Source organism: Rana temporaria, chromosome 2 (genome assembly GCF_905171775.1).
Source record: "Rana temporaria chromosome 2, aRanTem1.1, whole genome shotgun sequence".
Taxonomy (NCBI): Eukaryota; Metazoa; Chordata; class Amphibia; order Anura; family Ranidae; genus Rana; species Rana temporaria.
Window position 1 is genome coordinate 384,163,036 of NC_053490.1, and position 144,179 is coordinate 384,307,214.

Genomic DNA, 144,179 nt, shown 5'->3' on the forward strand with positions numbered 1-144,179 from the left:
ATCAGTCAGTGCCACCTATCAGTAATGCTTAATCAGTGCCACCTATCAGTGCTCATCAGTGCCACCAGGTTTGAAAACTGTCACATGACATTAACAAAAAAAGTATTGTGAAAACGGTATCGGTGAGTACTTGAAAAAAAGTATTGGTACTTGTACTCGGTCTTAAAAAAGTGGTATCGGGTCAACCTTAATAGAGATCTTAGATTGTAATCTCCTTGAGGGCAGGGACTGATGTGAATGTACAGTATGTACCGCATTTATCGGCGTATAACACGCACCCCAATTTTCGGAGGGAAGTTTAGGGAAAAAAACGTACATTTTAAATAAAGCTTTAAAGCAAAATTAGGGTCACAGCTCATCATGCACTCTGCTCAGTGCCCATCTCCAGCCTATAAATTGACCAACAATGCAGTTGCACCCGGCTCAGTGCCCATCTCCAGCCTATAAATTGACCAACAATGCAGCCTGTTCAGTGCCCATCTGCAGTCTGGAATCAGAATGTTCTGCCTAAGTGTCCATAGTGCATCTACTATAAAGAACCTGGGAATCAGACACTTGCATAGTCTAGTTCATTGATGGATACTGCAGATCGTTATTAATGTATTGCTGCACCTGGTGCTGATAATCAAAACAGGCTGAAGAAAAAAGTGCAAAATATATACGGAAGTAAATGGATCACTTTTTTACTGACAGGTTGCTCATCCTTAGTCATACTTTTTCGGTAAACAAACCAGCATCACTAGAGCAATGTCCTTGTATTACCACATACCTACAGTGTTCAGGTGTAGAATGTGTTCTCCTACAGCTTTCCATGTCCCAGCTGAATGGGGGATTGTGTAGGCGGCGTCACAGGGCTGTGATGACCGCTGAATTTACATGAGCCGTGATCTCCTGTGTACCCGGCACTGTCTGAGGGAAGAGGAGAGAGCACCGCGATTTCCTGTGCACCTGGCACTGTCTGAGGGAAGAGGAGTGCGCCCTGCGATTTCCTGTGCACCCGGCACTGTCTGAGGGAAAAGGAGTGAGCGCCGCGATCTCCTGTGTACCTGGCACTGTTTGAGGGAAGAGGAGCGAGCACCGCGATTTCCTGTGCACCCGGTACTGTCTGAGGGAAGAGGAGTGAGCGCCACAATCTCCTCTGAACCCGGCACTGTCTGAGGGAAGAGGAGTGAGCACCGCGATCTCCTGTGTACCCGACACTTCGTCACTCACAGCCACGCTTCCTGGACCTGCTCATATGATAGTCAGAACAGTGGCCCAATGGGGCCAGGAGGCGTGGCTGTGCGTGACGGATCGCCGGGTACACAGGAGATCACGGCGCTCACTCCTCTTCCCTCAGACAGCGGGGATCGGCGTATAACACGCACCCACGATTTTTTCCTGATTTTAAGGGGAAAAAAGTGCATGTTATATGCCGATAAATATGGTAAATCTTGGCATAAATATATAAATACCTAAAATAATAGAGGAGCGAAAATATGTTATGTTCAAGTATCGAAAGAAAAAGGAGAGCTACAACTAATAAATAATCTTAAAAAAGGCTAAAACATCCTGCCTCTCTCACATCATTGGTCAATTAGCTTATAACAGGTGACTAGACTGGGACTTTATGGGATTTAGTATCAGCTGAGGAAAATGTTTTTATTGTCCAAAAAGAACATTCAAGCTAGACTATAGGATGTCTTTAGACATGTAGGTAAAGACCAGACCTTCTGAAATCATAATGTTCTGTGGACTGGTTATTCTAAAGAGTTGTTTGGTCAAAGTAACATTAGACATGGGTGGCACAAATACTTATACTAACTGTGAATTATGGTGTTGGAAATCTTATGGTTTGCGGTTGCTTTGCTGCTTCCGTGCCTACACAGCCTGCAATCACAGAATGAGCAATGAATTCTGCATTATAGTAAGCTCAAGTTTATCCAGAATTGGATCTTTCAAATGATAGTGATCCAAAGCACACTAGCAATGGCAGGGGTCGTGGAGTAGTCTAGTCAAAATCATATTTGTTTCTTATTGAAATGTTGTAAGAGGAATTGAAACAGGTAGATAATGCAGAGAAACTCACCAACACCTTGCACCTGAAGACGTTTTGCATAGAGCAGTAATCAAATATTTAACTGAGTTGATATCAGAGACTGGCAGACATTTATGCAAATTGCCTACAAGAAATATCCTTGGAATTTCCTGTATGAATGGAAATTACAGCAGAAGGTGCCATTGGAAGCTGGCTGCCACACTGACTCCTGGGGGACCTCACAAGTGTATATACTGCTGTAATGGTAACTTTTTTTTTTTGGTGAGTGTTGATGTTGGTGGCTGGTCATCTGACTGCACTTTTCACCAAATACTAACACTTATTTATTGTTTTTTTTTTTACTTTTTTTCTCTATATCATTATACAAGAATTTCTTCATTTATTATATTGACACTACACTTTATTCTGTTTATTACCTGTATGAACGTGTTGAGAGTTAATTACATCTACACAGAGAAAAGGGCACTGTAGAATTAATGCATAATGTTCATACATTGAGGATAGGTCACTAAGTGGTTATTGCATATACTCTATAAACTTTTCACTGAAGGTTATTGCACATGCTTTTTAAGTTGATCACGGAGAAGAAAAGTCATATACACCACAGGCAGGTCACTCTGGCTGAATGCACATAAGCTGGGGGTAGGTGACCTAGTTGTTAGGCTTCATTTCCATGGACGTTTTAAAAAATGAGCTGTAAAGCTAGGTAGGACGCCTGGAAAAATCAGCATTAAAAACGCGATTTTTACCGCGTTTTGCATTAGCGTTTTTGCAAGTTTTTTAGCGTGTTTCAACGTCTGGCGTTTTTGCAGCTCTGGCGTCGGCGCCACAGAACACCCTGGTCCTGTTTTTTTTTACAGCTCAAAAACGTCTATGTGGGCATTAAGCCATAGACTAACATGGACAGGCGTTTTTAAGCTGTAAAAAACGTTAAAAAAAGCGTCTGTAAAAACGTCCATGGAAATTAAGCCTTATAATGATTGTTCAGGTAAAACTTAAAAACAAATTAATAAACATGTTATACTTACCTACCCTGTGCAATGGTTTTGCAGCAAACATACCCAGTGCTCCGCTGGCTCTCCTGGCTCCTCCCCAATTGCTCTCCCTGCTGTGTATGAGCCAGTGAGGAGAAAGAGAAAGAGCAGCAATGGTACTCTCATGCACAGCTCTGGATCGGCACAGGTATGTATAAGGGGGCTGGGGGTTGATGGGGTAGGTGGGGGGAGCTGCACACAGAAGATTGTTTTAACTTAATGCAGAGAATGCATGAAGGTAAAATAACTTCTGCCTTTAGAACCACTATAATGCCTAGTACACACGAGAGGATTTATCCGTGGAAACGGTCCTCCGGACCGTTTCCGCGGATAAATCCTCTGGCGGATTTTGATCTCCTGGTTGTACTAACCAGGAGATCAAAATCCCCGCGGAATTCCGTCCGCGGTGACGCGTCGCGCCGTCGCCGCGATGATGACGCGGCGACATATGCGACGCTGTGATATAAGGACTTCCACGCATGCCACGTCGAATCATTACGATGCATGCGGGCGATGGATTCGGACGGATTGATCCGGTGAGTCTGTACAGACCAGCGGATCAATCCGTTGGAATGGATTCCAGCGGATAGATTTCTTAGCATGTTAGGAAATTTTTATCCGCTGGAAATCCATCCCCGGGGACAAAAATCCGCGGAAACAGATCCGCTGGATTGTACACACCAGGGGATCTATCCGCTGAAACCGGTCATCGGATCAATTTCAGCGGATCAATCCTCTCGTGTGTGGCCTTAGGCTAATTCTGTGGAGCTGATTACTAATGGGTTCATGAACGTACTCCAAATACTAGTCACTGATGGGATAATGTATATATTCTGCAGGTGTAAAAGATGGCTAAAGAGGACTGTGTGCTTTAGAGGCTACAGTATCTCACTACTGGCATGGATGATGAGAGCATAGTGTGTTAGAGCCAAAATACAGGGGACTAATAGGCCAATATATGTCCTATGTAGGGATAAGCCTGATGTTCGATTTGAACATCGGGTGTTCATCTGTTTGCCAAATAGTGAATAATTTGGGGGGGCTCGCTGTAAATAAAAAGAAAAAAAGCGGAACACCCTTTAAAATTCTATGGGAGAAATCAAAAGTGCTAATTTTAAAGGTTAATATGCAAGTTATTGTCATGAAAAGTGTTTTGGGACCCGGGTCCTACCCCAGGGAACATGTATCAATGCAATTTTTTTTTTAAACTACAGTTTTTTCGGGAGCAGTGATTTTAATAATGCTTAAAGGGAAACAATAAAAGTGAAATATTCCTTTAAATTTCATACCTGGGGTGTGTCTATAGTATGCCTGTAAAGTGGCACATTTTTCCCGTGTTTAGAACAGTCTCTGCACAAAATGGCATTTCTAAAGGAAAAAAAGTAATTTAAAACTACTCGCGGCTATAATGAATTGTCGGTTCCCAGCAATACAGATAAAAGTCATTGAAAAAAACAAACAGAAATGTAAAGAAAAATTGCGTGGGGGTCCCCCCAAATTCCTTACCAGGCCCTTCAGGTCTGGTATTGATATTAAGGAGAACCCTGCACCAAATAAAAAAAATGGCGTAGGAGGTCCCCCTCAAAATTCATACCACACCCTTCAGGTCTGGTATGGATTTTAAGGGGAACCCCTGTGCCAAAATATAAAAAAAATTGGCGTGAGGGTCCCACCAAAAATCCATACCAAACCCTTATCCGAGCATGCAACCTGACAGGCTGCAGGAAAAGAGGGGGATGAGAGAGCGCCCCCCTCCTGAACCATACAAGGCCACAGTCCCTCAACATGGGGAGGATGTCCCCATGTTGATGGGGACAAGGGCCTCATCTTCACAACCCTTGCCCAGTGGTTGTGGGGGTCTGCGGGCAGGGGTCTTATCGGAATCTGAAAGCACCCTTTAACAAAGGGGACCCCCAGATCCTGGCCCCCATGTGAATTGGTAACGTGGTACATTGTACCCCTACCATTTCACTATTTTTTTTTTAAATGGCAAAAAACACAAGACACAGCTTGTGACAAGTAGTTTTAAATTACTTTTTTTCCTTTAGAAATTTCATTTTGTGCAGGGACTGTTCTAAGCACGGGAAACATGCGCTACTTTACAGGCATACTATAGACACCCCCCCCCCCCCCAGGTACAAAATTCAAAGGAATATTACACTTTAATTGTTTCACTTTAAGCATTATTAAAATCACTGCTCCCAAAAAAACTGCAGTTTTTAAAACTTTTCTTTGCATTGATACATGTCCCCTGAGGCAGGACCCGGGTCCCCAAACACTTTTTATGACAATAACTTGCATATTAGCATTTAAAATGAGCACTTTTGATTTTTCATATTCGTGTCCCATAGACTTTAACAGTGTTCGTGTGTTCGAACTCATTTTTTGCCTGTTCACATGTTCTGCTGCGAACCGAACCGGCGGGTGTTCGGCTCATCCCTACTTATAAACACTTCACTTAATTTATGGCGTTATGTTGTTCCAGCAATCTTAAGGTACACTTATTTCCACAAGGAAATACCTATTGGGTTATTCTTCATGTAAGAAAAGGAGAAATAAAGACAGGTGAGGGGCAAGGAGACTTACAACATGGTAATCATAAAAAACAAATCCAATTACTCAGCAGGACCTATTGTTGTCCTGTCATTGGATAGCAGTGTTGGAGGTGAACAGGAAGGAGGCATTTTCAAACCACAGAATCAAAATAAGTACAAAAAGACCAGCCTCCTTTCCTATGCCTCTTCAAATGTCCCCTGGGGCAGGGCCAAGGTCCCCAAACACTTTTTATGACAATAAATTGCATATTAACCTTCAAAATTAGCACTTTTGATTTCTCCCATAGACTTTTAAATGGTGTTCCGCGGCTTTTCGAATTTGCCTCGAACACCCCAAATTGTTCGCTGTTTGGCGAACGGGCAAACAGGCAATTTTCGAGTCTAACTCATGTTCGACTCAAACAGATAACCCATCCTCAATTATAAGTTAGTGGGGATAGCGATCACTTGGTATCTTATATTTGAAGGGGGTAGATGTTTTTTTATAGTATGATAATTTTTTTTATTTGTTATAATATATACTAATTGTGATCACTATACTGAGATCATTGGAACTGCATAAATATATTGTGACCCTTTCAATGACAGTGATAAAGTGAAACTGTCTACAAAACGCGTTGATCACAATTTGTTATATGTGAAATGGGACACTCAGTATAATGCTAAATATATGTGGTCTTTGTTGTGTATGAAAAATATTGTATTGTGCATCATATTTGATTCTTCTAAACTTTTATATGTAGTAATAATAAACCTGGATTTTTTATATTCATGTGTTACATTTACAGTATACAGGCATACCCCACTTTTAAGTACACAATGGGGTTTATTAACTAAAGCTGGAAAGCACAAAATCAGGCTCACTTCATAAAAACCAACAAGCTTCTAACCCCAGCTTGTTCAATAAAGCTTTGGTAATAAAACCTGTAAGCTCATTGGTTTTTGGGCCATATTCTCAAAGAAGTTCAGCCGGCGTATATGGAGATGCGCGGCGTAAGTGTAAAGATGCGCCGTCCTATCTATGCGCCGCAGTCACAGAACCAGATCCGCCAGAAACAAGGCTTCTCCCGTCCGTCCTAACTAATTTAAGTTTACGCAGCGTAGGCGCATATTTCCGCTGATGGCATCCTACGCGGCCATAGAATTAGTATTCAAATATGCAAATGATGTACTTAAGCGGATTCACAAACCTACGCGCGATCGGCGTAGGCTACGCGCTGTGCGCGTAAGACGAATGGCCGGCTGAAAGTTACTCCTCATAAAGCTCGGTTAACTTTGCTCCAGACCTGAGTAAGTCAGCTTGAAAGCAAATACAGCAGCACCATCCCGGACGAGCTGTGCAACCACACTTATAGGACAACACATTCGTATGCCAACATGCCAGGGGCAGGCAAGGTCTTAGCACTACTAATGTATGCAGAGGCAGAGGAAGAGGCAGAGGCGCGTAGAAGGAGGAGGGCACGTAGGAGGGCACGTGAGAGGGTATACCCAAAGCGCATTAGCCTCTTTGGCATGGGTGATTTGGAGGTGTATCACCGTTTCAGATTCACCCCTCATGCCATCCTGGAAATTACCAGAGCCCTGCAGGATGACATCACCAGCCCAACACAACGCTCACATGCAGTGCAGCCACTGGTGAAGGTCCTGGCAACTTTGCATTTCCTTGCCACTGGGTCTTTTCAAAGAACAAGTGGAGACGTGGTTGGGATATCACAAACCAGCATGAGCAGATGTGTGCACCAGGTTGTCCCCGCAATCCTGAGATGCATGTCCCACCACATCATCAGACCCACCCAGGAGGTCCAGCGGCTGAAGGCAATGCGTGAGTTCTGCCAAATTGCCGGATTCCCACGCACCATCGGGCCATTGATTGCACCCATGTGGCACTACAGCCCCCCCATGAGACAGAGCACATTTACCGCAACAGGAAGCATTGGCATTCCATCAATGTCCAGGTGATAGTGGATGCCCATGGCCTCATATGGCACGTCCGTGCCAAACACCCAGGATCCAGCCATGACAGCTTCATATTCTGGCAAAGCGACATCCCAAGACAATTTGAAGAGAACGTGTATGGGGACAGCTGGCTGGTTGGTGAGTGACATGGGTGTCAGGTATGACTGTCCCCCCCCCATGATGCAGACATCATGAGGGGCACATGCATGACTAACATCCTCCTGTCTTTTCCCTTCCAGGTGACTCTGCATATGCACTGGGACCCCATCTGATGACCCCATTCCGGAACCCCCAAACCCCAGGAGAGGAAAACTACAATGCTGCACACATACGCACCCGTGCAGTGGTGGAGCGCACATTTGGCATCCTGAAGTCCCGTTTCAGATGCCTGGATAAGACTGGGGGTACCCTGTTGTATTCCCCAAACTTTGTGTGCCAGATCATCGCAGCATGTTGTGTGCTGCACAACTTTGCAGTGAGAAAGGGCCTGTAGATTGACATACGTGATGACCTGACCCCACAACCAGACATTCCCCCCCTAACCGAGGGTACCACGTCTTCTGAGGGATCAGCAATCAGGAGATGTCTCGTGGACCGAATCTTTGAACGTTAAAAATACACATTAAACATGGCACAATGAAAATGCACGCATGCACACCACTGTGGTCCCTAGCACACACACCCCACATGCACATCCCATTGGATTAGACCGAAGTACACCGCACGGTACTAAGGAGCAGCAACGCCGCGTCAAGGCCCCAATGATGTTGCTGTCCATACATACACCTTTCACATGGACCTGGGGAGAACTTATCCCCAGCGACCGAGGGTGACAACCCTTACTGGCAGGAGTGTCACCCCCCCCACATTCACACACCATTCACACTGTACTATGCACTACTTTGTGCAGCACCCAAAAAAAAAAATCTTAACCAGAGCACAAATAATAATAAAACTCTTAACCAGAGCACAAATAATAATAAAACTCTTAATCAGAGCAAATATAATATTAAATAAAAGAATCACTGGCCCCGGCGCGGGCTGCGCCTGGTGCCCAGGTTCCTGGCCCTCACTTGCCTGGGGGGAGCCTCATTTGGGGGTAGAGGAACATCCCCAGGTAGAGGAGCATCCCCAGGTTCCTCCCTGGCTGCCTGTCTGCCCTCTAGAGCCACCGCTATGCGGGTGAGCAGGGCCTCCTGGGAAGCAGTCTGGGCCTGAACAGCCATCCGCAGGCACCTGACCTCCCCCACTAGTTCTGCCGTGGTGTTCTGCAGCTCACCCAGGCTGGTGATTGTGGCTGCAGAGTTTCCAGCCACATCCTGGAGAGCATCCGGCACTGCTCCAGAGGAGGACAGGCTGTTGTTCAGGCGCCTCAATTCCTCCACAATGTCCCCCATATGGCGGCTTTACTGGTCCTGCTGCCTGGCCAGCTTTTCATGCAGTACTCCTGCCACACCCCTTGTCCTGTGGGTCGCCCTCCTGGGGACAGGAGTGGCTGGGGCCCTTGAATAGGGGGAGGACCTTGAGGGGCTGGTGATGAGGGGGATGGGACGGGAGGGACTGGAGAAGGTGATGGAAGACCCTGAGGGGCTGGAGATGCGGTGGCTTTGGGATGGTCCTGCCCAGGGGCGGACTGACAACTCATGGGGCCCCCGGGCAATAGAAGATTATGGGGCCCCTGGGCTTACAGATGGCCACCACGCCAGGAGGCAGTGCAGAGGCGGGGCAGCTAAAATCTCTGGATTTTTACATCAAAAGTATGTCGGTTTCGGACATATCAGGGACAGATGTAAAAAAAAAAAAAGATTTTTACATACTGTCCCTGGTTTTACTGAGCCTGGCAACCCTGATGGGGCCCCCTAGTGGCATGGGGCCCTCGGGCAGTGCCCGAGTGACTCAATGGTCAGTCCGCCCCTGGTCCTGCCACCACATGCAAGTCATCTAAAAATAAGAAGACCTCCTGCTTGCTGTGGACCACCTCTTCATGGACCACCTCCTCATGGCCGATCTCCTCCTCAACCACCTCCTGCACGGAGGACTGCCCACTCCCCTCCACCAAAGCCTGTTGGCTTCCCAGGGGGTCAGCCACTGAAGCAGGCTGCTCGGGGGATGGCCACTGGCAGCATTAGACGGCCCAGCTCCCTCCTGCACACCTGTGGATGACACAAAACATTCACATGTTGGTGGACCCACACACTTGTCACATGTCCCCCCCCCAAACATGCTACACACCAGATAGAAGATAAAACACACTTACCTGTCCTCATGGGCGGCTCACTTGAGTCATGGCCCTCCAGGCCCTGCACCTGCTCCCTCCGAAGGCAGCGGGCAATCACTTCCTCCTCCTCTGTGAGCCTGATCGGACAGGGTGGCCCCCCTCCAGTGCCCCTGGCATGTTTTGAAATGATGGCCATCTTATTTCTGACCACACCCCGCAGGTCATTCATTTTCTTCACAATGTCCTGGGGGGTCCTCACCTCATGGCCTAAGGCATTGACCTGGGCAGCCACTTTTTTTAGGATCTCCTCCTTTTTTATTTTACTAGTGCTGGCACTATCTGCACCATGGAGCCTGGAATCAAATCGCTCCATGGCTGAGACGATAATGGCCCTCTCAGCATGGCTGTAGTTTTTTTTTCAGTTTTTCTTTCGGTCCAGGCATAGCAGCAAAGTGTAATCTCCAAACATCAAAAGAAATCCTATGGAGTCACTTTGCACTAGTTGGGCGGATGTGCTGAGGCTTTTATGCACTGGGCCGGCCCAACTCAGCGGACATGTACGCCTATTGTTGTTTTGCGCATGCGCAGAGGGCGGGGCACGTCCGGCGCATGCTCCGTTCGGTCTGGACATCATTTGCATGGGGTCACGGTTCATTAGAATGCTTCACGCCCACATCCCTCCTACCGTCACTTGCGCCTGCTTACGCCGACACATTTAAGTTAGGCGAGCGCAGCGTAGGACGCATGTGGTCCGGGAATATGGTCCGGCTCTCTCCAAGTTATGCCGGCGGTGCGCATCTGAGATGCGCTACGCCTGACTAAATATGCGCCGATCTACGAGAATATGGGCCTTTATGCAGAAGTGAGCCTGATTTTGCACTTTCCAGCTTTAGTAAATAAACCCTATTGTGTACTTAAAAGTGTGGTATGCCTGAATCTATGTGGCCATCCTAGAAAGTCCTGATTTATTTTCCTGTTATAGTCATTAGCTGGTTTGTGATTATGGCACTCTAAGGTTTTAACCTATGTGTCACGTACCTGGTAGGAGTCTGATATGACGAGGTCGGCCTCCCTTGTATCTCCTACCCAAGACCCACTGAAGGTGGAACAGATGGTGGCTAGGGACAGGAAGAACATGAGTGCCTGGGAATGTTGCTTGTAGAACTTGCGGTGGGAGTTGTAGGCTCGTGGCAGCAGCAGGACAGCAGATGAAGAACTGGGATGGAAATCAGAAGACCAGGGGATGTTAAATAGGAACTCCAACCAACCTGCAGGTTCAGGCTTGGTGGCTTGTCAGTACTTCCTGTGGTCAGGAGACAGGAGAGCACTGGTTCCAGGAAAGCTGCGATGATAGAGAGCCAGCACAGGTTCCCAGAGGCAGTGTTAGAGCCTGGCAGATGATGGAAGCAAAGTCATGGAGATAGCTGGGATTGGTAACGGGCAGACTGCAGGGTACAAGGAATAAGCAGGAGTCAGGTACCATTATTCAAGTATATCAGAGTCCAGAAGCAGAGTCAGAGAAAGCCAGGATCAGTAACGGGTATCAAGCAGGTAACAAGCAAGGTTCAGAGGATTAGGACACAGCTGAAGACTGGTCAGCAAGGTTCTGGGGGTAAGGCACTTTCTTAAATAGGCCGTCTGGCGCCAATTAGCGCTAGGGACGCGCTTGCACGCGTGCATTGTGGGCGCGTCGGGCAGAAACTAGTAGTTCTCTTACACTATGCCTCTCTCCTCTACAGTTGTGAAACCATTGTACAGCCCAGCAGCACAAAAATTAGAATAGGGACACTCTTGAATAAAACAGAGTCCCTACACATTTCTAATAGTCTAATGGATGTATAATTCAATTACTGTTCTATGATCTGATCTCTGAACAGATCATAGAAAATCATATTGCCTGGCTTTGGAATCCATTATGTCTGAATGCACTTTAAGTAAGTAAACTGTATAAAATGCCTTGAAAATCTGCTTTTTAACCTGCTTCTATGTTCTACAGAATGAGCGATACTTTATATGATTTCATTTAACTAACTGAAGAGCCCAGACTTTCAATCCGTCCCCTACAATTTTGTTGTAGTCATCCTGTGGTTAAAAATGCCCATTCACATCTATTCCTGATTTCTATAATCAACCAGTTAGATTAGATATGATTTTTTTTTTTTTTTTACTTTCTGTGAGTTGAAATAAAGTTTGATTGAACCTTGCCCAATTAGTTACTTGACATTTCTCTTGTTTTTCTTTGCCTTGCTTAAATCTTGTTTTCGTTTCACGAGGATTGTTCATTTTGAGCTGCTATTTCTAACGTCTATCCCAAGTCTTATCAATATATATATATTTTTTCAATTTAAACATTTTGAGAAGAGACAATTCATGATTATAAGGTATTATGAAGTAAAAGAAAATATGTAAGCAGCCACATTTAAAAAAATGCATTATTAATATGAATTTAAAGTAATTTATCTCAACTAAAAAATAACTACAGTGCTTTCTTCTCCATTTACAAGGTCAAGGCTAATCTTTTTACTGCACCATTATTAAATTAGCCCATTTTAAGTGTTTCATTTACAATTCTTTTTTTGTCCTTGCTAGTTTTTTTTACATATTAATTTGCTGTACATCGTGTACATGTTCTTAGTAATAGGCTAATTTGAGCAAGTGCAAAAGCATTATCAGCTAGACCGCTGAAAAATATTTACTGAAGATCTCAATATTTGTTTTCTACAATTATCTAAAATGTATTTTGTAACCAATACTGGGGAGGGGGCTAAATCCTAACAGTTATTTTTATTTTTTTAGAATTTATACATGTGTTTTTGGTATCTTTCTTTGTGCTAACTATTCCTTTATCTTGTATGTGTCTATATTCAAACTTTCTTTTAGTTATAGATATAGGCCCAGATTCACATAGGTAACTTTAAGCGAGCGTAGCGTATCGTATTTACGCTACGCCACCGCAACTTAGAGAGGCAAGTGCAGTATTCACAAAGCACTTGCGTCCTAAGTTACGGCGGCGTAGCGTAAATGTGCCGGCGTAAGCATGCCTAAATCAAATGAGGAAGAGGTGGGCATGTTTTATGTAAACTGATCATGACCCCATGTAAATGACGCTTTTTATGAACGGCGCATGTGTGCGCATGCTCAGCATCACATAGATTTTTCAAAGTAAATCCCCATTCACAGACGACTTACGCAAACGACGTAAAATACGACGCTGTTCGTACGTTTCCGACGTCCATACCTAACATGACTTACCCCTGCTTTATGAGGGGTAACTTTACGCCAGCGTATGTCTTACGTAAACGACGTATCTTGATACGCCGGGCGCACGTTCGTTCGTGAATCGGCCTATCTAGCTAATTTGCATATTCGATGCGGAAATCTACGGAAGCGCCACCTAGCGGCAGCAGAGACTTACGCCGCTTGTATCTAGGCAACTGTGAGGCGTATCTGATTCTATGAATCAGGCGCCGAGTTGCGACGGCCCGCATTCGGAGTTACGACGAAATATCTGGAGAAACGGCGTCGTAACTCCTTTGTGAATCCGGGCCATAGCTTGGCATGGTTAAAATCACTATCAAATTTTTTTCTGCCTCTGTCCTGTCTGTGAAAGCAGGAATAGAAAGGAAATCTCTCCAAATCCCTTCCCACTTAGGGCCCTTTCACACGTACGGACCGTATGTCTGCATTTTCATCCTTCCGTTTGCGGATGAAAACGGGACATACATGGGTCCCTATGTGATTACGGGTGTCAGCGGATGAACATCCGCTGACACCCGTAATTTTGCCACCTCCGCAAAGATCTGCATTTGCGGACGGAAGAAATTCTATTTTTCTTCCGTCTGCCAGATCGGATCGGATGAACACGGACATACGATCCGTGTTTGTCCGTTCCCCTATAGGGGAGAGCGGAGGAAACACAGGGCGGTCCCTGCACAGTGTGCGGGGACCGCCCTGTCAGCTGCCAGCTCAGCTGGGATTTTACGGAGGATCCCCGCTGAGCTTTGCGGACACACATAGAAATGGATCAGCGCAGCGTATCAGAGATACACTACGCCGCCGTATCTTACCTGGCTTTAAGTCGAATCCAGGAATATTTTGCACCGTAAGTTACGGCGGCATAGTGTATTTCTGGCTTCGGAATTCAAATCGGCAATTAGGGGGCGTGATTCATTTAAATAAAGCGCGTCCCCGTGCCGATTGAACTGTGCATGCTCCGTTTCGAAATTTCCCGCCGTGCTTTGCGCGAAATGACGCGCAACGATGTAATTTTTTGAACTTAGACGTGACTTACGTCCATCCCTATTTACGGACGACTTACGCAAAAAAAAAAAAAAATTAAAATTTCGACGTGGGAACGACGGCCATACTTTAACATGGCAAGTCTATCTATACGCCGCAAAATAGCAGCTTTAACTATACGCCAGAAAAAGCCGACTAGAGACGACGTAAGAGAATGCGACGGCCGCGCGTACGTTCATGGATCGCCGGAAAAAGCTAATTTGCCCGACGCGGAAAACAACGCAAACTCCACCCAGCGGACGCCAAAGTATTGCATCTACGATCCGAAGGCGTACGAAGCCGTACGCCTGTCGGATCGTACCCAGATGCTGTTGTATCTTGATTTGAGGATTCAAACTAAAGATACGACGCGGGTAATTTGAAAGTACGCCAGCGTATCAGTAGATACGCCGGCGTACTCTCTCTCTAGATCTGGCCCTAGATTGTTAAACAGAGAACGGACAGAGGTAGCTCAATTTGGAATGCTCTTCTACTGTAGTTAACAATATGTCTTTATTTTCTTATGTAAGCAGTAAAGGGTGAACATTTCTTGCATATAAATATGCCTTCTATTTTCATCATTAGTATGTGCTGAAGGCACTACAGAATACAGACATCTTGCCATTTTTTCTATTTGTTTAGAGCACTACAAAAATATATAATGCTTTTTATAATGGTGTTGCTAAAAAAAAAAAAACAGTAAAAATGTATTGCTCAGTCAAAGGTATGAAATACATTTAAACAGTATGTTATGATTAATGGTTTATCTTTAGCTACAGTTACCCTGAAGCAACTTACTGAATATACCTGTAAACTTCTACACATTTTTTTGCTTTTCTACTGCACTCATAGTTAAGGAATGAACAAAGTTTTCATGTAGGTGCGTCAGACAAAAAAACATTTTTTTGTAAGTGTTTCCTCATTACTGAAGTGTTTTGTTATCCTGTTTAGACAAGAATAAAAATGATGGGCCAGATTCACAGAAGAAGTACGCCGGAGTATCTACTGATACTTCGGCGTACTTTCAAATTTGCCACGTCGTATCTTTAGTTTGAATCCTCAAACCAAGATACGACGGCTTTTGGCTTCGAACCGACAGGCGTACGGCTTCGTACGCCTTCGGATCGTAGGTGTAATAATTCGGCGCCCGTTGGGTGGAGTTCGCATCGGTTTCCGCGTCGGGTATGCTAATTAGCTTTTTCCGGCGATTCACGAAGGTATGCGCGGCCGTTGCATTCTCTTACGTCGTCGCTAGTTGGCTTTTCCCGGCGTATAGTTAAAGCTGCTATTTTGTGGCCTAAAGTTAGACTTGCCATGTTAAAGTATGGCCATCGTTCCCGCGTCAAATTTAAATTTTTTTTTTTTTGCGTAAGTCGTCCGTTCAAAAAATGACGTCGGTGCGACGTCATTTCGCGCAAAGCACGGCGGGAAATTTAAAAACGGAGCATGCGCAGTAGGTTCGGCGTGGGAACGCGCCTAATTTAAATGATCCACGCCCCATTTGAATTAGGCGGGCTTGCGTCAGAGGGATTTACGCTACGCCGCCGCAACTTTACAGGCAAGTGCTTTGTGAATCAAGCACTTGCCTGTAAAACTTGCGGCGGTGTAACGTAAATGCGATACGTTACACCGCCGCAAATGTACATGAATCTGGCCCATAATGTGTAAAATGTACAAAAATTGGTCAATTACAAGTTTAAACGGTTAATCTTTTGAAGTAAACTGCAACAAATTCTTGCAGGCACCCTAATATTGGCTCCCATTAACAACCACTTACCTGACCTATAAATGACACAATTTTGTTTTATGACCTGACTTTCTTTATCATGAGTACTATAAAAATGACATCTTGAGCAAACAGAATATGTGATGTGAAAATGTGAAAATACAGTGACATATTAACGTTTGTATTACAATAAAATGAAGTCAGTATTTGCATTTCTAGTGACTGGGAAATCTCATGGCTGACTTTTTTGGTTAATGCCGCATACAGACGGTCGTTTTTTGTGATGACAAAAAAATTACGTTTGAAGTGATGAAAAAAAACGACATTTTTGAAACTTCATTTTCAAAAACGATGTAGCATACACACCATCATTTTGAAAAATGATGAACAAAGTGACGTCACTCTAAAGGGGAAGTTCTATTCGCCTTGAGGCTGCTTTTAGCTGGTTACTTGTTAGTAAAAGATGATTCGTGCTTTTTTGTCTGTTACAGCGTGATGAATGTGCTTACTCCATTATGAATGGTAGTTTTACCTCCCGTCTCAAAACTTGCTTCTGGGCATGTGCGGGTTTAAAAACGTCGTTTTGCCCACACACTATCATTTTCATTGACACAAAAAATGACATTTTGAAAAACGACACAAACAATTTGAGCATGTTCAAATTTTTTTTTGGTCGTTTTTCTGAAGACATAAAACGACATTTTCCCCACACACTATCATTTTAAATGACGTTTTCAAAAACTTTATTTTTTTTCATCACAAAAAACGACCGTCTGTATGCGGCATTAGACTACGCAATACTATAGTTGCTTTACAGCATGTTTACAGAATGCATTAGTACTGTTTTATTATACTCGAGTCTGTTTGGGATTACATGAAGAGACAGAAGCATTTGAGGCAGCCTACATTCACAGAAGATCTGTGGTTAGTTCTCCAAGATGTTTGGCACAAACTACCTGCAAAGTTCCTTCAAAAACTGTGTGCAAGTGTACAATGTGCGCAATTGAGAAACATAAACTAATAATACTTCTATTTCTGAAATCATTTTTAATTTTACAGCATTTTTCCACACCTGTCTAAAACATTTGCACAGTACTCACAGTGCACCAAATTCTCTTTTATTTTCTAAACTTTATTTTTTTTAAAAGGACACCTGGAATATAGCACGACAACATATTTTTTAATAACTGTATGTTTGAAGCTAAGGACAGCAGTACACCGCCCATTATTTCTTAGTAAAGTATCCTTTCTAAGAGTCAAAATAATATGTTATGACCAGCAGAAAATGTTTATTATTAGTCGGGATTTACTGCATATAGTGAAAGAAAAATTTGCAGCACTTAACAAAATAAAGGGAGACATTACAGTTACAATACCTTTCAATAGAACAGGGCTAGAAGGATCATCATTTAACCATTCGAAAATTTTAAAACAGTTTCTATTTTTTTTCACCGATGGGAAAAAAAAATGATGGGGCACACACACGATCGGTTCGTCCGATGAAAACGGTCCATCGGTCTGTTATCATCAGACGAACCGATCGTGTGTAGTACAGGGCATTACACAATCTAGAATGGGGCTAAGATAAAAATGTAGATTACTCCCTCATATTTTTAATTCTTATTTTTGTTATTTTCAGATTTTATTTCCTATGTATAAAGAGAGAAAGCTGTTCTATAAATTGAACCTGTGTAATATGTTACCATTAAGTAACTCACAGTCAAATAATATAGTGAAAAATGGGTATTGCTATGGCAAATCCTTAACACAACAAATTATTATATGGCAAAGGTTGAAAAACCTGTCAAAATGTGATTGTGAATAGTGCATACACAAATACTGTAATAAATCGACAACCACCAAGACAATAATTAATCATCAAGGAAAATGAATAATCAGTGAAAAACTGTGAAAGAAAAAAAATGCAGTGATCACAGTAAAGTCAATATCAGTAATTGGAGATTATAAACAAAAAATAGGAAAAAATCCATGTAAGTAATAGCCTTGAAGCATCCACGGTGACAAATACTCCACAGCACTCAAGAAAAGGTGATGATAGAAAATGCCTCCACCTAAGTACACACTGCAGCTTACCGAATAGATGTGATCTCTTAATTACAGGAGATCAAGTAGGTGCATATAGCTTATAACCCAGCCTGGGGTCTCTATTTTCTGCAGTTATGCCTCAGCTTCAGTGAAAAAGGTCCTCACAAAACACAACTGATCCAGAGTGTCCCCCACAAAAACAGAAAAGGCTGGCATAGTATAAAACCCTTTAAATTGAATGAGTACAGATGACGAATGGACACTTATGCTGCGTACACATGATCAGGCTTTTGTCCGGCCAAATCACATCAGAATTCCGACGGAAGTTCATCAGAGTAAAATAGAACATGTTCTATATGTAAACTCCAACTGAATTCCTTGGAATATCTGATGAAAAAACTCAGATTGGGCTACACACGATCGGAATATCATGTGCATGTCAACCAGAAATTAGGGACTTGTCTGTCTTCCTAAAAACTGCCTCTGATTTGAATTTACCATGACCTGAGCATTATATCACTCATTTGAGAATAATTCTCTTTTGCGTGAATGGAAAGGGAACACTCCAAATTTAGCTGCAGAGTGGCAGCATATTTTAAGTCTCAGTGACAACAGGTGCTCATTGCTCCTTGCAAAGCCGCCAACTGTCCCTCATTTGGAGGGACTGTCCCTCTTTTGAACCCAAATTCCTCTGTCCCTCATTCATCCTCAGTTGTTTCTCTTGTATGTATACATCTATCCAAAAAAACATACATTTTACACCAGAAGTGTTATGCTACACTAAACATTTTATGGTAGCCAAAAAGCTTCTAACTTCAGCTTGTCCAATTAAGCTTTGACAATAAAACCTGGAAGCTAATTGGTTTCTAAGAACTCTTTAGTTTTAGTAAATAACCCCCATTATGTGCTAAAAAAAGGTGTCCCTTTGTATCATTCCAGGAAAGGTATCCTCTGTATCATTCCAGGAAAGGTGTCCCTCTGTATCATTTCAGAAAGCTAAACTTCAGGCGGATAATCATTAAAATATCATTAATACCTTAACTGTTAGCAAATTCTAATAGGAACCCAGATATGCAACTTTGGCATGGGTTAGCAAAACTGGATAAGTATTGAGTTGATTGAGACCACACATTCGCTTATGGGACATTTAGCGGGAATTGCTCTGGTTTATGTCCCATGATGCATTGCCATGGCCATCATTGGCCAAAGTCTTGCACGTGAACAGAGGTCAGGGACTTTAACCAGTATTGCTTTGACCTAAGTTGCAGCCAAAATGTAGGCAGGTGTTCCCCTTTAAAGTTTATCCTCTCTCATCTTAAGGTGTGTTTTCTTCTTTAACCCAACCATTTTATATAGAATTTGGAGCTAATCAGAACTCGGCCTTAAGAAGGAACAGTAGGATGCAATACTGGGAGGAAGCACATCCTCTCTAGCCAAGGGAAGCCATGAAGCCTGGGGCCTGAAAAGGACAAAATGAGAACCCTGCTTAGTAAGTAGCACCACAGTATCCCCTCCTGTGTAATTGGCAGGACTTTAATTCTATTACAGCCAGGATGTGGACAATCTATTGTGTGTATCTTCTGCCACTGTTGGGATGTGTTCATACCATGTACTATAGATCACAATACAAGTTCGTGTAACTGTTTGTACTTCTTCTGTTAAGAAAAAACACTGTAATGCCTCTTCATTGTCTAAGCCTGAGAGTACAAGAAATGGGATATGGTGGACACAGCCAACACCTGGGAGAGGAGTAAATGTGAGTATTTGTACAAACCTAATTGGCTAAGGAGAAGGTGTTGATTATGGGAAAGGAGCTACCCTCCTGGCAGTGGGAAAGACCCCCACACAGAACACATGCAAAGTGATCTGTTCTTCCATGAGACATGGGGCCAGTGTGAATGGACCACAGAAAATAGCAGGGCTCTGTGTGAAAGGTGCTCTTATGGGGCTGTATTGATCAGAGAGATAGAGTGGGGCAGTCTCAGACGTGCATCCAGGGGCGGTGCTAGGATTTTTGCCAACTCAGGCAAAGGTGCATTTTGGCGGCACCCCCCCCCCCTTCCCCCCGGCATGCACGCACACGCATACACCAGTTATAGAGAAACTACAAATCCCAGTAATAATACATTATACAGCGCAATGGAGAATACCAGCAGCTATAGAGGAACAACAAATCCCGGCAATACATTATATAAAATGCAATGCAGAATACCAGCAGTTACAGAGGACTACAAATCCCAGCAGTGCAGTGTGCCATTTTTATTTTTTTACAGGAAACTTTAAAACAGGTCGGTCCCCCTTACCTGTTTCTGACCAATCTGTGCACTGGGTTTCTCCCGTCCCGAGTCCCTCAACAGGTCGATGTCGCCTCCAGGATGATGCCGCAGGCTGCACTGCCTGCTGGTGCGGATTCAGTTCGTCCGTTGCTCCGCCTCCTGCAGCCCTCGCTCCTTCACATCATGCGGCTGAGCTGAGCGGGCAGGGGAACCAGGGGTGGGGCCACTTACGTCACTCACTGATGTAGGACATAGGAGGCCCGGCCGCTTAGCCAACGACTAGACAGACAGTGAGACTGTCTGTCACACACTGAGACTGTCACACACTGAGACTGTCTGACAGAGTGACTCACACCACAGGTCAGCGCCGCTGCGTGACCGGGGGGACTCATCTTTCAGATGCCGCCCGCACAGACAGACTCTACGATCAGGAGGGCGACTGTCCCGGTCAATTTCCCGCCCTGTTCCCTGGCTGTGCCGGCGCCGTAAGGCAAGTGCCCATGTTGCCTTGCGCTAGTGCCGGCCCTGCCTGCATCTGTGCATGTGATGGTACAAGAGTGAATATGTGTGGGCTTAGGCCGATAATAATTACAGAGTGCCCTGGATAGCCCTGTTTATAGGTGAAGCCCCCAGTTGCAGAGTTCAGCAATGTAAAGCAGCAATGAAGGGCCTGCCTACACAGGACCTTCAGCAGCCCTTTGCCAGTGTGTTGGGATTTAGGTAAGGGACAGCTGACAGGGAGAGAGAGTTTGTTAGTGTAGTACTACTGCTTGGGGGGGGGGGTCATTTTTGCTTTTCTTCAATAATGGTTGTTTTTTTGTTTGTTTTGTTTTTTGTTTACTTTAAGGCCCCGTACACACGACCAAACATGTCTGCTGAAACTGGTCCGCGGGCCAGTTTCAGCAAACATGTTTGGTCGTGTGTAGTTACAAGCGTACAGAATTTCACCGTACATTTGCCCGCCGGGCCGTTTTTCAGCAGACATTTATTTCCAAACTTGTTTTAAAACCGTCCGCTGAAATCCTGTCCGAACGGACATGTTTGGTGGTGAGTACACAAAACCAACGTACAAAAACCCCGCGCATGCTCAGACTAAATGAGGCCACGGGAGCGCTCGGTCAGGTAAAACTCACGTTTGTTTGGGATATGGCACATTCGTCAATAGAAAGATTAATTCTAGCAATAGAACACTGAAGCAAATGACACACTAAACAACAGTTGATGCCGTCGTTTTATTCATTCTTCTCTTGCTAGAAATAATCAGTTATTTAGCTCATGTTATTTCAACTGAGTTGTTCCATACTGAAAAGTGACATTTGTTGGCTGGGATGTAGTAAGATTTTAGCAATCTTTTATTGGCCCGACGTATCATATTTTTAGTGGTCCTCCACATGTATATTTTTTATTTTTTTTGGTTTAATGTTTATCTTTGCCACTTTTTTTATGTGTTTATAGTTATGTCACCATTTTGAATTTTTTAATAGCAAATTGTTAGGATTTTGCTTTTGTTTGTATATTTAACTGGATTATTTTGAAGGTTGTTTAAATTGTCTACCATGTTGGCACACCAAATGCCCCCCCCCCCCCCCACATGAGTTAGTGAATTTTTTAGATGAAACATTTTATTTGTTTGTAATGTTTGATGCCTAAAATAATCCCCACAGTATTACAAACAATAGGCACTTTTTTAAATTAAACAAAAACGCTTTTATTTTAGCAAATGATAAAAAGGAACAAAAACAGAATGGCAGCACTTGAACAGCTAGCAAAATACATGCAAACTTGCATTGTCAAACATGGCGAAGGCTAAACTAGCCAACCTCAGGAGGCACACAAACTAAAATCTGAAGCAGCAGCACATAACACCAAAGGAACCCAAGCTGTGGTAGTCCAAACAAGATGCCATTTGTGGGGGATCAAATGGAAGGCAGGGAATCAACGTCTCCTCTTCCTTGCAACCTTCCTTCCAGGCTGCCTTACAGCGGGTCTTCCCTGGGCCCTTGCAGGTGGGGATGATGTGGCAGCAGGAGTATGGTGTTGAGCAAGCCGGGCCGGGTCACATAGCCCAGTGTCTGGGGTCAGCAGCTCCCTCTCCATCCACCAAAGGGCCTGGTTGATCACGCCCTTTGCCAGTTGCCTCTGCTCCTCCGTGCCTTTGTTTAGATCGTGTGCCAGGGAGGCACTGTAGGCCTCAGTGGGGTTGAGGGGGGCCCTCATGATGGCACTCGCCTCCCTAATCATTTGGAGGCTGGCTTCCTCCACTGCCCCCAATTTCTTCTTTCGGCCTGGTGGCCTAATATGGAGGGGAGGAGCCTGGCTGGTGGTGGTTGTCCTGGGGAGCTGCTGAACGCCACTGGGCCCGGCCTCCTCCTGGCTGCCACTGACCCCTTCGGCCTGGCTGTCAGTGAGGAGAGGATCTGCCACCTCCTGGCTGGTCTCTTCTTCCTGTGTTAAAAAAAGGGACATGTTGTAATATATTTATAAATATAATCACTCACATTTTCATGCTTGAATCTTCTTTTTTGCCGCTAATTTAAACTTGAAAACAGACTCACCCTCTGACCCCTGCAGTTGTCATCCCTGACACCTATTTGTTTGCCCACGACTTTTGATTTTTGCTTCCCAGCTTGTATTTTATTAACCAATATCAAGTCAAGAATCAAACAATAATTAATATTATTCCATAAATAGTTATGAAACTACTATACCTCATCATCGTAGAGGCGCAGATCTGCCTCTCTGTCAGCCAGGCCTTCTTCATCCGACTCTGCAGGGCTGTGGTGATCTGGGGAAGTCCCGCTGGAAGGTAGCGTGGAGGGAAGGCTGGGATTCAGACTTGACATAGATGGCCTGCCTTCCAGTTGATCCCGCAAAAAAGACATCTGGTTGTAATACCATAGCTTGGGTTCCTTTGGTGGTCTTGCTGCTGCTCCAGATCTTAGCTGCTTTTGGTGAGCTTTGTACGCTCTCCTATATGTGCCCCTGAGGTTGGCAAGTTTATCCTTCACCATGTTGGCACTGCATTCTGGCACCCATGTCCTCATGTATGCTGCTAGCTGTTCAAGTGCTGCCGCTCGTATGTCCTTGTTATGATAATGGTCCTGCTTTGAATCCCACAGGATGGGCATTTCTCTAAATTTATCCAGCAAATGCTGGATAATGTCTTGGGTCTGCAGTAGATCCATTGTAAATGTTTATAGTTGTAATTTTAGTCTAGATTACAAAAAGAAAAAGAAACTAAAAACACGATTTAAAAAAGGCTCAGCATTTACATTGATAGAATATGTTGTTAAAAAAGTAGGACCTATATAGAAATACAAACACAGTGTCTCTTGTTTACAAAATGCTGGCCAGCTCTGCCCCATTGGTTGGTTGTAGCTAACATTTTTTTAATACATGCCGCCCCTTTGGTTCCATTGCAGGAAATAATAGAAATCTACAACCATACCCAATTATTACAAATGACAGCATTCATCAAGGCACTATTGCATGTGTAGATATCCTGCCCCTCAGCATTGATTACATGAAAGACACTTCCTAATGACCTCTGTCCAACCAACACAGAACAATACTTGGCCTGATCTGAATACACCCTACATAATTGGTAATGAGTTACAGCATTTTTGACATCTATATTTTGTGATGTCTACAAAAGCATTTGGGTACGAAAATCACATTCTGGTATCCAAGAGACATAATAGCTTAATAAAACTGTGCAACCAACAGACCAAACCCCCATCCCATGGCTCTACATTTTATAGCCCGCTGCTGATCCCATGTTTAAATTTCTTACCTGCCTCTCTCAAAATCCTTGTTTGTTACGCTCGATGAATTAACACGTAACCTACGTAATCACGTCATGCGCCTTTTATCCACTCCGCGTATGTATGAAACGCCGCCCTCGTCACCTTTGCCATGCCCCTAATCAATTGAAAATGTAAATATGGCGTTAACTGTGTAGGTTCTGGAATCGCGCGAATATTCTCCGCGTAACCTACGTCAATACGTTGTTGGCATTCGCGACACTCCGCATATGCAAGAATCCCCGCCCTCATCTCCGCCCATGATGGGACATTTCCTCGTTTCCACGCCCCTAATCTCTGTGGGAAGGAAAGATGGCGATGTCACACGAGCGGGCACGGAGCTCTCATGGCGCAAGTGAAGGGACAGAGGCAGGACCGTCCCGATCCAGGCCTAAAAGATATAAAGCCACTAATATGGCGTTTGAAGAAATGGTGGAGTTGGTTTACATCATGAGGAGGAAGGATTATGATGGTGAATGTGGGCCCTACAAAACACCGAACCGTAGAAAGTCACACATAATGGACAAGGTGGCAAGGAGAATGAGGAGAATGTTTGGTGTCACCAGGTCCAAGGAGCAACTCCGGAAGCGTTGGTCCGATTTAAAATTGAGGGAGCCACATCACATGAAGAAGATCCTCAAAATTCTGCGTAAAAGTAAGTCCATATTATTTAAGGGGGGGGGGGATGTCTGCAATAATGTTTTGATATGTAGTTTTTGACATCTGCCTCCTTGGCCTGCTTGTACTTTTGAACACGTGTAGATACTGTATTGTGTTTATGTCAAATAACAACCTTTACCAAATATTGTGAAATAGTAACACGCGTAATATGACATTGTTTCGCAGAAATGCGAGGTTAGTCCAGGAACAACACACCTGGACATGGCTGACTGGCCACAAACTTTGTTTGCAAACATTTTTGAATAGCAAAATCACAGAAATTTACTTGAGTGAATGTGACAGGCAAACAAGATTCATTCTCCAAAATGCAAATAAAGCTGATGTTTTAACATCTGGAAATGCAAAGCACCTGTGTCTCAACAATCAAAGGATATTTATTTGGAGGGTCGACGAGAATTACTGTTTTGGGGGGACATCCATGTGTGTCACTTCTTTGCAAAAAAGGGGCAGGATCAGAGCTTGGCCTAGAACTACGCCAAAAATGTAGGATTGCTGAAAGAATAAACAAACAAAAATCATCATAAATGTATCGTCTATGCAATGTGTGCGATTTATGATATACAATATCAGTGTGCTGATGAGTATACCTTTTGATTTTGATTATTTCTTATAGGGGAAAGAAGACGCCAGCAATTGGAGGAGGCAGAGAGGGCCAGACACCGACAAAATCAAACACCTCCACATGTGGAGGAGGAGGAGGCTGTGGAAGGAAGAGAGGAGGATGTGGAAGGAAGAGAGGAGGATGTGGAAGGAAGAGAGGAGGATGTGGAAGGAAGAGAGGAGGATGTGGAAGGAAGAGAGGAGGAAGACTTAACTCTGGATTTAGAATTCGGTGAAGATGAGGCGGAACTGGACGAAGCAGAATTGCGTGATTTTGAAGGGGTATTGATGGATAAAGAAGGAGTTCTGGAAGAAGCTGGAGGAGTCGTGGATGATGAGGGGGAGGTGGTGGAAGAAGGAGGAGTCGTGGAGGATGAGGCTGAGGTGGTGGAAGAAGGAGGAGTCATCGAAGATTGTGAAATTGTGGATGTGGAAATTATCAGGCCATCAGGTCAGTGTCACCCCAACATTAATAGGGCCAAAGATATGCAGATAGGCCGGAAACTCTTTACATATTTTGAATGCCAATTTGTTTGTTTTTAGGGGATGAAGATGGTGTAGCACATTTTTCACGTGCAAGTGCTTCAATAATTGTACAGCAAGTAATGGAGTGCAGCACGGAAATGGACAATATGCGGGAAAGGATGGTCGTCATGGAGCAGAATGTTCGAAATGTCATTTCAGAGTGCAGCACGGAAATGGACAACATGAGCCAAAGGATGCTAGTCATCGAACAGAATTTCAAAAATATCATTGACATGATGGGCCGTGTCAAAGACTGAAACACAAAAGCCCATCCCCCGCCCATCCCCCGCCCACAAAATCATTTTTAATTATTGTACTTTACAATACGCCAAAATTTCTAAATGCACACACAGTGTGCCAATATGTGCTATCTGCCATCACAGACTATCTATTGTCTGTGCTTTGTGGGTACAAACCCCTCCTCGATCCTAAAGTAGTTGAGAGGAAGAAGGGTTTGCTCCCACAAAACACAGACATTGATCACCCATGATGTCAGATAGCACATGTGGCCATTTGTCTGTTTAACCAATGACATTTGGCGATTTTTCACTGAATGTGTGCATTTAGAAATTTTGGCGTGTTCCAGTGTGAAAGCACACCATCCATGACTGACTGCTGTTGTTATATTTTTTATTTTTTGGTGTTGATCTTGTTTTGGTTGTAAATGTTTACAGTTTCAGATCACAAAACGAACAATAAATATCACCTAAAGAAATAAGTTAAATAATTTGCTTATAAAAAAAAAAAACTTTTTGGTTGTGTTAAAATTTATAAAAAAAATATATACACAAAAAAATACAAAGCACAAAAATGTTTTGTAGAAAAACACTACCCAAAAATGTTTAAATGTAAATACATTTCTTACAAAAAAGAAGCAAATTTGAAAAAAAATTGTAAAAAATATTTTAAAAAACACCCCAAAAATTAGAAACATATAAATTATTCTGGGTTACTGAAAACCAAACTAAATAAAACCTTTAATTTTGTTCAAAAGTAGTAAAAATATATGTTTAGAAGTGTGTATATATATATATATATATATATATATATATATATATATATATATATATATATTTATATATATATATATATATATATATATATATATATATATATATATATATATATTTATATATATATATATATATCTATCTATCTATATATATAGGAGACAAGCCAGAAAATTCTGGGGTATATTTTCACTGAAATAATTATTACATTGTGTTTCGATCAGTATTCTTGATAATTACTGTCAATAAAGAAAAAAAATGAAAAATTCAAACCAAATATTTACACCACAAAATTACAAAAAAATGTTTGAATCCAAAAATGAAGAATTTTTGGGGGAAAAAGGACTAAAATAAAAAAATATATTTGTGACATCAAAAGCTGAAAAATGAGTGGCTTCTTATTTCTAGACTGAATACCCAGTTTGTAGATGAGTGAATAATGTGCAAATGTGGTTAGTTAATACATCTGAGGCCCCATACACACCATAGAATCTATCCGCAGATAAATCCCATCAAATGGGTTTCTGCGGATAGATCCTATGGTGTGTACACGCCAACGGATATTTATCCGCAGATAAATCTCCCCTGGAATGGATTTCCAGCAGATAAATATTTGTCGACATGCACAGAATATCTATCTGCTGGAATCCATTCCAACGGATGGATCCGCTCGTCTGTACAGACTTACCGGATCCATCCGTCCAAAGGGATTCCCCGCACGCGCCGTAATGAATAGACGCATGCGTGGAATTCCTTATATGACAGCGTCGCGCCCGTCGCCGCGTCATAATAGCGGCGACGGCGCGACACGTCATCGGCAGAGGATTTCAGCGCGGATTTCAATGCGATGGTGTGTACACGCCATCGCATTGAAATCCTCTGAAATCTTAGAGAGGATTTATCCGCGGATACGGTCCGCTGAACCGTATCTGCGGATAAATTCTATCGTGTGTATGGGGCCTGAGTAAGTAAATTTTGCACTAGAAGTGCACTATTTTTGGAGAGAACCTGGAAGACAGAAAAATAGAGAAAAAGCATTAATGACAAACAACTGTATAAAGTCCAATGGTCTAATTATTTATTAGTTCTGAGAATATTCCTTTCTTTTGGGGGCCGAATTAGAAAGAAATATGATCTGGCATAGCAATGGCCCCCCGACCCATGAAGTACTCAACATATTTGTCGCGTACCTCACGAGCAGATTGGGGGGCCAAGCCAGCGCGACCAGTGTCCAGGCCAGGAATGTTCTCTGAGGGTAGTCCTGCCTCAGAGCCCATGGGGGCTAGGTACGTCTGGGAGTGCCTGCGTAGAAAATTGTGCAAAATGCAGCAGGCAAATATAATGGTGTTCAATTTATATTCCGCCAAATGTATCGATGTCAGGAACAGGCGGAACCGGTTGGTGAGGATCCCAAAGGCATTCTCGACTACCCTCCGAGCCCTGGACAACCGAAAATTGAACACCTTCCTCTCTAAGGTGAGGGTCCTCTGGGGAAAAGGCCGCATTAGGTGAGGTCCAAGCCCGAAAGCCTCGTCCGCTAGGAACACAAACGGAAGTCCTTCCACATTATCTTCATCTGGTGGCAATGCCAGACCACCAGTTTGGAGACGATCATAGAAATCAGTCCGTGAGAACACTCCCCCATCTGACATCCGGCCGTTCTTCCCCACGTCCACATATAGAAACTCATACTGTGCCGACACCACCGCCATCAACACAATACTATGATAACCCTTTTAGTTATAATAGAAGGACCCCGAGTGGGGTGGGGGCACAATGCGGACGTGTTTCCCATCTATTGCTCCACCGCAGTTAGGAAAATCCCACCGCTCGGCAAATTGGGAAGCCACAGACTGCCATTCCTGTGGTGTGGAGGGTAGCTGTGGGGACAAACAAAAAAAGAGATTTAGTACTTTGGCACATAATCATTGCAAACATAATCCTACAAGCATCCTTGTGCAACTTTACATTTTTAAAATAGCATTTTAAAATTATGAAGGGAGAATTTCGGGGCACAAATAGATAGGCCCACTTAATTAATAAGAGACTCCACAGCCCTCTGATGGGGACAAAAACACTTTGAAGGGGGGGTGGGGGGTGTTTAAACTGTTTTAACAAAAAATAAAAAATAAAAAAATAAAGTGGCAAGGTGGGGGTTGGCCCGAAGATAGCATGCTGGACAGGTTAATATTGGGTAAGATCCAAATATGCAGGTAGGCCAAAATAAAAATAACATGTAAAAGCTGATATCAACATGCATAGGGAGAAAAGGGAACGTAAGTTAAACACACAGCATATCTGGGAACTTAAAAAAAATGTTAGTTGCCAACATTAGTAAAGACACATTGTGAGGTTAAAATGAGGAAACTTACCTTAATATACTCCTCGTGCAGAACTTTAATGATGGCAGCACACGTGTCCGGTATGATGACCCCAAGCGCCTGCGGAGAGATGCCTGTCGAGAACTTGAGGTCCTGCAGGCTCCTCCCAGTCGCCAGGTACCGCAACGTGGCAATAAGCCTCTGCTCGGCCGTGATGGCTTGGCGCATCACAGTGTCCTGCCTCGTGATATAGGGGGACAGAAGTTCCAGCAGACTGTTGAATACGGGGTCCGTCATGCGGAGAAAATTCCTATAGTCATTAGGATTATTCTCCTGGATTTCCCTAAGCAGAGGCATATGTGAGAACTGGTCACGCTGGCGCAACCAATTCTTGGTCCAGAAACGCCTCCGCCCCCTGTTTCTGGCCAAAGTACTGGAATAATGAACATATCCAGCAGCCATCCCATAAACAGCACCAACTCGCGAAAATTGACGCTGCTGCTCCATCATGGCTTCAAACCGGCCGGCTGGTCAGTCAAGAACACACTCCAACAGAAAGCACAATCAAATCCAGCGGTACCTGCAAAGAACGCACGACACACAGATACGATCGCACAGTACGAAACTGCAAAGCAGAACGAACTGCACGCCTGTACCCGAATGCCAACTACGTACCCACAAGCACACGCACTGAACCAGAAAATACTACCTGCTAAAGCCTGGAGACCGAGAAGCGCGAATCAGCTCTAACCAAACCTTCACTAACACGAGCAAAGCCGTAACTAGCAAAAGCGGAACAGAGGGCGTCGCCATTGACTTTGGCCTTTCCCTTTATAGTGACGTCAAACGTGGATTACGTGCACGCGTTCTGGTCCGCCGGGAAATATGGTCCGCTGGTGTGTACAAGCCAGCGGGCCAAATGACAAAACAGCCTTGTACGCCGGAAACAGCCCGTCGGACATTTTCCAGCGAACATGTTTGGTCGTGAGTACCCGGCCTAAGTGGTATTAAACACAAAAGGCAAACATTTATTATATTGCAGCTTACGAATTCTAAGGCCCCTTTCACACAATGGTACCATTCAGGTCCGCCTGTCAGTTTTGACGGCGGACCTGAACGGCCACTCCACGCAGTCCTATGGAGCGTCGGATGTCAGAGGAGATATGTCTGCTGGCATTCGACCCGATCCAATCCGGCAAAATCGAACTGATGGCGATACGTCCCCATCCATCCATGGCAGTGTGAGCTTAGTTTGACTTCAATTTATTAATGTATTTAAATCTGTTAGTATATCTAAGACTTCACTCTCCCCAGACTGAAAATGCTGCTGCCCAAAGGCGCCCCTGTGTGTGCACTGACATATCACAGCGCCAGAGCCGCGATATGCAGAAGTCACTCGTGGAGAGATGGCGCCGACGGAGGAGGGCAACGAGCACCGCTGCAGGGCTTTGATCTCAGGTAAGTACTTCATAATGAGCTAGTATGCTATGCATACCCTTTTCCACCTTTACCACCTACCTCTAAATGAGTATAGCAGCTGCATCATTGACTACACATTGTAGTGACTACGGATAGATTACAGGAGATAACCAGAGAATGCAAGTAGATTACAGGAGATAACCAGTGACTGCGGGTAGATTACAGGAGATAACCAGAGACTGCGGGTAGATTACAGGAGATAACCAGAGACTGCGGGTAGATTACAGAAGATAACCAGAGACTGCGGGTAGATAACAGGAGATAACCAGAGATTGCGTATAAATTACAGGAGATAACCAGAGACTGCAGATAGATTACAGGAGATAACCAGAGACTGCAGATAGATTACAGGAAGGAGATAACCAAAGACTGAGGGTAGATTACAGAAGATAACCAGAGACTGCGGGTAGATTACAGGAGATAACCAGAAACTATGGATAGATTACAGGAAGGAGATAACTAGAGACTGCGGGTAGATTACAGGAGATAACCAGAGATTGCGGATAAATTACAGGAGATAACCAGAGACTGTGGATAGATTACAGGAGATAACCAGAGACTGCAATAGATTACAGGAGATAACCAGAGACTGCGAGTAGATTACAGGAGATAATCAGAGACTGCGGATAGATTACAGGAGATAATCAGAGATTGCAGATATATTACAGGAGATGACCAAAGACTGGGAATAGATTACAAGAGATAATCAGAGATTGCGGATAGATTACAGGAGATAACCAGAGACTGTGGATAGATTACAGGAGATAACCAGAGACTGCGGAGGGATTTTTGCCTTGGTCATTCGACTAAACTGTTTGTGGGTCCCATCCCATATACATATATTAAAAACATGTTTGATCGGAAGAAGCAAAACAGTGATATATATGAAAGAAAATTATAATTTTTTTTAACCTATACAAAAAGCTAATACATGATGGAACATCAAGCACAGACATGATTAAAAAGACCAAACAAGTGAACTTGTGAATGAATAAAAACCAGCTGAGAACAGAAGCCCAGAAGCTATCAGGCGACAGATCATCCAACACATTTCAAAAAGCACATATGGTTTGAATCTTCTTCAGGGACTGAACCGGGCTTAGTATTATCAAAGCTGTAACTTGTATGCTCACTAAGTGTTTCACCAACCAAAAGACGATAATTCAAATGGAGGTAGAGACTGTGGATAGATTACAGGAGATAACCAGTGACCATGAGTAGATTACAGGAGATAACCAGAGACTGCGGATGCAACATGCTACATGAGATGATCAAGTAGCCATTTATAAAAATGTACCTTTCAGCAATGCACATCTATACAGGGGGGTAAACAACAATGTATGTAAGGGTTTAGCATAACAGTGAGGCATTGTATATGGGTGGAAACACTTAACTGGCCAGCCAGGTTCACCTCCTGCTCTCAGTTGCTGGGGGCGGGGCTCCCAGTGACCGGGGCAGGGCTCCCAGTGACCGGGGGCCCTCAGCAGCCAGGGGTGGGAATCGCAGCCACTGGGGGCAGGGCTCTCATCAGCCGGGGGCGGGACTCCCACTTGGTTTCTCTGCTCCAAACCTCTGAGCACATACAGGCTGCATGGGCAGGGCAAGCTCAGAGCGTCAGTGGAGCTCTTGACCCCGCCCCTCCCTGCTGACAGAGCCTCCCTCAACAAAACAAATTGGTCGATGTAATAGCATGCCAGGCTCAGTCAGTACGCAACACAGCGTGTGTGTGAGCCAGTGCAGAGTGCGGCGATGGCAGCGCAACCAGCACCAGCACCACTAGTTAGAGCACACATAGCTACTTCTTCTGCAATCTGCACTGGTGCTCTGGGGGGGGGGGGGGGGGGTTCAACTCACAAAACCTCCCCATATCTACATCCCTGTTTGCAACTATCAGTGTATCAAAGTACATTATACCTTGTTTTTTAAGGGCAAGTTGTAAGAGTAAATGTTTATAGTTATCCTCATATTTTTTTATTATCAAAAGAAAACTAAACTTTAAAAAAAATAAAAATAATATATATATATTTTTTAATTTAGCTATGTATTTCTTACAATTACTATGACCCACTATTAAAAAACACAAAAATAAATACATTTCCCACTCCTCACATTCATGGATATACCATATACAGTATGTGTACAATATAACAATATAAAACCCTGCGTGTTGTCTATAGGACAGGTCAGGTTTTTGTTTGCACAAGAAATAGCTGCATCAATAGTGGGTACCCCCCATTTCTTAGTGAAACCTTCCTCCATAGGATAAAGCAGGAAAAACTGCCTAGGAGGAGAAAACAGTTTATCTGGGTGAACTCAGTCATCATATATCAGTTTATCCAGCAAGGGATGAACTGGAAAGGCGCATTCAGCCTGCAGGAATTTCCGAGATCCCAAAGAGGAAACAGAGGGCCTAGAAGCTTCAACAGGAGGCAATTTGTAAGTGGCACGCACCATCTCTGCATAATATTGCACCTGCATCTTTAGAGAAGTTGCAGAAATCCTCTCATCCACTGAGTCCTCAGACGGCACATGATCCTCATCTCCAGAGAGGGATTTTTTCTGATTAGAGAGCCAAAGCAGATGAAGCGGATCTACCCTGTTTTCTGCTACCTTTCAAGGAGGTCGCGATAATAGTAGCAATCCTTCCTTCTAAGCCATCCAAAGCAACTTTTAAAGCGTCCTCAGTGACGTATACAGGAGCTGGCATAGGAGAAGCTGCAAAACCAGACAGGGGCTCATTCTGTGAGGCTGCTATCAGGCTGACAGAGGGGGATGGTAAACTGCAGGCAAGCTCAGAATCCTTAGCCGTACGCAGGGATTTTCTGGTGCCCTTTTTACTGGCCCTTGACCCTCTTCTCAGGGACACAGTCCTTACTGCAAAGCAAAGGTACTATCCACAAAATAAATGCAATCACTGTTGTGCTATAGTCAGGGCTGTCTTAATGAGAGGGCACACCTGGGCACTGCCCAGGGGCCCCAGCTGCATGGGGGCCCCTGCACTTTTCCCAAAGCAGCTGGACCTTCTGCCCACGCTGCCCCAAAATTGGGGGCCCCATGATGGTACTGAGAGTGATAGATACACAGGGGAGGCAGTCTGCCTCCTACCTTCTTGATGTCTGTTTACCTGCACTGTCATCATTGTAGGGGCCCCAGAGCATTACTTTGCCCAAGGGCCCATGATGCTATTAAGACAGCCCTGGCTATAGTCTTACAATACACAAAAATATCAGCTCACTGCACAACCTGATGCTTATTAGGAGTCTTAGGTTTGCCTGGTTCAATCTACAGGGATGCTTACAGCCCACAGCTCTGTGTCCATGCTGCTTACAGAAGGCTCTGGCGTGCTGGGCTTTTGAACCAGCCTCTTGGCGCCTACACACAGGTGTCCCGCGTTGCGCACAGATCACTAGAAACCACTTGGCCCTCCCCTACCCATGTCTCATTTGGACAGCAAAAGCACGCTGCCGGCGTGCGCACGTGCACGCACGCACACGCCACTGTCATGGCGGCGCCCAGGAGACGAGAAAGAGGGGGGAGAGATTACTGGGGGGCATCATTATAGACCCCTGTATGTGTATTGTGGCAGAGCCTGCAGCGGAAGGAGGTGAGTGGTGTTTAAATTTGACTGACTTCACTGAGCTTGTATCCTGGATGGCTATGTAGGAAAATACCAGGTTTGTACTTACTCCCTCCAGAGTTTAGAACCAGGAAAGACAGCCTACTCATAGAAAATAATATACAAATAAAATGATCCTCTTCTTACCTTATCCACGCCGCAGGAAAGCCAACCTTCTGGTTTATCAAGGGTTTTATTAGAGAAAACCTCATACCTGGACTTGTAGAAGACTCTGCCAGAAACTTTTTGTGCCACAGATGTATTAGTACACCCAACTCTGGATCCCAGAGCCCAGACCTCTGCAGAGAGACATTACAGGCAAACCTTGTTTCTTCTTTACACGAGGCCCGGGTACCAACCATCTTAAGCTTTTGATATCGGCCCGAGGAATGGATCCGGTTATAGCTCATAGGTCTCCGTTGCCAGATCATCAAAAGAGCATTTTTCTTCTTAGCACATGTTGAAAGTGACCAACCACCTTAAACACTGGCGAAAAAACTGATGTACTTTCCATTTGGGAGGGGTTATATAGGGGAGGAACTCAATTTTAATTGGGTTTGCCAGTGTCCAATCACCTGTGGTAACTACATAACCCATTAAGTAATTAAGGCTCTGTGTCCCGTGATGTATGATCAAGAAAAACGTTTTTTCTTTTAGGTTTCATTTTGCAGCAAAAGCTGGTTTTGTTAATTTATGTTTTAGTGGGCTATTCATTTTTATCTTTACTTTTGGCTGACGTTCTGCTTTATATTTTTATTTCAGTCTATATATTCCTGATATTTGGTTTGTTTTCCTAAATAGCAGCAATCCATCAGAATGGCGACTGTACTTTCATATTATTGACTTTATTATTACCCAATAATTCCTTTATGAGCTGCATAGGCAATTCAAGTACTAATGCTTGTTACCTTGAAAGAAGACCAAACCATGCAATACTTTTTTACATCTAGCAAACATGCCAGCTCTTTTCTATTGTACATGCAAATTACTAAAAAAAGCCATCAGCAATAATTTAGTCACACATAATATTATATAATTATTTTTCAAAGGATGCAATATTTTCCAAAATAGAACACTGAGCAGTTTTCTTAGGGGTGGGCAGTGCCGGATTAACATTGTGGCTATTGGAGCTGCAGCTCCAGGCCCCTTTCTCAAGATAGGCCCATTTGCCCAAAAAAAAAAAAAGATCGACTTCGAGGGTTGTAGCTCGACGACCAGGGGTCACAGAGACCCCACATTTGGGAGCTAGGTAGCTGAAGACCTACCACACCACTGGTTAAAATGGGGCTGCTATCATTTATGGTTCCGGAGATACGGCACTGCTTGCGCAGCCTGTCAGAAGCTACATACAGAGCGGCCAGTTTAAATACAAGCTGACACTCTGCAGCAGACTGAGAGGATGAGCTCACAGTGCTTATAATAATTATTTGTATATTACTTATTGTAATTAACCCCTTGCCACCCAGGCCAATTCTGACGCTTCTCTCCTACATGTAAAAATCATAATTTTTTTTGCTTGAAAATTACTCAGAACCAGTGGCGGTTCATCCATAGAGGGCGCCAGAGCGCCGACCCCTCTGGCTCTTGCACCACCACTGAAATACATAGATTCATGCGTTGCAGCGGCTCTGATAGGCTTTCCGAGTACAGCCGGTAAGTCTAAGGGACTTACCGGCGGTGCGTTCCTTGGATAAGACTGACAGGCGTCTCAGTCAATCAGGTTCACCAGTTCTGGTTACCGGTAACCTGATTGGCTAAAGCGTCATCGAGGGTGGGAGAAGACATCAAGGGACGTGAAAGGAGGATGGCTGACCCCCAGAAAGGTAAGTGCCGGGCAGGGGAGGGGCATTTTACAGGGCACAGCGGCGACAATGGGCACAGTGGCGACAATGGGCACAGTGGCATAAATGGGCACAGTGGCGACAATGGGCACAGTGGCGACAATTAAAGGGCACAGTGGCATCAATGGGCACAGTGGCGACAATGGGCACAGTGGCATCAATTGGCACAGTGACGACAATTAAAGGGCACAGTGGTGACAATCAAAGGGCACAGAGGCGACAAATTATAGGGCACAGTGGCATCAATTGGCACAGTGGCAACCATTAAAGGGCACAGTGGTGACAATTAAAGGTCACAGTGGTGACAATTGGCACAGTGGCGACAATTGATGGGCACAGTGACTGCGTTTGATGGCATGGCACAGTGGTGACAATTGATGGCACAGTGGCTGTGTTTGATGGCATGGCACAGTGACTGCGTTTGATGGCATGGCACAGTGGTGACAATTGATGGCACAGTGGCTGTGTTTGATGGCATGGCACAGTGACTGCTTTTGATGGCATGGCACAGTGGTGACAATTGATGGCACCGTGGATGCGTTTGATGGCATGGCACAGTGGCTGCGTTTGATGGCATGGCACAGTGGTGACAATTGATGGCACAGTGACTGCGTTTGATGGCATGGCACAGTGACTGCATTTGATGGCATGGCACAGTGGTGACAATTGATGGAACAGTGGCTGTGTTTGATGGCATGGCACAGTGACTGCATTTGATGGCATGGCACAGTGGTGACAATTGATGGCACAGTGGCTGCATTTGATGGCATGGCACAGTGGTGTTAATTGATGGCACTGATTTATATGGAGACCTCTCAGTAGAAAAGATAACATAAGATTAAAGTACCATCATCCTAACGTAATTTTGAATAAAGATAGGGTTGCGTTGAGCTGCGGTGGCTCAATGCGATTGGCACTGCGCTGACAAGCCATTCACCTCTGCAGCTGGGGGTTCGGATTCCGGTCTCGGCTACATGTGAATTGAGTTTGGTGGTCTCAGCCCGGCTCCCGGTGGGTGTGCTATGCGAGGTAAGCCTGCGCTTAGTACGCCCACCCCCCTCCCACAAAAACCACAACACTTACACGCACTCGAAATTGGGTTAACATGCACGCACTTTGACCACGCGGTCTCTAAAAAAGAGAGGCGAAGGACTAACGGGGCTGGTTGAGCGGGCAAATCCTCCCACTCCCTTATAGGGAGTCACTCTGCCCCGTTGGGCTTCAAAGCGGTGCAGGTAGGGCGGGCTGTGTGGGAGGACCCCCTCACACACCCGCCATTGCCACCCGGGGCATGGAGAAAGGTGGCAGATTGCCTCTGGGGGAGGCCTGCCTACTCCAAACTCCTGCAGTCCGGCTCCTCTCTCGAGTACACGCACAAAAATACACTAAAAAAAAAAAAACTAAAGAGTTTCAGAGGAGGTCTAGTGCTATAATTATTGCTCTCGCTCTAACGATCGTGGCGTATGTAACCTGTGTGTATCTGGCTCTGATACTAGCCAGTGCCTACCCAGCCACTGACTAGTATCTCTCCCCAGCCTGTCCCCACACACCTCTCCTGTACATACTGCCAACTATCTTTCTCTCCACATTCCTCTCCTGTACATACTGCCCCCATCATACCTGCCACACTCCTCTCCGGTACATACTGCCCACTTTCATACCCTCCACACTTCTCTCCTGTATATACTGCCCACTGGCATACCCTCCACACTCCTCGCCTGTACATACTGCCCACTGGCATACCCTCCAGACTCCTCTGCTGTGCATACTTCCCACTGTCATACCCTTCACACTCCTCTCCTGTACATAGTGCATTCTGCCATATACTCTGCACTCCTCTCATGTACATAGTGCCCACTGTTAGACCCTCCACATTCCTCTCCCTCACCTGCACATACTTCCCACTTTTATACCATCCATACTCCTCCCATATGCCTCTTACCCACAAAAACAGTTCTTTAAAATTATACTGAATATCCTCAATGTTACCAGCTCTAGAATGGGCACACTTTTGTTAGTTCAACTAAAGGAAATCTTCTCAGTCCTCACATTTGTACTGCCCCATTATTAGGGCTCATTTAATTTTGTGATTACTACTGTGATGCATAGAGGAACATAGGGGATCTCAGCTACTCTAAATATAGCACAAAGTGTCCCTAAAAATATTTTTAAAATGTTGGCAACTATGCACTTAGGCACTGCTCAAGGGCCACCGCCCACTGGGTCAGTAGGGGGCCCATGAAAGGCTCCAGGGATCCTGTGATATTAAAGCAGTAGTAAACTTTGCTAACATTACTACGTTTTAGAGGCCCTGAGGTAGGTTATGCCACAATGTACAAGTATGCACAGCATATTAGCACATTAGGGTACACTTAAATTATCAGACTGAGCCCTCCAGTGCTGCGCTGTGATCAATCCGGCAGGGCCCGGGTGCTTCCATCTTTACCCGGTCTTCCTTCTGAGTTCTGTGCCTTCGGTCACTTGCCTTGGCCGGGCTGAGTTGATCTCACTCCCACGCATGCTCATGCGCATCCTCTCTCTCTCATCCCCCCTTTCTCTCTCATCATCCTTCCCTTACCCCTCACCCATCTCTCTTCCCCTTTCTCTCTCTCACCCTCCCTCTCTCTCTCTTTAATTTAATTTGTTATAACAAAAAATGGTTTGCATTGTTATTTATTTATTATTTATAAAAGGCCCACCAAAATCCTCAGCACCAGGCCCATGATGTTCTTAATCTGGCCCCGTGGGTGGGTGGGTAGACTAGTAATGATGAATTGCAGTTATAGAAAAGAGTTATGTTAAAGCTGTTTAAAAGAATTCTAGAAGAATGCCAAGTCGCCAATAAGTGACAATTTCATGCATATTTTTTAAAGACGTAATACACATATGTAAGACAAAACAAGTGTGAAGTGCCACACCTTCTGTAATGAGTTTAGGCTACCTTTAAAAGCCTTTAGAGCAGTCCTGCGAGTTACACTAAACTACAGGTTACTGCTATAACAGGACAAGGTAAGATCTGTGGAAGGATACTGGCACTTTTATATGAAGAATCTGCATGATCATGATTTCTTTAAAAGAATATTTCTTATGTACATATTGTTTGCAAGACTTTTCATTGTAAAGATTAGTAAGGATGTTCCTACTTTATAGAAAGATTAATTAGTGTATAAAATATATAATTCATAATATTAAATATTCAACATTCTGAAATGTACCTATAAATGCCTGTTGTTCGCTAATACCTACTGTGTAATAACATAATATGATAATTGATTAATGTTGGCATTGTGTAGATACTAGACAATATGATGATAATTATAATTATATTGCTTATCAATACAAAACTTTAATGCATACCTGCATTCATATAGCACTGACATATAAATCAGTGCTTTACAGACATTTTACATTTTGAACTATATAGATTATCTCCTGGATATGAAGGAGCTTACAATCTAGTATCATTTGCACACTTTTACAGGCCCATGCACGCTTTGGGGTTTGTTGGGTTTGACACCAGTAAACTTAACCTCCCTGGCGGTATGATTATGTTTGATTTTTGATGCTGAAAGCGGTACATTGTTTTGCATGGAAATCTGGCGTTTTATATTGTAGGCCTGTAATTCTTATGCCGCGTACACACCATCACCTTATGTGATGAAAAAAAACGACATTTTGAAAAACGTCAATTAAAATGACCGTGTGTGGGGGAAAACGTTGTTTTATGTCTTGTGAAAAACGACAAAAAAAAATTGAAGCATGCTTCAATTTTTTGGTGTCGTTTTTCAAAACTTCGTTTTTTGTGTCAATTAAAATGATAGTGTGTGGGCAAAACGACGTTTAAAACGACGTTTTTAAACCCGTGCATGCTCAGAAGCAAGTTATGAAGCTAGCTTCAATGGAAAAGAGTGCTGAACGTAACCGCGCTTTGCTAGAGCATTTTGAAAAACGATGGTGTGTAGGCAACGTCGTTTTTGAAAATGAAGTTTCAAAAACGTTGTTTTATTTCATGATTTAAAACGTCGTTTTTTTTCATCACATAAAGTGATGGTGTGTACGCGGCATTAGGAATAAATCACTTAAGTCTAGTAGACATCCCGGGTATGATAAAGTTTGAAACACAAAATCAGAAATTATAATATAATGAATAATTATAAATAATTATCAAAAATAATAATATATAATTATAATGCTCAGTTGCAGAGTTGTCGCTGTCGTCACTTTACGTGTTTGATGACAAATTTTCCCATGAATCACTATCGCTCAGTTCTGCAAGTGATTCTAATTTATTATCGCTGTTTTCTACACAGTCTAAAACCGCTTTTGGCGTAAAGGGACACTTTTTGGTTGCCATGAACATTCTCCAGTTTCCAGGCAGAAAGAACAGTATATATAATATAAAACTGCATGCAGGGCACTGGACAAAGCACTAGGGACAAAAGGGATGTGAAATGATTTCATACAGTAATGTAATCTGTAAGATTACAGTGTACTGTAAAGCCCTGTACACACGGTCGGTCAAAACCGATGAAAACGGACTGAAGGACCTTTTCATCGGTCCAAACCGATCGTGTGTGGGCCCCATCGGTCTGTTATCCTTCGGTCAAAAAATTTAGAACTTGCTTTAAAATTGAACCGATGGACGCCTAACCGATCGGTCAAAACCGATGGTTAGTATGCAAAAGCATCAGTTACAAATCCACGCATGCTCAGAATCAAGTCGACGCATGCTTGGAAGCATTGAACTTCGTTTTTTTCAGCACGTCGTTGTGTTTTTCGTCACCGCGTTCTGACACAATCGTTTTTTTAACCTATGTGTGTAGGCACATCAGACCATCAGTCAGCTTCATCGGTTAACCGATGACAACGGTCCTTCGGAGTGGTTTGTTTTTTGCACTTTTTGAATTTCCCTCCAGGCTCAGTCCCCGTGCGTCGCTGTGAATGGAGCCCGTCATACAGTACATCGGCGGAAGACACAGCCGTCGCACACAGTGGGGAGACATTGCAGGATCCAGGGGACCTGGATAAGTAACTTTCCCTGGACACTGCGATTCAGCCCCAAGTGTGGAACTGGGTTACCGCTCTTGGTATGGAAAATTCATCCCGAGCCACACTCGGGAATATCGCTAAGAAGGTTAATGGTAGGATTCATTTACTAGAACTAGAGAGTGCAAAATCTGGTGCAGCTGTGCATGGTAGCCAATCAGCTTCTAACTTGTTCAGTTGTTCTGTTTAAAAAACTTGAAGCTGATTGGTTTCTATGCAGAACTTTACCATATTTTAAACTCTACAGTTATAGTAAATCAATCCCAGTGTGTTTTTAGGTGGGAACTGGAGTACCTGGTGAAAGCCTATGCAGGCATGGCAAGAACATGTAAACTGCATGTACATAGCTTCCGTTGCAGGATTTCAATATCAAAGGGCAATGTTTGTTACTTGTTTAGCAAGTGTATTCTAGGTATAAGTTAAAAGTTGTAAAGTTTAACATTTTAATTTAACTGTCACAAGCATCATAGTCATTAAGACCCAGGGCCGATCCTAGGCAGGGTGCACAGGGTGCTTTGCACCCAGGCGCCTGCAGAGGTGGGGGCACCGAAGTGGCAGATTTCCCCCCTCCCTCCTCTCCTTGTTTGTGTCCGTCCAGAACTAGTGTTCTGAGCATAGGTGTGTGTCCGTCCAGAACTGATGTGTCTCTGACCATCTCCTGTACTATGTCTGCAGTCTCTGACCGTCTCATTTACTATGTCTGCAGTCTCTGACCATCTCCTGTATTATGTCTGCAGTCTCTGACCATCTCCTGTACTACGTCTGCAGTCTCTGACTGTCTCCTGTACCACGTCTACAGTCTCTGACCGTCTCCTGTACCATATCTGCAGTCTCTGACCGTCTCCTGTACTATGTCTGTGGTCTCTGACCATCTCCTGTATCATGTCTGCAGTCTCTGACCATCTCATGTATCATGTCTGTAGTATGTCTGGGGGCTCTTTCTAACAGACTCTAACAGACTCTCTAACAGTAGCCCTATTTGTGATTCCCCCCTCCAGGTCCCAATAAAGTACTCTGCTTCTCTTCCTGTATTTTATTTATTGTTAAGAGATCATGTAAGGATCCCAGGGTAATAAAGACTTTGTGGAGGAGCATGAGGTTGAGTCCTTGTCATAGAAACATTTGTAAAGGGGAGGAGTTAGTAAAATGACCACGCCCATGTGGGGGGCACCAGAAATATTTCTGCACCCAGGCGCCTGTGACCCTAGGATCGGCCCTGTTAAGACCCCTTTCACCCTGGGACACCTTTCAGGTGTTTTAGTGCTAAAAATAGCCCCTGTAAAGTGCCTCTCAAGCGCCTCTCAAGACACCCCAGTGTGACAGCCTGAGTGCTTTCACACTGGGGTGGTGCACTTGCAGGATAGGAAAAAATTCCTGCAAGCAGCATCTTTGGGGCGGTGCGACGTGCGGGAGTGGTGTATACACCGCTTCTCCATCGCCCCTGCCCATTGAAATAAATGGGCAGCGCTGCAGAAGTGCCTGCAAAGTGCTTCTGCAGCGCTGCAACACGGCACTATTAACCCTTTCTTCAGCCGCTAGCGGGGGCTAAAAGTGCCCTGCTAGTGGACTATAACAGCGGCAAAGCCTCGCTAAAACTAGTGGGGCTTTACCGCTAATGCTGGCACCACCCCAGTGTGAAAGGGGTCTAATGCCACATACACACGATCTGGCTTTTGCCCGACGGAATTCTGATCGTGTGTACAAGGCATTAGACATGTAGGTTTAAATAAAAACTTGTAACCTGAACTTGGTCCCAATGACTAGGAGAAAGTTATCGCAAATCATTTTCTTATATATGGGCCGAGATCCAATAGTCCATAGCTGCACACAGAAAGAAAAGCCTCAGGGTCTGGAAACATTTTTATATTTAATTATAAATTAACATATCTTCCATGCACTTATACACATTTTTGCTAATTATGCTGGAACATTTTGATACCATCTAGGAAAAAATTCTCCTCTTGACCCTTGACTCTTGACAACTCCATAACAACATCTGATACTATATGATTACTTTCAAAACTCCTTTCTAACAAGTGATCTTTCAATCTTTGGAAGAGTCAGTAGTCACTGAGGACAGCCAAAGACATCCACAGTAGTATCCTAATGAAATAGAATTGCCCCTGATTGTTTCCTACAAAAGAGCTACAAGCAGAAGTCAGGTATGCATTAAAAACAACATAGTATTACATACTATCGCTAACCTTAATCAAATCACACTCTTTCCATTTTGGGCTATGGCCTTTTGGATTCTCTGTCATACTGTCTGAAGACATGTATAGCAAAACAGGTATAGCATGTAAGGGTATTTTTATTGTCACTAGAAATTTGCTATAAAGTGTACCTTAAAAAGCTCAGCTTAAACATGACATACAAATAATATAACTAAAATATTGTTCTCTTCTACGCATTGAACACAATCCTATTAGGAACAGAATGAAGCTTGGAATCGGACTAGTGATTTTTGTCTTCTGCATCAAACAGAGCTTTTCCCAAACATGTATGTACCTAAAATCTTTGTTCTGTTATACTTTAGCTTTCTTTTTAATAGCACTTGACACTTGTATTGCACTTACCTCAGTTCTATTTGGGTTGTACTGTAGTACAGCGACTGCCTTGTCTTTATCTTTTAATTATTTGTTCAAAGATTGTTCTTTCTAAAGCAGGGGTGTCTAACTCAATTTCATCGTGGGCCACATCAGCATTATGATTGCCCTCAAAAGGGCCGGTTGGATCTGTAAGATTAGATGTCCAGCGCATCCCCTTCCCTTTAAATTAGATGTCAAGAGCCGCCCCACCATCAGAAGTTGAGTCCCCCACTCTCCCTTACATCACAGTGCACCCCCCTTTCCTTATGCTGCTGCTGGGAAGAAGCTGGATGCATTGCTTGAAAGCAGAAGGTAAGGGTCTGGAGTAGGACCAGAGGAGGACTGGAGCTCTCCTGCAGCTGCAGGAGAGGTACGAGGGCCACATGAAATGGCGTGGAAGGCCGAATTTGGCCCGCGGGCCTTGTGTTTGACACCTGTGCTCTAAGGGGTCATGGTTAAAATTATGAAACTCATGCAGACTAAAACTAAAGCTTTCTGTAGTGTATGGATCTATTCTTAAAATTATTTATATTGCACAGCCATGTACATTTAACTATTTTGCCTGTTAAACATACAGCATTGCACATTTCTGAGCAAAGAATTACATCTGCATTTCATACATTTTCCATCCAAGCAAGCCTTTAGCAACATTTAGTCTGGGCTCACACCTATGCGAAATTTTAAAATACATTAATTTGAATGAGACTTGTTAACATATCATTCGCACACCGCATTGCCCAAAAAACATGTGCGTATTCTAGGCAGTGCGGTCCGGCTCAGGTGCGAATTCAGGCCCATTATCTTGCAAAGCATCTGATTTGCAGATGTGTTTTATTGTGAACATGAATTCTCTCCCCCTCCTCACTACAGCTCCCCCTCTCCCTGCTCAGCTGATCTGCAGCTACAGCGGAGCTGGAATTCTCTTTGCAAGGAAAACGGAGCTGGAATTCGCACCGGACTGGTGTGAACCCAGCCTCAAAGTAAGGCTACAAAAACATTTTTCTAGAATATTTTTAAAACTCACCAGTTGTTGATAATATATATTTTCAAGACTTCAACATGCTAAAAAACAAACTTTCTTTATGTTCAAGTTTGACCTTAGTGTTATGGATTAAGAGATTTCATTTCTAAACTGTATTGCAGCCCTAAAGGGGTTGTAAAAGTAATTATTTTTTTCCTAAATAGCTTCCTGTACCTTAGTGCAGTCCTCCTTCACTTACCTCATCCTTCAATTTTGCTTTTACATGTCCTTATTTCTTCTGAGAAATCCCCACTTCCTGTTCTTCTGTCTGTAACTACACACAGTAATGCAAGGCTTTCTCCCTGGTGTGGAGTGTCGTGCTCGCCCCCTCCCTTGGACTACAGGAGAGTCAGGACGCCCACTAACACACAGCTCCTTTTTCTATCTGCAACGCAGAGAGAGTCCTGACTCTCCATTGTTCCTCCAATTTTTTTTTTTTTTAAGTCAGCAGCTACAAATACTGCAGCTGCTGACTTTAAAAATATGGACACTTACCTGTCAATGGCGCCTGCGATGTCGGCACCCGAAGCCGATCTGTAGCTCAGCTCTCGAGTGCTGCCGCCACCATCTTCGGTAAGGGAATCAGGAAATGAAGCCTTGCGGCTTTACTTCCTGGTTCCCTACTGCGCATGCGCGAGTCACTCTGCATGATCTGAATGGTCTCTGCTGTCTTCTGGGACCTGTTTGTCTCCCAGAAGACAGCGGGGGGGTGTGGAGGAGGGGCCAGGTGTGGCATAGATATTGGATACTGCAGCTATACTGTATATGCCCGGAAGTGGGAACAAATACCTGCATTATACAGGTATCTGGTCGTCGTCATCCCCCCCCCCCCCCCGAAAGGTGCCAAATGTGACACCAGAGGGGAAGAGGATTCCGAAAAGCGGAAGTTTTATTTCAGGGTGGAACTCTGCTATAATATGGGAAAACATTTTTAGAGTTATTTTGTCAATTTTTTTTTAACACTTTGTCATATTTGGGAAATTTCCATTCAGACAGTAGGGGAAAGAGTAAATCTATCCAAAGTGAGGTAAATCCCCTCATTGACAGTCCTCATTAGTAGATTTCCCTATTTCTCCTATGTTGACAACTCAAAATTTGAAATTTTCCTCACTTTGAATCCTGGTGACAATGGTCCCCCAAGTACAAATAAAGTGAGTAAAGCCTCGTCCACGCGGTACGATTGTTAGCAGGGGATTGTCTGTGGACCAACTGTTGTCCTAAAATATTACAGTTAGTACACTCCTTCAGACAATTGTTGTCCAACTTTTGGCCAACAAATTTTGGATGACAGGCTAGTAAATTTACAGCGGACAACGGTTTGACGTCTGATTTTTGTATGGTCAGTATACAAATCTGTCACACAAAAGTCGAAAGTACAAACACGTATGCTCGGAATCAATGCTCACCAAAAACAAAATTAGCAGAAGGTGCCCAAAGGGTGGCACTCAAGAGCTGAAATTCCTCGTAGTACGTCACTATGTTCGTGTTTGTGGTACGACAATTGTGTACCGTTAGTATGCAAGACAAGATCCTGGCACACGCACTTTTGAAAAAAAAATTAGACGCTCGGTTGGCCAACAATTGTACCGTGTGTACGAGGCTAAAGTCTCCCAAGCAGGGACACAGACAGCAATAACAACCTGACAGAGGTTTTAACCACTCATCATTCTATCCAAAAGAAAAAAAAAGTTTTGACTCTAGTTAAACTTTAAGCCTGGGTCAGATTCACGTATTGATGAATCTGTAATGCCCAATGGGCACAAATTAGGATCACAACTTCTGCACTGTGGCTACGAGTTGTAAACCAAAACCAGTGAGTCTCCCTCACATTGATGATGTTCTTCTGTGAGATAGCATGTGGCAGACCTATTCACTTGTCTCTACCTTGAAGATTGATGCACAGGGCACAAGTAAAAGGGGTGCAGCATTTTTCAGGGCAGCACAGGTACTTACTTATAGCTTCTTGTAATAGTGTCTTCTAATAAACCCATTTCTAAATACGTAAATGAATCAGAACTTGAGAAATTTAGGTTGGGTTGTAGGTCATTTTCTTTGCAAAACTGGTTCAGGAGTATTTCATGCACCTGATGTGTTGCAAAGTTGGCTCCCAATCCACCACGTTGCATGGAGTAATTCACCCACCCTATGATCATTTTTAGCTAGATATAACAGACTTTTAGAAACCCTCCCAGTAACTGGTACATAAATCTGCATGATTGAGATTAAAACCAAATTAAAACCAAATAATAAATGCCCTGCATATTTTTATAGATATGTTAGGATTTTATTTGGTATTTAGGAATTAGTTGACACTATTAATTTGTTGACATTGTGTGCTAAATAATAATAATAATAATTATTATTATTGTAAAATAACTTTTTAAGGTTTTCTGAAGCAACTTGGAGTTTTTCATTGATAATACAGTTATTTATATATACCGTGTGTGTATATATATATATATATATATATATATATATATATATATATATATATATATAAAAAATCAACCAAATTCTGTCAATCTGATTTTCTGGCATATTTTATACCAAATTCTGTCAATCTGATTTTCTGGCATATTTTATACCATATTCTGTCAATCTGATTTTCTGGCATATTTTATAGTGATAGATAGTAATTTTTATTAACAGAAATAGAATTCCATCTCATTATAGAATAAAATAAATGTTATTTTATCATTTTGGGACATTCAACCTAAAGTAATAAAGGTGCCTTATGATAGTGGGAATGAAACGCCTTGTACTTTTTTAGTGTTGGCATGGTCCTGTTCTGTCATTCATTTTATTTTGTCAAGGATTCTCAGAAAGTTCTCAAATATGAATATGCAATCACAAAAAAAAACAAAAAAAAATGTAGAGTAGATATAAGGTTAAAATACTGTATTACGCACAAGGTTAATTTAAAGTACAACTAAGAGGAACTCTTCTTTTTAGTTTTGGATGGAGTGGAGGGGGATTCGAAACCCCTGCCAGTTTTTATTGCTGTCAGTGCCCCCATTAGGGAGAAAATTCCAAATTTTGAGTTGACCCCAGAAAAGTAATAGAGGGGAAATCTTCCAATGGGGTCACTAGTTCTGGGAACCTGGGGCCCCCAAGAAAGTCCCTTAATTTTCAGCGATCTCCTCTCACTTCCTGTTTGGCTATAGGACAGGAAGTGAAGAGAAATCTCTGCAATGGGACACAGATGACGAAAAAAATCTGACGGGTTATAACCTATAGTTCTAAATGTAACAAGCAAGTCCAGTTCAATTAGACTAACTGCTACTGGCTAAACCATGACCTTAGTAAATAAAAACCAACACATAAAGCTCCACACATGTTTACTTGTACCAAAGCTGCATTGCATTTTACCCTCTGTAGACGTATACCTCTCAAATGTGACAATAATAAGGTGATGTTCACTCCTCTCATTCAGCAATGCTTGTTAAAGAATTAATGCTGATTGCACAATTTTCCCCTAAAAGGTGCTTTAAAGTACAACACCAACAAAAACTTTATTTTTTGTTTTGAATTGGATGGAGAAGGCTTATAAACTCTGTTGGGTTTTTATTGCTTCTATGTCCCCTCACTTTTCATCTCAATGACACCAGGACAAGAAATTAGAGCAATGGGGGTCATGGAACAGGAAGGCCAGGTTCACAGAGGCTTCAGCTTGTATAAGAGCAGTATGAACAACAAGCTTTGACAAAGCATTTGCAGAGCTTTCAGCAAGCTTTGTGGAAGCTTTTAAAGTATCATTCAACAGTTTGTAAATGTTGAACACAGATCCTATTGGGTTGATTGCCACTTTAACAAGATGCTAGCCGGATTCAGAACTTCTTGAAGCTTGTTGAAAGCTAGCCTACTAGCAGTTTCTTTAAAGTGGCAATAAACACACCCATTAGGATCTTTGTTCAACATTTACAAACTGGAGCAGAATAGTACTTTAAAAGCTTCAACTAAGCCCACTGAAAGCTCTGCAAATGCATTTGCAAAGCTTTCTTTTCACACTTATGCAAGCTCAGGCCAGTGAAACAGGCCTGATACCTAACACACACGAATAGTTTTTACATTGGATAAAAAAAAACGACGGTTTTCCTGACAGAATTCCTCTCAGCCTGCCTTGCATACACACGGTCACACAAAAATCCAGGGAACTTTTGACTGCCAAGAACGCGGTGACGTAAAAGACTACGACGAGCCGACAAAATTAAGTTCTATGCTTCCGAGCATACGTCGAATTGTTTCTGAGTATGCACGTTTTTTTCCCCTCGGAAAAGCATACAGAACAGTTTTCCCTGATGGGAAAAAAGAGATCCTGCTCTCTTTTTTTGTCCGGCACTGCGATGGAGCATACACATGGCCGAGATTCCCGACAAAAAGCTCTCATAGCAGTTTTCCCATCTGAAAAAACGGTCGTGTGTCTCCCGCTGGGGAGATGTTGCCCTATAAGTACAGAAAACAAAAATAAAATTGAGACAGTCTCTTTCAGTCCAGGACAGAGTCATGAATGGGGTTCATCTTCCACCTAGACTGCAGTGTTTTATAAGAGAGGCTGCTGGTAGTGCTAGGTCTAACAGTTAAGCACTTGCAACACTTTTCCCTTTCTGGGGCATAATTTTTAATTTTCTTCGGGGTGAACAGTGCAGGTGGTGTGTTAAAGCGCAGGTCTGGGAAAAAAAATTAAAAGCCAGCATCTACACATACTGCAGCTGCTGGCTTTTAATAAATGGACACTTTCCTGTCCTGCTGTCCCTCGATGTCGGCACCGCAGCTGATGTTTCCACTGCTAATTGGACTAGAGAAATGCCTTACTCTAATAGATAACTGGATGACAAACAGTTATCTTAAACTCAATGGTTCGAAAACAGAACTTCTCCTGTTTCACGCTAACCGGAAAAATCACCCCGCGTCAACATGGACTCCCCCAACCATTCTGGGAAAAAACTATCACCCCTAGCACCAAAGTCAAAAGTCTCTGAGTCATTTTCGATACCTACATGACAATGGATGCACAAATAGGGTCAGTAGTCAGCGGATCCCACCATCTGCTGCGCCTACTACGCAGACTCACGCCCTTTATCCTGAAAGAGGACATTGCAGTCGTGGTGGGAACAATCATCAATTCCAGACTCGACTACGCAAATGCCCTCTATCTAGGACTCCCCAAATACCAAATCACTCGTCTGCAAGTCGTTCAAAATACGGCCGCTCGACTAGTGACTGGGAAAAAACCATGGGAATCAATCTCACCTTCACTGAGATCCCTTCATTGGTTGCCAGTAAAAGACAGAATCACTTTCAAGGCACTCTGCCTAATACATAAGTGTATTCAAGGCAACGCCTCCCAATATCTATGCGAAAAAATAAAAGCCCATAACCCCAATCGCATTCTGCGATCCACCAATCAAAACCTCCTCCAGATACCCAAAGCCAGATACAAATCCAAAGGAGATCGAAGATTTGCAGTCGAAGGACCTCGCCTGTGGAATGCACTACCAACCACCATCCGACTGGAGTCGGACCACTTGGCCTTCAGGAGAAAGATTAAAACCCATCTCTTCTGAGGTCAAGGGGTTCCTTACCCATGAAATGGATACAGCGCCCAGAGGCGATTCAGTTCGCATGTGTTGCGCTTTACAAGTCTCTCTCTCTCTCTCTCTCTAATGCCGCCACCATTGCATCATGGCCGCGGCCAGACTCCCGGAAGTGGAAAAGGATACCTGTGAAAGGTATCCTGTCCCCCCCCCCCGAAAGGTGCCAATTGTGACACTGAAGGGGGGGGGATCCGATGCACGGAAGTTCCACTTTAGGGTGGAGCTCTGCTTTAACCACTTCAGATCCGTAGGACGTCCTGGGACGTCCTGGACTTTGAGTGGTGATATCTGAATGATGCCTGCAGCTGCAGGCATCATTCAGATATCTCTGTCTTCAGCCGGCGATTCTGTGCACCAGAAGAACGATCAAAGCGGCGGTTCCGCCGCTCGATTGTTCTTCTAGGCAGCGGGAGGGGACGTCCCCCCCTCCCGCCACCATCTGGTGCTTCTCCGGGCTCTCCCATGCCATCGGGGGCCCGGAGAACGAATCGGCCGGCGCGCGTTGCTGAACCATAGAGATGACTGGTGACCAGACGGTCACAGTCATCTCTATGACCGTCGGAGGGCCGGGCGCGACGTTATGACATCACGCCCGGTACCCGGAAGTAAACAAAGCCGCAATCGCGGCTGTCGGCATGTAATCGGTGAAATGTTTTTCACCGATTTCATGCTTGTAAGCCTTTAGGAGAGATGTGGGGTCTTATTGACCCCACATCTCTCCATAAAAAGGACCTGTCACAGTGATTCCTATTACAAGGGATGTGTACATTCCTTGTAATAGGAATAAAAGTGATCAAAAAAAAAAAATGTCAAAAAAAGTGTAAAAATAAAAAAATGAAGTAAAAAAAAAAAAAAAATAATAAAAAAAAAAATTTAAAACGCCCCTGTCCCGGTCGCTCGCGTGCAGAAGCGAACGCGCATGCAAGTCCCGCCCACATATGTAAACACCGGTCAAACCCCACATGTGAGGTATCATCGCGTGCGTTAGAGCGTGTGCAACAATTCTATCACTAGAGCTACTCTGTAACTCAAAAATAGTAACCTGTAAACATTTTTAAAGCGTCGCCTATGGAGATTTTTAAGTACCGAAGTTTGGCGCCATTCCATGAGTGTGCGCAATTTTAAAGCGTGACATGTTAGGTATCTATTTACTCGGCGTAACATCGTCTTTCACATTATACAAAAAAATTGGGCTAACTTTACTGTTTTGTTATTTTTTAATTCATGAAACTGTTTTTTTCCCTAAAAAAAGGCGTTTGAAAAATTATTGCGCAAATACCGTGCGAGAAAAAAAGTTGCAATGACCGCCATTTTATTCCCTAGGGTGTCTGCTAAAAAAATATATATAATGTTTGGGGGTTCTGATTAATTTTCTAGCAAAAAAATTGTGATTTTTACATAAAGGAGAACAGTGCCAAAATAGGCCCGGTAACGAAGTGGTTAAAGAGAGATAGACTGCATCCAGGCTAAGCAGACCCAAACTAGTCAGGAGGTTGAAGGTTTTTGTTATATGTTGGATTGTGCTGACACAATCCCACTTCTGTCCATGTCCGTGCGTAGGTGACGTTCTATTTCTCTTTAAAAAAACACATTTGTGAGTGCTATTTATTTAACAAAAAGTCACATTCTTCAAAAAAAAATACACAATGAGTGCCATTTTTTTTACAATTGTGTATGCTATTTCTTTTTACCTTTTTAAATAACCCACATTGAAGAAAAATACTTTGCAGACAATATAAACATTGGGCCAGATCCACAAAAGAGATACTCCGACTTAACTGCTGTTCAGTCTGTGTGTAACTTTGGAAACGATCCTCAAAAGGCTTTTTCCAAAGTTAGGCAGAAGATCCGGCATGTGTAATTGAATTACACTGCCGAATCTTAGGATGCAGTACCGCATCCGCCGCTGGGGGCATTTCGAGTCGAAATGCCGTTTCTAGTATGCAAATTAGCACTTAAGGCGATCCACAAAGCTTTCCAGCTTCCTTTTTGCGCCGTAAGTGTTATTTTGCAAGTGTAAAATTAGGGCTGGTTCTACAAAGTGTAAACTAGTCACACCTTGTAAAAGCCCATTCCAGCGACGGCATTTGGTATGCTTTCCCGAGGGAGAACTCCACGGCAATTTGTAAAAACAAAACCGGCATGGGTTCCCCCCCAGGAGCATACCAGGCCCTTAGGTCTGGTATGGGTTGTAAGGGGACCCCCCCTACGCCGAAAAATCGACGTAGGGGGTCCCCCTACAATCCATACCAGACCCGTATCCAAAGCACGCTACCCCGGCCGGTCAGGAATGGGAGTGGGGACGAGCGAGCGCCCCCCCCCTCCTGAGCCGTGCCAGGCCGCATGCCCTCAACATGGGGGGGTTGGGTGCTCTGGGGCAGGGGGGCGCACTACGGGCCCCCCCACCTCAGAGCACCCTGTCCCCATGTTGATGAGGACAGGACCTCTTCCCGACAACCCTTGCCATTGGTTGTCGGGGTCTGCGGGCGGGGGCTTATCGGAATCTGGGAGTCCCCTCAAATAAGGGGGCCCCCAGATACCGGCCCCCCACCCTAAGTGAATGGATATGGGGTACATCGTACCCCTATCCATTCACCTGTAGGCAAAAAGTTATTTAGTAAACACACAACACAAGGCTTTTTAAAATATTTTATTATTCTGCTCCGGATGCCCCCCCTGTCTTCGTTATTAGCTCAATTACCAGGGGGGGCTTCTTCTTCCGCTCTCCGGGGGTCTTCCACTCTCCGGGGGTCTTCCACTCTCCGGGGGTCTTCTCCGCTCTCCGGGGGGGCTTCTCCGGACTCCGGGGGGGCTTCTCCGGACTCCGGGGGACTTCTTCCATCTTCTCCCCTCTTCCGCTGTTGACTCGGCGAACCCCGGTTCTTCTGCAGATGTCCGGTGCCTTCTTCTTCAGCGCTGGCTGCCTGCTATGTTTGTGTGTTAGCTCAATTTCTAACAGGCAGCCAGCGCGGTCTTCTGTGGCGTCAGGGTCTTCTCTTCCTTTCTTCCGATGTTGCCTCGTCGCCTGTTGTCGCTGTAATGATGGAAACGCGCCTTGCATCCCATTTATATAGGCATCACCGTCCCATCATGCTCCGGTAGGTACCCACGTGGTGGGTGCACGTGGGTAGGCACACACCACGTGGGTACCTGCCGGAGCATGATGGGACGGTGATGCCTATATAAATGGGATGCAAGGCGCGTTTCCATCATTACAGCGACAACAGGCGACGAGGCAACATCGGAAGAAAGGAAGAGAAGACCCTGACGCCACAGAAGACCGCGCTGGCTGCCTGTTAGAAATTGAGCTAACACACAAACATAGCAGGCAGCCAGCGCTGAAGAAGAAGGCACCGGACATCTGCAGAAGAACCGGGGTTCGCCGAGTCAACAGCGGAAGAGGGGAGAAGATGGAAGAAGCCCCCCGGAGTCCGGAGAAGCCCCCCCCGGAGTCCGGAGAAGCCCCCCCGGAGAGCGGAGAAGACCCCCGGAGAGTGGAAGACCCCCGGAGAGTGGAAGACCCCCGGAGAGCGGAAGAAGAAGCCCCCCCTGGTAATTGAGCTAATAACGAAGACAGGGGGGGCATCCGGAGCAGAATAATAAAATATTTTAAAAAGCCTTGTGTTGTGTGTTTACTAAATAACTTTTTGCCTACAGGTGAATGGATAGGGGTACGATGTACCCCATATCCATTCACTTAGGGTGGGGGGCCGGTATCTGGGGGCCCCCTTATTTGAGGGGACTCCCAGATTCCGATAAGCCCCCGCCCGCAGACCCCGACAACCAATGGCAAGGGTTGTCGGGAAGAGGTCCTGTCCTCATCAACATGGGGACAGGGTGCTCTGAGGTGGGGGGGCCCGTAGTGCGCCCCCCTGCCCCAGAGCACCCAACCCCCCCATGTTGAGGGCATGCGGCCTGGCACGGCTCAGGAGGGGGGGGGCGCTCGCTCGTCCCCACTCCCATTCCTGACCGGCCGGGTAGCGTGCTTTGGATACGGGTCTGGTATGGATTGTAGGGGGACCCCCTACGTCGATTTTTCGGCGTAGGGGGGTCTCCTTACAACCCATAACAGACCTAAGGTCCTGGTATGCTCCTGGGGGGTGAACCCATGCCGTTTTTTTCTTTGAAAATTGGCATGGAGTTCTCCCTCTCAGGAATGCATGCCGAGCGACGCTGTAATTTTTATTTTTTTTTCCCCGACGCAACTTTTTTAAGCCGTCGCGATCCTCAAAACTCGGCGTAACGTAACTTCGCGCATGCGCAGTACGGCCGGCGCGGGAGCGCGCCTCATTTAAATGGGACTCGCCCCATTTGAATAGGAACGCCTTGCGCCGGCAGAATTTTAGTTACACAGCCTGAAATTTCTAGATAAGTGCTTTGTGGATCAGGCACTTAGGTAGAAACTTTAAGGCAGTGTAACTTAAATGGGATTTTTTAAGTTACGCCAGGTTTTTGTGGATCTGGCCCATTGTTTTTTGCTTAAAGCAGGGGTTCACCCAAAAAATAAAATAAAAAAATTCTACCATGCCATCCAGCATACTAGCACGACCTACAGTATGCTTTTATTTTATTTTTTTGCCCCGTACTCACAGTTTAATCCCGTAGTTAAGTTTCAGACTCCCCGCGGGGAATGGGCGTTCCTATGCAGAGGGGAACATGAGTGACGGCCGGCTATGGTGCGTCACGCTTCCCGAAAATAGACGAAATAGGACTTGGCTCTTCACGGCGCCTGCGCAGTCAGCTCCTAGTCTGTGCACAGGCACCGTATAGCGCCGTGAAGAGCCGAGACCTACTCCGGCTATTTCCGGGAAGCGTGACGCACCATTGCCGGCCGTCACTCATGTTCCCCTCTGCATAGGAACGCCCATTCCCCGCGGGGAGTCTGAAACTTAACTACGGGATTACACTGTGAGTACGGCGCATAAAAAAAAAAAAAGGCATACTGTAGCTGATGCTTGTATGCTTGTTTGGATGGTCCAAAGTAGTGTTTTTGGGTGAACCTCCGCTTTAAATAGTATTCATTTTGTTGTAAATTTCTCCTGAAATATTACTCAAAGAAATATCATATGCTTTGTTGTATTTTTCACATTTACTAATTTGCGTTTCTTCTTTCTTTTTATTTCAGCCTTCTCTTCAGGTAAGTTCAGCACATTCAGTCTATTAAATGGTTATTGGTCATGATGTAGCCATTGACATTGAATACATTTGATGGATTTTAGATAAAAAAAATTGTATAGTAACAAATACAGAAAGAGGTGGGTATGGAGGAGCCCTGGGGCCATCATAAAAAAAATACAGAATTCTGAGTTTCAAAGTCAGAATTCTGAGTTTAAGCCCTGGTTCACACTGGGCTGCGGGAGTGAAGCCGTGCGAGTTCAGCTGAACTCGCATTGGCTTCACTCCCGCTGGCAGTCCCGATTTCGGCTGCAATTTAAGAGACATCTGTGCAGGTTTCTGCACAGATGTCAATGTAAATCGCGGCCCGAAATCGCAAAAAGTAGTACAGGAACTACTTTTTGAAATGTGAAATTCACATGTGAAATCATATCTCAAATCGAAGCAAATTGTACCCAGTGTGAACCTGGGCTCAAAGTCAGAATTCTGTATTTCTTTTTAATGATGGCCCCAGGGCTCTTCCATAGGTGGGGGATCCATGTTGCAGGATGATTATGTTCTATTTACCTACTACCGAAACATTTTTTTTATTGCTGTACCAGTATGAGACTGTATGAAAAATTTATTTTTTTATATTACAATATTAATACTGTATTTTAGTAACAATTTAGTACTAACAGGAGAGGTAAAAAAAAAGCATGCAACAGCCTAATATATATATATATATATATATATATATATATATATATATATATATATATATATGTAAATATAAACAAAAAGAAACAAACACGGAACGTAAAATATTGCAGCTTACAAGTCCTTAGATGAGGTAGTTAGGTTTCTTTTTTCAGACTTTGTATTTTATTTCCACCTGGAATCTTGTGCACAACATACTTCCTGTCTTAACCACTTGCCGCCCGCCAATGACAGATTGACGGCGGCAAAGTGGTTGCCTAATCCTGACTGGACGTCATACGATGTCCTCAGGATATTGAGCCGATGCGCGCCACCGGGGCGCGCATCGCGGCGATCGTTGTTGCGGGGTGTCAGTCTGACACCCCGCAACACCGATCTAGGTAAAGTGTCTCTCACGGAGACACTTTACCACGTGATCAGCCATGTCCAATCACGGCTGATCACGATGTAAACAGGAAGAGCCTTTGATGGCACTTCCTCACTCGCGTCTGACAGACGCGAGTAGAAGAGAGACGATCGACGGCCTTCCTGACAGGGGGGGTTTGCGCTGATTGTTTATCAGCGCAGCCCCCCCTCGGATCGCCACACTGGACCACCAGGGAATTAGAAAAAAAAAATGGGCAAAAAAAAAAAAATTGTAAAAAATATATAAATAAAAAAAAGACAGAAAAAAAAGATGCCAATCAGTGCCCACAAATGGGCACTGATTGGCAACATGGATCCATCAGTGCCACCCCTCAGTGTCCATCAGTGCCACCCCACAGTGTCCATCAGTGCCACCCCACAGTGCCAATCCGTGCCCAGTGCCCACCTATCAGTGCCCATCTGCCACCCATAAGTACCCATCAGTGCCACCCATAAGTACCCATCAGTGCCACCCATATGTGCCGCCCATGAGTGCCCATATGTGCTGCCTATGAGTGCCCAGTGCCGCCTATGAGTGCCCTTCAGTGCCGCCTATGAGTGCCCATCCGTGCCGCTCATGAGTGCCCATCAGTGCCGCCTATGAGTGCCCATCAGTGCCGCATACCAGCGCCCATCAGTGCCGCATACCAGCGCTGCCTATCAGTGCCACCTCATCGGTGCCCATTAGTACTACCTTATCGGTGCCCATCAGTGCCACCTCATCGGTGCCCATCAGTGCCGCCATATCAGTGCCCGTAATTGAAAGAGAAAACTTACTTATTTACAAAAAAAAATAACAGAAAAAAATAAAAACTTTATTTTTTTTCAAAATTTTCAGTCTTTTTTTAGTTGTTGCGCAAAAAAAAAAAATCGCAGAGGTGATCAAATACCACCAAAATAAAGCTCTATTTGCGGGGAAAAAAGGACGCCAATTTTGTTTGGGTACAGTGTAGCATGACCGCGCAATTGTCATTCAAAGTGCGACATGGCTGAAAGCTGAAAATTGGCTTGGGCGGGAAGGTGCGTAAGTGCCCTGTATGGAAGTGGTTAATGGCTATGCTGCTTTACATTTGCATTTGTGAAGGGAGTCAAAGTTACCACCCAGACTGGGTTTCAAAATGTTTTTGCCTTTTTCCTTCTCCATCACATGGTGATTAGTAGTTTACAGAAGGAAAACAGGATTATTTTATGCTTCCAGTTCAGCTCAAAAGACACGACAGTGTATTTTTTGTACTTGCTGAAAGCATTTATACCCTGAAAAGTTAACAAATGCAGCCACTACATATAAGGACTTGTATGCTGCAATATATATCAATTTTGTTTCTGGGTTTAGTTATCCTTTAAGCCTTTTGCTGCTTGTGCCAGAGCTGTTTGTGCATTTTTCACACGTTAACATGCACACTGTAGGCCTGAAGATCGCTTAAAACCGCCAAATATTTGATATTTTCTAAAAGCAGAGACCTTCATAAGCAGTTACAAATTTATGCAGATGATATTAGTGCAACGGTTTGTCAAACACATTTTCTTATTAAAGCGGGGGTTCACCCTATCGACGAAAAAAAAAAATGTTTTTTTCTTTTACCATAAAATCAGGCATTGTAGCGCGAGCTACAGTATGCCTGTCCCGAATTTTTTACCCCCGTACTCACCTTGTACGCGTAGATCGAAGATACCGGGGAATGGGCGTGCCTATGGAGACGGAGGATGATTGACGGCCGGCTCTGGCGCGTCACGCTTCTCCGGAAATAGCCGAAATAGGCTTGGTCTTCACGACGCGTGCGCATAGCCTGTGCGCAGGCGCCGTGAAGAGCCGAGACCTACTCCGGCTGTCTTCGGGGAGAGTGACGTGCCAGGGCCGGCCGTCAATCATCCTCCCTCTCCATAGGCACGCCCATTCCCCGCGGGAGCCGAAAAATACGATCTCCGATTACAAGGTGAGTCCGGGGTTAAAAAAATCGGGACAGGCATACTGTAGCTCGCGCTACAATGCCTGTCTCGATGGTAAAATCGTGTCGGGGGGGGTGAACTACCGCTTTAACCACTTGACCACTGGGCACTTAAACCCCCTTCCTAACCAGACCAATTTTCAGCTTTCGGTGCTCTCACAATTTGAATGACAATTACTCAGTCATACAACATTGTACCCATTTGAAATTTTTGTCCTTTTTTTTACACAAATAGAGCTTTCTTTTGGTGGTATTAGATCACCTCTGGGTTTTTTATTTTTTGCGCTATAAAAGAAAAACGACAGAAAATTCTGTAAAAATAAATAAATAAAAACTTGTTTCTGTCATATTCGCAGGTTATTTCTCACACACAGCATATGCATACCACGAATGACACCCCAAAACACATTCTGCTATTCCTCCCGAGTATGGCGATACCCCAAGTGTGCGACTTTTACACAGCGTGGCCACATACAGAGGCCCAACATGCAGGGAGCACCATCAGGCGTTCTGGAGCACCCAGGCCAATTCTGACATTTCTCTCCTACATGGAAAAAATCACCATTTATTTGCTAGAAAATTACATAGAACCCCAAAACATTATATATGCAGAGTATTGGGGTATTGCGGAGTATTGGGGTATTGGGGTATTGCGGAGTATTGGGGTATTGCGGAGTATTGGGGTATTGCGGAGTATTGGGGGCATTGCAGAGTATTTGGGTATTGCAGAGTATCGCGCAGGGTATTGGGGTATTGCAGAGTGTGACGGTATTGGTATGATATCCCCGTCAACGTTCCCTTCTTCCCATAACGAAAATCACCCCAATATTCCACGAGAAGGAATATCCCTGGAGTCGCCCAGAAAGCCACACATGCCAAGCTTACTGCTGGAACAACACAGCGTTTAATGTTATAACACACACAGCTTATATGTCATTTCCAAAACTGTTACAATGACAAATCTCCGCCCCCCCTTACACAGTGGGGGGTCTTCAATACAGCTCCTTTGAAATAAAGATATTTCTTTGAACTAATCAGTATCTAGCCGGTTCGGCACCGCATATAGAGAGATAATTACCACAATGAAGCAATCAGCATAATTAACACAAGCCACCTAAACACAGATCTCCTTCACACAACACAATAGATCAATTAACCTTTAGAAATAGTGAGGGGACATTAGCTTCAATAACCGGATGGTAATCACAATGGCAAGCAGGGAGAATTAAACTGAGACATATAGGCAAATGTATCACAATGGCCCCCCTTTTTCTCCCTGCTCCGGAAAACCCGGTTGGACCTTCCCTGGTCCAGTAGGGTTGACGGGTTTAGAGCTTTTAGTCCGAGGTTAACTCCGTTTGGCATGACTGACCTCCCTTGGCAACTGCTTCAGACTCAGGTATGCCACCGGGTCGTCAGATCACACGCCGGTCAGTCCCCAAGTCTTTGTGCGATCTGCAAAGTCACCAGAAGTCAGTGTGAAGACGGCGAATGGGTCTGTGCGCCGCCATCTAGGTGTCCCGCTATGGGAGGGGCAGGTTATGGCTCTGAAGTGACAGTCACAGGAGATTCATAAAAAGAACAAGTTATATTTGTTGAAATGCTGTAGCACTGGTGCTCAGAGTCCGGGGGGGGGGAGGGGACTCAGAGCCCCATAAGGTCAGCCACCCCCTGCTCCCTCCGCAGCCGCCGGTTCTCCTCTTTGAGCTTCTCCAGCTCCATCTCCAGTTCATGGAGCCTGGGGGGGTCAGCCCGCTGTGACCTCAGGTGGTTGTTCTCCTCCTCCATGCGGCTTATGCACTCCTCCAGCTCTATGTACTCACGGATCAGATCCTGCTTGCTCATGTCCTGCAGGCTTTCCACGTGGTCCTTCATCATCAGGAACTGGGTGGTGGTGTAAGGGGCCACCGGTGGGCCCTTGGCGAACATCTCGGCCCGCATCTGGGGCGCCCGCTGCGATTCCATCTCCTCCAGTCGCTTCTTCTCCTCCCAGGTCCACTGGTTATATGACTTCCAGGACCTCTTCTTCTTGGAGGGTAGCTGGCGGTGCCTCTTTCTGCCCAGCTCCCTCCAAGGCCCCTCCGGCTCATGGCTGTCGCCCATGACCAGCTGACAATGGTGTTCCCTGTTGTCCGTAATAACAGATTGTACCATGAGGGCTTCGTAAGGGGTGCCCAATGGTTCTTCCTGACCCAGCTCCTGGGGATCCCAAGCCAAGTCTACACAATGGGCTGCTGCTGGTGGGCGGTACCCAGGTTGAGACCAATTTGACCTGGTGTTGTCATTCATGGGGCAATTCTGCTTGAAGTGACCCAACTGTTTGCACCGGAAGCAGCGTTGTTCGTTGTCCTCCTGGCGTGGGTAGCGAGGGCTATATGTCATCGGTCTGTTAGGCGGTTGGTATCTAGCGGCTGGTGGGTGTGAGGGCGCCGTTGGTTGTGGAGGTTGTACCCGTGGTGTGACCTGGTTTGTCTTGCGAGTATCCGCATATTCATCCGCCAACTTCGCGGCCTCTGGTAGAGTCATGGGCCTGCGATCTCTCACCCAATCCTTGACGTCCGTCTGGATGTGATTGTAAAATTGCTCCAGGAGCATTAGTTGCAAAATGTCCTCTGCGGTGGTGGCCTGGCTGCTGTTAACCCAGTTAGAGGCCGACAGGGACAACTGGCATGCCCATTCCGCGTAAGAGTCTTTCGTGGTTTTGCGTGAGTCCCTGAACTTCTGTCGGTGGGACTCTGGGGTTACTGCATAACGAGCCAGGAGCACTTCTTTAACCCTGGCGTAGCTATGGATATCCTGATCTGGCACGGTCCGGAAAGCATCAGAAGCTTTGCCTGACAGTTTGCCTGACAATATTGCAACCCACTCTCTTCTAGCTATTCGGTGCAGGTTACATTGTCGCTCAAAATCCGCCAGGTAGTTATCAATTTCACAGTCCTTTTCATCAAAAGCTTTAAAAGCGCTAAACGGAATCTTCCTTGTGTCTGCTGTGCTGTACTCACTGTTCGGAGAAGGTGCGGCTGCTTGTTGGACTGCTGCCAGTTTTAACTGTAGTTCTGCGTCCCTTATTTGTTTATCCTTCTGTAGCTCTGCGTCTCTTATTTGTTTATCCTCCTGTAGTTCTGCGTCTCTTATTTCTTTAGCCTTCTGTAGTTCTGCGTCCCTTATTTCTTTAGCCTCCTTCGCTAACAGGTCCATCACTCTCAGCACCACATCTGCCGTTGGGTTCGGGCCGAACCACGCTAGCTTCTCTCTCATTAGCTTGTTGGCTGGCGATTCCTCCTCCTGAATCACTGGTGTCTCCATCTCTTGTACTGCTGGCGTTGCTGCAATCCCGTCCTCCTGGTCTATCTCCATTGATTCTGCTATGATGACCCGCTTGGTTTTGTTGCTAGCAATCCTTCCACGAACTTCCAGTAGTTAATCCAGTGTCTGCTTGGAATCCGGGTGTGAAGGGGAATAGAAGGGAAAAATCCCACTGCTGCCACCAATTGTGACGGTATCGGTATGATATCCCCGTCAACGTTCCCTTCTTCCCATAACGAAAATCACCCCAATATTCCACGAGAAGGAATATCCCTGGAGTTGCCCAGAAAGCCACACATGCCAAGCTTACTGCTGGAACAACACAGCGTTTAATGTTATAACACACACAGCTTATATGTCATTTCCAAAACTGTTACAATGACAAATCTCCGCCCCCCCTTACACAGTGGGGGGTCTTCAATACAGCTCCTTTGAAATAAAGATATTTCTTTGAACTAATCAGTATCTAGCCGGTTCGGCACCGCATATAGAGAGATAATTACCACAATGAAGCAATCAGCATGATTAACACAAGCCACTTAAACACAGATCTCCTTCACACAACACAATAGATCAATTAACCTTTAGAAATAGTGAAGGGACATTAGCTACAATAACCGGATGGTAATCACAATGGCAAGCAGGGAGAATTAAACTGAGACATATAGGCAAATGTATTACACAGAGTATTGGGGTATTGCAGAGTATTGCGCAGGGTATTGCAGAGTATCGGGGTATTGCAGAGTATCGAGGTATGGCAGAGTATGGGGTATGGCAGGCAGAGTATGGGGTATGGCAGGCAGAGTATGGGGTATTGCAGGCAGAGTATTGGGGTATTGCAGAGTATTGGGGTATTGCAGAGTATTGGGGTATGGCAGGCAGAGTATGGGGTATGGCAGGCAGAGTATGGGGTATGGCAGGCAGAGTATGGGGTATGGCAGGCAGAGTATTGGGGTATGGCAGGCAGAGTATTGGGGTATGGCAGGCAGAGTATTGGGGTATGGCAGGCAGAGTATTGGGGTATTGCAGGCAGAGTAATGGGGTATTGCAGGCAGAGTAATGGGGTATTGCAGGCAGAGTAATGGGGTATTGCAGGCAGAGTATTGGGGTATTGCAGGTAGAGTATGGGTTATTGCAGAGTATTGCGCAGGGAAGGATGGCTGGATCTGTGACTGCAGTTGTCACAGATCCAGCCACAGCAGCTGCTGACACCCGCTCCCCCCCCTCTCTCTGTACCGAACGGTACAGAGAGGAGAGGGAGGAACCGGCGTCATCAAATGACGCCAGTTTGTTTACAAGTGATCGCTCCGTCATTTGACGGAGCGATCACGTGGTAAATGGCCGCGATCAGCGGCTGTTTACCGTCATCCGTGATGCGCCGGGTCTTCTAGACCCGGCGAGCACGGACACTTCCGCGAGCGCGCCCCAGGGGACGCGCAAACGCGGAAGTGCACGAGGACGTCCCAGGGACGTCCTGTCAGGGTAACTCGACCGCGCTGTAGCAGTATTTTTGCTATAGCGCGGTCGGCAAGTGGTTAAAAAATACACAAGTTATTTTAGCTCCCCCCAACACAGTATATCATTTTTGGTAAAATATAAAAGATGAGGTTTGCATCTCGTAAAGGGATCCTAAACCTGTCTAGCCTTCACGGATACTGAACCAGCCAAACTAATCTCCACCCTATACTCCGCCATTCGTCTTCCTAGTACAACAGCCTTGGCCTATGCTGCCAAGACTAGATGGGAGGTGGGCGTTGGACTACTTGAGAATGAGGATTGGGATGAAATTTTGGAGGGCGTGAAAAAAGTCTCCTCCCCCAAACTGTCAGACCGTCTACAGTTGTACATTATACATAAGACGTACCTGACTGCTCAGAGGATAGCGTGTTTCAAACCCATGTACAATCCAGGGTGCCGCCTCTGCGACCACACCCCAGCCTCCTTCTACCATCTTATATGGTCCTGTCCAATTATCCAAGCATAGTGGATGCAGGTGATACATCTCCTGCACGACGAGATGGGCTCTCCTGCTACTCTAGACCCAAAGATGTGCCTGCTCAGTCTGCTGCCGGAATTAGACGCTGACAAACCCCTGCGTACCTTTCTACATGAGACGCTCTTCTTGGCGAGAAAGGTGGTGGCCCGTAATTGGATGCAGACCCTACCCCCCCCCCACAATTCAGTGCCTGAATAAAGAGGTTAACGACACCCTTCCATATAAGAAACTGATTTATGTCCAAAGAGGGTGTCCGCTTAAGTATGAGAAGGTCTGGAGCAGATGGTTGGCGGATGGGGAAACATGTACTTGATATGTTTATCCTTCACTCCCCCCTCCCTTTTCCCTTTTTTTCTCTCCTCTTCTTTGTCTCCGTTGGGTCTTTACTTTTATGTCACCCAGATACTCCACTGTGTTTATGTATGTATTACTTTTTTTGGCCACGATGGTTTATATCGATTCAATTAACCTCTTGCCCACCGGGCCTATTCTGGCACTTCTCTCCTTCATGTAAAAATCAAATTTTTTTTGCTAGAAAATTAATCAGAACCCCCAAAAATTATATATATTTTTTTAGCAGACATCCTAGGGAATAAAATGGCAGTCATTGCAATACTTTTTGTCACACCGTATTTGCGCAGCGGTCTTACAAGCGCACTTTTTTGGGGAAAAAAACACTTTTTTGAATTAAAAAATAAGACAACAATAATTTTTGCCCAATTTTTTTATATATTGTGAAAGACAATGTTACGCCGAGTAAAATGATACCCAACATGACACGCTTAAAAATTGCGCCCGCTCGTGGCATGGCGTCAAACTTTTACCCTTAAAAATCTCGATAGGCGACGTTTAAAAAATTCTACAGGTTGCATTTTTTGAGCTACAGAGTAGGTCTAGGGCTAGAATTATTGCTCTCGCTCTACTGATCGCGGCGATACCTCACTTGTGTGGTTTGAACACAGTTTTCATATGCGGGCGCTACTCGCGTATGCGTTCGCTTCTGCGCGCGAGCTCGTCGGGACGGGGCGTTTTTAAAAAAAAAAAAAATGTTTCTTATTTATTTTTATTTATTTTTATAATTTTTTACACTGAAATAAAAAATAAATAAAAAAATATCACTTTTATTCCTATTACAAGGAATGTAAACATCCCTTGTAATAGAAAAAAGCATGACAGGTCCTCTTAAATATGAGATCTGGGGTCAAAAAGACCTCAGATCTCATATTTAAGCTTAAATGCAAAAAAAATTTAAAAAAATTAAACTGTGATTTTTTTAAATGACAGAAAAAAAAATGTTGCTTTAAGACGCTGGGCGGGACTGACATTTTGACGTCACTTCCGCCCAGCAGAGCTATGGGGACGGGTGAATCCGCCGCAGAGACCGCCGTTATCGTTTACAGGACCGTTGGCACTAAAGATGGATACCTCGGTTGTGGCAGCAGCTGCTGCCGTTACCGAGATATTCATCTTTAAAAACATGACGTATATTTACAGTGGGCGGTGGGCAAGTGGTTAAGTTGGTTTTTCAATAAAAAAAACAAAAAAAAACTGTCTAGCCTTAAAGTGGTTGTAAACCCACATATCAAATGTTAGTACCCAAAGTTATCCATAGGCAATGCTTTAAAAACCTTAGAATTTTATTTTTTTCATTGTCTTTTAATTTTTGTTTACTCGATTTTGTTGCTATCACATAGGGGTTGACAAGCCCCCCTATGTAATAACATAATGGATAATAGAGATCCTCTTCAATGACACCTGTTTGATGGGACAACATGACCGTGAAAATTGTGCAAAGGGGAGGCGGCACTTTGCTGGCGATTTACAGCCACCCAAATGGCATTGGCACCAAAGATTTAATACTTAAACTTTTGGCAGGTGGTCTGTTAATTCTTCACTTTCTTGAAGAGTTCCAGGTACCCTATTATCTGACACATGGTATGTCTAAAGCCCTGTACACACGATCGGTTCGTCTGATGAAAACGGACCGTTTTCATTGGACGAACCGATCGTGTGTGGGCCCCATCGTTTTTTTTTATCCATCGGTGAAAAAAATAGAACCTTTTTTTAAATCTTTCTTATGGTTAAAAAACCGATAGAAAAAAACGAACGTCTGTGGGGAAATCTATATATATATATTAAATTTGTCTGACTTTTTCTGTTTATAGTGCCAAAAACAAACAAAAAAAAACAGTAGTGATTAAATACCACCAAAAAAACTCTATTTGTGCTGAAAAAATTATATACATGTAATTCATGTACAGTGTTGCATGACCGAGCAATTGTCATTTAAAATAACACAGTGCCATATAGCAAAATATGGCTTGGTCATGAAAGGGGGTAAGTCTTCCAGAGGTCAAGTGGTTAAAGCGGGGTTCCAGCCACGATTTTTTTTTTTAAAGTCAGCAGCTACAAACACTGTAGCTGCTGACTTTTAATAAGGACACTTACCTGTCCTAGGCGCCTGCGATGTCGGCCCCCCGAGGCTGATCCCTCGATCATGGCAGCTCGCGGCGCCGCCATCCTCACTAAGGGAAACAGGCAGTGGAGCCTTGTGGCTTCACTGCCCGTTTCCTACTGCGCATGTGCGAGTCTTGCGGCGCTTTGTGAATGAGCTGGTGCTTTCTGGGATACACACAGTTCCCAGAAGGCAGCGCGCCCCATTCCCCAGAAGACAATGCGAGGAGGACGAGGAAGAAGACCTGCCGCAGTATGGGAAGAGGCAGATTAGGAAGATCCATACAGCAACCACCATTTTAATGTTGGGGACATTTCAGACACTTGTAAATGAGTAGCATTGTTTATAAGCATTCCATCAACGTTGGAGGTTTTGACACCCCTGGTCCAAAGATTACTGTAATCCTCCCTACATTGCCCTCTATTCTGATGTTGAAATGTCCAACTCATGGGAGTTGATTTACTAAAGGCAACCCCACTCTGCACTAGTGTACTGCAAGTACAGATCTGAGGGGAAGCTCTGAAATCAGGGGAAGTTCTGTTCATTTTATCATCCAATGATGTGCAAGCATGAGTGCAGTTTTTTTTCCTTGCATGTCCCCCTCAGATCTACAGAGACTGCACTTCCAAGTGCACTTGTAGTGCAAAGTGGATTTGCCTTTAGTAAATAAACCCCATGGTGTTCATCACAGACACTTTTGTTTTTATAAATCAGCCATAGCAATCTGTGTTAGCTGTATAGCTAGCATCAGAGGCATAACTAGAAACTTCAGGGTCCCAGTGCAAGAAACCATTAAGGGCATCCCTAGGCTCCCAACCGGCGCCCTTCCCATTCCCATTGAGCGATCCTTTATTATGGTCCCACAGAAGGCCATCTTCTTGCCGTCTCCGGGTCCCCCCATGGTGGCGGAAAGCCAGAGCCTAGTGCGACCTTTGAGATCCTAGTAGTGTTGTAGTTTTTTTATTTTTGTTGTTTATTTTTGTATTTTGTTTTACCATTTTATTGTATTTCTTATATTTACAATTTAATTTTTTACATATTTTTTATTGAGGGGGCTTTGTTGAAATATCCCTAGACCCTAGCTATGAATGAATATGAAAAAAAAAAAATAACTGAGTCGGCGATTGGTTCCGATCACTGACTCATTCATTAAGAAAAGGAAAGGGACCATATATGATACATTTAGAGACTCCTTCCCCACTCTGCATCCTGACAGGCCCCCCTGTGGGGGTAGGAAAGCACACAGGTGTCTGGGGCAGCAGGACAACGATAGGGAGATGGCGGGAACGGCATGTAGGGGAATCAATGCCCTCCATTGCCCTCCTGAAGCCACTAAATGTCTGTGAGAGGAGGAGGAGAATTGGGCATTCATAGTACGATCAGTTCCTCTACATGCCACCACCCCCATAGCCCTCCTAACCAGGCATACAGGGAGAATGGGGCCGAATTGCAATGGCAATCCCTGTACGTTTGCCCCTGGCTAGCATTATTAATGTTACACAGACTCTCTGGAGAGTTTCTGAGTCCTGCCGCTCCCAGTGGTATCCTGTCCAGCTTGGACAAGGCCTTCAAATTGAAGTTCTGTTAAAATAGTATGGCAAGCACAAAGTTAAGACAACATCTACCACTAAGGTCAAACACTGGCTCTTGCATTGTCAGTAATCAATTTGCTCTAAAAGAAAACTGTAAGGCCTCATACACACGACGAGAAACTCGACAGAATCCATCAAGAAACTTGGTGGGAGAGCTTTTTTGCCGAGGAAAACGGTTGTGTGTACGTTTTTCATCGAGGAAACTGTCAAGGAACTCGACAAGGAAAAAAGAGAACAAGTTCTCTTTTTCCTCAACGGGAGTCTCAATTTCCTCGTCGTGTTCCTCGTCAGGCTGGTTTTCGACGAGAAACTCAAGCGTGTGTATGCTTAGAAACCCGAGCATGCTCAGAATAAAGTATGAGACGGGAGTAAAAGTAGCACATTTTTCACGCTGTAACAGACTGAAAAGTGCAAATCGTCTCTTACCAAACTTTTACTTAACACGCAGTAACATGAGATTAGCAAAAGCAGCCCCATGGGTTGTGACAGTGGAATCAAACTTCCCCTGCCATTGTATGTGTTGTACGTCACCGCGTTTGAGAACGAGGAGATTTTGTCTTGACGTGTGTACGCAAAGCAAGCTTGTCGAGTTCCCCGACAAGCCTAACAAGGAACTCCGACGAGTTCCTCGGTCGTGTGTACGAGGCCTAAGAGGTAGAAAACAGTATGGCATGTATCTACTGCATTAGGGCCCTTAATTGCCAGTATAAAATCAATGTACAGTCTGCTGCCGCAGGAGCCCCTAACTCTTTCTGGAGAGCTCACTTTCAAAGTGAGAACATTTATATTCCATGGTAATGGAATGGACATAGTAATCCTAAACGAATACTATTAGGCTTCATTTCCATGGACGTTTTTACAGCCACTTTTCTGAGCGTTTTTTGCAGCTTAAAAACAGCTCTCCATGTTAGTCTATGGCCTCATGCCCACCATGACGTTTTTGAGCTGTAGATGGCTGAACCGTTTTTTAAGCTGCAAAAAAAACCCAGGACCAGTGCGTTCTGAAGCTCCAGCTATAGAGCTGTAAAAACACCAGACGTTAAAAAACGCTCAAAAACGTTCAAAAAACGTGCAAAAATGCTACCGCAGCGTTTTTGAGCTCCAGCTCCAAAAAAAAAAAAAAAGCGGCATTCAGATCCTCAAAATAGCAACATGTTGGAAACATATAAAATTGGCCAGAGGTGCTGGGTAAGTGTCCTCCAATCAGCAGTCCATTTCTGGAAGGGCCAGGTGAGAAGTTACACAATACTCTGGGGCTCCTCACTCATCTAATCTCCCTCTGTGGAGATTGCATTCCATGTCCCTGGCATGCCATTGTGGATCTCTCTCAGTGCAGATGGCAGGGTCTCTGTATTTAGTAGTACAGCAGGTAAAGCTTCATACACACAATACAATTGTTGACCAACCAAGTGTCTGATTTTTGTCCAAAGGGCGTGTGCCAGGATCCTGTCTTGCATACTAATAGTACACAATTGTCGTGCCACAAACACGAACATACTACAAGGAATTTCAGCTCTTGAGCGCCTCCCTTTGGGTCCCTTGTTTGGTGAGCATTGATTCCGAGCATGCATGTTTGTACTTTTCAATGGTAATAAAGTGCAGCGCAAAGACATAAAAATTTAAACAACATCAAAAATAGTGATCAGATAAATATAAAATTAAGACTCTGATAATGACACAAAGAGAAATCCATAAAGTGCATCAGTGAAAAAAAGTCCAAAGGTGCTCCAAATAATGAAGTGACTATTCGTGATAAACATCAGAAACGGTGATCAACAGGAAGGTTCCTCCACCACTAACTACAGATGGCCCCTCACCTCAGCCATTCGACCATGGCTAGGTCACAAAGCTTTTGAAAAACCTCCAAGGTAAGTACAGGACACTTCCAAGTTAAAAAGGTGTACAGCAGGCAGCAGGCAACAGACGGCTCAGCACTCCCAAAGACCACGGAGAAATTTGTATGTCTTCTTTCTTGGCAACTCTGTATTGTTTGGCAGCTGTGTAAATCTTGGGACTCAGCTCTCTCCCTGGCAAACTGTCTGCCTCCTATATCGCATTCTGTCCCACGGGTGCGGATACGTTTTGGCCGCCGTTACAGCCAATCAGAGTCTTCCTCTCTCTCTCTCTGCTCACTCTCCTTCTCTAGTAGCCCTTTTCATCAATGGGAAGAGGACGTGCCGAGCAGGTGAACGGGCTCAGGAACAGAGGGAAATCCGCAGCTCTTGTCTTCAGTAGCCGTAGATGGTTACCAAGGAAACATCAAGGCCCAAGCTAACTGTGGGATCTAAGGGCAAAAAATAATAGACATTTAAGGTCATTTATGAAAAGGGCTACTGGAGAAGGAGAGTGAGCAGAGAGAGAGAGAGGAAGACTCTGATTGGCTGCAACGGCGGCCAAAACGTATCCGCACCCTTGGGACAGAATGCGATATAGGAGGCAGACAGTTTGCCAGGGAGAGAGCTGAGTCCCAAGATTTACACAGCTGCCAAACAATACAGAGTTGCCAAGAAAGAAGACATACAAATTTCTCCGTGGTCTTTGGGAGTGCTGAGCCGTCTGCTGCCTGCTGCCTGCTGTACACCTTTTTAACTTGGAAGTGTCCTGTACTTACCTTGGAGGTTTTTCAAAAGCTTTGTGACCTAGCCATGGTCGAATGGCTGAGGTGAGGGGCCATCTGTAGTTAGTGGTGGAGGAACCTTCCTGTTGATCACCGTTTCTGATGTTTATCACGAATAGTCACTTCATTATTTGGAGCACCTTTGGACTTTTTTTCACTGATGCACTTTATGGATTTCTCTTTGTGTCATTATCAGAGTCTTAATTTTATATTTATCTGATCACTATTTTTGATGTTGTTTAAATTTGTATGTCTTTGCGCTGCACTTTATTACCATTGATCACTATTGGGATTTCTATTTGAATTTATCCTTCAGTGCTGGCTTGCAATTTTTTAGGTTTATTTAGTTTAATTTTTCCAGCGCTGAATTTCTTCATTATGTTTGTACTTTTGACTTTTGTGTGACAGATTTGTGTACTGACCATCAGAAAATCTGACGACACACCGTTGTCCGCCGAAAATTGACTAGCATGTCATGCAACATTTGTTGGCAGGAAGTTGGACAACAATTGTCGCAAGGAGCGTACTAACGGTCAGCTTTTGGGACAACGGTCTGTCAACAGACAATCCCCTGCCAACAATCGTATTGTGTGTACAAGGCTTTAAGCGTCGTACACACGATCGGAATATCCGACGGGAATTGTGTGATGGCAGGCTGTTGGCAGAAAATCTGACCGTTGACATCTGACAATTGTTGTCGGATTTTCACTGGACAAATGTTGGATAGCATGCTTTAAAATTGTCCGCCAACAAATGTGTGTTGTCGGATTATCCGAGTGCGTGTACACAAGTCCTTTGGACAAAAGTACAAACACGCATGCTCGGAAGCAATGCTCACCAAACAAAACATTAGCAGAAGGTGGCGCTAAAGAGCTGAAAAAACATGTAGTTTTGTGTTTGTTGGCCAACAACTGTGTGCCATTTGTATGCAAGACAAGTTCATGGCCAATGCCCTTCGGACAAAAGTCCTATGCTTTGTCTGCGGAAAATCCGATCGTGTGTATGAGGCTTTAGACTCTCACTCTATAAAGAACAGCACAGCAGCACAAGGCTGCCTCTCCTGGTTGTGGTTTCACAGCACAGTTCTTTAGGTTCCACTGCTCACATCACACACCAGGGAGGGCAAATGCATCTCTGACCCTGCAAACCTCTCTGGTGCCCAGTGGGAACACAGATGGCCTTTGTGAGCTGTAGGAGTCTGGCTCTTGGTCCTAGCAAACAGGACATTCCTTTACACAGCAGACACAACTTTCAAGTTTGGGCTCTCCTCATAGTCAATCTAGTGGGTAAGGCTAAAACCCAGTCCCGGAAAGGCAGCCAATCCCAGTCCTCCCCAGTCTCCAATAAAAAATGCCCACCACCCCATCTGTACGAATGACACTTCTTCTCTTCTGGTACTGTTGCAGACCTAAAGTCCAAGGAAGCTAGTGGGGCTACACGAGGAACACTTCAATGTGCAATAATGTGGGTTTGTACAAAGTTATTGCTCGGCAGCACATTGTTTTTAATTGTTCAGTATGTTTGGCTCTATTGCCTCGTACACCCGATCAGTTTTCCCAACGTAAAAACTGTGAGGAGAGCTTTTGGACATTTTTCCGACTGTGCAAAAACTGCTGGACAAGAAAATAAACTCTTTTTTCCCGCTGGGAAAACCGGCGGACTTTTGCCCGGCGGTTTTTGGCAGTTTTCCTATGGGAAAAACTGCAATGGAGCATACACACGATCCCCAGCCAAAGCTCCATCCAGGGGCAGACTGACCATTCGGGCACTCGGGCACTGCCCAAGGGCCCCATGCCACTAGGGGGTCCCATCAGGGTTGCCAGCCCCAGTAAAAATAGGGACAGTATGTAAAAATCTGTGTGTTTTTTTTAAATCCCAAGGTTATAGCTGCCCCGCCTCTCCAGTACCTTATCAGTGTGTGTATATATACTGTGGGCCAGATTCTCGCCCAGCGGCGTAATTTTGTGTGGGCATAACGTATCCGCTTTACGTTACGCCTCCGCAACTTAGACAGGCAAGTGCTGTATTCTCAAAGCACTTGCTCCGTAAGTTGCGGCTGCGTAGCGTAAATCGGCCGGCGTGATTGACGTTTTTCCCGAACGGCGCATGCACCGTCCGTGGAATTTCCCAGTGTGCATTGCTCCAAAGTATGCCGCAAGGACGTCATTGGTTTCGACGTGAACGTAAATGACGTCCAGCCCCATTCACGGACAACTTACGCGAACGACGTAACTTTTTCAAATTTCGACGTGGGAACGACGGCCATACTTAACATTGTTACGCCGCACTTATGCCACCATATAGCAGGGGCAACTATACGCCGGGAAAAGCCTAATGTAAACGGCGTAACTTTACTGCGTCGGCCAGGCGTACGTTAGGGAATTCGCGTATTTAGCTAATTTGCATACTCGACACGGAATTCGACGGAAGCGCCACCTAGCGGCCAGCGTAAAAATGCAGTTACGATACGACGGCGTAAGAGACTTACGCCTGTCGGATCTAACAGATATCTATGCGTAACTGATTCTAAGAATCAGGCGCATAGATACGACGGCGCAACGCAGAGATACGACGGCGTATCTGGAGATACGCCGTCGTATCTCCACTGAGAATCCGGGCCTGTATGTGTGTGTATACTGTGTGGCCCCATAATCTATTGCCTGGGGGCCCCATTATTTTCCTATTGCCTGGGGGCCCCATGAGTAGTCAGTCCGCCCCTGGCTCCACCTCAGTTTTCCTGTCGGGAAAACCATCCGTGTCTAGGGGAAAAGACTAAACTGAGCAGGTTCTAGGCTTTGCCCTCCGGATTTCCGATGGGAACTTTTCCTGTCGGAAATCTCGTACGTGTGTACGAAGCATATGCCGCACAACAGTTAACTTAAACAAGTTTTTTTTTTTTTTAGAATTTCTTTTGTGAAGTTTTTTTTTTTACCTAAAAATCACGCCAGTAACAGAATTGAAAGCCTGATGTGGCAACTCCTTCGGTTGGCCATAAGGCCACACTTAATTTTTTTTTGCTGTGATGCATTTTTTTTTTTTTACGTGTTTTATTTGCCTACTTCGATACAAACATCTATTTCACTGGATTTAAAAGTAAGACTCTAAAGTAAATATAAATCTGCAATACAGTAGATGTTATGTAATATTTGATATCTTTTTTTCTTTACAGATGCCTCACAATGCAGTTATTGCCACAAACGTGCCACTTGCATAGAAATGGATAATTATATAACATGTGCATGCAAGCCTGGATATGTTGGAAATGGTATTACCTGTACAGCCTTGGCGTCTTCAAATAATGCCTCCTGCCCAAAAGGATACAAGTGGAGTCCCCAGTTAAAAAAGTGTGAGGATATTAATGAATGCCAGATCGGTGAAAACATATGTGCCAGTACCTGCTATAATAGGAATGGCGTCTACCTGTGTGCTTACAGTGCAAGTGTTCCTTGCCCAGTCAATCCTTGTGAGGCTGGAAAGGACTGTTTAAGAACGAATGGAGTTTTACAATGTGTTGATCCATGTACTTCTTCTCAACCCCTTGATGCAAACAACAGACTGTACACGATTAATACCACTGGGGTATTCCAGACTGATCGCTATAACTATGGGTGGTTTCATTATACAGAAGGTTTTAGAATGAGAGAATTAAATGCTGGCTACATGAAATGTGGATCTCTTACACCTTTTTCTCTTGGAGTGGCGCATACAACTATTACACAAAACATAACAACGGTTCCTCTTCTGGTCAACTCAAAAAACCCAACCACGGGCCCGAACATTCAAGCAAAAGATTGCGGAAGTTTCTATGCTTACAAGTTTTCGGGCATAACGCAGTATGCGGTCTATTGTACAGGTGAGCGGTTTGTTATAAATAAAAGTACCAAAAAAATTGTGTGCTTGTGCACATAAATGCATTTAAAAATGCACTTTTCAAAATCTCATGAAAGACTTTGGAATACTGTGATTGAAAGTGATTATTTTGCAGGGTACAGTAGACTGGTGTCTTCAGCAGAGTTCACTTTCCATTGCATAGTGTAGCCAGTTATAATCCATTTTGTTTCTTTTTTTTTTTTGCATTAGAAAGGTATGACAACCGCAGGCCAATGCATTTTACATGAGTTTGTGATGCAACTGCCACTATGAATACAAATAGGCAATGTGCAGTTAGTTTTGTTCCGAATTTAATTTCGGACAAATTTTTTGTTTTTCGGAAATTCGGATGCATTCGAATTTCCGAATTACAATAGAACAGTGGAACCTTGGATAACGAGCATTATGCGTTTTAGGAGAAAGCTCGTAATCCAAAGTACTCGCATATTAAAGCGAGTTTCACCATTGAAGTCAATGGATACAAAAATAACTTGTTCTGACTTCAATGACATGCAATACCGCACGCATGCGGCCAGAGGTGGGGGGGGCGCCGGAGAGCCTCGGGAACACACGGAAAGGCCCGAGGACAGTTCTGCTGACCTCGGCAAACCTCGGAAAGGCTCGGGAAAGGCGTATTTCCGAGTCTTTTCGTTCATTTCCGATTGGCGCAGATTGGCTCCGTTCGGCTATGCTCAGCTCCCGTGCCCCCCCACCTCAGGCCAAATGCGGTACTGCACACCGCTTTGGCTTGAATCCTGCTTGTTTTGCGAGACAACACTCGCAAACCGAGTTAGGATTTTAAATAATACAGTGCTCGTATTGTGAAACGCTCGTTAACCGCGTTACTCGCAATCCGATGTTCCACTGTACTGAATTTCAACAAATCCAAACTAACGGAAAAAAAATGGGACGGAATTCTAATCTTTTCAAATCGTTTTTTTTTAAAAGATTGCGAATTTGAAAAGTTTGCAAATTTAATTTTTTTTCTAATAGTTTTCAAATTCAAATCATTTTTAAATTGGAAAAGTTTGCAAATTCGATTTGTTGTCAAATAGTTTTCAAATTCGAATCGTTTTCAAATTCGAAAAGTTTTTGGATTCAAATAGTTTTCAAATTTCCAAAGTGAATAATATATATAATAGAAAATAACAGACTAGTATAGAGAAAATAAAAAAAACAGAATAGTATAGAAAGAATATAACCATCTTCCGAAATTCGAATTGCAAATAGAATAATTTTGAATTTGAAAGGAATAGAATAGAAAAGGATAGAATAGAGTATAAAATAAAAGAAAAGAAAAGAATAGAATAGAATAAACAAATAGAAAAATAATAGAATTAAAAAAAACAATAGAATAGTATAGAAAGAATATAACCATTTCCCAAAATTCAAAAATATCAATTGTTTTGAATAGAATAGAAAATAATTGATTAGAATAGGAAGATGGTTATTTTATTTCTATTCTGTTGTTTTTTTCTATACTATTCTGTTATTTTCTATTCTAATCTATTCTTTTCTATTCTATTTCAATTCAAATTTCTATTCCATTCTATTTTTTTGTATTCTTTACTATTCCATTCATTTCTATTCAAATTTCAGAAGATAGTTATATTCTTTCTATTTTATTATATCCTTTTTTTTCTATTCTATTCATTTCTATTCTATTCAATTATATTCTATTTTATTTACTAATCTAATTTGTTCTGTTTTACTCTATTATATTATATTCTTTTATTTTCTGTTATATTATTTTTTTTAATTCCATTCCTTAATTTTGTATTCTATTTTATTCACTTTGGAAATTGGAAAACTATTTGAATTCAAAAGCTATTCGAATAGTTTTCAATATCAAAAACGTTTCAATATCAAAAACTTTTTGAATTTGAAAACTATTTGAATTCGAAAACTATGTTCTGTTTTACAATTATATTCTATTGTTTTATTTTCTGTTATACTATTTTCTATTCTATTATTTTTTTCTATTCCATTCCTTTATTTTCTATTCTATGTTATTCTCTTTGGAAATAAGAAAATGATTTGAATTGGAAAATGATTTGAATTTTAAAACGATTTGAATTTTAAAAATGAGAATTGATTTGCATCGTATAAATGAATTCCGAAAACGAATTAAACGGGTTAAATCGAATTTAACTAAACAAATTTATGTAAATAATAAATCAAAACGAAACTAAGCAAATTTTTTTGTTCTGCACATGTCTAAAAACAAATATACTTTATCAAAGTGCCAATTGCTGGTCATTGGCGACAATGTACAAACTTGCCATAATGTGATCCATGTTTCTTAACAGAACCTGAAAGAATGCATTCTCATATTGACATTTTCTTGCTTCAGCATCTAATACCTGCACAAGCCAAATGCCCCGTACACACGATCTGGCTTTTGCCCGGCCAAATCACATCAGAATTCCAACGGAATTCCATCGGAGTAAAATAGAACATGTTCTATATCTAAACTCTGACAGAATTCTTCTGAATATTCGATGAAAAAACTCTGATGGGGCTACACACGATCGAAATATCCGATGGAAAAAGTCCATCAGACTTTTTCCATCGGAAATTCCGATCGTGTGTACAAGGCATAAGTGTTAGTCCACCCATTAAAGTGTTAGTCCACCCAGTATTTCTATATGAGTTCTTGATAGACATTGATGTCATTCACATTTCCTAAAACCCTTAAAACCCAACCCATCTCAGAATAAGTCAGCTCTTTCCCCTAATGGAGAGCTTTTGGCCGGGAATCCCGGCCGTGTGTATGCTCCTTGCAGTTTTTTTCCGACTGAAAAAATGCCCAAAAACCGCCGGACAAAAAAAGAGAAGCAGCTCTCTTCTTTCCCGCCGGGAAAACAGGTGGACTTTTGCCCGGTGTTTTTTGGCAGTTTTCCCAAAGGGAAAAATTGCGATGGAGCATACACACGGACAGGATTCCCGACCAAAGCTTCATCGCAGTTTTCCTGTCGGGAAAACCGCCTGTGTGTAAGGGCAAGACTGCCCGAGCAGGTTCTCGGCTTTCCCCTCTGGATTTCCGACTGGAACTTTTCCCGTCAGAAATCCTGCAGTGTGTACGAGGCATTACACATTCCTGTGTCCTCCTAAAAGTTTTCTAGCAATACTGTATTTTATGGAAAGTCTGGGTGACAAGATGCCCTGTTTCTTCACTTAAAGGGGTGTTCCGGTGAAAAAAAAAAATTAAAAGCCAGCAGCTACACATACTGCAGCTGCTGGCTTGTAATAAATGGAAACTTACCTATCCTGCAGTCCCTCGATGTTGGCACCGCGGCTGATGTTACCATCAGCTGTCGGGTGCTTCCATCGCCATTGCGCCCGACAGCCTTTCGGCTTCACGCTGAGAACCCTACTGCGTATGCACGAGGCCCCGCTCCTCTCTCCTATTAGCCTAGAGGCCGGGGGAGGAGGAGCCCCACGGTGACATCACAGCCGCGGCCGAACTCCCGGAAGTGGGAAAGGATACCTGTCTTTGACAGGTATTCTGTCCCCCCCTTCCCCCCCCGAAAGGTGCCAATTGTGGCACCGGAGCGGGGGAGGAATCCGATAAGCAGAAGTTCCACTTTAGGGTGGAGCTCTGCTTTAAGGCTAATCAATATGTGTTTAGTATGAGAAGATGAGGAACTTATTTGGAAGCCAGGATGAGGACATTTTTCTACAATGATCCTGTACTCATGCAGAGCAAGGCAGAAGACTCACTTGTTTGGTGGTATTCCCAGCTGTACATGTTTATCTTCTCATTGTTTGCTGGGAGCGGAGAGAAATTCTCAAGGAAGAAATACCTATTACTTCCAAATATGGAAAGCACGTGACTCAATCTTCTTCCTCCCACAAGGCAGCTCAGTGCTTGGCCGCTCAGGCATCCAACATTGTCATGTAGTGATGGGGTCAGAGTTCTCAGACCTCTGTAAGCTCTAAGTCACACTTTATAGCTTGCAAAATGCTTCCTTTCTTTATTTCTGGTGGCCAAGTGAAGTAGCTAGGGTAGAGGAGGATAAGGGGTAGGTAAATGTATGCAATTGGGGAGAAAGGCAGTTATTTGTAAGCAAATCTGTTGCTCTGCCCTACATAGGAAAATCAATTTTTAATAAGTTAGAAAGTAAATAATTGCAATGACGTCAACATAAACTTTTGATAAAGTCGGTGTGTGTTCTCAGTCGCTAAAGTGCATGTGTAGAGTTAAAGCAATATGTAGGCTACGATTGTCATTTGATTAGCCAAGAAGTTAGGATTTTCCAGATAGTAAGAATTTACAGCCTCCAGAATTTCTCAGTACAAGTTCCCTTAAAGGGGTTGTAAAGGTTTGTTTTTTTATTTTCTTAATAGGTTCCTTTAAGCACATTGTTGGTTTACTTACCTTTTCCTTCCATTTCCCTTCTAATCTGTTTTTCTTTGTCTGAATTTCTCCCTTCCTGTTCCTCCTCAGTAAGCTGTTCTGGCTGACTAACCACCGCTCGGATGATGGTGGAAATGGAAAGCTTACTGAGGAGAAACGGGAAGTGAGAAATTCAGACAAAGTGATAAAACATTTAGAAAGGAAAACGAATGAAAAGGTAAGTGAACCAACAATGCACTAGCTTAAAGGAACCTATTTAGAAAATAAAAAACAAACCTTTACAACCCCTTTAAAGAGATTTTCTCATTGAAAAAATATTGCGACTGCCATTGTTGGCCCTCTTTAGAAGATGCTAGCTGCCTGGCTGTGCCTGACTTTAATACATTTGATTCACTGACTGAGAACAAGTACAGTGTATGTCTTCAATAGGACTTCATGTACACAGGACATTTTTACAACCTCTCCTGAACTATTTAACTTGACAGATAGTAACCCATGTTTAGGGCCAGTTCACACCATAGAAACGCAATCCGGATGCGTTCCAGGTGATTTTTTTGCATGCACGTTTTTGATGCATTTTTGATACGTTCCAGTGCGTTTTTGGTACGTTTTTGATGCAGTCCAGTGCTTTTTTTCACCCCACTTTTTTCTTAACCTTAAATAAGTACAATTGTGTTCTTGTGTTTTTGGTGCATTTAGGTGCGTTCCGGTGCGTTCCAGTGCATTTTTGATGCATTTTACAGCGTTCCAGTACAGTCCAGTGCAGGTAAAATGCAGCATGTACTACTTTTTTTTTATGGAACTGGAACGCCCTGGAATTGCAAGCACTGGTGTGAACTATGCCATTGAAAACCATATAACCTACTTTCCATGTGTTTTTGATGCAGAAAAAAATGCACTGGACTGCATGTGGTGTGAACTGGCCCTTAAAATATCTGTTTTGCCGTGTTTACATGCCACGTTTAGCAGCGTTTTTCCACGTTTGCGTTTAGAAGTGTTTTTATTTTTTTTAAATGGGCAAAAACGAAAAACACCTATAAACGAAAGGCTGCTAAATGCGGGTTACTGCGTTTAGAAGCGTTTAGCGTCTGAAACTAAAGAAACGTCATTGTCTGAACTCATTATAAGCACCTATAAACGCAACTGCCTAAAAACGATAGTAAAACAACCTGTGTACATGTACACATAAGATAACATTGAAAAAGTGTCCAACTGCCTCTGAACATCCGTTTAGCAGCAGCAGTGTACATGAGGCCTAATGCCGCGTACACACAACCGTTATTCATGTCATGGAAAAAAACAAAGTTTTTCTCAACGTCATTTCTCTCAAGCCTGCATTGCATACACACGGTCGTGATAAAAAATGCTCGCGCAAATCGCGTTGACGTACGACCGCACTATAAATAGGAAGTTCCATTCGAATGGCGCCACCCTTTGAGCTGATTATGCTAATTTCCCGTTTCATAACTTGCTTCTGAGCATGTGCGTTTTTTTCCACCTCGTTAAAACGTACACACGACCGTGAAAAACGACGATAAAAAATAGAGCAGGTTCTAAATTTTTAATGGCCATTTTACGTAGACAAAAATGCTCTGGAGCCTACACCGAATCGTTTTTGACGACCAATTTAAAAAATTTAATTTTTCTCGTCATGAGAAACAGTTGTGTATACGTGGCATAAGTGTTAGAATTCCTGAACTTTATGCCTGTTCCAGGTCAGAGACCCTTTTAAACCAATGCATGAAAATGGCAGCCAGAGAACTAACATTCTTAAAGAAGAGGTCAGCAGTGTCAGCCCCAACATACTATACTTAGGGGTTAATTCCTAGGATATGCTGAACTATCAAGTGAAGTAAAATTACAAGTATTTACTGCATTGCTTATGTTAAACCAGTAACATTTTTTTTCTGTTTCAGAACCAGTACCTCCTGCAACAACCACACCAACAACTACAACCACAACCACACCAACAACTACAACCACACCAACAACTCCAACTAGTATATCTACCACTCACACATCACCCTCCGCAAATAACGACACTTCAACTATCACACCTGCCGCATCCTCAACCCTTCATAGCACTTTAATTCTTACAACCACTACTCCCACATCAACCGACACAACTTTACCTATTTCACCCACCGCTCCCACGTCAATCTCTACATCTCATGCAACACAAACAAGCATTTCTGCTGAAACCACGGCTACTATTACTGAAACAACAACAACAACTACATGTGTGGAAACTGATACAAATTGTGGCCCTGCCATTACTTCACACCAAACAAGTATGGTAACTGATACAACTTCTGTCACTGACACTACTCTCACAGAAACAAGCACCTCACACCAAACAAGTACTACTACTACTGACACACAAACTACAAGTGTGGGAACTGATACAACTTCTGTCACTGACACTACTGTCACAGAAACAGGCACCTCACACCAAACAAGTACTCCTACTACTGACACACAAACTACAAGTGTGGGAACTGATACAACTTCTGTTACTGACACTACTGTCACAGAAACAAGTACCTCACACCAAACAAGTACTACTACTACTACTGACACACAAACTACAAGTGTGGGAACTGATCCAATTTCTGTCACCGGCACTACTGTCACAGAAACAAGCACCTCACACCAAACAAGTACTCCTACTACTGACACACAAACTACAAGTGTGGGAACTGATACAACTTCTGTCACTGACACTACTGTCACAGAAACAAGTACCTCACACCAAACAAGTACTACTACTACTACTGACACACAAACTACAAGTGTGGGAACTGATCCAATTTCTGTCACCGACACTACTGTCACAGAAACAAGCACCTCACACCAAACAAGTACTCCTACTACTGACACACAAACTACAAGTGTGGGAACTGATCCAATTTCTGTCACTGACACTACTGTCACAGAAACAGGCACCTCACACCAAACAAGTACTCCTACTACTGACACACAAACTACAAGTGTGGGAACTGATCCAATTTCTGTCACCGACACTACTGTCACAGAAACAAGCACCTCACACCAAACAAGTACTCCTACTACTGACACACAAACTACAAGTGTGGGAACTGATCCAATTTCTGTCACTGACACTACTGTCACAGAAACAGGCACCTCACACCAAACAAGTACTCCTACTACTGACACACAAACTACAAGTGTGGGAACTGATCCAATTTCTGTCACTGACACTACTGTCACAGAAACAAGCACCTCACACCAAACAAGTACTCCTACTACTGACACACAAACTACAAGTGTGGGAACTGATCCAATTTCTGTCACTGACACTACTGTCACAGAAACAGGCACCTCACACCAAACAAGTACTCCTACTACTGACACACAAACTACAAGTGTGGGAACTGATCCAATTTCTGTCACTGACACTACTGTCACAGAAACAAGCACCTCACACCAAACAAGTACTCCTACTACTGACACACAAACTACAAGTATGCTAACTGATACAACTTCTGTCACTGACACTGACACTACTCTTACAGAAACAACCAACTCACCCACAGCAAGTACTCCTACTAGTTTTACTCAGACACACACAGTGACCCCAACTAATGCCCCTCAAACCATCAAACTAACAATATCTATCTTTGGCAGCTCTGAGCTTATCAATTTTCTATACATTCCTCTATATAATTCCACTAGTAATACACCTCTTCATGTGGTTCTGGAAGCACAAGACAGCAGCAATTCAAGAAAGCATGTTATACTGGTTAATTCCTGGTTTGCCTTTGGAAATGACACATCTGAAGACCAAACTTTCTTTGACAACTATAAAACTAAAAAGTAGGTTGCATGCTGCAACATTATATACTGAGTTTGAAGCATGCCATGAGCCATGTATTAATCACAAAATGAGTATTGGCATAGTAGTAAGGATTGTAATAGAACCGGGGCCAACCTAATTCTAATGAAGTAAGAACTAAATTTCTGGAGCGATTTTGTTAACTCTTGGAGAAGTTTGCTTTCCACTAGGAAAACAGTAAAACTACTTATGATCCAATTTTTCATTTTTAGTGCACAGCTGTCTGTCTTTAAAGTGATAGTAAAGGTTCGATTTTTTTTAAAATAACAAACATGTCATACTTACCTCCACTGTGCAGTTCATTTTGCACAGAGTGGCCCCGATCCTGCTGTTCTGGGGTCCCACAGGGGCTGTCTCGGCTCCTCCCCGCTAAAGCTAACCCCCTCTGGGAAGCTCTTTCCCAAGGGGGTTAGCTTGCAGGCACGCTCCTGTGTCATACAGTATGACTCGGTCCCGCCCCAGGCAGCCGCATCATTGGATGTGATTGACAGCAGCAGGAGCCAATGGCTGCGCTGCTATCAATTTATCCAATCAACCGTCAGACTCCATGGAGAAGAGGATGCTGGGGGATGTGCACAGCAGGTGAACGGGCTCAGTTAAAGCGGTTGTAAACCGCATAAACTTTTTTTTTTTTTTTTTAAACCTGCAAGGCAAAAGGCATAATCGGCTAGTATGCACCGCATACTAGCCGATTATGAAATACTTACCTCGGAACGAGGTGAACACCACTTACCTGGTCCACGCCAAGCAGGATGTCATCTTGCTCCGGCGTGTCTTCCGGGTATCGCCGCTCCAGCGCTGTGATTGGCTGGAGCGGCGATGACGTCACTCCCGCGCGTGCGCGTGGGAGATTTAAAATCGGCAGGGTCCGGCGGATGCCGGTCCTTTCGCTGTGGATTCCCCCCTGCGCATGCGCCGCCCCCATTGCGAGGGGAATATCTCCTAAACCGTGCAGGTTTAGGAGATATTCTCCTTACCTACAGGTAAGCCTTGTTATAGGCTTACCTGTAGGTAAAAGTAAAAAAAGTGGGTTTACAACCACTTTAAGTAAAATAGGGGGGGGCCATGACAGCGAGGTGTTTTTTCACCTTAATGCATAGAATGCATTAAAGGATCACTAAAGACAAAAAAAATGTTTTTTTTTAATTACAAACTTGTTATACTTACCTCCACTGTGCAGCTCGTTTTGCACAGAGTGGCCCCGAACCTGGTCTTCTGGGGTCCCTCGGCGGCTGTCTCGCCCCCCCGCGCAAGGACTCAACACCTTAATGCGAGAGAGCTTGCATGGTGTTGAGTTCTTGCGGGCGCGCTCCCGTGATACAGCCGGCGGCCATAGCCACTCACTGTATCACTCGGCCCCACCCCCCCGCGCGCTGCATCATTGGATGTGATTGACAGCAGCACGAGCCAATGGCTGCGCTGCTTTTAGTTCATCCACTGTAACCAATTAATGGCCAGGCTGAGCGGCAAAGAGGATGTCGGGGCGAGCGCGGGACTTTCGAGGGGTCAGGTAAGTAAAATGGGGGGACTGCATTAAGGTGAAAAAACTTTTACCTTTTCAACCCCTTTAAGGTGAAAAAGCACAAACCTTTACAGCTCCTTTAAGCTAAGTTTTCTTTCAGGAAATCCAATCAACATCCACTTAATAGGATTCTTTTTACCAAAGACATGTAGCAGAATACATTTTGGTCTAAATATATGAAGACATTTTATTTTATTTATTTATTTATTGAATATGTTTTATAACAGAAAGTAAAAAACATGTTGTTTTTGTTTATTCAAAATATTCAGTCTTTTTTCATTTATATAATAACTAAAAACAACTGTGGTGATCAAGTACCCCCAAAAGAAAGCTACCTGTGTGAAAAAGATGATATAAATGTAATTTGCTACAGCAATTGCCAATTACATTAGTGCAGTGCTAAATACCAAAAAATGGCCTGGTCTTAAAGGGGGCAATACCTTCCAGAGTTGAGGTAGTTAAATGGAGAGTTGTATACACAGAGCTGAAGAAGACATTTCATATATTTGCTTTCTTTTTCACAGTCACAAGCTCTAAATGACCTTGTAAACAGCTTACTTGAGTCATTGAAGAGTCTCCAAAAATTAGAATCGATGGCTTTGAAATAACAGAGCTCATCCCTTTGAGGCACATGGGTGTAAGCCATCTGGTCCAGGTGTTTTGTCCACCTTTATTTTGTCTAAGTGTTTCTGGACCACATCCATTTTAAGCCATTGGGGTTTTTTTTCAGCTATGTCAATACTTTCCCCACTTGAGCTCCCCCATATTCATGATATACAGGTGTGGAACAGAAAGTTTTTGTTGATGCACTCTCTGGGAGAAAATTCTTGCTATGCAGACATCAACCCTTCCAGAGCTTTAGAAAGGACAGTTTAAATGTTCCAGCAAAAAGTGCAGGGCCTCTTATACATTGGTGTTATGATGCTTAGATGTTTTTGTGGATGGATGTATCAAGACAGGGTTTTACTTGTATGGGATAGGCTTAAAGGGGTTGTAAAGGTAAAAAATGTTTTCCTTAAATAGCTTCCTTTACCTTAGTGCAGTCCCTGGTGTGGAGAAAGCCTCTTGAGGGGGGAGGGGGAGAGCAGGAGTGTCAGGACGCCCACTAACACACAGCTCCTTTCTCTATCTGCAAAGTAGAGAGTGTCCTGACTCTCCTGATCACCCCCTCCCCCTTAAGAGGCTTTCTCCACACCAGGGAGAAAGCCTTGCATTACTGTGTGGAGTTACAGACAGAAGAACAGGAAGTGAGGATTTCTCAGAAGAAATAAGGACATTTAAAAGCAAAATCGAAGGATGAGGTAAGTGAAGGTGGACTGCACTAAGGTAAAGGAAGCTATTTAGGGAATTTTTTATTTACCTTTACAACCCCTTTAACCACTTTAAACCCGCACGCCGTCAAATGACGTCCAAAAAGGGGATCTGTTATCCCGGGTGGAAGTCATATGACGTCCTGTACTTTGTGCGGCGATATCTGAATGATGCCTGCACCTAGAGGCTTCATTCAGATATCATTTTCTTCCGGCGGCAATCCTGCGCACCGTAAGAACAATCATAGCGCCGATTGATTGTTCTTACAGGCGGCGGGAGGGGACATCCCCCCTCCCACCGCCATCCGGTGCTTCTCCGGGCTCTCCCGTCCCATCAGGGGCCCGGAGAGATGATCGCCGTCCGCCGGATGTGCAGCATAGAGATTACTGGTGACCAGATGGTCACCAGTCATCTCTATGACCGTCGGAGGCCTGGGCGCTATGTGATGACGTCAGGCCCGGGTACCCGTAAGTAAACAAACCGCAATTGCAGCTAGTAAGAATGAGATCTGTGAATTTTTTTTCACAATCTCATTCTTTCCAGCCTGGAGGAGAGATGTGGGGTCTAATTGACCCCGCATCTCTCCTTAAAGAGGACCTGTCACACACTATTCCTATTACAAGGGATGTTTACATTCCTTGTAATAGGAATAAAAGCGATCGAAAAAAAAAAAGGAAAAAACGTGTAAAAAATAAATAAGTAAAATAAAAAAAATTAAAACACCCCTGTCCCCGGTAGCTCACGCTCAGAAGCGAACACACACATAAGTCCCAACCACGTATGTTAACGTCGTTCAAACCACACATGTGAGGTGTCGCCGCGTGCGTTAGAGCATGTGCAACAATTCTAGCACTAGACCTCCTGTGTAACTCTAAACTGGTAACCTGTAAAAATTTTAAAGTGTCGCCAATGGAGATTTTTAAGTAACGAAGTTTGGCGCCATTCCATGAGTGTGCGCAATATTAAAGCATGACATGTTAGGTATCTATTTACTCGGCATAACATCATCTTTAATATTTTACCAAAAAATTGGGCTAACTGTAAATTTATGAAACAATTTTATTTTACAAAAAAAAGGCATTTGAAAAATTATTGCGCAAATACCGTGCAAGATAAAAAGCAATGACCGCCATTTTATTCACTAGGGTGTCTGCTAAAAAAACATATATAATGTTTGGGGGTTCTGAGTAATTTTCTAGCAAAAGAATGATGATTTGTACATGTAAGAGAGAAGTGCCAGAATAGGCCCAGTATGGAGGTGGGTTTTAAAGCCCTGTATTGAGGTGGTTAAAGAAGAAATCTAGCCTGAGCTCGTTTGACAGGGCTTCTCCAATGGTCACAGGATTACAATTAGTTTTGCACTCCTGTGACCCGTTTTCAGCAGAGAGCAGGCTGAAGTCCAATCTCTGCTGACGTCACACAGATCAGTCCAGGCACCACGTCATCCCGACTCTGGGAGTCTGTATCCGCCAGGTGCCTAGACTGATGGCAGTCTCAGCCTCTCAGCAACCCGCTGAGAGGCTGACACGTGCGCCCCCTGCCCCTCCACAGCTCAGCGTTCCAGTGAGCGTGGAGGAGCAGAGAAGGACAGCTGCTGATTGACAGTCAGCAGCTCTCTGCTCAGGAAGCCAAGAGAACCAAGCGATCCACAATGTTCGATGGCTCGGTTCTCAGTGAAGAGGCACCGGGGGACAGATGCAGCATCGTCTCCATGCTGCATCCACCTAGGTAAGTATGACTGGGAAAAAAAAAACCTAAACCTATACTTCTCTTTTAAAAGTTCTCTATATTTGCATGTGAATAATGAGGAGGTGTTTGGCAAACCAGAGAAAGTCCAAACTCGAGTTTACACAATGAAAATGCCAAAATGGATGGTGTTTCTATTTCTTAAAGGTTTACTAAACCCTTGTTTTTCTGTTTTGTTTTTTATAAATAACAAACATGTCATACTTACCTCCACTGTGCAGTTGGTTTTGCACAGAGTGGCCCTGATCTTCCTCTTATGGGGTCCCTAAGCGGTGCTCATGGCTCCTCCTCTTCTCGAGTGCCCCGTCGGAGAGGCGCTCTCCTTTGGGACACCCGTGCGGTAGCTCTCCCGAGTTCTGCTGCTGCATCTATTGACACAGACAGCAGGACTTGGCCCCGCCCCCCAGCGCCCGCATCACTAGATTTGATTGACAGCAGCGGAAGCCAATGGCTGCGCTGCTATTAATCTATTCAATCAGGACATTAGACACTTGCTTGAGCTGGTGTGCTCGTCCCCAGGGCGATAAATATCGGGTTTAGGTAAGTAAAACGAGGAGTCTGGGGGGCTGATGCATGACAGAAGGTTTTATTCTATGCATAAAGGTGAAAAACCACGAGGGTTTACAATCGCTTTAATTAACTCTATTAGAAAGACAACTAAAACGCAGATTTCACCAACATCTACTGTATGCCAGGGGCGGACTGACAACTCATGGGGCCCGGGAATAGGAGATTATGTGGCCCATAGGCAATAGATTATGGGGCCACACAGTATAAACACACACGCATACAGTATGCATACACAGTATACACACACACACACACACACAATGTACATACACACAGAATACACATACACACATTGAAAAGGTACTGGAGAGGCGGGGCAGCTAGAATCTTGGGATTTTTAGACCAAAAGGATGTCGGAAAGGGACATTTCAGGTACAGATGTTAAAAAAAAACACACAGATTTTTACATACTGTCCCTGGTTTTACTGAGGCTGGCAACCCTGATGGGGCCCCCTAGTGGCATGGGGCCCTGGGGCAGTGCCCAGGTGCCCAAATGGTCAGTCCGCCCCTGCTGTATGCACATCCTGCACTTTTCTACAATGCATTGTTAAATGACAGAATTATCTATAATGTTTATGATCTGGTACCACAGGCTAAATCAAATAAAGCATGGTTATACAAAAAATACTACTTTTGTGCTTTTTATGCTGGAGCTGCTTTTCTTCCCTGGCTGCTATTAGTCCAGTGTCATATTCATTTTTCTTAACCTATAAATACAGTGTTGGTCTCATTTTTGCAAGGATATCACAGTTTACCTTTAACTTGTTCCTTTTTGACAGTTGTCTGCTGGAGAACAATGCGTGTTACCAAGAAATTCCTGATGCTAATCCATCCCCTGTCAGGGCGTTCACAAATTCAAATAATGGAGCTTCTGATAGCAGCTGTCTGAGCAAGGCAAGTAAAATAGGGTTAGATGATACGTAGCACTGCACCATTATCCTAATAAGAATAATGTTTTCTCTATTGTATTTAACCCAAAGATTCTTATGAAATACCCTTTTATCTGTTTTTCAGTGCCGAGATGGCAAACAATACATCTGTAATTAAGTAACTATTACACCCATGGCTTTACAAGTAAGTTCCACCATCTTCTTCAGAGCTCAGAGCTCCCACAAAAACACACACAGGGAGCATACAATCTGACAGCAACATAGATAGATAGATAGATAGATAGATAGATAGATAGATAGATAGATAGATAGATAGATAGATAGATAGATAGATAGATAGATAGATCTTTATTTTCAATCAGGTTTTATTAAAGTGATTGTAAATGATCACCTTGTAAAACAGCCTATTCTGTTTTAAATTAAAACAAAAGGCAAAATATTTGTGTATAGATATAAAAAGCTGGGAAAAAGGTACCATATATACTCGAGTATAAGCCGACCCGAATATAAGCTGAGGCACCTAATTTTACCACAAAAAACTGGGAAAACTTATTGACTCGAGTATAAGCCTAGGGTGAGAATGCAGCAGCTACTTTTAGCAGAAAAGAGGGTCAACAATGCCCATTTGCAGCCTCACTGTGCCCATTTGCAGCCTCACTGTGCCCATTGCATGTCTCACTGTGCCCATTGCATGCCTCACTGTGCCCATTCCACGCCCCACTGTGCCCATTGGATGCCTCACTGTGCCCATTGCACGCCTCACTGTGCCCATTGCACGCCTCACTGTGCCATACCTAATCAGCCCATGTCATGCATTGCAGTCAGAAGGCGGCCATCCAGTGTACAAAAGCCACGCCTCCTCCTCGTCCTCATCCGTGATAGGTGGAACACTCAGTTTCCCAGCAGCCAGCAGTGAGTCAGTGTTCCGCCTATCAGGGACCTCCTCTCGTCCGTGGGACGAGGAAGAGAGGAGGTCCGTGATAGGCGGAACACTGAACACTGACTCACCACTGGGAAACTGAGTGTTCCCCTATCATGGACGAGGGCGAGGAGGAGGCGCGGCTTTTGTAGACTGGATGGCCACCGTCTGACTGCATGACACGGCTCATAAGGTATGCAGATGAGACAGGCTCGAGTATAAGCTGAGGGGGGCATTTTTAGCACAGAAAAATGTGGTAAAAAATTTGGCTTATACTCGAGTATATATGGTATTTATAATGTTTTTTGTTTTTTATAAGTGATCACATTCCTTCTTCTACTTCTGTTCTCAACTGCATAAGAGCTGGGGGAGGAGAAGCAACAGCACACTGAGCTTCTCAGTGAATGTCTTGCAGGGGGTGTGTCGGGACAAGTCTAATCATTGGAGGAGAGCAGGCTGAGTTTCCATCACAGCTAAGAAATTTACCACAGTATTTTCCTGCTTAGTGGTGTCAGTGTCTAATAGGAAAGCAAGGGGACTGGCAGCAAGGAAGCAATACAAAGAGAGCAGGATACCTTTTCATACAAGTACATGGTACAGCAGACACATATCAGGAATATGAAATGCTGGGTTAACAAACACTTTACATTTTTTAATAAAGATGTAATAGGGGGAACCAATACAGAAGGGGTACCAACCTAAGTGGTAGAATACAAACGTGGAAAGATAGAAAGCTTTCCTTACTACAATGCCATGATCATGCTACAGAGAGTGTTCAATGTACAACATTAGTTTAGTGTTTTACCAATCCAACTAAGCTTTCCAAGAACTACCCACAATAGCATGTTTATGGGATCCGAGAGAGGTATTCACATAAAAATTGATAATTTGCTAGAGTGATTGCTTCTGACGGATTAGGTGCCAGCAACGTTTTCCAGTGCCTCTTGATAATAGTTCTTGCTGCAAGAAAGATGTGTGTGATGACAGTATGGTAAATTGGTGGAAAACTATCAATACCCACATTTAGCAGAGCTAGTGCTGGTGTCAGGATGCTTGTAATATCCAAAAGACGCTAGAAATTATCCGGGCAGAAGCTTAATACACTAGAACATGTCCATGAAATATGCATTAAGTTTCCTACTTGTCCACAACCCTGCCTAGAAGATGACATTTTAAAGTGGTTCTAAAGGCTGTAGTTTTTTTTACCCTCATGCATTCTATGCATCAATGTAAAAAACCTTCTATGTGTAGCTTCTCCCTCCCACCCCCTCTTATACTAACCTGAGTCTGATCTCGATCCAGCAATGTGCCCGAGAGCAGCTGCTCTGCTGGCTTTTCAAATTCAAAAGGTTTTCGAATTTGAATAGTTTTCCAATTTCCAAAAATAATAAAATAGAATAGAAAATAAAGGAATAGAATAGAATATATATATATATATATATATATATATATATATATATATATATATATATATTAGTGCTGTCAGTTAAACGCGTTATTAACGGCGTTAACACAAACCCATTTTAACGCCGTCAATTTTTTTATCGCGCGATTAAGGAGGTTCACCCTTTAAAACATTTTTTTTTTGTCAGCACGTACCTCTTAACCCTTTCACGCCGACGGGACGCATATATGCGTCCTTGGCGTTCGGGGGATATACCGGGATGATGCCTGCAGCCGCAGGCATCATCCCGGTACCGTTGTTTAGAGCGGGCGATCGGCTATCCAAACATAACAACCGATGCGGCTAAAAGCCGCTCGGTTGTTATGCCGGAGGAGCGGGAGGGGACATCCCCCCCCCTCCCGCCGCCTTTCGCTGCTCTGACCGGGCCTCCCGTCCCACCGGGAGACCCGATCCTCCATCCGGCGCCTTCTGTGTTCAGGCGGAGACTGACACTAAGCCGTAAACGGCTTTGATTCAATCTCCGCATTGAAACCACGGAAGCGGTTTCTCGGCTGCCAATGGCGCCGGATTTAAAAAAGTACACAGTATTCAGAATCGCCGTTTTCGGCGATCTGAATACTTTGAAGTGCAAAGGAGGGCTCGGAGGTCTTTTAGACCCCGATCCCTCCATAAAGAGTACCTGTCACCACCTATTGCTGTCACAAGGGATGTTTACATTCCTTGTGACAGCAATAAAAGTGATCAAAATGTAAAAAAATTTAAAAACACAATTTAATATTATAAAAAAAATAAAAATAAATAAGAAAACAAAAAAAAATGTTTTAAAGGGTGAACCTCCTTAATCGCGCGATTAATCGTGAGTTAACTATGACATTAATGCGATTAATCGCGATTAGAAATTTTAATCGCTTGACAACACTAATATATATATATATATATATATTCTATTCTATTCCTTTATTTTCTATTCTATGTTATTCTCTTTGGAAATTGGAAAACTATTTGAATTCGAAAACTATTCCAATTCAAAAACTATTTAAAAAATATTCAACTTCGAAAACTATTCAAAAAAGGTTTGAATTCGAAATTTTACCCGAATTCGAAATTTGTTATTTCAGATTCAATTAAATTCGGTACTATTCAAATTCGGAAATTTGTTTGAATTTAAATTTGGAACGAAACGAACCGCACATGTCTAACAGTGAATGAAGTTCAGGCTTAAAGCGGTTGTATACCCACCCACATCCTCGGCGTTCGGGGGATATACCGGGATGATGCCTGCAGCCGCAGGCATCATCCCGGTACCGTTGTTTAGAGCGGGCGATCGGCTATCCAAACATAACAACCGATGCGGCTAAAAGCCGCTCGGTTGTTATGCCGGAGGAGCGGGAGGGGACATCCCCCCCCCTCCCGCCGCCTTTCGCTGCTCTGACCGGGCCTCCCGTCCCACCGGGAGACCCGATCCTCCATCCGGCGCCTTCTGTGTTCAGGCGGAGACTGACACTAAGCCGTAAACGGCTTTGATTCAATCTCCGCATTGAAACCACGGAAGCGGTTTCTCGGCTGCCAATGGCGCCGGATTTAAAAAAGTACACAGTATTCAGAATCGCCGTTTTCGGCGATCTGAATACTTTGAAGTGCAAAGGAGGGCTCGGAGGTCTTTTAGACCCCGATCCCTCCATAAAGAGTACCTGTCACCACCTATTGCTGTCACAAGGGATGTTTACATTCCTTGTGACAGCAATAAAAGTGATCAAAATGTAAAAAAATTTAAAAACACAATTTAATATTATAAAAAAAATAAAAATAAATAAGAAAACAAAAAAAAATGTTTTAAAGGGTGAACCTCCTTAATCGCGCGATTAATCGTGAGTTAACTATGACATTAATGCGATTAATCGCGATTAGAAATTTTAATCGCTTGACAACACTAATATATATATATATATATATATTCTATTCTATTCCTTTATTTTCTATTCTATGTTATTCTCTTTGGAAATTGGAAAACTATTTGAATTCGAAAACTATTCCAATTCAAAAACTATTTAAAAAATATTCAACTTCGAAAACTATTCAAAAAAGGTTTGAATTCGAAATTTTACCCGAATTCGAAATTTGTTATTTCAGATTCAATTAAATTCGGTACTATTCAAATTCGGAAATTTGTTTGAATTTAAATTTGGAACGAAACGAACCGCACATGTCTAACAGTGAATGAAGTTCAGGCTTAAAGCGGTTGTATACCCACCCACATCTTACACTTTTGCCTACAGGTAAGCCTATAATAAGGTTTACCTGTAGGTAAAATTAATATTCCCTATGCATGCAGCCGCATGCGCTCTGAATGCCCTAGCTTAAGGTTCAGCAGCATTGGAGTGACGTCATCGCGGCTCCGGCCACTCGCAGCCTGGAAGACACGCCAAGGGCAAGATGTCAGCTCCCTCGACATGGACCGAGCTTCGATACGGGGGCTTTGTTCTGAGGTAAGTATTTCATAATAAGATAGTATGTTCTCTCTTTTTTTTTTTTCCTGTGCGGGTTTACTAACGCTTTAACATGTAGTCATCAGAACAATAGGTAAGAAAAAATCCTCCAATGGATACAGCTTTTTCTGTGACAATTCTATAAGATGGGAATTCCCATTCATTTTGGAGAGATTTCTTCTCATTTCCTGTTGAGTCTCTAGGACAGGAAGTGAGAGGAAACCCTCCAAGCTGAACACAGACAGCAAGAGTTTTGTAAAATAAAAACTAAAAAAAAAACGAAAGCATTTAGTAATATTAGTATTGTGATCAAACATTTGATTCTTAACAGTTTTCTCTTTATTCTTCCAGGTAATCTGCCTAATAAACTCTTAAGGAGTCATTGGGCAAGCTTCTAGCAAAATGAAATGAATACAATAAATTTAAAAATTGCTGTAACACCTGCTTGGGACTTTTTGCGTTTATATTAAATATTGACATGATTGTATTCATGGTATACATTTATGTAAATTGTATGTCATTTATTTTATTATTTATTCCCACTTGACCCTGTAATTCCTCGATTTCTATTTAATGCCATTTATATTGCTTGTGATTGTTCATTTTATTTACCTTTTAATTCCATTAGCCTTAGATGGAATTATCTATCTGTGGCCATTCCTGCTCTAACAATTGGCTCCCGTTGAACCGAAAATGTTGGAAAATTGTCATTCACTGTCAGAATACAATAGCATAGCGCAGGAGTCTCCAAACTTTTCAAATAAAGGGCCAGTTTATTGTCCTTCAGACTTTAGAAGGGCTGGATTGGGGCCAGTGGGGGGGCAGAAAATGTCCCAGGCCCAGCATCAGTGACAATATATATGGTCTCAGGGTTGGGGGTCAATAGGAGGAGGAGTAGTGCCCCTATCAGTAGAAGGAATAGTATCCCATCATTATTAGAAGAAAAGGTGCCCCCTTGTTGGTGTCAGTGGGAGGAATAGTGCCTCATATCAGTGGGAGGAAAAGAGCCCCAAGGGCCATATAAAGGCTAGCAAAGGGCCACATCTGGCCCTCGGGCAGCAGTTTGGAGACCCCTGGCATAGCGGGTAGGATTTCTTCATCCACCTCGCTTGTGTGGATGGGGGAATCCATTGGTTATTTTATTGATCATCCTTATCTGTGAGCATGTGACTATTGGCAAAGAAAAAAAATTACAAATTCAGGAGAACACAATATTTTTTTCAAAGCTTTTTTTTTTTTTTGTTAACCAAAGCATAGCTGTATAACCTTTAAAGGCTTAATATGACAGTACACTAAATTTAATAGGGGTTGCACCGCTGAAATACAGCGCTGCCAATCATATATATTTGGGGTTCTTATTTTTAATCATTTGATTGCTTATGTAAAGAAGCATGATTTTAGAGATACTGTACATTGTTTACAAGTCCTTATGTGCCAATATCAAATTACTGAAAATTTTGATATCTGCATATAATTGTGAAGTTTAGTAAAAAAAAAAGGAAATAAAGTTCTTTATCATTAGATTTAATTCATGTGTATATTTTTAATGCAATTCATTAATTCTGCCACCACATTTTACACTGATTGTTATCTGCAGACCAAAATCTTAGTCAAAGCATAAGGAAGTAAAGGGAGCTACTTCATTCTCCTATTTAATCTTAAAGAAAATGAAACCTTTTCTTAAGCCTCGTACACACGGTCGGACATCAAACAAAATTTCCCTTGGATTTTTGTCAGAAGGGAGTTTTCCGGTCACACCCATAGCATACACACGCTCTGACTTTTTCAGCAACAAACACGAACGTAGTGACGTTTCAATGTACTGAAGAGAGTTTAAAAGAGGAAGTTCAATTCTCCGGCGTCACCTTTTGGGCTCCTTCTGCTAATCGAGAGTTAGTAGAGGTTTCGTCTGTGTGCATTGGCGATTTTCAGTTTCGTGCAATTTTGTTCGTTTCTGAACATCCGTTCGTCAAGCAGACATGTTGCGTAATGGGGTTGTGCTAACTTGACCCACAAAAAATATAAAAATATGTTTGATCCATATAACCAAAATACACTAATCCAAAGTAAAGACATTTGTTTTTACTCTGTCAGTATCACCAGCAAAGCAGCTTTTAGTATTATCACATTATAAAGAAGAAGAGAATGTGTGCTGCTTTTCTTGATTTAAGAACTTGCCGTGTCACGAATGTGCTCTTTCAAATACGAACGCTAGTTTTACCAGACAGAACGTTTCCGGCTGGTCTTTGCTTCTGAGCATGCGCATTTGTACTTTGTACAAAAGTTCGATTGCTTGCTGTACACACGGTTGGACTAGGCACCATCGGACTCTTGTTGGCGTAAAATTTGCCCGTTTGTAGAGCAAACTTTTTGTCCGATGAAACCCGAAAAAGTTTGTCCGATGGAGCGTACACACGGTTGGACTATTTTGAAAACGTGCTCATTTTGAAGTTTGCTGGTAAAAAGTCCAACCGTGTGTATGGGCCTTAAGAGACCTTTTGAGACTTGAAAGCAAGATATACTTTTAAAGTGGAGTTCCACCCAGGAAAAAAACATTTGCCCAAAAATCATAATTTTTTTTTTTTTTTAAATGTGAAAAAAAATTATACTCACCCGAAATACCTGTTGCTATGCGGAAGTTCGTAATCTGCCTCTTCCGTAGCCGCGGTTCATCTTCTTCTTCATCTTCTCCTAGTGAATGGGGCAGGGTGCTTTCTGGGAACTGTGTGTGTTCTCAGAGAGCAGCCGCCCATTCACAAGTCGGCGCTAGACTCGCGCATGCGCAGTAGGAAATGGGCAGTGAAGCCGTAAGGCTTTACTGCCTGTTTCCCCTAGTGTGAATGGCGGCGCGGGACCTGCATCGATCGTGGGATCGGCATCGGGGGGGCCATCAGCGCGGGCAAGTAGGACAGGTAAGTGTCCTTATTAAAAGTCAGCAGCTACACTGTTAGTAGCTGCTGACTTTAAAAAAATTTGCGGGTGGAATCCCAATTTAAGTGATTAGCAGTGGCAGCTGGTGGGTTCTTATTTTGGGGGGGTGGCAAACAAACAACACCTCCCCGATGGCATGGCGGCAATGAAACAATCCCCACTGGTGATCCGGCACATACCCGCTTGTGTGGCGGGGCTTTGGTCTCCTCTCCTGGAGTGCAGGCAGTGGCCTGGGCGGCATCCGGTGTCCACTTCTCCAGCCTCCTCTGCCATGTTTCCTCTTCCACCAAAGCGCTAGGCATCCGATAGGATCACCTGGCAATTTGGCCAATCAGGAAACAGGTCTAATCGGGGGCCCGGAGAGCGTATCGGCCGGCGCTGGCTGGGGAAGCATAGAGATGACCGTCGGAGGCCCGGGCGCAACGTTATGACGTCACGCCCGGTACCCGGAAGTAAACCAAGCCGCAATCGCGGCTGTCGGTGTGAGATCGGTGAATGTTTTTTCACCAATTTCATGCTTGTAAGCCTGAAGGAGAGATGTGGGGTCTTATTGACCCCACATCTCTCCATAAAGAGGACCTGTCACACTGATTCCTATTACAAGGGATGTTTACATTCCTTGTAATAGGAATAAAAGTGATCCAAAAAAAAAAAAAAAGTGTGAAAATAAAAAAATTAAGTAAAATAAAAATAAAATGAACATTTTTTTTTAAAACGCTCCTATCCCCGGTAGCTTGCGTGCAGAAGCGAACACACATGCAAGTCCCGCCCACATATGTAAACGCTGTTCAAACCCCACATGTGAGGTATCGTCGCGTGCGTTAGAGCGTGTGCAACAATTCTAGCACTAGACCTCCTCTGTAACTCAAAAAGCCTGTAAAAAAATTAAAAGCGTCGCCTATGGAGATTTTTAAGTACCGAAGTTTGGCACCATTCCATGAGTGTGCACAACTTTAAAGCGTGACATGTTAGGTATCTATTTACTCGGCGTAACATCATCTTTCACATTATATTAAAAAATTGGACTAACTTTACCGTTTTGTTATTTTTTAATTAATGAATCCGTTTTTTTTTCCCAAAAAAAGGTGTTTGAAAAATTATTGCGCAAATACCGTGTGAGAAAAAAAGTCGCAATGACCGCCATTTTATTCCCTAGTGTGTCTGCTAAAAAAAATATATAATGTTTTGGGGTTCTGATTCGTTTTCTAGCAAAAAATTGTGATTTTTACATGAAGGAGAGAAGTGCCAAAATAGGCCCAGTTGTCAAGTGGTTAAATACACAGGCCAAACCACCGGATCTATGTGAGTGGCTGCAATTGTACCAGAAATTCTTATACTAGCCTGTGTAACTATACTCTCTTTGATTTGAGGATCAATACAGAGAGGAACTTTCAGAGGATAAATCTAATGCCGCGTACACACGATCGGTTAAACCGATGAGAATGGTCTGATGGACCGTTTTCTTTGGTCCAAACCGATTGTGTGTGGGCGCCATCAGGAATATAACCATTGGTTAAAAAAAAGCCAACTTGTTTTAAATGTAACCGATGGATTCATAATCGATGGCAAAAGATCGTTAGTAGGCACGTTGTTGTGTTTTACGTCACCGCGTTCTGACACGATCGTTTTTTTAACCGATGGTGTGTAGGCGTGACGGACCATCAGTCAGCTTCATTGGTTAACCAATGAAAACGGTCCATCGGTCCGTTCTCATTGGATGGACCGATCGTGTGTACGCGGCATCAGAGAATTATTGGATTGCTGGCAGGGGAACAGGCTGCTATCAGAGGTATTCATCTGGAAGTTTAATCGGTGACTATTCATTATCTGCATTAATTAAGCAGTCTAACTATTGAGAGGAACCATTCACTATCCGCATTGCCTAAGCAATTTTACTATTAAGTGGATCTATTGCTGTATATACCCAGGATTGGTGCTGTATATATGAGATAAGACTCACCTGCATATTTTATCTCCACATCTTATTTAATTTGTATTTATTATGTGTTATTAAGAGGTTGATTTTAGTGCATCATTGCACAATTTTACTATTCACATCACAGGTGTCAGAACATTTTTTAATGGTTGAGGCTTTTATCACATATTCATCTGTTAATAACTTATAATAATTTTTATTGGAATTTCTTTATTGGAATATTTATTTCCGCGCTTTAGTAAATCACACATCATCCCTCACAATATTGGTGTTGGTGCCTATCAACAAAGAGTTTTGGCCTGCTCCAGGAGGTCGGGGGCAGACAACAGCCAATATGTCAAAGGTCTCTGGTTTTCCAGCCAGGGAAGTATCAAAGGTTATCTTGATGAGTATATACCCATCATATGGGCATTTCTGGGTCCCTATGCCCCAAATCTCCAACTCCTTCAGTTTGCACAAAGGAATATGCTTCAAGTACTTGTGATAAAAATCTCGGTACAGCAACACCACCTGGGCTCCTGTATTCCGTAGGGCTTGAGTATAGATGCTCTCTACTTGTTTTGAGACTATAAGATAGGGCCCTACTAGTTTTTTGACAGATTTCCATTGGTTGACTCTATAGTTTGTGCCCTTATTAATCTCTTTGGAAGTAGCAGAGTTTTGGTCTAACCATTCGCTCAGTAAGATGTGCATTTCTTGTCTCCGGCTCTCCTTCCTTGAGGGTTTGGTTTATTTTCCTTCCCTTGGAGAGGATAAGGGAGGGGCAACAGTTGGCTTGGGTCCCTTTTTCTTCTTAGGTCTTTCCTTTAATGAAGATGGGGGGGAAGCAGCAGGTAACTTGTGTCCCTTTTTCTTCTTAGATCATCTCTTGGCCTTGGAACTCAGTTTTCTCTCAGGTCTCTCAACTAGCTCCTTTACTGAGGTCCCCAGAATTGGAGCGGATACATAAAGGTTTAAATGATAATGAGGTAATAGGTGAATTAACATGAAAGCATGAGGCACTGAGGGACCTGCCAGAGCAGGACACTAAACAGGTTTTTATTAGGACAGCTAAAAAGCAGTATGATTTTGGGAATAAAGCCGAGATTTTGCTGGCGGGAGTAATCAAACCCAAAAGGAATTTGAACTATATTGCAAAGATAAAGGAAAAAAAGGGGGAGATGAAATATTGTACTAAGGATATCAGTAAAATCTTTTTGGAGTATTACCGATCTTTATATAAAGTAAATGATATTCAAAATAACGATGATACTCAAAAGAGGATTAGAATAGAACAGCATTTACGGAAACTAAAATTACCAGCTATATCAGAAGAAGACGCAAGTAAACCAGATAGCGATAACTCCAAGGAAGAAATAGAACAGGCAATTAAGAAGGGGAAAAGTCCAGGACCTGATGGGTACACGTCCCTATACTTTTCTTGGAACTTTGTCTCCATACTTTCATGTATACATGGATTCCATTGGGGGGAGGCCTGAAGATACGTGAAGAAGCCTTGAGGGCCTATATATCACTTTTGGTAAAGGAAGGGAAGGATCCAACAATGTGATCCAGCTTTAGGCCAATTTCCTTGATTAATGAGGATGTAAAAATGTTTGCGGGGATACTGCCAGAAAGATTGAAATCCTAGTTTTCCAGATTGTATTGAGAAGGATTCAACAGGTGTTGTTCTGGGGAGTGAAGCAAGAGAAAATATATTAAGAACAACTCTTTTAATGCATGAAGCAACACGCTTTCGATAGGTTAGATTGGGATTATATGCTTCAGACATTACATAAATTTGGTGTAGCATCCACTACCTTTTGGTAGGTGCTAGAATGAGGTTTTTGTATGTTAAGGTATCAATTCAGGTAAATTTAGGCAGGCCTGTGCTCTAGGCCTGTTTGTTTTGATCTGGGCTGGGAATGTTCAGAGTAGCTGTGGTCGTGACCACTTGTGCTCAGGCTCAGAGACGCCTCCCCTGCTTCCAGTCAGTATGTTCTGGAAAAAAGGCTTGATCTCATGCTCGAGTGGCAGGTAGCTCATGTGAGGGGTGTCTGCCAATCCCCATTTGATATTGGAAGGGGGCAGGACACCTATATAAGCTGAGGTCGCATGCTGCGGGGAAGGAGTTGTTACAGTAGCAAGATGGAGTGCTAGTTGCTGTGTGGTGGTCCCCAGCCTGGAGCCTGCCATGTGCTGAGGGGCGGAGTCGCGGGGAAGACTCATCCCTCACATGCACCACAGAGGAGGAATTCTGACAGAGGAGAGAAAGGATTAGAGAAACAGCTGGACTGTGCAGCTGAACTGTGTTTCCCTCCATGGGCCGGGGGCATGGAGAAGGTCAGTGTGTACACTACAGCAAGTGCTGGAACCAAAGGAAGCTATTGAGGATGACTGCTGTGGCCGGGGAACGCAGCAGTTCAGGAAAAGACTTTAAACATAGTGCGGATTGCTGTGACAGGGGAACTCAGCATCTGCAAGATTGGACTATCTGGGCCTAGTAGTCCACCGGTCACCATGTGCTGCTAAAGTACTGGGCCGTCAGGGGAGGTGTGCCAGCTCAGTGCCAGCATTTGAGTGACTTTGAGCAAGCTGAGGAGTTATTCAGAGTGACTTCTCATAATCACAGTGAAATATACAGGAAGCTAACGGTTTTGCAGCAAAGGATTTACACAGGAGAAGTGATACTCTGCAGGAGTCAGTTTAGAAAAGGAGAAGCAGTAGTCTGCAGTGAAGGAAAGCAGAGAGCAACAGACTGTGAATGGTAGCTGTGCCTTATTATCAGGACTGTATCTTTCAATTCAAGTTCTAACAATGTGCTAAGTGCTATGGGCATCTCATATCATCTGTATCCTATCCAAGTTGTGTCCCGCAAATAAAATACAGCAAAGCAACGCAAATGACTGTTCATTGTCTCAAGATGGATGAATGGGGGTCAGGCAGCAGGGTGATGTGTGGATCTTTTTGAACTCGCGGTAGTGCACCGCTACATTGGTATAGGCCCGCGTATGCTGAGGTGGATAGAGGCTTTGTATTCTAAACCTACGGCCCAAATCCAGGTTAGTGGAACTCTGTCAGAAAATGTTAGTCTTTATAATGGGACACATCAGGGTTGCCCACACCCCCCCTTACTTTTTGTGTTTTCCTTAGAACCTTTTTTAGCATCTATAAGAGCTAATCATGAAATTGAGGGTATAGGGGTCCCTGGGCAAGAGCATAAGATATCCGCAAAAGCGGATGATATTATGTTATAAATAACAAATCCTATACAAACACTCCCTGGGTGATTATGGGGAGATATCGAACATTAAGATTAATTTGGAGTAAACTGAGATATTAAATATCTTAGTTCCCCCATCAGAAAGAAGGACCCTTGGAACTCTTTTCCCCTTTGCGTGAAAGTTAAAGGAACTGAGATATCTGGGAGCGTTCTCATCAATTTAAACAGTAGATCTATATCAGGATAATTATCTACTTCTTTTGAACATAATTAAACAAGACCTGGAAGAATATCCTACACATAGACTAAGCATGATTAAAATGATGATCTTCCCGAAAGCCTTATATATCTTTCAAAGTCTTCCGATTAATATCCCAGAGGCTTACTTTAAAACCCTCAGATTTTATTGCAGAAATATGTATGGAATAACAGAGGTAACTGCATTGCCCATAAAATAATGAGTAGACCAAAAGAAAAGGGGGAGTATTCCTTCCAGATTTTGAGTAATATCATAGAGCAACGGTACTGCAGAGAATTATAGATTGTGTTCATAGTGCCCCACATAAAAAATTGGTGAAACTGGAGGAAAACATGAGCAAATCCGCGTTGGCCCAGATTATTTGTATTCCAAGGGAATATAGGGGTTTATCTAGAGAAACGCCCACAATTACAACTGAAACATTAAGAGTATGAGATAAATTACTTAAAAGTATATCATGGCAGCAAAACAGCCCCTTGATGTCCCTGACGGCAAATAATTATTTTCCTCCGGGGAAAGACAACAAATTGTATTTAAAATGGACCCTTTCGGATCAGCTGAAATTTAAATATGTTCTGAAAGGAATCACTATAGGAGCTGCGAGAAAAATATGGCTCAACGCCATGGGATGTATGGAGATATAGACAACTCCAACATTTTACTGAATCCCTTCCTAAACCCCTTGGTTTGGCCAGCAGGTTGAATCCCTGAGAAAGACTGATTGACCAAAGAGGAATAAATAGACAAGGGATCTCTAGAATATATAAGATGTTGATAACATCTTTAGATGATGGGTCCATGTGTCCCTTGGGGAGTTGGGAAATAGAACTGAAAAGGGCCATTGCTGGAAGCAATGAAAGCCAAAGTAATGGATTATGTCCACACCACTTCAATGGACACAAGGATAAAATAAACGAATCATAAACTTTTAACTATATGGTATTATGTCCAAAATAAACCCCCGATACATCACCCTTATGTTGGAGGGAATGTGGGAGGGTTGGAACTCATGCTCACATATAGTGGCAGTGTAGTGTGATACAGCCATATTGGGTGGACGTGTTAGATTTAATCAAGAGGATCAATGGGATTGAAGTGAAAATGTATTTATTTTAGCAAATACACGATTTGCCTGGGGGTAGCTTGGGGGTAGTGGTATGTGATTCCACCTCTTTATAAAAATGAATAAAATGTATATGGGAAGGTTATGTAATCACCACTCTTAGGGTTTTCTTTTCTTTCCCCTTGGGGGGGGGGTGGCAGGGGTGCTCTGACTCTCGTCTCCGCCGTAGTGTTTTCGGTATTGTTGTTTTTGCTCTATGGTCTTTTCTCTTTTTCCATCTTAAGAAACTAAAGTGTAGTACATGTTATGAGATGAATTCATTCTTGTGGGTTTTTTGTGGGTTTTTTGTGTGTGTTTTTTGTGTTTTTATGAATGAAATGTATAATTGTTCTTGGAAAGTATGTAAGGTCTTGGATTTGTACAATAATTTTATATAAATAAATTTAAACACTGAGGTCCCTAGAAGTTTCCCCCTGGTTTTGGGAAGATCAACTTCTGTAAGGCATTCAGAACGTCCGTGAGTAGGCCTTGGGACAATTGGCCCGAAAGTGTCCAATATCCCTACATCCGTAACATCTCTTCTCTTGCCCCTGGGAAAATGTTGTCTTCCCTTGGCGAGTCCCTTGTTCTTGGACCTTATCTTGTGCCTCCATCACCCACATCAAGGCATGATACATCTGGGTTTGGGCCTGAGCTACCTGAGCCATTAGTTTGGTTGGTCCAAGTTGACTTACCGGCTTATTAGTGTCATGAAGGGCCAACCCCGCAGGTTCACATTCAGTTCCACTGTTTTCATCCGAGAAACTAATCTCTGCATGAATGGCTCGGGCCACTACTTTCTCTCTATTTTCAGTAATAGAACTCACTTCTCTTGACCTTTGTTTTTTTTCTTCTAATAGAGACTCTTCTTCTCGTTCCTCTCGTATTCAGGGTAGGTAGACACCATGTTGGTTCTTTCTTTCTTTCTAGTAGCAATTTTAATACGATCAGATGATTTGGCCAAGCTCCTTGTAGAACCCAGTCTAGACGAGCTTGATCAGCATCCTTGGGATCAATACCCCTCTTGAGGATAATTTGATACAACATTCTACATCTACTCGAGGTTTGTACTCAGACAGACTCTCCCCTTTTTGCTGGTATGTGTGATTGAATTTGTACTTCAGGTCTGAAGTAGTTTCAACTCTTCTAAATACAGCATACAGAGTGTCTATGTAGTCTATAGCAACACAAGTTTTCTTCCCCATCCTCAGATTACGGATCACCTCAGCCGCCGGGCCTCGGAGACTCTCACTAAGCCGTTGTCATTTCACAGCCTCTGGAACATTCTATTCTTCCATGGCTTGCAGGGCTTGGCGCATCCAGGTTTCAAACTCATCTTCCCCTACAGGGGTTCGGTAACTGCCCTAAGAAAAACTTGAGTCTTCTGTAGCTCTGGCTGGCATTTCCAGAGCCATTCTTCACCAAACTATAAACTAACTGACTCATATCGGTGTAAAAACAGAGAGGAGGGACATTAGCTCCTTTGGAGTCGGTTCCCAACGATACTGAGTCCTTCTCCTGAGCCGTTAATGAGGGTTGCTGCTCAGCAGGCTCTCCCTCAATCTTTGGTGGGATCACTCTAGCGATTACTCCTTCGGCTAGACGTAACTCTTACCTCTGGAAGCACACAGGTATCTCTTCTTGGCACTCTAGTAATACCCAGACTTGATCAAGATCATAATCAGATTCTGTGTCTACAATGTCGGCTTGGTGTCCTGGGGCCATAACTCTCACCCACTTTTTAATCTCTCCCTCAGTTTGTTCAATTTCTTTTTGTTAGATTGAACAAATGATTTTGTATCTATATTGGTAGTCTCTAAAGCTCCATACTCTTCCAGCACAAAACTTGAGTAAACTCCACTTTCTCTACTGCGCAATCCTAAATTCCTGTCACAGTTAGCATATGGTTAGGCCTCACTTTGAAAAAGTCCCAACTTATGCGCCATTTGCTGGCAGGGGTCTGCAGTTCACCCTTTTGTGTAGTAACCAATAGCGATGAAAAGAGTACGTTTGTGCTAACTGATTCTTGGTGGAATACTGATCCCAGACAGTCCTATGTAAGTCCTGCCAACTCTCCTGGCTGCAGCAACTTGACTCAAACACCAGCAAAATCACAGTCTTTCCCTCTGGCTCTACATCTACTTCTGGCATGTCTCTCCCAGATCTTCTCACTGTGGCTGTCAATCACCGACCCCCAGATGGATCCCTCCTGAATGATTTGCCTGGCAATGTTCCCTGCTGTCTTCTTCCTGATCCTGTTCCAGACACCTCTCGATGACTTTGTATGGAGAGATTCCTTCCCAGCTCCTGAGCTCCAACCCCATAGTCAACCCCTCCAGAAAGGGGCTCCCTATAGGAGACTAACACTCCATTATTTCAGTTCTTCAACTCCTCCCACAGCAGGCTGACCCTGAGTCAGCCTGCCCCCTGCCAATCCTAGTTGGGGATTGGTCAAGGCTCCCACGGACACTCCATGCCACTCCAATCCTCTCTCCCTGCCTCTTTTCCAGAACCTTCTAGAAACAGAGGGAGGCGCCAGAGAGATGAAGTAACATGTCAGTAACCTGCTGCTACACTAAAACCACTCTCAGCCCCCAGATCAAAAACAAATAGGCCTATCTCACAGCTAGGCCTGTGTATATTTTCCTGCACTGGCTGTCAAAAAAACACACTAACTCTAGAAACCTACCTACCTAAGGTAGAGGGTGCTACAACCATATGATCAGCTGAGCCAAATCACAGCTCATCACATATAAACAAATGGCAGTTATCGTCATTTCCTTTCCTCAGCGCTGTTACTGTGTGAGGAGAGGAAAGCCGATAACCAGTTATCCTGTTACAGGGGACATTTACACTGATAATCAGTGCAGCCCCATCAGTGCAGCATATAAGTGCCCATTAGTGCAGCATATAAGTGCTCATCAGTGGTGCCTTATCAGTGCAGCCTCAGCAGTGCCTCCTCATCAGTGCAGGTTATCAGTGCTCATCAGTACAGATTCATCAGTGTCCATTAGTGCAGCCTTATTAGTGCCCATCAGAACAGCCTATTAGTGCCCATCAGTGCAGCCTCAGCAGTGCACATCAGTAAAAAAGGAAAATCACTTATTTGCAAAACTTTGCAGAAAACTTTTTTCATTTGTCTAGCAAAAAAAGTAAAAACATAAATAAACCAGTGGTGATTACCACCAGAAGAAAGCTCTGTCTCAAAAAAATTATAAAAACGTAATTTCGGTACAGAGTTGCATGACCACGCAATTCTAATTCAAAGTGCAACAGCACTGAAAGCTGAATATTGGCATTGCCAGGAAGGGGGTGAAAGTGCCCAATAGGCACATGGTTAAAGCGGTTGTAAACCGCATATATAATTTTTTTTTTTTTTACCTGCAAGGCAAAATGCATAATCAGCTAGTATGCACCGCATAATAGCTGATTATGAAATACTTACCTCAAAACGAGGTGAACAACACTTACCTGGTTCACGCCGAGCGAGATGTCATTTTGCTCCGGCGTGTCTTCCGGGTATCGCCGCTCCAGCGCTGTGATTGGCTGGAGCGGCGATGACGTCACGTGCGCGCAGGAGATTTAAAATCGGCAAGGTCCGGCGGCTGCCGGATCTTTCGCTGTGGATTCCCCCCTGCGCATGCGCCGCCCGCATTGCGAGGGGAATATCTCCTAAACCGTACAGGTTTAGGAGATATTCTTTATACCTACAGGTAAGCCTTGTTATAGGCTTACCTGTAGGTAAAAGTCAAAAATAAAGGTTTACAACCGCTTTAAATCAAGTTTGTACCATGCCTAGTGGCCTGAGTTGAGGTGATTAAAGTATGAAAACTAGGCTTAACTAGGCAATTGTTTCAAAATGTTATATAACACATTATGTTCAAATTAATCTTACACAAGGTAAATCATACTGTTCTCAAATTTGTGATTGCTACCTGGTGACAAGCATTTCTAGTTTTAGACCCCATTCACACCTTCGCGTTTTGTCGCATGTAGCGCGACGCGAACAAACGCCAGAGGGACAAAATACAATGTTAGTCAATGGGGACGGTTCACATCTGCACGCTGATGCGCCTAACGCGCATCGCCTGTAGTCAAAAGAAGTTCCGGACCCTTTTTTGTCGCGCAATTCGCGCGATTTGCGCGTATTAGCGCGTTTTTTGTTTTCCATTGAAAGCAATGTAAAACGCCGGATACGCGCGTATTGCGCGACAACAAGCGTATGTACACGCGTTTTTGCGCCTTTGCTGCTCATATTTGAATACTGAAAATGAAAAAGAAAGTACATAATCTCAAACAGGAAGTCCCAAAATCACCATTTTGCCTATCAGTATCCCAGCAGCAAGCATGGCATCAGACCTCGGTGATACACTTTCTGTCCTGGAGACAGAGAAATTTATTAGCATGGTGAAGGAGCACACCTGCCTGTATGACATCAAGGATCCATCCTACAGTTTGAGAACAGTGCGGAGGAGGGCATGGGACAAAATTGCCTCTCAGATATATCCTAACTGGACCGAAATGGAAAATAAAGACAAAAAAGGTAAACTCCGGCGAAAAGTAAAATGAACATAAGTAGATATTATATTTGTTTTTTTTGGAAATTCAATGTTTGTATAGTCATACTAGGGGGGTGAGGAAGGGAATGTGTCCTCAATATAGTGTTCTAACCGTGTGGGAAGAGGGTAGACTGGTGGAGGTGACAGACCTGTGTCACTATCTGCAAGAGACAAAATGTGCCCGTATAATATTTGTGCTGACTGCCGTCTTGAAGTGGTTAAATAAAATATCTAGTGACACCACCTTTTGTAAGAACCTATGCTGCTGCACGAGTGTCAGGCCGGGTACACACGAACAAACATGTACGGTGAAAGCGGTCCGTCAGACCGTTTTCACCGTACATGTCTGCCAGAGGGCTTCTGTACGATGGTTGTACACACCATCGTACAGAAGTCCGCGCGTAAACAATACGCGGGGCGTGTCCGCGTCGTCGCCGCGACGATGACGCGGCGTTGACGCGGAGACGTGGGCGGGCCTGCCATTTAAAGGCTTCCACGCATGCGTCAAAGTCATTCGATGCATGCGAGGGACAGCGGGCGCCTGGACATGTACGGTAGGTCTGTACTGACGACCGTACATGTGCGAGCGGGCAGGATTCCAGCAGACGGTTTTAAAACACGTCCAGGAATATTTGCCCGCTGGGAAAAGGCCCGGCGGGCAAATGTTTGCTGGAATTCGGCCCGCTCGCGCCCACACACGACCGAACATGTATGTTGAAACTGGCCCGCGGACCAGTTTCAGCATACATGTTTGGTCGTGTGTACGGGGCCTCAGATTTGGCCGTTTGCTAGCCTTCCAATGTCCTGACGCACTATGCCCCCCATTGACACAAACAATGGGGCACTGCACTGTATTATTCAATGATAACAATGATGGTATACTATTCCACCTAGGAGGATTAGTATACCATCATTGTTATCAGTGCATCAGTACATCAGTTATGTATACAGTACAGTGCCCCCATTGGGGGGATACTCCCCTTCCTAGTAACCAACAACCCTATGTTACCACTGAGGCAGGACCTGTGAGTTATTGTTCCCATCCTGACACCATGACACCGATTTAAAAAAAACCTCAAAATAAAACAAACATGAGACTTCTTAATACATTAATAACATATTTTTATTTTATTTTATTACAACAGCATATGATGTATTCTTCAAAAAAGTACGTCAAGCATTGACAGTCTCACAAAAAAAGAATAATATTAATAATTAAATGGAATCCAGCTGCCATGGCACCTGTCCTTCAGGAGACATAAAATATGCGGCATACTGATCCCGTACATGGGAGCCCTGCCTGTTCCCACGGACACCAGTCCACTGAGCTCTTTCCAGAGTCTCAGTAACCGGTTCTTCGAAATCGAAGCCATCGCGCTGCCTCACAAAATTGTGCAAGGCGCACGCAGCTTTGACAGCCGTGACGGCATTCTGCATGTTTAACACTATGGGAGTGTGCAGAAGCCGCCACTTATTGGCAAGTATTCCAAAAGTGCATTCAACTACTCGCCGTGCCCGGGTTAGGCGGTAGTTGAATACCCTTCTCTCCTCTGTCAAACTATGCCCCGAATAAGGCCGCAGGAGGTTTGTCCCCAAAGAAAAGGCCTCATCACCCACAAAAACACTTGGTAGTGGAGGGCCATTTGTGCCTGGGAGAGGACGGCATTGTGGTAGGTCAAGATCATCTGATCGCAGCATTTGACCAAAGTTCGAGTTTCCAAAGATGGTTGAGTCCGCGCTGCTCCCATATGACCCAATGTCTATGTAAGTAAAACAGTAGTTTGCATCTGCTACAGCCATCAATACAAAAGAGAAATATTTCTTGTAATTGAAGAATTCACTTCCACTTCTCATGGGCTTCACAATCCTAATGTGCTTCCCATCTATTGCTCCGACACAATTAGGAAAGTTGCAGCGTTGCCAGAATACCTCCGCAATCTGTGCCCATTCCTGTGCAGTAGGTTTCTTGAACACTACCTCCTGGAGAACCTCCCATATAGCAGAGCAGGTGTCACGTATAATATAACTCGCTGTCGACTTGCCTATACGGAAGGCATAATGTAGACTTCCAAGAGACTGTCCAGTTGATAAATATCTACAAAGAAAATAATATATATTATTTTATTTTGTTTTTGACAGTGAAACAGATAAAAGACAAATGGAAGAGCTTTCGTGACGCCTATGCAAGATACATGAGACTGGTAACAAGTAACAGGAGTGGATCGGCGGCATGTCACATCAAAGAATACATTCATGCTAAGGAATTGGAATTCTTGAGACCTTCATTGAGTTTGGCGAGGTAAACTATTATCTGTACTAAGGACAGTGAGCGCAATTGGTATACAAAAGTTATAATAATTCATTTATATTTTCAGGACTGAAAACAGCTGGGAGGAAGCTGCTCCGACCGCCCCTGTCGCGATGGATAACAGCAGCCGAAATTCGTGTGATGAGACACTGGAGGGTCTGGAGCCGGAAAGCCAGTTGGCCAGTTCATCTCAATCTACGCCGGCAACACCTCTGGGAGAGCTGCAGACAACGCCAAGGCCGGTGCCGCGTGTAGCTGCGAGGGGGACCAAAAGAAAAGCTCCGGAATCAGACCCCAATGTGACAATGATGCTACAGATCATGTCAGAAATGAAGGACAGAATGGGTACTAATACTAATACCCCTTCATACGGAAACAAGTCGGCCCAATGTTTGGCGGAGTTAATGGACAGGGTTCCCAAAAGCCTACAAGCCGATATGCTGGCAGGTACCATACGGTACATCAACACATTTATTCCACCTGAAGAACCCTACCTATCCCCAGAACCACCACCACCGTATGGCCCCTATGCTAACCAACACCCGCAACATCTGTCAGCACCAACACTTCGTCACTTCACAGCACCACCTTTTCACAGCCACCTACCTCAACACGCACCACCTTACCCGACTCAGACGCCCACACTTTCTACCCACCCTCAACTACCAACACCACCTTCTGCATACACTTCCTCAACACTCCCTGATCCGCCTTACCTGCATACGCACACTTCGACAATGTCACCTTACAGACGCCCACAGACGACACCTTCTGCCTACCATCCCACGACTTCACAAACATTTCATCTACCTCCACAACCTCCTACTTACCCTTCTCGCACGACATACCCTTCCGATTACACACACCTGCCTACACTCCCACCTTACAATCCTCAACCTACACCAACACCACCACCACCACAACCACCAGCAACACCACCATCACGTTGGCCGCATGGTACAACATCTAGATCTGATTGGTCTAGTTTTGGCAAAGCCATAGACGCTGGCATATCGGTGGATGACCCAGGGGAATCCCCAAGTTTCCAAAAACTGTAATGTTGTGTTATCAGACTCTAGTTCAACTGCAGTCAAATTATTTGTTTTCTATGAGCTACGTTAGCTTAAAGTTTGTTTTTTGACCAAAAAATAAAAAAAATTAAAAATAGGATGAATACAGTTTATAATATACTTCCTAAAAAAATAAAAAAAATTGGACCTTGTAAAACGTGTGTTTTTTAATATTAGATGCATATACAAATATAATATTATTGGGTAATGTATGCAATAGTGTTTGTAGTGTTTGCTTTCTGCCTATCACGGAGGCCCTCTCGTCCGAGGACGAGAGGGCCCCCGTGATGGACGAACACTGAACACAGTGCCTCATAGGACGCTGAATGTTCCGCCTGTCACGGAACAGAAGATGTAGATGGCACGTCTTTTTGAAGACACATACGGGCAAGATTCGCAAAGGTAAGGGCACGGTCTGAATGGGTCAGGTCAGGACATGTAATGGGGCACAGTCTGTCATGTAATGGGGCACATTCTGTTATGTAATGGGGCACAGTCTGTCATGTAATGGGGCACAGTCTGAATGGGTCAGGTCAGGACATGTAATGGGGCACAGTCTGTCATGTAATGGGGCACATTCTGTTATGTAATGGGGCACAGTCTGTCATGTAATGGGGCACAGTCTGAATGGGTCAGGTCAGGACATGTAATGGGGCACAGTCTGTCATGTAATGGGGCACATTCTGTTATGTAATGGGGCACAGTCTGTCATGTAATGGGGCACAGTCTGAATGGGTCAGGTCAGGACATGTAATGGGGCACAGTCTGTCATGTAATGGGGCACAGTCTGTCATGTAATGGGGCACAGTCTGAATGGGTCAGGTCAGGACATGTAATGGGGCACAGTCTGTCATGTAATGGAGCACATTCTGTTATGTAATGGGGCACAGTCTGAATGGGTCAGGTCAGGACATGTAATGGGGCACAGTCTGTCATGTAATGGGGCACAGTCTGTCATGTAATGGGGCACAGTCTGAATGGGTCAGGTCAGGACATGTAATGGGGCACAGTCTGTCATGTAATGGGGCACATTCTGTCATGTAATGGGGCACAGTCTGTCATGTAATGGGGCACAGTCTGTCATGTAATGGTGGCACCGTGATGCGAGTCATGAATAGTAGGAAGGGGGTAGGTAGTTATACGGTGAGTATAGAATTTTGTTATGGGCACTAGAGCATCATTTTGGAACTTTTTACCTCAGTGTGATGATAAGTCGCTCCACAGGGGGTATGGAATTGCGGAAATAGGTGTCCATCCTCTGTAATCTACCGCTGAGCAGTTCTAGCAACTCATCAAAACTGTTAATAAAAATAAAAACGTTTTTTAGTGGACATGGAAAGGTACAATGTCAAAAACAATGAATACAGATAATTTTTACAAACCTTTTCATAGACATTCTGGTGTAGTCCAGGAATTTCTCCTCGTGCTCTCGGAGATCTTTATAAAGGACCCAAAACTGTCCTGTTTCTTCCCGACCGGCAATAACAGGGTGGATCCAATATCTCCGTGCCCTCTTCCTTCTCCTCTGTCCCTGGTATAGCATATACGAGGTGGCAGTGACTGCTGCCATCATACATGCCATCTCATCGTCGTTCATTTTGGAATGGGAAGCACAATGATGACCCGGAAGAGGTATATTCACACAGGAAGAGGAAAATAAAAATCCTAGGATAGCAACAAGTGATGTCAGGGATTATCATTTTTCCTATTGGATTATAAGAAAAAATACGAGGAACAAAAACGTCGGTAAACGCTGTATGCAAACGCGCGCATACGCGCGCATACGCGCATATTCGCGCGACAAAACGCAGAAAAAAACGCTGAAAAAAACGCCTGAAAACGCCGCTATTGCCTACGCCTAGGTGTGAATGCAGCCTAAGGATGACGGGGTTAACCTCTACGTTTGCCAAAGGAAACTGAGCTGACTGTTAAGAGGTGGTGGTTAGAGAAGCAATAAGGTTACTATTGCACTAATGATTTTTTTTGGACCGAATTGGATGATGGCCGGTGGAATAGAATTTTTAGGTTTATCTGCAAGAGAATCACAGCAATTTTATAAAAGTAGGCGGCTCCCCATGCAAGATATTTATTTGGTTTGCTGAATTATGTTCTCAGGCCACACGATGTATTATTAATCTCCCCAGCCTATGGTATATCATGGCTGAGGTATAATTTGACTCCATGAATTAAAGCAGAGTTCTACCCATTTTTTTAGTTTATTATGGTGTCCGTTTATGAAACAGTGAAGAGCGGTGATCCCAAGGATCACCAGTGATCACAGCCCATAAACAGTTTATGAAACAGTGATAATCGGGGGGAGAAGTGTTTGAACTTGTTCTCCTGCAGATTATCTCTACACACAGTGAAGTCTCATAGACTGACACAGAAACGGCCAGTTTATGAAGCTGTGATCTGAGCTCTTCACTGGTGATCTGAGTCAGAATTCACACTCCCTGATTCACCAGCTTCACAGGGAGTGAAGTGGGAATCCCAGGGGTTCTGAGGAGGAAGGAGGAAGATTTTTAACTTCCTTCAGCCCTGGTTCACACTGGGTACGATTTGGAACGATTTAAGATGCGATTTGACATGTCAAATCGCAACTCAAATCCGCGGCAATTGTCGGCAATGGCACTGTCCTAATTAGTGCGACGCCGCATCTGCGATTTCAAAAAGTAGTTCCTGTACTACTTTTTGCGATTTCGGGCCGCGATTTACATTAAATTGCGGCCGAAATCGCGGCAAAATCGCGGCGAAATCGCAGTAAAATCGCGCATTTTACAGCGATTTTGAATTCGCAGCAGTGTGAACCTAGGCTAAACCTGTGTGAAGTTGGCACCCCATGTTTGTAAAATCTGAATAAAAATATTCCATTCCTTTGTGCTGGTTTGTGCCGCTAAAATGAGCATTTGTGCCGGTTTGGTTTCTGAGATATTAAACATTCAATTTAATGCAAGCCCCGCCCACTTTGCACCCCATGTTGCTGAATTTTAAAAAAAACTACGCCATTCGTTTGTGCCGCGTTTGTGCTGGTTTGTGCCGCAAAAAGAAACGTTTGTGCCGCTTTGGTTCCGGAGATATTGAGCTTTATATTTTCTGTAACCCCGCCCACTTTGCACCCCATGTTGCTGAATTAAAAAAAAAACTGCGCCATTCGTTTGTGCCACGTTTGTGCTGGTTTGTGCCGCAAAAAGAAACGTTTGTGCCGCTTTGGTTCCGGAGATATTGAGCGGCACAAACGTTTCTTTTTGCGGCACAAACCATCACAAACGCGGCACAAACGAATAGCGCCGTTTTTTTAAAAATTCAGCAACATGGGGTGCAAAGTGGGCGGGGTTACAGAAAATATAATGCTCAATATCTCCGGAACCAAAACGGCACAAACGTTTCTTTTTGCGGCACAAACCAGCACAAACGCGGCACAAACGAATGGCGCAGTTTTTTTTTTAATTCAGCAACATGGGGTGCAAAATGGGCGGGGCTTGCATTAAATTGAATGTTTAATATCTCAGAAACCAAACCTGCACAAACGCTCGTTTTAGCGGCACAAACCAGCACAAACGCGGTACAAACGAATGGTATATTTTTATTCAGATTTTACAAACATGGGGTGCCAACTTCACACAGGTCTTCCTTCAACCTCGTTCAGACCCCCCAACACTGTAACCATGTCCCCCTGTAATTTTTATGTGTATACATATATATACATAAATATATATAATGTATACATGTACATATATATATAATGTGTGTGTATATACATGTATATACAATGTGTGTGTGTGTGTGTATACATATATATATTATGCAGGGGGACTCGTTATTTTAATTACATTAACCACGTGTCTTTCAGTGAACTGAGCGGTGATAATTTATCACTGCTCAATAAACTGACATCTCCGTATTTCTGTGAATTTCTGGTCCGTTCTCCAGTGTTTGAAGCGTTGGAAGATCACTTCACTCCTCCAAGGGTGAAGCTATCTTCTCCGCTTCATAAACAGGCACCAGAGGAGAAAAATCTTCACCGTGAATGCCGGAGAAAGAAGCAGTGAATAGATTTCACTGCTTCATAAACGGACACCATAGTATGTAGCAAGGTCTCCAGCCTCCTCCAGTCTAATGAGGACTCAAGGCCAAAGATAGCTGAGATCCTTCTGTATGTAGTGGGTTGTGAGGCATAGTGGGTGCAAAGATGGTGAAAGTCATTAGGCGCCAGACACGTCTTGGATGTAAAAGAGGTTTTATTTCTCTTAACAGTGCTTTTGTATTTTTGGGGGGTAAAGGGTTAGGGCCAGGACACCCTTAGATAGTTGCAAATTAAATTGGCAGACTCCAGGACGTCAATAGGAGGACAGCCAGGTAGGGAAAGGCCTCCAGCAAGAAGTCACATCTCCATGTGCAGGAATGCTGTCTCCTATGGCAACCGTTTTTTAACAGTTCCTAACACAAAGCATAATGCCGCGTACACCCGATCATTTTTCAGCATGAAAAAAACTAAGTTTTTCAAAAACGTCATTTAAAATGATCATGTGTGGGCTACACATCATTTTTCAGGTTCTGAAAAACGACCAAAAAAAAAAAATTCGAACATGCTGCATTTTTTAACGTCGTTTTAAACGATGTAGTTTTTCGGGTTGTAAAAAATGATCGTGTGTGGGCTAAAACGACGTAAAAAACCTGCGCATGCTCAGAAGCAAGTTATGAGACGGGAGCGCTCGTTCTGATAAAACTACCGTTCATAATGGAGATGGCACATTCATCAAGCTGTAACAGACAGAAAAGCGCGAATCGTCTTTTACTAACACGGAATAAGCTAAAGCAGCCCAAAGGCGAATGGAACTTCCCCTTTATAGTGCCTTCGTACGTGTTGTACGTCACCGCGCTTTTCTAGATAATTTTTTAAAAACAATGGTGTGTAGGCAACGTCGTTTTAATGATGAAGTTGGGAAAACTTCGTTTTTTGCACATGCTTAAAAATGATCGTGTGTACGCGGGATAACAGTTTTTCCAGCCTCACTACAACTTCACTACAACTAGTTCTTCCATACTCTGAGCTCCTGTCTCTCACTAGACCCTCTGATTCACTGCCACTGAATCCCTTGAGCTCATCCAATCTTCACGGTGGTATCTTCCTCAAGCGTCACCCCCGCTTCTCTGCTGGGTCCCTAGCTTGGCACTCTAGATACCTCTCAAGCTTTACCCATCTTGGCCCGCTCGGCCCCTAGCTTGACACACAAGGCTGCTCTGCAAGCGTCACCTCCGCTGACTGGGTCCCTGGCTTGATTCCCACTGAAGTTTCCCAATTCTTAACTGTCCCCGGTTGGTGATAATCCTGCTCCGGTATTTGCTTCAGTTACTCACTGTGGTCCCTCGTAATAAGGTGGTTGGTCCCTTAGTGGCGACAGCTTCCCTTCTACCTCTGACCACTGACAGGTTCTCCGGCCAGCAGAACCATTACTTTTGGTCCAATTAGGTTCTTTCTATGTGCAAATTATAAAACATTTGTTGTCAGGTCTGTAGAACAAGGGCGGATTACTTTGTCACCAGCCACATGTCACTCGCCATTTTCATTTTTCAAAAGTAGCTGTCTTAAATTGCTTAAAGCAATATTACTAAACTAAACATCCAAAAAGTATGATAAACATCTATTATATTGGACATGTTATTCATCATATCTGACATATATCATTTTAGTATGCCGAAAATATGAAGTGGCTCTTGAAAAATATGCATAAATACAATAGAGTAAGTGACTCCATGCGAAGACTGCAACACCATGGAGTTTACTAAAACAGTTTAGTAAATCAACCCCATGGATCTATTTATTGGGGTAGATTCAGATAGATTAGCGGATCTTTAGATCCGCGTAATCTATCTGATTTACGATCCGACGGCGCAATTTTGCGAGGCTAGTGCAGTATTCAGAAAGCACTTACCTCCAAACTTGGGCCGGCGGATCGTAACTCCCCCGGCGGAATTTAAATTCCGCGGCTAGGCGGAGTGTACAATTTAAATCAGGCGCGTCCCCGCGCCGATTTAACTGCGCATGCGCCGCCGGCGAAATTTCCTAGTGCGCGTGAACGTAAATTACGGCCATCCGTATTGGCGACCGACTTACGCAAACGACGTAAAAATTCAAAACTCGGCGCGGGAACGACTGCCATACTTAACATTAGATACGCCACATATAGCAGGGGTAAGTATACGCCGGAAAAAGCCGAATGCAAACGATGAAAAAAAAAGCGATGGGCGGGCGTTCGTTTCTGAATCGGCGGAAATCGGAAATTTGCATATTCGTTGCGTAAAAAACGGGAGCGCCACCTAGCGGTCGGCGGGAGATTGCAGCCTTAGATCCGACGGTGTAAGTCACTTACACCTGTCGGATCTAAGGGAGATCTATGCGTAACTGATTCTTATGAATCAGTCGCATAGATCCGACCGTCGGATCTCAGAGATATGACGGCGTATCAGGAGATACGCCGTCGTATCTCTTTCTGAATCTCCCCCATTATGCGTAGCAATTGCAAAATCTATTAATTCAGAGAACAATTAAGACAACAGCTTTGGACTACATAGTTCTTTCCCAGGCTGATGTAGTTTGAAACGTTTGTCTTTGTATTAATACATATACAGCAAATGTTTGTATTTCATGCTTTTTTTAATTATAATGTTTGCCCATAGAAAAGCAACAGATGTACTTGTGGACTCGATGGACCACTTGGCCTTTTTTTCTGCCATCATTCTTCTATGAGTAAAACACAGATTCAATGTAAAGAATAAGGTGTATTACTGAAAAATAGAAATACTAACAGCAAAAACAGGTGTCTACTGTTCACAAACTGTTGTTTGTAGGCATAGTAATAAATATCAAAAGTAGTTGTAAACCCCTGACATGAAATATGGACAAAGCATACCCATCTGTATTGTGTACTTGTAAACACGGCCTGGATTCTCGTCAGGAAAAAACGTTGTTTTTCCTGACGAGATTCCTGGCAAGATTCTCTTGCCGGCCGAGTGTACACACATACGATTCAAAAGACCCGCCGTTCTTTTGAATGACACGGATGCGGTGACGTCATCGACTACGGCGAGCATGCGCTCGTCACATTCAATACCGTCGCCAGGGGCGGACTGGCCCAGGGGGAGGGGTGGAGTTTTCCCCCCTGGCCTGCTACTTTATATTGAAAACGGCTGCGCTGCCTGTCTGCTATTTTTTTTTCCTGTAGATGGTACATTCGGCCATAGCGGCCGCTGATTGGCTGGCTGGCTGCAGTGTATTCTGGGAGTTGTAGTTTGAACCATGCTCAAGTTCCTGGTGGCGGTGGGTGGAACTGAGCACTGCAGCAATAGGCACGCCCTAATCACCTCCTGCATGTTACATGCTTGTCAACAGCAGTGGGATCCTGGGATCAGGGCTGTGAAGACAGCAGAGGTATCATTGCTTGTAGTGTGTGCAGAAGCTTACAATCTCGTTTTTTTCAATCTCCCCCCAAGTCTCCTGTGTGTTTGATCTGTGCCCTCATTCACTCAGATCCTCTCCCCATCTCCAGTGCTGTCTGCCCAGAGAACCCAGAGGTGAGGGAATGCTATTGCCAGGTGCTGCTGACACAGGGAGGGGGGTGAGCTTCTGAGCTGATGTTCTAAGTCTAAGAAAAGTACATTTTGGAGAGGTAAGCTGACAGTTTCACATGAGGACTAATCAGGAGGATTTGTTTGCTGTGTGATGAGAATGATTTAGCTAACACAAAGGATCGGAAGAGCAGAGTGTGTATGGGGGAGTCATCAGCCTTGCTCACAGCAAACCGATATCTTGGAAGCTGGCCAGTGGCGGCTGGTGCTCAAATTTTTTGGGGGGGCGCAAACGAGAAAAAAATAAAAAACAATTGCAGCCTCACTCGGCCTATCAATTATCACCACTGTGCCATCAAAACGCAACCACTGTGCCATCAAAACGCAACCACTGTGCCATGCCATCAAACACAGCCACTATGCCATCATTTGTCACCACTTTGCCATGCCATCAATTGTCACCACTTTGCCATGCCATCAATTGTCACCACTTTGCCATCAATTGTCACCACTGTGCCATCAATTGTCACCACTGTGCCATGCCATCAATTGTTACCACTGTGCCATCAATTGTCACCACTGTGCCATCAATTGTCACCACTGTGCCATGCCATCAATTGTTACCACTGTGCCATCAATTGTTACCACTGTGCCATCAATTGTCACCACTGTGCCATCAATTGTCACCACTGTGCCATGCCATCAATTGTTACCACTGTGCCATCAATTGTCACCACTGTGCCATGCCATCAATTGTTACCACTGTGCCATGCCATCAATTGTTACCACTGTGCCATCAATTGTCACCACTGTGCTATGCCATCAATTGTTACCTCTGTGCCATCAATTGTCACCACTGTGCCATCAATTGTCACCACTGTGCCATCCCATCAATTGTTACCACTTTGCCATGCCATCAATTGTCACCACTTTGCCATCAATTGTCACCACTGTGCCATGCCATCAATTGTCACCACTGTGCCATGCCATCAATTGTTACCACTGTGCCATCAATTGTCACCACTGTGCCATCAATTGTCACCACTGTGCCATGCCATCAATTGTCACCACTGTGCCATCAATTGTCACCACTGTGCCATCAATTGTCACCACTGTGCCATGCCATCAATTGTTACTACTGTGCCATCAATTGTCACCACTGTGCCATGCCATCAATTGTTACCACTGTGCCATGCCATCAATTGTTACCACTGTGCCATCAATTGTCACCACTGTGCCATGCCATGAATTGTCACCACTGTGCCATCAATTGTCACCACTGTGCCATCCCATCAATTGTTACCACTGTGCCATGAATTGTCACCACTGTGCCATGCCATCAATTGTTACCACTGTGCCATGCCATCAATTGTTACCACTGTGCCATCAATTGTCACCACTGTGCCATGCCATCAATTGTCACCACTGTGCCATCAATTGTCACCACTGTGCCACCAATTGTCACCACTGTGCCCATCAAATGTCACCACTGTGCCCATCAATTGTCACTGTCCAGACATCCTTCCACCTCGGAGCTTTATATCATAACCTGCTGGGACTTGTAGTTCTCCATCATCTCCTGGGGCTCAGGTGCATGCAATCCACCATATTTGTTCAGTTTTTCTCACTGCTGGGACTTGTAGTCCCATAGAGGGTGGATTGCATGCACCTGTGCCCCAGGAGATGATGGAGAACTACAAGTCCCAGCAGTCTAAATACAATAACAGGCTCCAAGGTGGATGGGTGGGGATCAGGCAGTGCACCGCTGTCCGCTGATGACCTAATGGGGCGATAAATCAAATCCATTTTGAACTGAGTGTGGCTTGGCTGGCTTACCTTAGCAGCGCCAGCTTCACTCCGCTCGGGCAGTGTGAACTTTAGAGAAAGTGCCGCGTGACGTCATTTCCGATTTTCGTCTGTAAGACGAATAGCCGGAAGTCACAGTAGTAATGCTCCCGGCGCTCATAGAGAGGCACGGGAAGCATATCAGCGCTTTTCAATGCGCCCATATTCAAGATAAAAGCCCGCAAATGAAGCGCCATGTCTAGATTGTAGTGACGCGGCGCTTCATAGGGAAATGGTGGCCGGCGCTCAATCCCAACCCATTAAAGAATTTTTTTTTAAGTTTCTTTCTTAAAAGGGCAAAAAAATATATATATATATATATATATATATATATATATATATATATATATATATATATATATATATATATATATATATATATATATATATATTTTTTTGCCTACAGGAGGGGGGGGCGGCGCCGCCACTGCCTTACATATCACTATATAAACAACCCCCACACTCTATGTATGTCCAGATAATGTGAAAACTTTATAACCATTCAATTTAACCCTGTGTTCTCCAAACTGTACAATCAACATGTAAATTCCCCACAAAAACTAAACACTCTATGTACATGTTAGCTGTCCTCAATAAACAGAGCAGAGCACAGTGTTTACAGTTATTTACATGGTAGTGCAATTGTATGAACACTGATTATCTAGAGAATAATTTTTTTTTTGAGAATTGTTATTTTGCATCTACTCAGTAAGGCCCCTTTCACACCAGTGGACTTTATGTCCGTTGTTTCATCCATCCGTTTACAGATGAAAAAGGGACATACATGTATCCCTGGAAAAATGGATATTACCGCGCTTATCAAAGGAGGGGAAACAGAGAGGGGAAGAAAGGGGGAGGGGAAATGAAAGTGATGAGAAGTGGAGGTACAGCTGCGGCACTGGAAGGTGTATCAAACCATAAGCAATTGAAAATGGGGAGGGTAGTGCTGCGCTAATCAGTGGTGAATGGATAAGTGAATAAACAGGTGGGGGAGGGGAATGAAAGTAGGTGTAATTGAAATGAGGAGCAATATAGCCCAAATGGCATCAGCATAAAAATAAATATAAATGATCAGTGAACAATAACAGTAATGGTGCAAATCATATAACTACACAGGTTCCTCTTAATGTGATGAAATACACTATAAGTAATGGTGCAAAAAAAATTTTCAGGTAACTGTGCTAAGTGACACTCCTATACTGGTGATAAACAGTCCATCAACAGAGTTTGAAAAATATTAGCAAAAAATATAAGTAAAATTTCAAAAGTCCAAGAAAGCAAAAGTGCAAGTGTAGGTCCGCAATATGGAGTGAGAGGGAAATGGGTATCCAGTGATCCTTTTAGGGTAAGTAAGGATGTCCCCTTACCTTACTGCTGTAAGGTAACAGCATATAGATCCAACCACATTAGATGGTTCACTCGATGGGCTCTGATCCAACAACGGCAGGTCCTCCTTGGGGTTCTCGTCCCAGATTGGTCAGTTTCTCGCCCCAAAGAAATAAAGCATCGATGGTGTGATACCGTTTTAAAAATTTTAATTCTCAAAGAAAATAGACAGGGGTACTCACATAATCCAAAATACAATTGAGCATGTAAAAAAGAGGGGCAATCTGTCGCCAACGTCACCTCCGATACCTCTCAGTGGACTCATGCGCATTCGTCACTATCATGTGACTTCCTCAGGAGTAGTGAGAGGCATAAATGGGATCCTTTTTATAAGGTGACTTGTTTAGTAGGCTGTAAGTAAACTCAGCTGTTTGCCATGTAAATAATGCAGCTGCAGCCATTTTCCCGTAGTCTGCTAGGCATTTAATAGTAAAATCAAAAAATCAAAAAATTTCGCCCAGCATATAAAATATTTAAATTAGTAGCATTCAGATGGTGGGTGACAGATATGACATCTCATTTATATGGTTAACAATGAAAAAAATTGAAAAAACTTAAAAGCTTCAGCCAGGGGACGGAGACCATGGGGGGGGGCAAACACAGAAGTCCCATTGTACCATCATAACATTCTGTGTTGACAGTACACAGCATTCTACAGGAAGTCTGGCAGCCGCCATTTTGTTGTAGCTCAAAAGTACCATCATAACATTCTGTGCTGACAGTACACAGCGTTCTACAGGAAGTCTGGCAGCCGCCATTTTGTTGTAGCTCAAAAGACGTCCCCAGCATCTCACAGAGCGCTGGGGATACGTCTTACAAAAGTGAGCCATTCTGTCTGATGTCTGGTCGGGGGCCTGCATGGGGCCCCCCGACCTCGGCCAGCATCACAAATAGGCTTCCATCACGTATCGGCGGCGTCTATCAAAACGAGCGCCGCCGGAAGTGGAGCTGCAGCCACCTTGCAGCCACCGGAAGTGGAGCCGCGGCCATTTTTTTGAAGCCAATGCTTGTTAAATGGTGACACACGGCATCCTCACAAGGGAGCACTCGAGGGAAACAATTAAAAACACAGGGGAGCAGGAATTTATGTGTATATACACACTCATAATGCACCGAGAAGATTGAGGCTCAATTGGTATATTAAAAAATATTGAGAGCCAGAATAATTTGTTAAAAAATATATATATGTTAAAAAGTATAAAAAAATTTAAATGAATGTATGTCGACATATTTAATTTCATTGAATGGATATGCCACATAAGGTTAAAAGACGTAGATGACGTGTGCGAACAGATCCACATATACAGATTAAAAACAATCTACGTCATCAATATTAGATAGCGAAAAGGAGAGAACAGAGAGGGTAAGTGAAGCAAGAAATAAATCAAAAAATAAAGTCTTATCGGTCACTTAAAAAACAATTAAGATCAAAATCTATGTTAAGACCTCGGGGAGCAAAAGTATCCAGAGTAAATATCCAGCGAGATTCTAACTGGCTCAATGTTCTAACTTTATGCCCGCCTCGCCAGTGTCTCACATAGGGCTCTATGCCCCAAAATTTAAGATGTGTCGGATCTTTATTGTGGTGGGTAAGGAAGTGTCTTGATACACTATGTTTATCGAAACCTTTAAGGATGTTTTGGACATGTTCTTTTATACGCACTCGTAATGCTCTTTTTGTCCGGCCTATGTATTGTAGACCGCAACTGCATTCGAGTGCGTATACAACTCCCTCTGTGTTACAGCAGATAAATTCTTTTATTTCGTATACATCTCCTGTACTAGTTGCAGTAAAATCTTTCCTCTTCTGGTTTGGTTTGTGAGTTCTCAAACATGCGTAGCATCTTTTGCATGGAAAAAAACCTTTACCAGTGAAAAAAGAGAGGAAGTTGTTTTTATTTTTAGGCGGATCAGGCACATTTTTAACAATTTTGTCCCTAATAGTAGGTGCCCTTTTATATACGAACTTTGGAATCGGTGGAAGGACACCCCCCAGTTCTTTGTCAGCCAGTAGTATATTCCAATGGCGTCCAATGACTTTTTCAATGCATTTATGTTGTATACTGTAATCGAAGATGATAGGCATCAAGTCTTTATGCATTTTTTGTTTAGGCTTATCACTCATAAGAGTCTGTCTATCCATTGTTGCCACTTCTGCAATCTTCTGGTTAATAAAGGAATTGTCGTATCCTTTTTGTTTAAACCTTTCTCCCATGTCTTTTGCTTGGGTGAGAAAAGTATCTTTGTCTGTACAATTTCGTCTTAGGCGCATTAAAGGCGCCTTCCACCGATTCCAAAGTTCGTATATAAAAGGGCACCTACTATTAGGGACAAAATTGTTAAAAATGTGCCTGATCCGCCTAAAAATAAAAACAACTTCCTCTCTTTTTTCACTGGTAAAGGTTTTTTTTCCATGCAAAAGATGCTACGCATGTTTGAGAACTCACAAACCAAACCAGAAGAGGAAAGATTTTACTGCAACTAGTACAGGAGATGTATACGAAATAAAAGAATTTATCTGCTGTAACACAGAGGGAGTTGTATACGCACTCGAATGCAGTTGCGGTCTACAATACATAGGCCGGACAAAAAGAGCATTACGAGTGCGTATAAAAGAACATGTCCAAAACATCCTTAAAGGTTTCGATAAACATAGTGTATCAAGACACTTCCTTACCCACCACAATAAAGATCCGACACATCTTAAATTTTGGGGCATAGAGCCCTATGTGAGACACTGGCGAGGCGGGCATAAAGTTAGAACATTGAGCCAGTTAGAATCTCGCTGGATATTTACTCTGGATACTTTTGCTCCCCGAGGTCTTAACATAGATTTTGATCTTAATTGTTTTTTAAGTGACCGATAAGACTTTATTTTTTGATTTATTTCTTGCTTCACTTACCCTCTCTGTTCTCTCCTTTTCGCTATCTAATATTGATGACGTAGATTGTTTTTAATCTGTATATGTGGATCTGTTCGCACACGTCATCTACGTCTTTTAACCTTATGTGGCATATCCATTCAATGAAATTAAATATGTCGACATACATTCATTTAAATTTTTTTATACTTTTTAACATATATATATTTTTTAACAAATTATTCTGGCTCTCAATATTTTTTAATATACCAATTGAGCCTCAATCTTCTCGGTGCATTATGAGTGTGTATATACACATAAATTCCTGCTCCCCTGTGTTTTTAATTGTTTCCCTCGAGTGCTCCCTTGTGAGGATGCCGTGTGTCACCATTTAACAAGCATTGGCTTCAAAAAAATGGCCGCGGCTCCACTTCCGGTGGCTGCAAGGTGGCTGCAGCTCCACTTCCGGCGGCGCTCGTTTTGATAGACGCCGCCGATACGTGATGGAAGCCTATTTGTGATGCTGGCCGAGGTCGGGGGGCCCCATGCAGGCCCCCGACCAGACATCAGACAGAATGGCTCACTTTTGTAAGACGTATCCCCAGCGCTCTGTGAGATGCTGGGGACGTCTTTTGAGCTACAACAAAATGGCGGCTGCCAGACTTCCTGTAGAACGCTGTGTACTGTCAGCACAGAATGTTATGATGGTACTTTTGAGCTACAACAAAATGGCGGCTGCCAGACTTCCTGTAGAATGCTGTGTACTGTCAACACAGAATGTTATGATGGTACAATGGGACTTCTGTGTTTGCCCCCCCCCCATGGTCTCCGTCCCCTGGCTGAAGCTTTTAAGTTTTTTCAATTTTTTTCATTGTTAACCATATAAATGAGATGTCATATCTGTCACCCACCATCTGAATGCTACTAATTTAAATATTTTATATGCTGGGCGAAATTTTTTGATTTTTTGATTTTACTATTAAATGCCTAGCAGACTACGGGAAAATGGCTGCAGCTGCATTATTTACATGGCAAACAGCTGAGTTTACTTACAGCCTACTAAACAAGTCACCTTATAAAAAGGATCCCATTTATGCCTCTCACTACTCCTGAGGAAGTCACATGATAGTGACGAATGCGCATGAGTCCACTGAGAGGTATCGGAGGTGACGTTGGCGACAGATTGCCCCTCTTTTTTACATGCTCAATTGTATTTTGGATTATGTGAGTACCCCTGTCTATTTTCTTTGAGAATTAAAATTTTTAAAACGGTATCACACCATCGATGCTTTATTTCTTTGGGGCGAGAAACTGACCAATCTGGGACGAGAACCCCAAGGAGGACCTGCCGTTGTTGGATCAGAGCCCATCGAGTGAACCATCTAATGTGGTTGGATCTATATGCTGTTACCTTACAGCAGTAAGGTAAGGGGACATCCTTACTTACCCTAAAAGGATCACTGGATACCCATTTCCCTCTCACTCCATATTGCGGACCTACACTTGCACTTTTGCTTTCTTGGACTTTTGAAATTTTACTTATATTTTTTGCTAATATTTTTCAAACTCTGTTGATGGACTGTTTATCACCAGTATAGGAGTGTCACTTAGCACAGTTACCTGAAAATTTTTTTTGCACCATTACTTATAGTGTATTTCATCACATTAAGAGGAACCTGTGTAGTTATATGATTTGCACCATTACTGTTATTGTTCACTGATCATTTATATTTATTTTTATGCTGATGCCATTTGGGCTATATTGCTCCTCATTTCAATTACACCTACTTTCATTCCCCTCCCCCACCTGTTTATTCACTTATCCATTCACCACTGATTAGCGCAGCACTACCCTCCCCATTTTCATACATGTATCCCTATGGGATAGCGGATGAACATCCACTGACACCCGATCTCATCAGTGTCCGCAATCCTCCGATTCTGCAGACGGAGGAAAATCCTATTTTTCCATCCTTCTGCGGATTAGATCAGGTGAACATGGACAGATGGTCCGTCTTCATCCGATCCCCCCCATAGAGGAGAGCGGAGATCTGACAGGGCGGTCCCTGCGCAGTCTGCGGGCACCGCCCTGTCATCTGTCGACTCAGCGGGGATCAACGGAGCGATCCCCGCTGAGCAAGCAGATGAGACATGTACGGATCCTCATGGGATCTGTACGTGGGAAAGAGCCCTTAGGCTTTTTTAACACACACATGCACCTGTGTGGTTTTCATGCATTAGGTGTATATAATTTCAATGGGCTGCCCTACACACGAGCAACATGAAAAAGAAGTCCTGAAAATTTTCCAAAAGTGTGCGGCACCCTGTAGTTTGGTCCACATGTTTGCAGATGCATGAAGTTGCCAATAACAAAGAATGGCACTGCTGCACATCTGCCTAAGGACAGCACATTTCATTGCATGTTGGGAAGCTTGCAATTTTGCATGCGTTACCCACACGCATAGATGTGAACTTAGCCTTAGAGTGTTTCGTTTTTATATGGTGAATTTACTCTTTGGATTATACAGAGTTTGGATCAACACAGGGTTAAATTGAATGGTTATAACATTATCTGGAAACCACATACACAGTGTGCTTTCACTCTCATACCCTCCACACTCCTCTCCTGTACATACTGCCCATTCTCATACTCCCCACACTCCTCTCCTGTACATACTGCCCACTCTCATACCCGCCACTCTCCTGTCCTGTACATACTGCCCACTCTCATACCCCCCACACTCCTCTCCTGTACATAGTGGAGTGAAATATAGAGGCGCTAGGTGATAGTGTGTGAACACTAAAAAGTTTTATATGCATAAATACCTAAATATAAATGAGTGAGTATGAGATAAGAATTGTATAAATCGGTAATAGTGACCATGTGTGACAAAAATTAACCACAATAATTGTTAAAAACAATCAATAAATAGTATTGCACAATATAAAGTGAAAAATGTGATAAGAAATAAATGGAAATAAAATAGAGTCCATATATGTATAAATGATGAATCTTCAATAATATAGACAGAAGATCTTCCACCTTCACCAAGATATAGAAAGACCACCAAAAGTGCTCATGGATGGCACCTTACCGCAAATAATGGACCACTTTAACTAAAAAGAGGTCAATTAGGCAGATTGGAGAAAAATTCCCAGGCTTAGATCCCTCAGTCTCACAGTCTTGATAGCGTAACACTCCACGCCACATGGGGTATTAAAACAAGAGAAGGAAAAATCGCCATAGAATAATATTGTTTTTATTGTATAAAACAGAAGAACAAACGCCAAATGGCCTCTTACTTGATGGGGTGCCTAGCCCCGGCACTGAGGTTGAAGGCGTGGGTATTATGGGGAGATAAGATGGAGTCCTGTCACCGGCATAGAACATGCAGAGCCGCAATCGCGTAGTTGGCGTGCGTTCCACCCTCCAAGATTGGAGAACCAGCAGGACCAGGAAGTGGGTGGGTCGAGCGTGACCTGTAAGCCTCGACGTACGTTTCGTGATGATGTCACGTCGTCAGGAAGCATACAGCGTCGCGCTCAGGGTCTGTCTTAAAGGCCCATCAATCAACTAAAGTGGGAGGGGATCAGAGGGGCGGCAACACTCAGTCCCGGATCAAGCAAACCTGGACATTATACTCGTCAATGCGTATATGCCAGCGAAATAAATGTGAACAGAAACTAATACAAACAATAATAACAATAATTATCGCAATCAAGCGATGCATAGAATAAAAATTGACATAATATATCAAAAGGGGTAGCCATTAAACATATACTACAAAAACCCAAGGATGCAAGATATGCACATATATTAATAATACATACACATATATTGGTAATCAGCTATGTCTAATTGACAGTGTGTCTGTCTCATAATAGATCCATAACACATATAAAAGGGATAAATGTCAATCTAATCCAACCAAGTTAATAGAAAAATTTATATAAAAATATTAGAATATATCTATATATTAAAATATTTTAAAATTATAAAATTAGCCTTATGGCCTAACCAGAGGGTATATTTATAAATTCGAATTTTATTATAGAATAAAATAATAAAATAAAAATGAATAGAATAAAGTCCATTTATCAGAAAAGACTCTATTCATTGGTTAAAAAACAGTTTAGGTCTAACTCGATATTTAAACCCAATGGGCGCATCGTGCGCAATCGATGCAGCCACTGGGTCTCATTCTGGGAAACCTTCTTGGTCATATCTGTACCCCGCCAGTGGCTAGATATCCTGTCAATACCATAAAAAGTCATTTTTCGTGGGTCTCTGTTATGGCACTCATCAAAGTGCCTGGACACACTATGGTTTGGGTACCCTTTAAGGATATTGGCCACATGTTCATTTATGCGCACCTTGCGACCCACATATTGCATTTTACAAGGGCACTCCAGGACATATGTGACATACCTGGAGTGACATGTAATTAGTGGCTCTATGGTGAATTCTTTATTTGTTACATTTGATTTAAAGGTTAATCTCTTTTTCCCCTGTCTATAAGTGGTTTTGCATGATCTGCAGCGGGTGCAATAGTGGAACCCTGACCCATCAAGGAATGTCAAGGGTCTTTCGGGAGGGTCTGGTACATTTGCTGCGATCTTATTTCGCAACCCTGGTGCCCTTCTATAAATAAAAGAAGGTTTGGGCGGTAAAATTTTGGCCAAATCCCCATCTTTTAATAGAATCGGCCAAAACTTTTTAAAAATGTTCTCAACACTCCTATATTGTTGGTGAAATCCTGAGAGAAAGGCTACCTCATCATGCCGTAACAATTTCTCTCTTGGTATCAATAAGGATTCCCTGTCCATATCAAGCACTTCTTTTTTAATATTAGATAAAACAGATGGTGAGTAGCCCTTTTCCACGAATCTATCCGTCAACCGATCTGATTGGTCTTTAAAATCTGCAATTTGATCACAATTGCGGCGAAGTCGCATGAATTGCCCCTTTGGTATCGCCCCCAACCACTTGGGGTGATGGCAACTACTCAAAGGGACAAAGCCATTCCGGTCCGTGGACTTAAAGAAAGTTTTCGTGGTCAATTGGTTGCCATTTTTAGTTATAGTTAGGTCCAAGTAATTAATGGAGGTCTGGCTGCACTCGGCAGTGAAACTGAGACCATATACGTTGATGTTCATTTTAGCCAAAAAATGTTCCAGTGTTAATTTAGACCCTTCCCATAATATTACAATGTCGTCTATGTATCTCTTATAGAGTAACATAGATTGGTCATTGTCTCTAAAAATGGTTTCCTCCTCCCATTTGTTGAGAACCAAATTCGCTACACTAGGGGCATAACGAGCCCCCATAGCTACCCCCTTTATTTGCTTATAGTAGCTACCTTGTGCCCAAAAATAATTATTCCCCATGGCCTGACGTAACCCCTCCATCAAAAAATGGATTTGGGCTAGAGGCAGTGTAGATTTCTCTGTTAAAGCCTCTGTGACTGCCAAAATGGCGTCACTCTGTCTGATGTTAGTATATAACGACTCAACATCAATAGTAGCAAGCCATGTTTCTTCCGAGACTGTAATAGGGGATAAAAGTTGTAGGAGCTCCCTACTATCTTTCAGATAGGATCTACCCTGTATCACCAACGGCTGCAGGAAGATATCAAGGTACTCCCCAACACGCGAATAAAGGGAGCCAATCCCACTAATTATGGGTCGGCCAGGGGGGTTGGTCCTACTTTTATGAACTTTTGGCAAAATATACAGTACTGGAGTAACTGGTGCCTTAGGAATGAGATAAAGGGCCTCTTTGTTGGACAAAATAGCACGTGTGGTCCCTTCATTGACCCAAACGGACAATTCTGATTTCAATTTGACAAGTGGATCACCAGGTAAATGGTGATAGGTTTCAATATCACTAAGCAATCGCTGGATTTCGCCATAATATTGCTCCCTAGTGAGAACAACCACTCCTCCACCTTTGTCCGCTGGGCGAACCACTATATTTTTATTAGACTCCAGTAACTTGATACCCTCCTTGATGGAATTATTGTTATTGTTTTGACCTTTTACTTCTAATTTGTATAGTTCATCTTGTACCATATTTTTAAAAACCTCCACGTGATGGTGGGTACCCTTCTTTGGGTTGAAGGTGGAGTTGTTTTTTAAATTAGTGTGCTGATATTCATTGGTGGACGCTTGGGGTGTAGAGATAACTTGTTGGGAAAAATGTTTTTTGATGTTGAGTTTCCTTACGTACTTCTCAACATCAATAAATAAATCAAATTTATTAATATTTTTTGTAGGCGCAAACTTCATGCCCTTGGATAGGACAGTAAGTTCCGCTTTTGAAAATATAGTCCCAGCCAGGTTGAAAATGCCATCGGTTAGTGATCCCGTGGTCTTTTTCTTCCTGGCTCCCCCCCTTCTGCCTCTTTTCCTGATTTTTCTATTGGGGGTTGGGTAGTGGGAGGGATCTTGTATGGCTCCTTCCATCCCCTCCATTCCCCCCCTGGTGGTTGATTGTATTGGTATTGGTTGGGTCTACCTCTAAAATTGCCCCGAAACTGGCCTCTCGGGGGTCTAGGGCCATATTGTGGGGGACCATGGTTATAAGGTTGGTAATTAAAATCCATGGGTCTATTATCCAGTGGGGCAAATCTATTGTATGTTGGAACTGGATAAGCACCCCCATAGTAGTCATTAGGTGGCGGGTAGTAACCCTCATGGGAGGGCGGTGGGCCCCTCCCCACCTGTTGTTGGGACCCTCTGGTTTGGGAAGGGGTTTTGATCTTTTTAGGAGTTTGGGTTTTTTGTTTTACTTTAGTTATTACTTGATTAACCACTTTAGGTACTTCCCCATCTTTCTCGTCCATAGATACATTGGACACACCTGAGTCAATTTGAAGTTGCCACTTATAGACTTTAGAATCTTCATAATCCTTAATATCCCGTTGGTACTTCTTAAAGCGGGGGTTCACCCTATCGACGGGAATTTTTTTTTTTTTATTTTACCTTAAAATCAGGCATTGTAGCGCGAGCTACAGTATGCCTGTCCCGAATTTTTTACCGCCGTACTCACCTTGTAGTCGTCCATCGAAGATTCCGGGGAATGGGCGTGCCTATGGAGACGGAGGATGATTGACGGCCGGCTCTGGCGCGTCACGCTTCTCCGGAAATAGCCGAAATAGGCTTGGTCTTCACGACGCGTGCGCATAGCCTGTGCGCAGGCGCCGTGAAGAGCCGAGACCTACTCCGGCTGTCTTCGGGGAGAGTGACGTGCCAGGGCCGGCCGTCAATCATCCTCCCTCTCCATAGGCACACCCATTCCCCGCGGGAGCCGGAATCTACGATGGACGACTACAAGGTGAGTACGGGGTTAAAAAAATCGGGACAGGCATACTGTAGCTCGCGCTACAATGCCTGTCTCGATGGTAAAATGTGTCGGGGGGGGGTGAACTACCGCTTTAAGTTTCTTCTGCTTGATATCACTGTCATATTTGGATAGGTGAGATTGTAATTTCTGCACCCTCTCCAAATATTCCTTAGTTTCCATATGGGGACCGATTTGTTCTTTAAGGCCTGCTATGTTAGCCTCAACTTTCAGATTCTTGGCTTTCCGCCTCCGAATCATGAGTTGTAAAAGTTTTTGCTCGCAAGCATTAAAAAATTCAAACCACTCATCTAATAATGTCATATCTTCAATACCATCGTTGGGATGTACGTCCCATCTCAACCTCCTGGGCGTAAGGTTCTTTGAAATATAAATCTCAAAAGAAGCAATATCCCACCATAAACGGATTTGTTTTTCCGTATTATGTTGGAGTTGTTGAAACCCTCTCTCTATGTCAAGATTGGGACTAGGTAATTGTTGGAATATGTCTTCAATATTAGTCTGGCGACTATGCATATAATTGAAGACATCCATGGCTGCGTAGAGGGAACTATGCTGATAGCTGGAATATGGAAATAAGATCTCGCGCCAATAAAAATTAAATAAAGTGAAAAATTAAATAAATATATAACCAAGCTGCTCTCTGTGAAATTACATAGATGCAATTTTAAACAGTGGAGTGAAATATAGAGGCGCTAGGTGAACACTAAAAAGTTTTATATGCATAAATACCTAAATATAAATGAGTGAGTATGAGATAAGAATTGTATAAATCGGTAATAGTGACCATGTGTGACAAAAATTAACCACAATAATTGTTAAAAACAATCAATAAATAGTATTGCACAATATAAAGTGAAAAATGTGATAAGAAATAAATGGAAATAAAATAGAGTCCATATATGTATAAATGATGAATCTTCAATAATATAGACAGAAGATCTTCCACCTTCACCAAGATATAGAAAGACCACCAAAAGTGCTCATGGATGGCACCTTACCGCAAATAATGGACCACTTTAACTAAAAAGAGGTCAATTAGGCAGATTGGAGAAAATTTCCCAGGCTTAGATCCCTCAGTCTCACAGTCTTGATAGCGTAACACTCCACGCCACATGGGGTATTAAAACAAGAGAAGGAAAAATCGCCATAGAATAATATTGTTTTTATTGTATAAAACAGAAGAACAAACGCCAAATGGCCTCTTACTTGATGGGGTGCCTAGCCCCGGCACTGAGGTTGAAAGCGTGGGTATTATGGGGAGATAAGATGGAGTCCTGTCACCGGCATAGAACATGCAGAGCCGCAATCGCATAGTTGGCGTGCGTTCCCATAGTGCCCACTCTCATACTCCCCACACTCCTCTCCTGTACATAGTGCCCACTCTCATACTCCCCACACTCGTCTCCTGTACATACTGCCCACGCTCATACCCGCCACTCTCCTGTCCTGTACATAGTGCCCACTCTCATACTCCCCACACTCGTCTCCTGTACATACTGCCCACGCTCAAACCCGCCACTCTCCTGTCCTGTACATACTGCCCACGCTCATACCCGCCACTCTCCTGTCCTGTACATAGTGCCCACTCTCATACTCCTCTCCTGTACATAGTGCCCACTCTCATACTCCCCACACTCCTCTCCTGTACATAGTGCCCACGCTCCTCTCCTGTACATACTGCCCACTCTCATACCAGCCACACTCCTCTCCTGTACATACTACCCACGCTCCTCTCCTGTACATACTGTCCACTCTCATACCCTCCACACTCCTCTCCTGTACATACTACCCAATCTCATACCCTCCACACTCCTCTCCTTTACATATTGCCCACTCTCATACCCTCCACACTCCCCTCGTGTACATACTGCCCAGAGACATATGAAGTCCTGCCTCTTGGACCGGCTCCTGTGATGGATGTCATACTGGTCCAATGCCGGGATGTGTGATGTCCATCTTAGGAGCCAGTCTCGCAGGCGGGACTTAATGTGACAATGGCCGGGTAAGCGGGAGATAGCCGCACTGTGTAAACCAGCGGCTCTCCTCTCTCCCCGTGCTCTGGCAAGGCTGCGCTATTGGGCACTACTGTCTGATCAGGCTGAATTGATGAGCACAGGTAAGGCTGAGCTGATGGGATGGGCACTGGCGAGGCTGCATTGGATGGGCACTGGCGAGGCTGCATTATAAAAACAGGTGGGCGTGAATGGTGAGCTGATTCGGTGGTTCAATGGGCCACTTGACTGGACTTGCCCCCCAGGCTTAAGGCTGCCAGCCCTCCCCTGACCGTCGCTGTATATGAGGCTTAAGGGGAGTATTACTAAAACTAGTGCACACAGAATCTGGTGCAGCTGTGCATGGTAGCCAATTAGCTTCAAACTTCAGCTTGTTTAATTAAGCTTTGACAATAAAACCTAGAAGATTTTTGGTTTCTATGCAGAACTGCACCATATTTTAGGAACTGTTTCTGTCTGCTGCCTCATTCCTCTAGTATCAGCTAGGGACGTAAGTTTGATTCGATCATCGGGTGTTCGACTGTTCGCCCGAATAGCGAACAATTTGGGGTATTCGCGGCAAATTCGAAAGCCGCGGAACATCCTTTAAAAGTCTATGGGAGAAATCAAAAGTGCTCATTTTAAAGGCTTATATGCAAGTTATTGTCATAAAAAGTGTTTGGGGACCTGGGCCCTGCCCCAGGGGACATAAGCAGTGGTTTTAATAATGCTTAAAGGGGTTGTAAAGGTTCGTTTTTTATTTTCTAAATAGGTTACTTTAAGCTAGTGCATTGTTGGTTCACTTACCTTTTCCTTCGATGTCCCTTCTAAATGTCTTTTTTCTTTGTTTGAATTTCCCACTTCCTTTTTCTCCTCAGTAAGCTTTCCGCCATCATCCGAGCGGTGGAAAGTCATTTAGAACAGCTTACTGAACACCTTACTGAGGAGGAACAGGAAGTGAGAAATTCAGACAAAGAAAACAAAGAGAAAAAAACATTTAGAAGGGAAATCGAAGAAAAAGGTAAGTGAATGCACTAGCTTAAAGTAACCTATTTAGAAAATAAAAAACGAACCTTTACAACCCCTTTAAACTAAAACAATTAAAGTGAAATATTACTTAAAATTTTGTACCTGGGGGGTTTCTTTAGTATGCCTGTAAAGTGGCGCATTTTTCCCGTGTTTAGAACAGTCCCTGCACAAAATGACATTTCTAAAGTAAAAAAAGTAATTTAAAACTACTCATTGCTATAATGAATTGTGAGATCCCGGCAATACAGATAAAATAAATTGAAAAAAACGGCATGGATTCCCCCACCAGTCCATTACCAGGCCCTTTGGGTCTGGTATGAATATTAATTAATAATATTAATATTAATATTTTTGACACTTTTTTTGTGAAATGGTAGGGGTACAATGTACCCCGTTACCAATTCACATAGGGTGGGCCGGGATCTGAGGGTCCCCTTTGTTAAAGGGGGCTTCCAGATTCCAATAAGCCCCCCCCCCCGCACACAGACCCCCACAACCAATGGGCAAGGGTTGTGGGGATGAGGCCCTTGTCCCCATCAACATGGGGACATCCTTCCCATATTAAGGGCATGTGGCCTGGTACGGTTCAGGAGGGGGGGGGGTCGCTCTCTCGCCCCCCTCTTTTCCTGCGGCCTGCCAGGTTGCGTGCTCAGATAAGGGTCTGGTATAGATTTTTAAGAGGGCCCCCACGCCATTTTTTAAAATTTTGCCCCAGTGTTCCCCTTAAAATCCATGCCAGACCTGAAGTGTCTGGTATGGATTTTGAGGGGAAAATCGACGCAATTTCTTTAAAAAAAATTGCCGCAAGGTTCCCCTTAATATCCATACAAGACCTGAAGGGCCTGGTATGGAATATAGGGGGACCCCCACGCAATTTTTAAAAAATTTTGGTTCGGGGTTCCCCTTAATATTCATACTAGACTCAAAGGGCCTGGTAATGGACAGGGGGGTAACCCATGCTGTTTTTAAATTTAAATTCCTTTTTTCCTTTAGGAATGTCATTTTGTGCAGGGACAGTTCTACTACGGGAAAAATGTGCCACTTTACAGGCATACTATAGATACCCCCCAGGTATGAAGATTAAAGGTATATTTCACTTTTATTGTTTCACTTTAAGCAATATTAAAATCACTGCTCCTGAAAAAAACAGCAGTTTTTAAAACTTTTTTTTGCATTGATGCATGTCCCCTGGGGCAGGGCCCAGGTCCCCAAACAATTTTTATGACAGTAACTTAAATATTAACCTTTAAAATTAGCACTTTTGATTTTTCACATTCGTGTCCCATAGACTTTAACGGTGTTCGTACAAATTTTTGGCCTGTTCGCATGTTCTGCTGCAAACCGAACTGGGGGATGTTCGGCTCATCCCTAGTATCAGCCTAACTTACTTCTGAAAAGATTTCCTGACACCAAGAGGTAAATAGGTGACAGAGGAGGGAACTCCAGCACACAGCCTGTGATTGACAGCCTCAGCTCTGTTCCTGTGTGCTGTATGAAATGGCATGTGTCCCTTCCCTCCAATCAGCTCTCAACTCTCCTCACTGAACTCTGCAGAGTGTAACTTCAGCTCCCTGCCCTCTGCTTTCTGAAAACTTAGACAACCTGTATAAATTCAGAATTTTGAATGGCCGTAGAAAAGAGAGGGCTGCAGATAAAAAGGTACAACGTATGTAAAAGCTTATGTTTCATCTTTGTGTATCACCTGAGGGCAGATACTTCCCTGGGTATATGTAAGGGCTTGCAACCACTTTAATAGAAATAAAGAATGGAATAAAAAACATTGGAAAGCTTTGCAGGAATGAGAAACAGAGAGATTGTTCTCTCTGTACAGAGCTCTTTGTTGATTGTCAACACACAGCTCTGGGCTGTGATTGTACAAAGCCGATCAACAGGTCCCGCCATGAATCGATGGCTGGGGCATACTGACAGACTCTCATTTTGAACAAACACAGCGCACACTAAACATGGAGGTAGGTAGAGATGTACGGGTATGTCACTTTGCTTATACCAGCCACCTGTCCACAGTGCATTGCAGGCAGGCAGTCGGAAGGTGGTTAAAATGAATACGAATTCCAGTAGTGAGAGTGGTGCCCTTGCACAACAGCCATAGCAGGTTTGTAGACTCAGGAACCAAATTGCAGGTATCTCACCAATAGTGTCTTTAAGAGATATTAGGGTTTAACTCTTTAGCATCTACCAAAAACGAAAGTATCAGTTTAGGGTGAAGAGTTGGAATATCTCAATCATGACTTGTGTCTTATGTTTTTGCTGCATGCTTCAAAACGAATGGTTAACATAATATTAATCATGCACTCACGATGCTTAGCAAAAGTACATTTGCTGTGACTTGTTGAGTTTCAGGCAATACCTTCTCCCTTAACACACACTGTGACATTATGTGAATGACAAATCACATATTTTAAATATGTTGAACATTATAATTAAAATTTCACAGAAACAGTTCCGATAAACTGCCACACCATCTGCCCCAGAGTCAGCATAAAAAAATTCTTACCTTTTGAACCATTATGATCATTTACACAATATCTAACGTTGTTCTTTATAACAAATCATGTTCTTTTGCGCAGTCACCATCATGTAGATGTTTCTTTCGTATACTATGGGCCAGATTCTCAAAAGAATTGCGCCGGTGTATCTACAGATACACCGGCGTAATTCGAAAATCCCGCCGGCGTATCATTGTTTTGTATTCTCAAAACAAGATACGCCAGAATTAGGCTAGGATCCAACTGGGGTAAGTCACTTACACCGTCGGATCCTAAATGCAATACTACGCTGGCCGCTAGGTGGCTTTTACGTCGATTTCAGCGTCGCATATGCAAATGAGCCGATACGCCGATTCCCAAACTTTTTTGCGCCGCTTCGCCGTAGTTTATGTCGTTTCCGTAAGCGTAAGGTTACCCCTGCTATATGAGGGGTAACCTTACGTCGGTCCGCCTTATGCCATGTTAAGTATGGCTGTCGGGACAGCGTCGGGTTTTTCCGTCGTTTCCGTCATTTATGTAACTCGTCGCGAATAGGGCTGTGCGTTAATTACGTTCACGTCGAAACCAATGTATTTGCGGCGTACTACACAGCATGCGCACTGGGCTACGTTTAAGGCTGGCGCATGCGCAGTTCGTTCGGCACGGGGGCGCGCTTATTTTAAATACAAGCCGCCCTTTGAATTATGTGGGGATACGCCGGGCCATTTACACCATTTACACCACGCCGCCGCAAATTACGGAGCAAGTGCCTTGAGAATACGGCACTTGCTCCACTAAGTTGCGGCGGGGTAGTGTAAATAGCTTACACTACGCTACGCCGGAATCTACGTGTTTGGAGCAGGGACAGTAGATATGTGCATTCCTGTTCGTACGAATGTTATTTTCGTACGAAAATGTTCATTTTCGTACCCGCAGAATAATGTGTACATACGAAAAAATTAAAGCACCAAAATATGAAAACGACAGGATTACGAATGAGCCGCATAACGAACAACCGCAAATACGAACGAACGATCTGACGAAAATACGACAAAACGAAAACGACAAAAGAACGAAAATTACATCTATAACAAAAGATTTGCATTCTGTATCCTGTTTGAATCCCCTCTCTGCTCGTATCCTCAGCCGCATGTCCACATGACACCTACAACAAAAGATTTGCATTCTGTATTTTGTTTGAATCCCCTCTCTGTTCGTATCCTCAGCCGTATGTTCACACGACATACACAACAAAAGATTTTCATTCTGTATCCTGTTTGAATCCCCTCTCTGCTCGTATCCACAGCCGTATGTTCACACGACATCCACAACAAAAGATTTGCACTCTGTATCTTGTTTGAATCCCTTCTCTGTTTGCACCCTCAGTCGTATGCTCATATGACATCCACAACAAAAGACCCGCACTCTGCATTTTGTTTGAATCCTTTCCCTGTCCGCATCCCCAGTCGCATGCTCACACGACATCCACAACAAAGGATTTGCATTCTGTATCCTGTTTGAATCCCCTCTCTGCTCGTATCCTCAGCCGTATGTTCACACAACATCCACAACAAAAGATTTGCATTCTGTATCCTGTTTGAATCCCCTCTCTGTTCGCACCCTCAGTCGTATGCTCACACGACATCCACAACAAAAGACCCGCACCCTGTATTTTGAATTCCTTTTTTCTGTTCGTATTTTGGATTCAACAGAATGCAAATCTTTTGCCACGGATGACACACGACCGAAAACACCAAAAGAAAAAGGACCCAAAACACAGAATGCAAATCCCTTGCCACAGATGTAATGTTCGTTTTTTTGAATGGGCAGTGAGTGTAGTTAGTAAAGCAGCTTCTATTTTGTGCTGAGCAGTACAGTAAAGCCAAATAAACTTTTCTGTGGATTTTCATCTGAAGGGAGATCAGTTGGCCAGACTTATGAACCCAAAAATGGTTTTCTGATGGAGTTTAAAAACGAACAAATTTTCTGAGAACGAACGGAAAACGATCGTTTTTATGTTTGTTGTTAAAAAAGTCTGACCAAGTGTATGGGGCTTAACAATCGTTAATATGGAGCCGCGTGTTGAAAGTGCTGCGAATCCCGCGATATATTTACTAAAGTACAAAATGACGAAAATTATTTTTCTGTTTGTATCTTCAGTCGCATGCCCACATGACATCCACAACAAATTGTCATAGATGTCACACGAACACACGACCGAAAACACGAACAGAAAAAGGAATCCAAAACACAGAATGCAAATCATTGACGAAAATTCACGAAAATTATTGTCTAACAAGTAACGAACATGAATTAAACAGAATAGCGAACTATCCCGCATGTACGAAAATAAAACGGTAACGAAAATACGAAACGATCGGAATACGAAAAAATCTCATCGTACGAAAAACGAACGGGAACGAACAGGAAAACTGACGTCTTACGAAAAACGAACGGAAACGAACCTACGGAACGATACGAAACAGAACAAGGCTGTATTGAATCAAATAGCTATCTAAAAGGTCCACAAAAGTCCTTTAAATTACTGGTATAGGTGTACTCAGGGCTCAAAATTTCAAGTCCTGAGCTACTAGCCAGGCCTCAAGAGTTATTCGCCACCAGTTGCCCCACCTAATTCATACACTGCCCTGCGCCTAATTGCACCCGTAAACATGCCCTCGTAGATTATCTCATGGAATGACAATGTTTTATGCAGAATCAAGTTACAAAATTAAATATTACCAACAACAACTTTAACAAAATGGGATAGGGCACTGGGGGCAGACCAGAGGGACAGGGCACTGGGGGCAGACCAGAGGGACAGGGCACTGGGGGCAGACCAGAGGGACAGGGCACTAGAACTGGGTCTCTTCCCCATTCTCTTGCTGTCTCCTCTGCAACTCCCATCCATCCTCTCTCTCTCCTATTCATCTCATCATCAGGAGCCTGTGTGTGCGGCTCCACGCTTGCATGTCCCCACTTCCCCCTTTTATTCAGGCTGGCAGAGAGGAGAGGAGCTGCAGCACAGCGGGAGGGAGTACAATCCAGCGCTGAGATCCACACAACTGCACTGCCATTAGCACCATAGCACAGCGCACACTGACAGCGCACAGCACACATTGAGACCAGTCTGTTCACAGTGCTCAGGCTAAACTGTTGGACACCTACATAGAGCACAAGGAGAAGAAAACTGCACAAACTAGAAGGCTGCCGCTCTCATGTCAGGGCAACTTTCAGTGAGCGCTGCACCGGAGTGGTAATTTTTGCAATCCTTCACCTCACTCATTACTTTCTGCTCTCCAGCTACATTGGTCGGGGGAGGGGGGCAGGCTCAGAGAGGTCATACTGTTGGGTCCCATGGCTTAATGAGAATTGTAAGGAGAGCACCTGTGTACTGCTCTGCCTGTGCGCGGCTCACCAGACTACTTTTCCCGAGCATGCACCTTTCCTCTTCGGCCGCCAATCTCATCGGGACTCTAAGTGTAGGCACAGATTGGAGGGAGATTGGTCATGCAGCCCTGTAATCACTCGCCACCAGCTTAAATCCACTCGCCAAATGCTAGTAGGCGAGTGGAAATTTTGAGGGCTGGGTGTACTACTCGCTGTGCAGTATATGGGTGTAATACATTCATATACCTTTTATCAGTGTAGGGACAGGTTGCTGTTTGGAGCAGGGACAGGCTGTATTGAATCAAATAGCTATTTAAAAGGTCCACAAAAGTCCTTTTAAGGACTGGTATAGGTGTACTACCTGCTGTGCAGTATATAGGTGTAATACATTCATATACTTGTAGCGCCCCCTTACTTTCAGTATGGGCACTACGCTAAAGTTAGTGGGGAATGGGAGAGTTATTTTGCTCCCATTCACAATTTGTTAAATTTTGGGCTGTTGTCATTCCTGAACTATCCTGTAGGTCAGTCTGCACTCCAGGAGTGTTGTTTCCACCCCTGGGCGACAGGTGGCGCTAGAGGGGTTCTGGCACAGCCACTCTTCCCCAGCAGCCAATTAGAGGAGTTTTCCCTCGTGGGGCATGCTGGGGAGGGGTATATCCAGGGCCGGACTGGCCTACCGGGAGACCGGGAAAATTCCCGGTAGGCCGCCTGCTGTCAATCAAAAAAAGTCAGCTCAACTGCCTGTGGGCCACGGCGGCGGCCGCCATTGCGGCCGCCGCCGCCGCACTTTTCAATTATACGCCTGGCTTGTCCTCTCCAGTGTCATGTTAATGCCTCACCCCTCACATCATGTATGTATTAAAAGTAGCGGCGGGCCGGCCGCCGTCGGGTTGCGGCCGCCATGCTCGCCGCTGCACTTTTCTTCCCGCGCTGACTGGAGCGATCACTTGTCTGAGGGAGGGGAGGAGCCGAGCAGGAGAACTACGTTATCTTGCTCCATCGTCCCGTGCGGCGCCAGCACCGCCCAGTGCAGAGTCACATGTGAAGGCAGAGCCGCCTGCAGAGGAGAGAAGTGAACGCCCGGCCACCGGAGCACAAGGTGAAGAATAAATAGATTTCAAATCCTCCAGTATACTGTCTGTATCTCGTCTCTCTCTCTTACCATTGCACGGTGCACCCCCCGGGCCCCTCCTCCTCTCTCTGTCACCTACCTTTGCTGCCCCTGGAAATTGTAAACTGTCTGCCTGTATAATAATCTCAGAGAGAGGAGGGGGGGAGTGCACCGTGCAATGGTGGTGTGAGAGAGATTATACAGTTTACAATTTGCAGGAGCAGAAAAGGTAGGTGCAGAGGGGAGGGGAGGGGGGGGTTGACCATGCAATGGTGAGAGAGATTATACAGTCCAGATTACAATTTGCAGGGGCAGCAGAGGTGACATAGAGAGAGGGGGGTTGCATGGTGCACCCCCTTTCTCTGTCACCTTTGCTGCCCCTGCAAATTGTAATCTGGACTGTATAATCTCTCTCACTCTCTCTCTCCATTCCATGGTCAACCCCCCCTCTCCCCCCCACCATTGCAGCTCCCGCTCTCTCTCTCCCCCCACCATTGCAGCCCCCCTCTCCCCCCCACCAATGCAGCTCCCGCTCTCTCTCTCTCTCTCTCCCCCCACCATTGCAGCCCCCCTCTCTCTCTCCCCCACCATTGCAGCCCCCCTCTCCCCCCCCCCACCATTGCAGCTCCCGCTCTCTCTCTCCCCCCACCATTGCAGCCCCCCTCTCCCCCCCCACCAATGCAGCTCCCGCTCTCTCTCTCTCTCCCCCCACCATTGCAGCCCCCTCTCTCTCTCCCCCACCATTGCAGCCCCCCTCTCCCCCCCCCACCATTGCAGCTCCCGCTCTCTCTCTCTCCCCCCACCATTGCAGCCCCCCTCTCCCCCCCCCACCATTGCAGCTCCCGCTCTCTCTCTCTCTCTCTCTCTCTCTCTCTCCCCCCACCATTGCAGAACCCCTCTCTCTCTCCCCCCCCTCTCTCCCCCCCCACCGCTCTCTCTCCCCCACCATTGCAGCCCCCCCTCTCTCTCCCCCACCATTGCAGCCCCCCTCTCTCTCTTCCCCACCATTGCAGCCCCCTCTCTCTCTCCCCCCACCATTGCAGCCCCCTCTCTCTCTCCCCCACCATTGCAGCCCCCCTCTCTCTCTCCCCCACCATTGCAGCCCCCCCTCTCTCTCTCCCCCACCATTGCAGCCCCCTCTCTCTCCCCCCCACCATTGCAGCCCCCCCTCTCTCCCTCCCACCATTGCAGACCCACTCTCTCCCTCCCACCATTGCAGACCCCCTTTCTCCCTCCCACCATTGCAGACCCCCTTTCTCCCTCCCACCATTGCAGCCCCCCTCTCTCCCTCCCACCACTGCAGCCCCCCTCTCTCCCACCATTGCAGCCCCCCCTCTCTCTCTCACTATTGCAGCCCCTTTCTCTCACCATTGCAGCCCTCTCTCTCCCTCTCTCACTATTTCAGCCCCCCTCTCTCTCTCTCCCCCCACCATTGCAGCCCCCCTCTCTCTCTCTCCCCCCACCATTGCAGCCCCCTCTCTCTCTCCCCCACCATTGCAGCCCCCTCTCTCTCTCCCCCACCATTGCAGCCCCCCTCTCTCCCTCCCCCACCATTGCAGCCCCCCTCTCTCTCTCCCCCACCATTGCAGACCCCCTTTCTCCCTCCCACCATTGCAGACCCCCTTTCTCCCTCCCACCATTGCAGACCCCCTCTCTCCCCCCCACCATTGCAGACCCCCTCTCTCCCCCCCCACCATTGCAGACCCCCTCTCTCCCCCCCCACCATTGCAGACCCACTCTCTCCCCCCCCACCATTGCAGACCCACTCTCTCCCTCCCACCATTGCAGACCCCCTTTCTCCCTCCCACCATTGCAGCCCCCCTCTCTCCCCACCATTGCAGCCCCCCCTCTCTCTCCCATCACTGCAGCCCCCCCTCTCTCTCTCACTATTGCAGCCCCTTTCTCTCACCATTGCAGCCCTCTCTCTCCCTCTCTCACTATTTCAGCTCCCCTCTCTCTCTCCCCCCACCATTGCAGCCCCCCTCTCTCTCTCCCCCCACCATTGCAGCCCCCTCTCCCCCCCACCATTGCAGCCCCCTCTCTCTCTCTCCCCCACCATTGCAGCCCCCCTCTCACCATTGCAGCTCCCTCTCTCCCTCCCTCCCACCATTGCAGCCCCCCTCTCTCACTCCCACCATTGCAGCCCCCCTCTCTCTCTCCCACCATTGCAGCCCCCCTCTCTCTCTCCCACCATTGCAGCCCCCCTCTCTCTCCCCCACCATTGCAGCCCCCCTCTCACCATTGCAGCTCCCTCTCTCCCTCCCACCATTGCAGCCCCCCTCTCTCCCTCCCACCATTGCAGCCCCCCTCTCTCCCTCCCACCATTGCAGCCCCCCTCTCTCTCTCCCACCATTGCAGCCCCCTCTCTCTCTCCCACCATTGCAGCCCCCCTCTCTCCCTCCCACCATTGCAGCCCCCCTCTCTCTCTCCCACCATTGCAGCCCCCCTCTCTCCCTCCCA

The 144,179-nt window shown here is 44.1% G+C and overlaps 3 protein-coding genes across 6 annotated transcripts; 2 read left to right on the top strand and 1 right to left on the bottom strand.

The window, feature by feature from the left end:
- Window positions 1-38,913: 38,913 nt before the first annotated feature.
- On the top strand, window positions 38,914-93,822 carry LOC120927326 (uncharacterized protein PB18E9.04c-like). Of its 4 annotated transcripts, none has more exons than XM_040337916.1 (10): window positions 38,914-39,012; window positions 43,468-43,549; window positions 55,378-55,389; window positions 73,553-74,236; window positions 80,530-80,957; window positions 81,075-81,354; window positions 81,556-82,450; window positions 88,398-88,512; window positions 88,633-88,692; window positions 93,670-93,822. In XM_040337916.1, exons 2-9 carry the CDS (start codon window positions 43,486-43,488, stop codon window positions 88,663-88,665), a joined length of 2,511 nt encoding a protein of 836 aa, XP_040193850.1. In that variant the 5' UTR covers window positions 38,914-39,012; window positions 43,468-43,485; the 3' UTR covers window positions 88,666-88,692; window positions 93,670-93,822. The 4 variants fall into 4 exon arrangements, with proteins under 4 accessions (XP_040193850.1, XP_040193851.1, XP_040193849.1 ...); XM_040337917.1 differs by having other exon boundaries at window positions 80,530-80,793; window positions 81,250-81,354; XM_040337915.1 differs by having other exon boundaries at window positions 80,530-81,354.
- Window positions 93,823-108,412: 14,590 nt separating this feature from the next.
- Window positions 108,413-112,463, bottom strand: LOC120927328 (protein ALP1-like). Its single transcript, XM_040337919.1, has 3 exons — window positions 112,068-112,463; window positions 111,882-111,983; window positions 108,413-109,402 (listed from the first exon to the last, which is right to left on the bottom strand). Exons 1-3 carry the CDS (start codon window positions 112,280-112,282, stop codon window positions 108,523-108,525), a joined length of 1,197 nt encoding a protein of 398 aa, XP_040193853.1. The 5' UTR covers window positions 112,283-112,463; the 3' UTR covers window positions 108,413-108,522.
- On the top strand, window positions 109,394-110,751 carry LOC120927329 (pollen-specific leucine-rich repeat extensin-like protein 1). Its single transcript, XM_040337920.1, has 2 exons — window positions 109,394-109,606; window positions 109,683-110,751. Exons 1-2 carry the CDS (start codon window positions 109,500-109,502, stop codon window positions 110,671-110,673), a joined length of 1,098 nt encoding a protein of 365 aa, XP_040193854.1. The 5' UTR covers window positions 109,394-109,499; the 3' UTR covers window positions 110,674-110,751.
- Window positions 112,464-144,179: the final 31,716 nt, after the last annotated feature.

Excerpts from the sequence above, each read along its gene's own strand:
- LOC120927326 (XM_040337915.1), top strand. The coding sequence starts at position 43,486 with ATGAAGCTTGGAATCGGACTAGTGATTTTTGTCTTCTGCATCAAACAG. Across the intron at positions 81,355-81,555 it reads CACTACTGTCACAGAAACAA|GCACCTCACACCAAACAAGT; the intron begins GTACCTCACACC and ends TCACAGAAACAG. Across the intron at positions 82,451-88,397 it reads GACAACTATAAAACTAAAAA|TTGTCTGCTGGAGAACAATG; the intron begins GTAGGTTGCATG and ends CCTTTTTGACAG.
- LOC120927329 (XM_040337920.1), top strand. The coding sequence starts at position 109,500 with ATGAGACTGGTAACAAGTAACAGGAGTGGATCGGCGGCATGTCACATC. Across the intron at positions 109,607-109,682 it reads CCTTCATTGAGTTTGGCGAG|GACTGAAAACAGCTGGGAGG; the intron begins GTAAACTATTAT and ends TTATATTTTCAG.
- LOC120927328 (XM_040337919.1), bottom strand. The coding sequence starts at position 112,282 with ATGAACGACGATGAGATGGCATGTATGATGGCAGCAGTCACTGCCACC. Across the intron at positions 111,984-112,067 it reads ACCAGAATGTCTATGAAAAG|TTTTGATGAGTTGCTAGAAC; the intron begins GTTTGTAAAAAT and ends TTTTATTAACAG. Across the intron at positions 109,403-111,881 it reads CGACTTATCATCACACTGAG|ATATTTATCAACTGGACAGT; the intron begins GTAAAAAGTTCC and ends TTTTCTTTGTAG.